This window comes from Camelus bactrianus, chromosome 11 (genome assembly GCF_048773025.1).
Source record: "Camelus bactrianus isolate YW-2024 breed Bactrian camel chromosome 11, ASM4877302v1, whole genome shotgun sequence".
NCBI lineage: Eukaryota > Metazoa > Chordata > Mammalia > Artiodactyla > Camelidae > Camelus > Camelus bactrianus.
The window spans coordinates 74,049,107-74,193,285 of record NC_133549.1 but is presented as its reverse complement, the minus strand read 5'-3'; the positions used below and the strand labels follow the sequence as shown (position 1 = coordinate 74,193,285).

At 46.8% G+C, this 144,179-nt stretch overlaps 1 protein-coding gene across 1 annotated transcript; it reads right to left on the bottom strand.

The window, feature by feature from the left end:
- Window positions 1-48,335: 48,335 nt before the first annotated feature.
- Window positions 48,336-132,189, bottom strand: SH2D4B (SH2 domain containing 4B). Its single transcript, XM_010963097.3, has 8 exons — window positions 129,858-132,189; window positions 108,353-108,512; window positions 107,090-107,237; window positions 95,610-95,757; window positions 80,154-80,370; window positions 77,095-77,219; window positions 56,793-57,013; window positions 48,336-51,415 (listed from the first exon to the last, which is right to left on the bottom strand). Exons 1-8 carry the CDS (start codon window positions 130,039-130,041, stop codon window positions 51,323-51,325), a joined length of 1,296 nt encoding a protein of 431 aa, XP_010961399.2. The 5' UTR covers window positions 130,042-132,189; the 3' UTR covers window positions 48,336-51,322.
- Between the last annotated feature and the right edge of the window lie 11,990 nt (window positions 132,190-144,179).

Genomic DNA, 144,179 nt, shown 5'->3' with positions numbered 1-144,179 from the left:
GTGCAGCCATGTTAAACACACACTCTCCTTGTCCCAGGCGAAGAAGCCTGCCCCAGGACCCATGGCCTCTTCTACCCAGGCAGCATGTCTAATGGGAGTGGTAATGGCTGCAGAATCAGGGGACCTAAATTCAGATCCTGTGTGGCCACTTGATAACACAGTCTTGAGTTCTTTGACACTCATTCCATCGAGGGGAGTGTGTCTGTGCGAAATAGGACTGAGTTGTGACCGTTTCAACCAATAGAATAGAGAGGAAGTGATGCTAAATGACTTGTTAGATTGTGAGGAACCTTGCAGCTCCGGCCTTAGTCCTTAGGAGTGGTTGGTTTCCAGTGGTCCCTCTTGGGACACTTCCTCCAGAAACCAGGCACCATGTTGGGATAAACTCAGGCTACATGTAGAAGTGACATGTAGGTGCTCTTGGCAGTTGTTCCAGAAAAACCCTGCCTTCCAGATACTCCCCCCACCCAGGATCACCAACAGTTATTGGTGTCTTCGGTGGAGCAGAGACAAGCCATCCCACTGTATCTTGCCTAAAGGCCTGACCCACAGAATCTGTGAGCGTCATGCACGGATGTCATTTGGTACCACTATAAAAAGGTTTGGGATGGTGTGTTACACAGCAAAAGAAAAGCTAACGTCTCCCCACTAGGTGCTGATTGTGTGACTTTGGGCAGAATAGTTACCCTTTGTAAAGAGCCCTCTCTATATATAAATTTTGATTTTAAAATAGAATCCTGCTTCACACGATTCTATCAGACAGAAAATGCAGATCAGTTGGCACAGCGCACAGTATGGGGCCAGACCCAACGTGTGTGAGTTTCCATGTGAGGTGGAAAAGGGGTGTCAGTTGCCCTGACAAGTGCTTTGTATCGTCTGTCTTGTCAGGTATCCTTTCTCACGTCTTCCCAGGGCTCAGCCCACACAGGTTGGACCTTCCAAACACGCTTCCTCTTGGCTTCACTGCGATGGATTGCCAGTGTGATGAGAGGACCTGTGGCAGAGTGGAGGTTTTTTATGTGTGACTCCGCTCTCCTCTCTGGAGAGTCTGATCTTGACAGCTGTGGGAAGGGGGCTCTGTGGCCTTTGCCGAAGCCCGCCTGGCTCCCACAGTGACTCGGTACAGGGTGGACACCCACGTTCATTATAATCACCAAGTAGGGGGGCCTTGGGCCCTCCTCAGCCAGCACTTCTCTCCGCATTAAATTCTGCATAAGCCTCATGATCAAAGTTCAAATATGTCAGGCATATAGCCATGCAGTGTCACAGAGCTAAGAAATAATTGTGTGGGTCTCTTCCCTTCTGAGGACCAGCATGAGGAAAGTTCTTTCAAGACGAGAGGAGGTTCCAAGCATCCTAGGAAGCGATAATTAACTTTCGGCCCCCACAGGTTGCAGCCTGTGAGAGGAGGAGAGGGGAAGGGCTGCCTCCTCTCCCTGTGTGACCGGATGGAACATTGCCACGCTCTCTCCGAGAGAACACAGCTCACAAGTCACTTCTGATGCATTGCACACACAAGTCTCTTACTCTTAAAAAAACATTAAACTTCTCTAAGTCAGACTCATAACTAAATCAGAGAAATTTTTTTTCTCCAAGATCAAAAAAAAAAAGCAAGATTAGTCAACACAGCCATCTCATAAATACACAGGAAGAAAGTCTCACGGGACCTGAAGGGACACTACTGGGTGGGCCACACCTGTCCGATGGTTTTCCTCCTGCCGGGGTAAGCAGAAATCAGAGGTCTGCTTCAGGTCCCTCCATGGCCATCCTTAGCACTTGCACGTACAAATGTAAAGGAAACGGCAGTTCCTTTTCTTCTCATGGAATGAGAGCCCAGGAACCAGGAGATCCAAGAACAAAGTTGCTCTCCGGAGATCAAACCCCCACAACCACTAGGAGAGGCCATCCACAAGACCAAACCAGGAGAGTCTGAGCAGAGAACGCACGAACCACAAATCTACACAAGTGCGCTGGGCACCACCTCAAAGACAAGCAGCTGTGATTGCAGTTTATGAGCAGAAACCGAATCGCTTGCCTTGTGCCCCCTTTGGAGAAGGGCTGTAAATGGCAGGGAATGAAAACCCAGAATGTTAATGTTAAAAAGGCAGAAATAGAGAATGCTCAGGCAAGCCCCAGGGAGAGGTTGTCCTGATCTATAATCAGTGTGCCATTACAGAGATGGGGACCTCTGTCTTGCTGAGCCAGACATCATGTCTCCCCTTGGGATGATTCCAGACTCCCAAAGAAAAGGATGACCAGTTTCCCCACACAGTGATCACATGGGCATGTAGCACGAACAGTGGCAGAAATAGAAAGAAAATTCATGACTGAGAAGTGATTTTGGATCCCAGTGTCCACCGGCTGTTGTGGAGGTGAATCAGTCTTCTGTGAGGAGCTCCATTGGCACCTGCCATCCCTCAAGTGTCTGGAACTCACATCTCACATTGGGCGAATTCTCTGCACACCAAGCCCTGTTGTTGATCTTGGGTTTAATTTGGAGCAGCAATGATGCAGGGACTCATCCGTGGCTCTTGCATTAATGGAGGAAAGTAACAGTGTTTCCAGAGCTCCGTTTTGGCTAATTTATCACACAGCATGACCCACTGACAGCTACAGCTGTGTGGCATCTACCACAAACCTTTCCAAAGTGGAGGTTTTTACATGGAACATTAATCATGTGGAAAATTTCTGAAAAGGGCTGTGAGAGATGACTAGTGTAGACAAGGAGGTATTTTGAAGCCGGTAAGCTAGAGGAATGAGTAGAATGTCACTACACCACAATCTGTGGAAATTCAGAAACTCAGAGCAAAGAAACTTTTCATCTAAAATGTGGAATAAATAGGGGTGGGAGAGAAGGAGGCACAAACTGTTGGGTGTAAGATAGGACACAAGGACATATTGCACAACATGGGGAATATAGCCAATATTTTGTTATAACTGTAAATGGAGTATAACCTTTAAAAATCGTATTAAATAAAAACAATTAAATTTTTTTTTTAATGTGGGATAAGACTCCTGTCATTGCTGAGGACACTTCCCAAGGCCAAGGACTTACAATAACCCTCTCCTCTACTCCTTCTGGCCTGTCTCTGTTCTAGACTACTAGCTATTTGAGAGAATGTTCTTGTTTTAGTCATTGTTTCCAGCTTCTAGAGCAGTGCCTAGCTGTAGTAAATGCTTAATAAACACTCGTTAAATTGAAGTTGATCCTGGTCATGAACTTGCCATAACTGGATTCACAGCAACATCCAGATCTCTTCCTGATAGACCTGCATGGTCCCGGGAGGAGCAGTAACCTCTTGGAAGGAAGCTCCTGCCTTCTAGCTCTGATCCTACAGCAGAGGACGGTGTCCCTGGAGGAGCCCAGCTTTGAGCTGGGCACCTTGGAGGGAACAGTAGCAAACAGACTCTGATTCTGATCAGAGACCTACCACTTGCTGCCTACATGGATCAGGATGTGGTGCCTCAGTGTCTCTGTCTCTCAAACAAAAGCATAAAAACCCTACTCCTTTCATTAAAAAAAAAATTCTATGAAGACAACACCTTACAGGGTTCCAAGCACTGGGCGGAAGGTAGGAAAACAGGTTTTGCTCCCACCCCTGTTCCTACTTGGCAAGACCATTGGTCCCTCTGGCCATTATTTTTTTTCTTCAAGTAAAGGGAGGGTCCCTTACCACTCTAGTCCCTGAATCTGTAGATAGAGAAGACACACCTAATTTTGAGTTGAGGTCTTGTGTGTTTGTTTAAGTTGTTTTATAGGCATTGTAGTAAGTCTTTCCAGTTAGCACCTTTAAAAAAAAACTATGTTTGCAAAGAATTCTGATAACGTGTGTTTATAATCACATGCACTTGTGAACACAGTATGATCACAGCACTGAGACAAGATGATTTCTTCACTATTTCAACAATAGTTGGAAATAATTAAGTATTTCCTGTAACACTAAAAAGTACAGTTTTATATCTCAAAATGCAAGTGCTTTAATGGACTAAAACAGATTGTTGCCCCTTGGAGTCTACTACACATGTTAAATTATTATTATTCTGATTATCACACCATGATTATAATACATTCCATTTAGCACTGTGGATTGTATTTGCTAAGTAGTTCTAGATAATTTATTACTTATCCACTCAGCGGTTCTTACACAGCACCTGAGCAGAAGTTAAGGACAAAATGTAAGGCTTTAGTCTAAATAGATTTAATTTTCAATATTCAAAGCTGAGCCTTAGTCTGCCTGAACAGAGCTGGCGTGGTTTAATTCCTTTTGTCACAATCCCTCTGGATAACAATTCCTTAATTGCTTCTTAGATGGAAACATTAATCACGGGGCAGCCTTTAATAAGACCAAAATTATGGTGTTTCTTGTTCCCAAAGGTTAACAGGGAAAAAAAATTATTCTTCTCTTCCTTTCTCCTGATACGCAGTTTGTGTGGCACCAATCATTTTCCCATTTGAACTCTATTTAAGCGAATGTGTTATTTATCCTCAGAAATTCTGAAGTCTTTGAGGAAAAGAATCACATCTGATTCATCTCAGGATTTGCCACAGAACCTACATCCAATAGCTGAAATGGCCTGACCGTGTCTATAAACACAACTATTTTAAGTACATTTGGGAAATTGCCTTAACAAGTGTGTCACTGCTTCTGTGTGATTGTGCTATAGTGGATCAAGTTCATGGTTGGTCAATAGGTTGGTTTAGGGGAGAGAGTGGGGCTTAGGAAAGCTAATCCCTCAGCAATAATTAATCCTCAACCTGGTGATGGATTCTGTGCTCTACAGTGGGGATGTTTCCTACACTCCAGAAGTTCTCAGTGTGTTGGGGAAGACAGACTTACAAAGAGATAGGTTAACAATTAGCTTGCCTATTGAACTATTAAACACTGTAATAGAGGTAAAAACACGGTGTCTGACCCGCAAATACCGCCCATAATGGCTCTCTTGGATTGACAAGTGGTTGGAGAGTTTACACTCACTGCTCCAGGGTAATGGCATAAAAAGCCCTTCTGTGACCCTGTCCAGCCTGTAGATGCTTACGACCTCAGGTATGAAGAGTTTGTTTGTGGGGGAGGGGAGCAAGTCTATTTGCATAATTAAGGTACAAGTAAGACGGGTACCACACACACAGACCTTTTAGAACTGCTTCCAGGGCTCTTGTTTAAACATGGAATGCAGCTGTCTGATCTGCTGTTAAGTTTAAGTTGGAAAGATAAAGAGATGTGACAGGATTTTATATGTTGCAAAGATTTCATTGAAACACAGCAAACACGGTTTTGGAAAAACTGATGCAGAGAATTCTCTAAATGAGACAGCTAATGGGAAATGGAGGGCAGGGGTAAGTCCTATAACACCAAAGTAAGAGATGAAGGTATGAAAATAAGCAGCTGAAAACAAAAGACAGCCAGGAGAGAAAATGTGTGTGCCTGGGGAGGGCGGAGTGTGTGTATGTACCTGTGTGTTAGATTTTAATATTCCACAAATATAGGAAGGGAAGAGCTTGTCAAAATGTGTGTTGGTTATGAATTGGGGAAAAAAATTAACTTTGAGTTTCTCCTTAAATCATATACTAAGTAAACTTCTAAATGAATTACAGAGCTACATATTAGGATATTAAATTCCAATTACAGAAAAATTAGACTATAAAATTGAATATCAAGTATGTAAATTTAGAAGTAATAGAAGAAATCACAAAGAATAGATCATCAGACTTAATTATATATAATTAAAGTTTCTGCATAGTAAAAGAACCCAAAATAAAAAGGCAGATGAGAAAAGAAATGCTTCTGTAAATATACTTTTAGAAAAAACAAAGAGGTAATGATTTTATTCTGTAAGGAACAAAGGAACATCAATTTTAAAATGGAAAACAATTAAATAGTGGAAGAATAAGTAAAATATTCTCAATAAGATAAGAAGCATTTTATCATTATTCTACTTTTCTGTTTATTATTATTAAATAACATTTAACAATGATTACTGCCTGAAATTACACTGTGTTGAATATACTTTACTCTGAGTCCTTGTAAAAACTACTTGACAATGGATTTAATTCCCAAGAAATGATCAAAATTAAAAATCAGGTATGAAAACTGTGGTAAACGATTCATGGTGATTATGTAAACTAAAACTAAGCTATTATGGAATTTAAAGACCAGAATGTAAATGTTATCAACCTTAACCAAGTGGAAGTAATAACATAATAAACCACAATAAAGACATGAAGGAAATGGAGATGGAAAAAAGTGAAAAGTGCTAGTCCTTTTCAAACCCATTATAGCAAGGAGTTGGTTAATAAAGTGTCTACTATTTAAAAGGTGTAATCTTAAAAGCTTAACTCCTACCTATTAATATTTTATAAGCTGTTTCTTAACTTTGGAAGGATCTTTTGGGAAAGGAGCAATGAATGGCATTTGATAAAGAAACAATTATCTGCAATTCAGCTCTTCCTTCAGTTCATTCTTCTGTAACATTCAAGGAAAATTAATTTAAATGGTTTTAATTTAAAGATGGCAGTTTAAGAACAAGCCTCTGTTTCTCTCGACTCTTAAGAGTTGCAGGAGAGCCAGGCAAGACGGGGCCCTCTCACAGGTAGCAAGCCGTCAGGACGGCCCCTTTCTGAAGAAGGGTCTCGAAACAAAGGAATATATGCTAGGGGGAAATTATATCTAAAACTGGAATTTTACATTATTGGAGTGGCTAAAATAAACACAGTTGGTGGAGAATAAATGTAGGAGGTGAAGGAGAGGAGTAGAAAAGAAAAGCCAAAGGGAAGGGAAAGTTAGAATTTCTTTTAAAATATAAACAGGAAAAAGCAGTAGAGAATATAAAGGCATATCAGATCTTTGAATTAAAGTGGGAATAAAAATATATACTATCAAGTCAGCAGAAATGAAGACTGGGAAAGAGAGGAAAGAGTAAGATAAAATAATGGTAAACTTTAAATAAAATGAAACAGAGCAAAATCAAGACTAACACATACTATCCAGAATTTCCAGATCATTGAGCAGAACAGACTACTAGACTGTGGGTAAAACAAAACAAAACAAAACAAGCAAACAAAAACCCCAGCATTGTATCCTGTGTTTTTCACATACGAAAAAAACTACATTTAAGGTAGAGTGACAAAGGCTGAAAATGAGTGAGATACAAAGAATACCAGCAAATGAAAATAGACAAGCAAGCAGACCAAAAAAAAAAAAAAAAAAAAAGCGATGGCAATCATCTCCATATCAGGAAAATCGCAATTTAAGGTCAAAAACATTTAACAGGGCAGGTGTAACGAAGGATGGCAGTGTAACAGCCATAGACGCTTTACACCAAATAACACAGCAACCAAATAAAATTTCCTGTAATACGATAAAACTTGAGCCAAATACAATCTGAATTTTAAATATGAATCTACTGTTAAAAGATTGTAGATCAAGTTGGCAAAACATAACAATGAAGATTTGATTAAGGATATCAGCTTTGATTGATTACTTGAGTAACTCCCTTCTTATAGGCCAGGAACTTACACAATATTGATTATGTCTTTAGCCAAAGAAAAAAGCTTTGTCAAATTTAAAAATCTACAAGCTGCAGTCTGACCATGATTCAACTGTGTCAAAAACCAACAATGACCCTTTTTTCCCCCTTATATTGCCCCTCCCTCCTTCTCTCTCCCCACTGGTAACCACTAGTTTGTTCTCTATATGTGTGAGTCTGCTTCCTTTTTGTTTTATTCACTAGTTTTACTTTTTAGATTCCACATATAAGTGATACCATACAGTACTTGTCTTTATCTGGCTTACTTCACTTAGCATAATGCCCTCCAAGTCCATCCATGTTGCTGCAAATGACAAACTTTTGTTTTTTTTAATAGCTGAGTAGTAGTCCATGGTGTGGCTATAAATATATGTGTGTGTCACATCTTCTTTATCCATTCATCTGTTGATGGCCACTTAGGTTGCTTCCATACCTTAGCAACCATAAATACTGCTGCCATAAACATTACCGTGCATGTGTCTTTTCTAATTAGTGTTTTTGTTTTTCTCAGATACATACGCAGGGATGGAAATCCTGGGTCATATGGTAGATCTGTTTTTAGTTTTTTAAGGAACTTCCATATGCTTTCCCAAAGTGGCTGCACCAATTTATATTCCCACCAACAGTGTAGGAGGGTTCCTTTTTCTCCACATCCTTACCAACATTTGTTATTTGTGTTCTTTTTGATGATAGCCATTCTAACAGGTCTGAGGTGATATCTCACTGTGGTTTTATTTGCATTTCCCTGCTATTAGCAATATTGAGCATCTTTTCATGTGCCTCTTGGGTTATTATAGGATTATGTGAAATCATGTGTGTGAAATTTTTGAAAATTATAAAGCACTATAGAATTTAAAGAATTTTTCATTCAATAAAAAAGTCCCAAAAAAATCAATAATGAAAATGTCATTAAAAAATAGAGTTCTTGAAAATTAAGAAACTCTCTCCAGCTAAATTAAAAAGGAAACCCAAATCAAAATTACAAATTACTTATAAAAGAAAGCAAAGAAGAACAGAACTCATCCTGATTGATACAGGAGTGTAATATCTGGAAGACAGTATTGTTCGATGGTGAGTCAGAGTACCTGGAGCTGTTGATTCTGGGAACACTACTTAACCTCTCTGTGCCTCAGTGTTCTCACCACTGCAGAACAGCAATAATAACAGCGCTCCCCTAGCGGGATATCGGGAAGACTGAATAAGAATACACATAAAACACCTGGAAGCCGAGCCCTTAATGAGTGTTCTTGAATATGGCTTTGTGTGGTCTTCATTCCTCCCTCTGCTTTCCTTCTTCCCGCCTTCCTCTTCTTTCTCATTTTTAAAATTCTCTGAATGTGTTTCTATTGCTTTTGTAATTAAAAAAAAATACACTAAAATGTCTAATGGAGCTATGTCATTGTTAGTCACAGTATTAATAAACTTCAGAGGAGGAAGACTTCAGCTGAGTAAGAGCGATAATCGTTCCTTAGGTCAGCATAGTCTGATACTCACCCTCCTTTCCCTGGCTGAGGTGTGCAAGATTGAGGACAGGGTGCAGATCATCACAGAACTGTTTGATTTGGGCTGTTTTAAACAGAAAAAAGGCCCAGTCCGAGAAGGCTGCCTACCGGGACCTACCATACTTTCTACAAGGAGGGCTGTGGTCTTCTTTGTCTCAGGAAGAGATGTAGCAGGATTGAAGACAAAAATAACCTGTAAGACTTCCAGCCTTGTATTTCCAAAAGCTTGATTTCAAAAGAAGGAAGAGAAGAGACTGGTGTAGACTTTTCCCCAAACCTCTTGTGACCACTGCAGGGCTGGAAACTGGAGTCTGCAGAGGATGAACAGTAAGAGAGAAAAGAGCACATGATCTGAGGGCCCCGAGACAGGAAGCATCCAGGCAGCATGTTCAGCAGCTGAACAGACCCCAAAAGGAATTGGCTCGGGGCGCACCGAAGCAGGGGCCAGAGTTGGCAGCCCCCAAGAGGACCCCCTCCCCCAAGGGGCACATGGGCGTAAAGCCAAGCTCAGGATCCAGGTGGCCATGCCGAATGGAAAGGTCAGTGTCCAGCTGTACCTCACCTCTAAGGACAGGTCATGCGAGGCCCATGACCAGACTTTGGTCTTGTGGAAGCCCTGGGATTTCAACATAATCTTGGGTGTCAGGAAACTCCATGAAAGAATAATATTAACGTTTCCCAGTTGCCCAACAGAACAAAGGCTTAAAATAAAAATTATTTTGGAAAATAAATACTTCCTTGCACACCTGAGTTGACAGCGAGGCTTCTACATGCCAGTTCTCTTCCCCACTTTCAAGGCAAACTCTTTGGGAGCTGTGGACCCAGGTGACATGCTACCCAGTCCTGATGTGAACTCTCCTCTGGAGTCCACAGTCAGCACTTTCTCAACCACGATAATGGCCCAGTGGGATTTCTCTCTAGAGTGTTTTGCAGCCCTTTCTAGGAGACAAACCTTGGAGGTCTACGTTCAGTTTTTGCTCCGTGTTGTGCTGTGAAGAGCACCTCTGAGATCCTTCCATTTGCCTCCTTTTCCCTTCTCCCACTTTACAGATGATGAAACTGAGGATGTGCATAGAATAATGCCCCCAGGCCACACGGCTAGATAGAGTGGAGCTGTAGATGCCCAGGGGGACTGGTGAATGGAGTCTTCTCTCTTCCTGGGTCCAGGCAAGAAGTTCCTTCTCACAACCCTGGAAACTCAGCTGGCCTCACCCTCCCAGGAGCTGAGGACACCAGCACCGCCACATAGCCTGGACTGCTGTATGGGACACTGCCCCAAAGACATGACCCCAGGCCCTTAACATGTTCAGGTTTTACTGCTGGTCCCTAGTGAGTAGTGTGTTAGTTACATAGGCACAGTTCATGAGATGCAATCACAAAGTACCCCTCTCTCTCTCTCTCTCTCACTCTGTCTCTCTCTCTCCTGTAGACTCTCATATCCTCTGAGCTGTCATAGGGCTTAGAATATTCCTTGTACTCAATAAATTTTCATTGGCACTGATTCTATTGCTGTGTAAATATTACATTAACATGATAACTTGATAATTAGATTAACAGCGGCACCTACATCTACATGTTATACAAAGCAGTTGGTGTGTGTCACCTCTGACACAATGACCTTCTCCAGACATCATCACAGACGCTGTACAAGTGAGAAACCAAGACCCAAGGTTGCACAACAAATAGGATTTTGAATCCACATTCTGTCTGAAAGCAAATCAAAACCACGCGATATAAAATGGTGATTGCTTTCCCCTCACTAAAATCATCTAATGCCCTTTAAATTTGCTCAGCAGGATTAGTGTTTTCATCTGCCCCCAAGATTAATTCTGAGGACTTTCCTGGACATTTCTGGTTATTATAAGGTCCTGTAGTCATTTGAAGTCACAAAGCTCAGTCTTGGTTGTGAAATTAGAAGGTCTGGCTGTATATAATAATCAACACTTTCATCTTAATTTGAAAATAAGACTCACCCATTCCCTCGGCCAGGGTTTCCTGCCGTTACAAAGCCTTTCTTTTCTTGCTCATCCCTTTCACCATTGCTACCTGCTGTTTCTTTTAACTTTTTAACATTTTGAATATGGAAACTTCCAAGCGCACACAGATGTAAAAGAGTAGCCTGATCAATCCATTCCTCACCTTCAGCAATTATCACCTCAGCAACCCACGGCCAGGCTCGTTGCAGCCGTCCCCCTCCCACCGTTGTCTGAGTTCGGACCTCCCCACCCCCAGCGCCGGCCAAGGGAGGAGGAAGAGGGCTTACCTGAGTAGAAGGTGAGCTCTTTTCTACTCTCTGGGCCTGACAAGTGTTTAAAGCAGAGATTTTCTTTAATGGGGAGATTCGGTGGGTTCTCTCCCTGCTGTTCCCTTGATGTGAGCAGCTCCATCTCTGTTTTGGTGAGTGGCTGAATCTTCCGGCAGCACCTCAGGCATCTAGGGGTCCACCTGTGAGTTCCTTCCTGCTGCCGCCCCCTCAGCCCCACAGGCAGCCCGATTACACAGGAATGAAGACGACCCAGACCAGCTTCCCTGCTGCAGAGCCCTCACCTGCTCAGGGGAGGACACTGGAGCAGCCCTTGCCATGGGAAACTCGGGAAACACAGACAAGCGTCAGTCACGTGCCTCTCCTTCGGCTGGTCCACCGGCTGCAAGCTCCCTTCATCCTATAGGTTTCTCAGAAGGCCCCTTACCAAGGTCACGTAGCGGTTCCATAGAAGTACCTCTCACTGCTCAATGTGAGAGACAGGCACCCCAACACCTTGCCAAGAAAATTACTTCTCCTTCCCAGCCCTTTTATACCTCAGCATGAAAAAGAGGTTAAGTGCCCTAAATTAGCACTACTCAAAGCGTGGCCCAGCAAACTAAGAACGGAGCTTGTGCGAGATTGTAAGTCAACGCAACTGCCTCGTTCATCGAGAAAGTCTTGCTATTAAAAACAAAATGTCAGCTGAACTAAGCAATGTGCTTAGGGATGTAGTTGATTTACTTTCTGTTTCTAGTTCTTGATGTCATTGCAGACTGAGAACAAACCGCTCGTGGACTGCCTTGACCAGTTCTTGGCCATTTACTTTGGAATTTATTCATGGTGGAAGTATTGAAATAAAGCACTTACTGTTCCCACCAAAATGTGGTTCCTCAGTGAAAACTGAGACAGGAGGAGCAGTACTGCAGTACTGAAATGCATAAGAAAAGGTCGGAGACACCCATCTACGTGGAAAAACTACAAAGGTCCAGATCCTAGAAAGATTTCCTAGGCATGGCTCCTGGTCTTGAGTTCCTGTTCCTCTGAGGTGGTCACTTGCAAATCCTGTAGTCATCCGTTCCCACTTCACAGCAGAAACAGACCACGCAGCCATGTCCTGGTTCTGACCAGTTTGGAGAACGCGGGCCTGGCTTCCAGCTCCAGTGCTGCGCTCCCTCGTCTGCGGGCTTTTGTTCCCCAAGCAGTCTGCTTTGCTCTTCCACCACAGTGACACACGACTGAGGGGTTCTGATGTAAATATCTGGACTCCCTCACTCCTTAAGGACATCACCCTGAGATGCATGTCCTACACTGGTGCTCAGAGTTTCTCAACATCCTGAGAGCGCTCCAAAGGGGAGAACTTCCAGGCCAGCTGCACCTTCTGGACGGAAGCGTGCCGAGGAGCCTGCGATGCTGTTGCAGCCAGGCGATTAGGAAGCCCTGAGAGGAGCATCGGGGACGAGGTGTTGCGTCTCCTTGCTCGCCCTGCATCTGTTTCGTCAACACTTACTGAGGGCGTACTATGGGCCAAGGACCATCAGAAGCCAGACCAGGAGAGGCAGGGCCAGCACCATAATCTTTCAGAAGGGATTCACATTAGGCAGTTAAAAACTGTTCACTGAGCTCTTTCTGGACCACTCACTTGAGCTTCCTGGTATCCACGTTCTAGATCATTCCTTGCTGACTGCCAATTCCAAAGAACCTTGGAATTCTGGCTCTCAAATCCCCCTAGCGGGGTGATGAGTCGCTCCATGTACAGAGAGCCGATTTGTGAAAACATTTAGTAAAACTCAGTGTGATAAAATGAAAAGGATGGGGTAATATTTGAATATGATATGTTCATAGTCTATAGTCTCATTATATGTCCATGGTTATACTAATTTTTAACATTATCTTTCTAATATACATTAAATTTATCACGAACAATATCTAATCTCTCAATAACCATGCCAGCTATGACTTCGGAATACATCCAGAATCCCTCCACTTCTTTCCACTCCCGCTGGACACCCCGGCTTCTCTGGCCCATAGCCTCCTCACTCCTCCCTCCTGCTGCCCAACATCAACCTTCTATCAGTAGGTAATTGTTTTAAATTGTGGTAAAACAGTAGATGATTCTTCTTAAACATAAGTCAGCCCTGACACTCTGCTACAGGAGCCCCACTGATGCCCCACAAGTCCTAGAAGGGCCTCCTAAGCCCCATGTCACTGGTCCTGCCCCCCCTCCTCCGCTGCCACCAGGGACTACATCTCCCACCTCCCTGCCTTTACTCTCTTCATTCTAGCTGTCCTGGCTGCCTTGATCTACCTCAGACAATAGCACAGTCATGCCTCAGAGCATTTGAACTTGAATCTGCCGCCTGGAATGCTCTCTTCTGAGAGCCGATAACTCACACATTTACCTCCTTGGGGATTCTGCTCAAACACTAGAGGCATTCTCCAAGCTCTGCTATGAAAAGCAAGTTGCCTGGGTGAGGGGAGTAGCTCAGTGGTAGAGTGCATGCTAATGAGGTTCCAGGTTCAACCCTGGTACCTCCACACACACGCAAAAAAACCAAAAACACGAATTGCCGCTTGCAGCCAGCACCACATCTATACCCCATACCCTCCTTCTTTCTTCTCCATCGCACTTACACCATCTCACAGGTTAGATACCTGTTTGTTTTCCTGTAACCTGCCTCCCCAACAAGACTGGAATCTCCTTGAGGACACAGATCTCGCGTTGTTCACCTGAGGAGTGAGAGGTGCACAGCAGGTACCTAATCCATACTGGGAAGAATGAGTATACATGGATGATTGAATGACATACTGATCAGCCAATCAGTCCATCCACAGGAAACTGCACAGAGTGTTACAACAGTCAGGGGACAGTGCATATCACGCACTTGTAATCTGTAAAGCGATGCTGACTCAGGTTTTTAAGGCAGGAGCTCTGGGATGACCCAGGAAATCTCAGTACAGTCTTACTGTGTGCCAGGAATAACTTCACCCAAACTGGAACCTTTATTCTTTGCCTAGATTTTTGGACCTTGGCCTTCATCATTTTTTGAGCATCGCGAGTGGACTGGCTCCCCAGTCCCTCCTGCTCCCATAGGAACTCAGCAGCAGCAGGAATCAACTCCCCCTCCATGGTCTATTTATACTCCTTGATGCCTCTTTATGAAAGTTAAAGTGGTCAGAAGCTGAGAGAGGCACAAGTGTGCAGATAGCACTATCAATCCTTCCCTCCTTGGAGGGACTAGGCTGCCAAACTGTATGGCTCCAAAACGGGCCAAATGACTGGCAGGGGTCTCGGTGCCCCCTGCTCCCCTCGCCGCACACAGTTCTCCTCTGGTCCCCGCCTCCCAGCGCTGAAACCCACAAGACCCCTGATTCTCCCTCCTCTGCCGTCGACCTTCCAGCCCCAGAAGCCGGAGCAGCTGCAGTGACTAGCCCAGCGGTTGGTTTCTGCCATTTTTATTTTTAGGCCTGATGCTGTTCTCGAATAGAAAATAAAAGCAGATAAAATTCAGGCTGCTGCTGTTGCTCTCCAGCCATTTCTCAGCGTTGCCACAGCAACCAGCAGGGGCTTTGCAGTTACTACCTTTCTTCCCTCCCCACACCCTGCTCCACCTCACAGTGTGGCCCAGGACCCAGGCCATCGGCATCGCATCAGCCCCGCGTCCTGTCGTGAGGCTTCTGTCCAAGGCTTTGGAGGACAGAGCCACCCAGGATCCAGGGCCAGGCAGTCAGCTCTGTCCACATGGCCCACTCACTGACAGACCAGCCCCCACCCCCACCCCGGCCTGGCTGGGTCCTAAGATGACACACAGAGGCTGAACGAGGACCTGAGTGCTGTTAGACACTGTTGAAAATACACGGACAAGAGAGAACACGTGATCGGCAACATTTTAAGAAGAAAGTTTTACAACCTGGACTTTGCCTGCTTCCCTTTGAGGGGCTGGAAGACTTTTCAGCAGCCTTAATTGTGAAATCAGGGAGATTTGATTTTGGTGGCCTTGCCCCCTTCCCCTCCAGGCTCCTCAGGGTGCCCCAACCCCTGCTCCATCCCACCAGGGACCTGGCTTCCTGCTCAGACCAGTGCTATTATTGTGACGGAAAAGAGTGGGGTTAAAATACGTGTGCTGAGTTACAGGTGACAAATAGTGACTTACGAGCTGGGGTCAGAGGAAGCGTAAATCTCAGCTCAGGTCAGCTCTGGGGACCGGAGTGACTAGGCTGGGACCCAGTACCCTCACACGGTGCACAGGTGAATACCGATTCCCATCCATTCCAGCACACGGCGGGGCACAAGCCTGGGAGCTCACATCACCACCATCAACACCCACTGATGCTTGGGCACGAGATGGTTAAAAAGTGAAACCCTCAGCTCCTGCTGGAGTGCCTGGTGGATGGAGCAGAAAACTTTATGGGAAATGACTTCTAGGTAATAGGTAGCAAGTTGAGAGCTGTTCTGTTTCCAGCCGAAGCAGGGCAGCCTATAAAAGCCTGCACACACCAGCAGCGCAGGGAGAGGAGGATATTTATAACAGGCGGCTGCTGCAGCCGCTCACTGCTGACTGCGTTCTGACTGAAAGGCTCCTGCAGTGGCCCGGATCTCTGCAGCAGTAAATAGCCACAGATGGGCTGGGCCCTCAGAAACGCAATCCATGAAAATGCACCACAACAGGGTCCTACCGACAGCCTGGTGCTGGCCCGCCACCAAGTTCTCTCCAGCCCTTCACTTCTGTCCTCAGAGCCCTCTAGTCTCAGGGTAAATCCTTCTCCCTGAGTGTTTTGTCCAAGATGCTCGCCTTGTCTGCCCCAATCTCCCCTCCCCTTTGAAGCTAAGACTTTGGGAAATAAGACCATGCAGACTTCTGGCTATTTCTTTTTTTTTAATTGAAGTTACTTGATTTACAATGTTGTGTTAGTTGCTGGTGTACAACATAGTGGTTCAGTTATACATATACATATATATATATATTCTTTTTCATCATAGGTTACTACAAACTTGAATACCGTTCCCTGCGCCACACAGTAGGACCTTGCTGTTTATCTATCCTGTTATTTCTGCTTTTAGTTTTCCCTCACTCTTGGAGATGAGAGCCCAGACATCCGCCTGGATGCAAGAAGGAGAAAAAAGAAACTGGGTTACTACACCAAAGCATTATACCCACAGAAGGCGCATGCACGAGTCAGGATGCCTGGTCCTCCCTCATGTTCTGCCACTAATCATTCTCATGATCACTAATCTGATCCCAGGTTCGCCAGCTAATACCCGACAGGGGCAGAGGACTGCCATAGAGTTCAAAAGTTCCTTCTCAAATGTGTATGTGTCCTGAAGGCCAGAAACTATGTAGTTTGAAATATGATTCAAATTCAATGTGTTCTTAGTGATAAAAGTTAATGCTTTCTGAATAGTTCTAAGTACTTTAAGAATGAATAGTTATAATTGTTCTCAATGCATTGCATGCATTGCTCAGTTCATTCTCACAGTATCTTGTGAGGGAGGCACTATTACTGTTCCTCATTTCAGAAAAAAGGATGTTGAGACACAGAGAGGGTAAGTAATTTTCCCAGAGTCACACAGCTTAGAACTGGTGACTCAGATTCAGGCAAGCTGAGAGCAGAACCTCTAGCTCTTCACCACGCGGTTTCACCACCAGGCCCCATCCTGTCGAGACACAAGCAGATGCTGTGGGAATATGATAATAATTCAGAGGTTAGGCAGTGCCTGCCTTCCCAGCCCTTCCCAGCCGCCTCCCCTCTGCACTGCCCATGGGCCCGTGAGAGTTGGGTAGCTACAGGGGCGGAGAAGAGGAGGGCCAGGGCTGGGGCCTGGCTTAGTTACACCTGCACAGACATGGCTGGTTTGTTGAATTCTTAAAATACTTTCAGGCTGACAAAAAGTCGCTGCCCAGCCCCATCCCCGAGAAGTGCTGCTCCCTCCACCTTTGCCTTAGGATCCAGCAGTTAAGGGGTAAGCCCTGGCCTGGTGTGGGACTTCCAGAAAGCCTCCACTCATCAGACTGCTGAGGCCCAGGGAGGTTGCTGTGGTTTATTCTGTCAGCCCTGCATTGGCCCGCTGCTCTTCCCGAGTCAGGGGTCCGGGGTGACAAAGGAGACTGGTGTCCTCAGTGACCTCTTGAGTGCCCAGCTGGACCTCTTTCCCTGCCCTGGCCATGTGCGACCTGACTCCTGGCCAGCTTCAGTCTCTGGTTTCTGGATTGTCCCAGCCCAGGCGGGTTGGCCAGTCTCCCAGGTGCATGGCTCCTGCCAGCCCTCCCCTTGAAGCTGAGCTCTAGTCCTGTTTCTCAGGCGTGGACCCACATTGGCACCCCAGTCTGCTTCTGGCACTCCACCAGCTACCAGCTGCAGCCCTCACACCCTCGCCCTCCCTCTCCCTCTCCTGTCAACTCTTCAGAGTTGCCCTGAGTCTTGGTGACGTGAATAGCAAGTCCCTCTTGGGAAGGGGAATAGGCTCCCCTGTGGCCCTCCAGCCACTAGGATAGACTGTCCCGCTCCCCACTCCCTGCTAACGGCTCTTTTTGCACTCAGTGAAATCCAGTTCAGCATCATTGGGAACCTATTGCATGTCAGGTATTAGAGTTACATGACCTAGTTGAGAAAATTGTCCTGTGCTCAGCTGATGGTAGCAACTGCTCAGCAGTAATAACTGTGCATCAGACACTGCCCCTAAGTGCTTTAGGTTTATTAAACTTCATCTTCATAGTAAACTCAGGAGATAAGAACTGTTACTGAAGAGGACTCTGAGGCACAGAGAGGTTAAGAAACTTCCCCAGGTCACACAGAAAGTCATGAAAGTGTCTGTATTTGAGTCTAGCATCTCTACCTGCAACGGCCATGCTATGGTTAACACTCCATGTACCTACCTAAGTTCTCTCCAGTCCTTTAGACGTATGAATTCAAGTCCAAATGGGCATATTTAGGAAGAAGTTTAAAAGTGATTGATTGATCCCCAGACTTCCCGCATCTCAAGGGCAGCTTCTGAGCAAGTGGAATTGGCCAGCTGCATTCAGGGAGGATGTTCCTTCCCTGGTTGGTGGGGAGCACTGCAGCCTGTTCCAGAGAGAGCGCCAGGCTACTGGGGGAAAGCAGAGCCTTCTGGTTGGCCCTGGAGCCTTGCCCACTGGCCACCCTGCCAGCAAGCCCAGGGGCCACACAGAAGCTCTCCGTCTCTCCAGCAAACCCGCGTGTGGAGGCCGTATTTTTCCTGGTTATGATAAATAACCTCGTCCTCACTCCCCAGGAGAGAAGGCACCAGGCCAGCATCCTCCCAGTGGCAGCTCCTGGAGGCCTGCAGTTTGGGAAGTCCTCATGCAGACGTTTTTTTTTTCCCAGCCAGTTTGCGCTCCTCAGATAACCGGCTGGATGGCGCCACCTGCTGGAGAAATGGAAGATCTCTCTGGCCACAGCACCAGCGACCCCAATTCCTACAGCTTCTTGCCCTGGTCCTTGTCTACGCCCTCCGCTCCAACCCCGACAAGAGAAAAGCCTTCAACAGAAAGCTTGTGCCAGGGACACAAGTATCAGCATCTGCATCTTACCCCGGATCAGTCAGCAGGATTGTTGGTTTATTTATCTACACTGCTTTCTTCTTCCTGCTTCTCAGGGCTCTGACCTGCCCCCTCCCAGACCATCCTCACTGTCACCCCATGGTTAGGGACTGTAAGTCCTTAAACTCTTTGAGCCTCAGTTTCCTCATTTATTAAGATGCAGGGCTGTTGTGAACAAGATAGCACACCTGTTTCAGGCATTCAGCGAGGTTGAACAGAGAACCAGTGATTGTTACACATCCGCCTACGTGAAGCCATGTGCTGGACATACGCCACAGCAGATCCGTGGCAAGTGGGAAACGTGTGTCACTAGATGTTCTCAGGGTCTCACATATTACTGGACAACACCATTTCCTCTGTGAAGTGTGTACAGAACAGAGCCCTTTGGAGATGGGGTTCTAGGCAGTTCGTTAACTACCTATGGGCTCGCAGGTGCAAACTCAAATCATAGCCCCAGCGAGAGAATGAATTATGTAACACTGGCTCTCCTGGTCTTAACAGAACCGTAGAGGTTATACCTGAACACTAAGCTCTACTATTTCACTTAATACACATTACTTTTCTTCCTTTTCTCTTTTGCTCCTTGTTCCCTATAAGCCTATTCTTTCCTCTTTGTTGTGCGCTGAATTGTCACCCCCCCCACCAAAAAAAGTTCATGTGTTGAAGCCTTAACCCCCACTATCTTAGAATGTGACTGTATTCGAAGATAATTACCTCTGTAAGGGCCCTAAGTTAAAATGAGGCCATTAGGATGGGTCCTAGTCCAGTCTGACTGGTGTCCTTCTAAGAAGAGAAAAATTTGAAAACAGAGAAGTAAGCCACGGACTGGAAACAAATTTTCAAAACAAACAGCTTGTTTTCAGATTAATTAAAGCACTCTTACAACTCAATAAAAAAAAAAAAAAAAAGGAAAAAAATTTAATAAAAAATGGAGAAAAGTTTGGGACAGACATTTCCCAAAGGAAAATCTACAGGTGGCCCATAAGCACATGAAAAGATATTCAACGTCACTAGTCCTCAGAGAAATGCTAAATAACTCACCAGGTGATACCACTGCACACCCACTAGAATGACTAAAGTTAAAGTCAGTCAGTATTAAGTGCTGTGAGGTTGGTGAGAATGTAGAGCAATGAGAACTCTCTCCAATGTTGCTGGTGGGAATGCAAAATGTTACCGCCATTTTGCAAAACAACATAACAATATTTTACAATGTTAAATATTTCTTTACCATATTGTCAGTCAATTCCATTTCTGCGTATTCACCCTAGAGCAATAAAAATGTATGTCTCCATGAAACCATGCATATAAATATTTATGATAGCCTTATTTGTAATGACCCAAAACTGGAAACCACATAAATAACGTATGCATACCATGGAATACTACAGCGCATTAAAAAGGAACAAAACATTTAAGACATACAACAACATGAATGAATCTCAAAAACATTACACTAAATAGAATTCAAACAGAAAAGACTAATATTGAATGATTCTACTCATGAAATTCTACAAGAGGCAACACTATAGTGACAGAAAACAGATGAGTGACTGCCTGGGACTGGAGCAGAGGGGCACAAGGAATCTTTTTAGGGTAAAGGGACTGTTCTTAACATCAGTTACGATGAAGGTAACATGATTGAATATATTACTCAAAACTCATTAACGTGTACTTGGGAATGGGTAAATAGTATTACATACAACTATAACTATTTCCATAACAAACAAAAAGAGGACAAAAAAAAAAAAAAAAAAAGAAAGAAAAATAAATTTGGCCACACAAAGAGACACCAGGAGTGTGTGCACAGAGAAGAGACAGTGTGAGGCCACGGCAAGGAGGCGGCCGTCTGCAAGCCAAGGAGAGAGGCCTCAGGAGAAACCAGGCCTGCTGACCCCTCGATCTTGGACTTCCAGCCTCCAGAGCTGTGATGAAGCCACTCAGGCTGGGGCGTTTTGCCACAGCAGCCCTAGCAGACTAACACACCATCTTAGGAGAATAAAGACAGCGGCTGCTCCGTGATGCTGACTTCCATCCCTGTGGAGGTCAGACGGGAGGCGTGACTCGGTCTGGGATGGACTCGCACTCACAGCCGCTCAGGGGCTGGCGGGCACCAGCCGACAGTGGTTTCCCATCGTAGTTCCAGGCCCTGCGCGGGTATCGAACTGAGTGGGATCACTCGGCAGCCTGGCCCTGGAGGGTGCCCGCCCGGATTTCTACTCCTTTCCGTCCTTACTGGAGAGTCAGCAAGTGCCCCCGCAGTGGAAACGACACATAAACCACAGTGCCCAGCTGCTGGGGCCACAGCAGGGCAGGGTCACCCCTCTGCAGGCCCTGAAGAGAAGCTGCAGTTTATGGCTGTGTGAGATGTTTACAACAGAAACATTTGTTTCTCAAACTGCGCTTGGGTTGCTGAACTAAATTTCCTCTAAAGCTGAAAAGTACCCATCCATCTGCTTGATGGCAACTTCCCGGAGGCAGAGAGAGCAGAGGCTTGGGCAGCTGGAATGGGGTCGGGCGGGCAGGGGGTGAGGACAGATCAAGCCAAGACTGGTGGCCCTGTGGATGTCCCTCTGCAGGCAAAGCAGCTGCATTTATGACCAGAACATAGTAAAAGTAAATAAATAAAAATGCGAAAGATTGGCCTTGAGATATGAATTTATTTATATGGAAAGTTTTACAAAGATTTATAAAAGTTCAATCATAGTTAATTACACATTGAAACCACTTTATATTGAAAACAGTATAATTTCATTAAAGTATACCAAAATCATTCAAAAGCTAATTTAAATCAAGAATGTCACTAGACGTATGATTATAAGTGATTTTGTTTCTTCTTCATACTTTTCTAAAATTCCCCCATTTTTCTTCAAAAAAATGTGTTACTTTTATAAACACATAAAACAATAACAGTAACATTTTGGGAAAGAGTTAAAATCCTAACGAGAAAATGTGACAGAAATTCATTTACAGCCATAAACACACACATACAAGAAATGAGAGGTAGAGAGAGAATGCAGATATCTGCATTAGAGTCACTAGACAAACTTCTTCTCCAGGCTAGCTGGAGCATGGTGGTTAAGATGGTTTTCATCCAAAATAGGAGAGAGAGCAAAAAAAAAGTGTCACTAGAAAACAAACTGGTTACCGGGGGGACAGGGGTGGGGGAAGGAATAGATTAGGATTTGGGGATTAGCAGATACACATTACTATATGTAAAATAGATAAACAACAAGGACCTACTGTATAGAACAGAGAAGTATATTCAATTTCTTGTAATGAGCCAGAAGGAAAAAGAAATTGAAAAAATGTATATGTATGTATGTATGCATATGTATAATTGAACTGCTTTGCTGTACACCTGAAAATAACATTGTAAACCGACTACACTTCGATGAAAAATAAGAATTAAATACATAAAGAGCATCAGGTGTCAGCTTGAGCCTAAGCTGGATCCAGATCTGTGCAAAAGAGGCTGGTGAACAGGGCGGGGGCTTCCCGCTCAGCGAAGAGGAAAGCGGGCAAGACAGCCTTGACCCAGGAACAGGGACATGGGAGGGCAGGGGACCACACAGATGCTGCGGAATCTGCCCACAGGCCAGTCCCAGGAACTCTCTGGTTCCTAAAGGGAACAAAAATCACATCAAAGAGCAGCCTTTCCCTTGAAATTGCTGAAGACCCAGGCGTGGGCAGCACCTACATTGGTCCCGAGGCAAATTAGACTCAAAGCATTCATGGATTTGTCTTCTGTGTACTTCCTTCCCTTCCCCCGTTCATCCTGGGGGCAGCCCCCTTCTGAAACAAAGACACCAAGAGACAGACCTGATCTTGGTAAAAGACAGCAACTCTCCAATGTGTTTTTACCAAAGCAGAAGCTTTTATTTTGCTTCCTGAATTGGTTTAAGACTAAGGCTGGAGAGAAGGAAGGGAGTGGCAGATGGTGACAAGGACAGTAGAGAAAAGTGAAGAGGAAGCAACGTCCTTGCAGTGGGAAGGCAAAGAAAGACCAGCAGGCAAAAGATCAGGGAACCAACCGAAAGGGACCCCCCACAAGCTGTTCTCCAAGGCGACTCCCTCACCAAGCCGTCCCGGAGACAACAGCCCTGCGTCCCTGTACACTCCTGTGAAAGATGGTGTGGGCCCCGGGTACCACTGAGAGGGAGCACGGTGAGAAGACCTAGGCATGACCGTCATGGAATACTCGTATGGTCCAGGGAAAAGATGGGCCTGGCCCCAGTGTGAAAATACCCTCTTAGCGCCTGGGAGCCACATGGAGAGACAGCATCCCTCCCAGCCTGCCCTGGGGTCCTGCAGGGCTGGCTGCTGCCCTGAAGTCTTCAGAGCACTCAGCGGGGTATCTGGCAGAAGTCTGCAGCCCCCAGTGGGAGAGGCCGGCTCGTGGTGAGAGCTGAACGGAGCAGAGAAGCCAAAAGCTCTGGCAGAAGCAACTGCACAGCAGAAAATGGCCAGAAGCAGAGCCATTTGTGAGCACCCTGGAAGTCCAGGAGCATCTAGAGCAAGGAGAGAGGGCCCTGGCCCTGGGGGAGCAGGTAGAGCAGGGGCTTTCAAAACACAAGATTCCCATTAGTGTCACCAACCAGACTGATGAGGAACGGGGCTGACCCAAGATACAGTTGAAAATGCAGCTCCCGTTTGGGAAAACCCATTGGTCGAGGTTATGACATATCTGATGGAGAAAAAAATGCTGCCCCGTACACCACAAATTATGCAAGTAAAAAAGTAATGTGCAATTTTTAATTCCAGGAAAATGAAAATGTAATCATAGGACCAACTTGACCTTCAGTGAACAGTATTTTTTCATTAATATGAGAGGAAGTCAATTGCTTAAAAGTGGGAGGTTGAGAAACAGCAGTCTAATCTTGTAATTCAGAAAAATAAAGATAAATACTAAAAAAAAAAAAAAAAAATCGCCAAAGAACTAAGAAAGGTTGTGCTGGAAAGTGGTGTTGAGTGGGATGGGAGGAGGGGCGGCAGGGACCTGCCGGGTCCTGCCTCCAGCTCCGGGGTGACCGTGGACCTGTGAACTCTCCACGCTGGGGCTCATTTCCCCATTGTATCATCGTGGTGCTATGTCCTTGACCGCCAGTGGCTGCCCAGCTCTGTAGTGCGGGGCTCTAGGTGTGTGGGGTTCAGAGCTTATCGGTTTTTGAGGATGGAGGCATTCTGAGCACTAGGTATGAGAATCAGTGCGTTTTTCATGATCATAATAACCTGAATGTCACACAGACCTGGGCCAGACCAGCCCCAGCACCCACCTTAGAATGGTGCTCAGACTCCAACAGGCGTGTGGTCTACCCAGGGCAGCCTCAGAGCATCCCCAGCTCAGGCAAAGGAAACTCTGCCCACCCGCTCCCAGGCTGAGGGCCCGGCCACAGGAAGGTCCCTGTGGTGTCACTGAACCACACCTGTCAATTGCTGCTCTTTATTGCGGATCCTGACAGTGACCCCAGCAGGACCCATCTTTACCTCTGCAACCTCCTCTCTGCACTCCCAGCACACCCTTTGACCTCCTCCACCCCATATCCCACATCCCACCCCCACAGACAGGCCACGTTAGCACCCTGTCTGGTGAACAGGACGTGCATCCACGTGTGGAGTGAATGGATGAGTGAGTGAATGAATGAAACCACACGCTAGCCCCCTGAGCATTGACTGTCCTTGTTCCCCAGAACTGAAGGAGATGGGAAGCAGGTGGAGACTGACATGCACACTCCACTGAGCCATAACAAGGAAATGATGGTGCAAAAGACACCCGCTTCCTCGTACGGGCTGTCTCTAGAGGCAAAACTATTGTGGGAAAATGAGGGACGCAGTCCCTGTAAACAGTAGATTTCTACAGATCTTCCAGGACATCTTCCAGGGCCTGGCTGCATGTAGCCATCTGGCCAAACGGCCCTTTCTTTTACTCCTACTGCAGGACAGGCTGGGAAACGCAGACGCTCTGAGGGGCAAGAGAACGAGCATGTGTTTAGCACCTCCCAGACGTCACCGATTTCTTATGTATTTTCTCATTTAATCCTGACAATGACTTTGTGAGGCAGGAATCATCACCCTGACCACAAATAAGGAAACTGGACCTCTTCCGTTAGGGCACACAGCTAGTGTGCGTCAAAGCTGGTGTTCAACCCAAAGGCCACTCTTCTCTCCCTTACAACTACTGACTTGTGCAGACCCGGCTGAGGAAGGACACACGGGGTCAGAGCCCGGGAGGGAATGTGTGTTAGGTGACTTCTCCGTGCCCAGATGACATGCCTGAAGACTAAGCCACGTTTTCCAGGCTACAGTGTGGATGGAAGGTCACGGTAGTTTGTCGGCCAGAGGGGGGCCGCGTGGAAAGGGGACCAGGAGGGGCATTGGTGTGACTGTATTCCATTTACAAATGGAGACTCAGTCACGTTGTACTAACTCTATTCCCTACCAAACAGATCACTCTGATTTTTTCCGTTTCCATGTGTTTTAAATGCATTTAAATGAAGTGATTATTTAACGGTTTCTGTGGGTTTTCTGATATTTGTTTTAGGGGTGGGTTTTTTTTTTAATTTTGTTTTTGTTTGACAGTGTTGAATCATCAAAATATTGTAAAGCGTTTTTCTGGCTCACTAATTGATACACTCCTGCCTAATTGCCTGCTGTTTCATTTCTTCTTTGTTAAAATGACACAAGGTTTTCTGTCTTGTTGCTTCCAAAAAACAAACGGTGCTGCTTCACTGCGCCTCCATCTGTGCCTTCACCAGGATGGCAGCACACGCCACAAATCCCACAGATTACCAGTCCTGGGCAGGGAGTGGGGAGCAGGCACTAGGAAGGATGGTGGGGGGACAACGTGCCCGGCCAAGCGAGCTCCTTGCGTTGCTGAAGCTCCTTCCCAGGCGCCCCTGCCTGACAGTGTCTAATGGAGCTGCTCGCATTCTCCGCAGGTCGTAGTTGCCTTTGCCCAGAATTGCCTGTGTTCTGAAGCTGGCGGCACCTAGAAGCCCCTGCCTTTGGCTACAGAGACTCCACATGCAGCCCTATTCATGCATCAGAAACCACAGCCTTAAACCAGCTGGCCTCACCCATGCCACAGAGCTGTGCTCCACTGACACCTGGAGCAGGTACGTGTCCCATCTGATGCTCAGCGCGTGGACCCTTCCCAGCATCCTGTTTCTGTCCTCTCCCTGAGCCTCCCTCTCCCAACTCCTCTCCAACAGAAATGGGAATCAGGGCTATGGATGCATTTTCCTAAGCACACCTCTGCCCTTTCCAGAGAACCTTGCCAACCAGAGGTTGATTAGAAGCCAGTATTATGATCCTGGCCTCTTACATTACAGAAGAGAAAATACTGAGGCCCAATGAGGGGAAAGTGGAGTCCACGGTCACAGTGTGAGTCAATGGCAGAGCTGGGACCAGGCCCAGGAGCCGGACTTTGAACCCAGTGCTATGCTAATTCCAGACTTCACTCCTGCAGAAGAAAAACCCTGATGTTCCTCTGAAGACCTGGGGATGCCTGGAAAAATGGAGGCTGTTAGCTGGTGGGAACAACTGAGATCCTCCCTCCCCCATCCTAAGTATTAGCAAATGGCACGAGCTACCCTGAGGCTAACAGGAAAAAGAAAAGATCAAGAAAAGCTAGTGAGTGGGGCAGAAATCATGGGGTAAGTCACTCAATGCCAAAATATAATGATTTTTATGGAAAATATTTTTGAATGTTATTCTAAAGCACAGGGTATGATTCTGCAACAAAGAAGAAGATGATCAGAAAAACACATCAAGTGGCTATTATATGACAACCATTCTGTTAAGCACTTTATAAGCATTTAACTTCACAACAACCATGCAAGATGCGAATTAGCCATTTGCAAAAAAAAAAAAAATGGTTAAAAATAGAAATTATTCCTAGTTTTATTAATAAGTGAGAAAATTAGAATTCAGACTTAAATCTGACTAATTCAAGGACCAAAGCTTTCCAGACTGAATATAAATATATACATAAATATAAGATGATGGGCAATAAGAAATGAGCACCCAAAATCCTAACCATAGCAGTTAGAATTAAGTTCACCTGCGATTAACAGTGACACAAGATGACAGTGGCCTTAAACCAGTGAGATGCTTGTGTTTCTCTTGTTTCAGTGTCTGCAGGTTAGCGGGCTGGGGCTGGGTTAGTGTCAACAGAATCATTAGTCACACCATTCCTAGGGGACAGCCCTCCTGCTCCTGTTCCAACGTGAGGCTCCAGCTGTCACATCCATATTCCAAGAAGCAAAGAAGGAAGAAGGGTCACCGCATGCCAGGAACTATTATACAACAGTGCCGCTCAGTCCTACCGCCTGGAACCGAATCGCAAGGCCTCATGTAAGTGCAAAGGAAGATGGGAAGTGTAGTCTTTACTCAGCGCAGCAGCATGCCCTGCTAAAAACCAAGGATTCTGTGAAATGGAAAAGGATATTGGGGTAAACAACTAACTGCCTCTGCCACAAGCACTTAATATTAAATATGTCATCTACATTATTTCACAATTATTATATTAATACACCACTGTTTCTGCAGCAACAACCAAAGAAAAGACACATTTTTATACTAAGGTGTGCTCTTTCCGAAAGACTCCAAGCCATGTTATCAAGCCTGGCAAGTCTGAAAGTGAGTGACTGTTAAATTCTAAGTGCGCTGGGGTGAAGTGAGGAGGGGAATATGAGTTTTACCCTTAACTTTGAGAATAGAGAGAATGTGGGTATTTGTAGCATACATACATTTAATGGAAAGCCCTGGAGGCATTTACCCTGCAGTTAGAGACAAGACAAGGATGCCCGTTTCACTGCTCTCACTTTACACTCCTGGGGAGAAGAGCCAATTCAATTAGACAAGAGAAGGAAACCACAAAAGCAAAACAGAATGTATGGCTTTTACATCAGCAGAGAAAAACTGAACCTACCCAATGAAAAGAGGAAAAGCACAACAAACAGAAAAATATGGCATAAGATGGCAGAAATAATTTCTAATCTAATGATAATAAAGAACCAAGATGGTTAAACTTACGAATGTAAAATGAGACTCCCACATTGGATTCATTAAACAATAGTCACCAATGTCTTGTCTTAGACACATTTCAAACCAAAAAATAGAGAAAAGCTTAAAAAAAATCTTAAATGAGGGAAAAATACACCAGGCGAATATGAAGCTAAAGAAAGTTGGGAGGGCAATCTTAACACCTGACAGAATGGAATTCAAAACAAGAAAAGTAATGTTATATATTGATCAAAAGGAACAGTGAGACAGGAGGGAAGAGGGCCGGGCACAGCCACTCAAGGAATGACAGCAGTTTGACACGAAAATGGTGGAAGATTCACCTCCCAGTTGGCCTTGAGGATGAAGAGGTTTAACTTCTCGTAGACCTTGAGCTTCATTATGTGCTCAATGTAACAGCGTGATCAATAACACGCCCGCAGGCGCCATGACAGCCCCAAGGCTAACCGCCAAAGGCCAAAGAATGGGCGGAGGCCCAGTCCCTGGGAACCCCAGCCCCTGCCCCCGGGCAGTTGGATTGATCCCACCTGTAGGCATGTGAAGCTACTGAGCCCATAAAACCTGGCAACACAAGCCTAGTGGCCCTTTGCGCGCTCCCTCCCCTTCGGGGACGGCCCGCACTCTGTCTATGGAGTGTGTACCTACTTTTACTCTAACCTGAGCACCCAATTCCCACGCCTCTTTCCTTGCCTTTCTCTTGCCTTACACTCTATGCAGTATGCATCTCTCTAAATAAATCTACCTTTACTCAGCGGTGGCTCGCTCTTGAATTCTTTCCTGCGCAAAGCCAGGACCCACACCTGGCGGGGCACGTTCCAGGGGTTCAGTCGAGACCTGGGAGAAGGCCCTCCTCACGCCCCACATCCGTTTTCTTGCATCAGTAGCAGAGTAAGGAAATACAGTTAGGAATATTTATGCACTTTACAATGTCATTTCAAAATATACGAAACAGTAACTGTCAGAACTGTGAGAAGAAATACATAAATCAACAATGACAACTGAAAATTTAATACTCCCTCCCAAAAACTGATAAGTAAAGCAATAAAAAGGAGTAAAAATATAGATTATCTGAATAATGCAATTATTGAATATAGAGAACTTCATACCCAATAAATATAGCGTATGCATTCTTTTTAATTAAGCCTTAAACATACACCAAGAAATAACCATGGATTAAGCCATGAATGTCAATAAATGCTAAGGACTGACTATCACAGATGACTGTTCTCTACTCATATTACAATAACACTAGAAATTACCAGCAAAAAGTTAAGTTCAAAATCCTATGTATCAGGAAACAGGATTACATGTTACTAATAAACTGAGGGCTAAAAAAATCGTAACTGAAATTAATAAATAGGTAAGAACTCAGTAACAAGACACTCCATTTCAAAATTTGTGGAACAGTGGAAGCAGAACTTTTCAGATATTCATAGATTTATCAAGAAAAACAAATAAAAATAAAATGCAAACATTCAATTCAAGAAGTTGCAAAAATTAGGGCAAATAAATAAGAAAGCAGAAAATAATGTAGGTAAACAAAAATAAATGAAATCAATAATAAAAAATAGACATTTAACAAAAGCAAAAGCTAGTCCTTTGAATAAATTAGTAACATAGAACTTTGGCAAGTCTAATCAAGATAAAAGGGAGAAAAAGTTTTTTACTTTTTAAATTTATTTTTGGTTGTAGTATAGTCAGTTTACAATGTTGTATCAATTTCTGGTGTACAGCATAATGTTTCAGTCATACATATACAAACATAGATTTCTTTTTACATTCTTTTTCATTATAAGCTATTACAAGGTATTGAATATGGTTCCCTGTGCTAGACAGTAGGACCTTGTTTATCTATTTTATATATAGTAGTTAGTATCTGCAAATCTCAAACTCCCTATTTATCTCTTCCCACCCTCTTCCCTGCCAGTAACTATAAGTTTGTTTTCTGTGTCTGTGAGTCTGTCTGTTTTGTAAATAAGTTCATTTGTGTCTTTTTTTAGATTTAAAAAGGAGAAAATTAAGATAAACAGAACAGAATGAAACAGGAACTATCTATGGACATCATATAAATGAACTGACAATAAGTTAAACTATATACTAAGAGGTCTAAAAACCCAGATAAAAGGAATAGATTTCTTGACAGTGCTTCAGCAGGGTCAGAGCATGGCCCTGACCCAGAGAGCAGCGTAGCCCACTCCCCAGATCCCTGCCCCACAGACGCCAGCAGATACCCTGAGACCCACCTCTAAGAGAGCACCTGCCTTCCATCACTCTAGAGCCAGTTTTCCAAAACTCAAATCTGACCAGCCAACATCCCTGTGTAAAAACCTTTGGTGGGTCTGAGAAACTGTCACGGCCAAGGGGGGCCTAAGGAGACAACTAAATGTAATACCATATCCCTGATAGGTTCCTGAAACAGATGAGGGACATTAGAGAAAAACTCAGGGAGTCCGAATAAATATGGACTTTAGTTAATAATAATATCAATATGGGGTCAATCACTGTGGCAAAGGTACCATACTAATGTATGATGTTAATAACTGGGGAAATTGGGTGTGGGGCACTCAGAGGTTCTCTGTTCTATAGTGGCAATTTTTTTCTATAACTCTAAAAACTATTATAAAATTAAAAGTTATTAAATTATAAAGAATCTAATGGGGGAAAAAAGCCTTCAGTGGTTCTTCAACACTTCTAAATCCAAGTCCCTTATTTTGAGAAATGCAGCTCCTTGTGAGCTGGCATTACCAGGGGGGCAGAGACTAGTGACCAAACCAGCAAGAATGGAGAGAAACAAGAAGCCTGCTTCGTATTACTGCCCAGGCTATGAAGCAGAAAGGCAGGTGGGAACACTGAAAAAGAGAGGGTGCAGCAAAAGAAGAAAAGAGAATTCTGAGATATGCATTAGGCTTGGGAAGGGTCCTAGCTTGGATCAGCAAAACATTCTACAAGGTTCCCCCATGGGAACTTTGGCATGCCTTGGGGACTTGCAGTCACAGTTGGATAGACCCCTACTGCTCCACTCCCTAAGCTTGAGACCTAGGGAGGTACAGCACCCCAAACTGGAACTCCAACATTGGCTAACAGGGTTCCCTCCACCAGCCAAAGCATCTAGATATGGTCAGTTATGCTTCAGTCAGATTTTAATGGCCTGCTGTGATCAGATGCTGTTCCTCATTGCTGCAGCCACAGATCATTTTCAAATGTCACCCTCAACCCTTGGGTCATACCAAGCACCGGACAATAGCCCCAGGGGTCCTTGCCCTAACTTGCCCCTTCTGGGTCAGGTTCCCAGGGCTCTATCCAAACTTACTCAAAGACTGCTGCAATTTTATAGGGCATAGAATTGATGACTTCTAAGAACCTTTCCAGCTTTAAAAAATTCTCTGAATTTCTCCACCAAATCTGCACAGCTGGACTCTTAAATCCCCTTGCCCTTCCTTCTCCAGACTCCTGATTTTATTTTCAGTTCTTCTGCAGTCCTGCTGTAAAAGAATGAAACCCCTAAGAGCCTCCAGCTTTCTTTCCAACCAGGCCCCCATGAGAAGAGAATGTCTGTGCTTGAACACCCAGTGTGAGCGACAGAGGAAATGCCAGGTGGCCACACACAGAAGCTACTTTGCAGGTTACAGACAACATTTCCATCCGTATCCCCCTCACTCATCTTTAGGCAAAATGCAGAGAAAGGATTAAGAATGAGGAGGATTCCATCAACTCAGGCAAAATTAATTAGCTGCAATTTCACTGCTGAGCTGTCAGGTAAATTTCGCTGTGTAGTCACTCCAACAATAATGTCTTATAAGCGTTCAGTATCCCATTTTCCTCCATGCATGGGCAAGCTTAAGAATTAGGTACTAGCCCAGCTGCCATGCTTGGTTTGGAGCTGCGGATAATCAAATTTTGTAGAATGTCTCTCAGAGAGAAACACAGTAGCTGCTGTCTCCATTTTGCCTCCTCCAGTCTTTAAATGGGAATAATAATACCCACCTCATTGGGTTGTTGAGATATTTCTAACACAGCACCTGATACGTAGTTAGCGCTCAGCCCAGCGCTGTGTGGCCACAACCATGCGGAGTGCTGCCAACTGCAGCTAACTGAAGACACCAGAATAAAACCTTTAGAGGAGTGAGGGCTTGTGGCATCTGGATCGCACTTTATGATTCAGAAAGCACGGAAGGAAACAAAGCTTGGGCCCCACAATGAGGAGCCGCAGGTGAACTGGAACGAAGACAGACGTCCAACCTCCTGTGCCTGTGGCTCACCAGCCAAAACAGCTCCCACAGCCCCGCGCCTGACTCCGAGAGCCCTGGCCACTGGGGAGTCGTCCCTGTGTCAGATGAAACCTTCAGCAGACCAGGCTGGGCCCTAGCCCTGCCCCTGCTGCTACATAGAGCAATTCTGCATCTGCTTCCAAATGGTGGCCCTCCTGTCTTCACTAAGGACCCCTCACTCCTTCCTCCGTCCCCAGTGCCCAGATGGAAGCGTGTTGCCTGGTGCGTACCTGCAAAGGCTCTGAAGTCAGACCGATGGGGAGGGAATCTAGCGTGGCCCTGGTCCAGTTATGCTCCCCTCTTAGGACTTAATGCCTCTTCTGTAAAATGGGGAATCTAATAGAAAAGATACCTCATAGAGTCTTGTGCATAATTGAACACCGGTCTTAACTCATATTAAGCACTTACTAAATGTTCGTGGTTTTTATAAAATGGAGAATTTACAGGAGAAGAGAGCTTACAGTTTTGTGCACAGTGCAAGCATAAGTCTCAATGCATATTAAGCATTCTATTAAATACTAGTAATTATTCTTCCTTCAAACGCTCTTGTTTTTATGATTCTGACACCTTTAACCATTCTGGTAGGTAGGTATGTAGCTAGGTAGATAGATAGCTTACCAGAGTCTTTCCCAAAATATCTAGTGTTCTCCTCCCCCACTGGCTGATACCGACTGGTGTCCTTTGTTAATTCAGGCTCTTTGGATGCCTCCAAATGGTAGGGTGCCCAGGCTTTGTTCTAGGTCCTCAGACTTCCTCTGTCTAACCCTGGCTTTTAATAACATCCCTCTGTCTGTGATCCCAACCACGTTAGCTGTAGCTCAGATACTTCCATTGAGCTCCGGCTTATACATCCAACTGTTTACTTCATATCTCCATTTGGATGCTCAGGAGCACTGAGACTAAAACCCTCCAGCCCTTCGCAGGCAGGTCCTAAAGCTCCGCCCTTTCCAACATGTCCCGTCCCCCTGGTGGTGTGGTCCTCAAGGTGAACTTGGGAGTTATTCCTGTTAAACTTCACTTTATTGTATATAAATAATAGTTTGTCTCAGGGTGTATTTAATGACTCATCCAAAATTGGGTCAATCTGTGAGTTATTCCTGTTAGACCTCGTTGTATTTTATCTAAATTATCCTTTGTCCCCGGGGGTCTATTTAATGATCCATTGTATTCCATCCAAATTGAGTCAGTCCATGAATTGGTGCCCCCTCCCCTAGACAATGGGGAGCAAAACAGTGTTCTTTCAGCTCCATCTATTAACCTTGCCCCAGACTTCACATTTCGGATGCTATTCCTGTTTAACTAACTGCAGACAAAATTCATAGGCCCTTGAGCCCACCTGTCTGCATTCATTGTGCGTCTCGGACTCGGGGTGGGGGGGTGGGGGGCTCAGTTCTTCCTGGCCCTGCCTGTCAAGGTCGGTGTCCTGCTACGCGTTCCTCCCCCAACCTTTGCCCCGCGGAGCCTCGGAAATTTCAGCAGGGCCCGTGGGTGTCTGTCGCTGGGCTTTGCCTCAAACACGCCAAGATGTTGAGCGTGAGTCTCTCATTTACTAGTTGTATGACCTTGGCCTCTGTTTCCTCTTCTGTGAGATGCAGTGACTGAGTCGTTTGCGGGGCTGTTGTGAGGATTAAAGAAAATAAAACGAGTGAAGCCCAGAGCCTAGCCCACAGCAGGCCCCCGACAGAGAAAGTTCACAACCTCAAAATAAGACCCCCCTCGTGGGTGTCTTTATGGCACAAGCATCCAGCGCTGTGTGCACTGAGGCAGTAGGGCTGACTGCCTCCTTCCTTAGAAAGGTTCGACGCTGGGCACGCCTCAGACATCATCAGGCGAACTCGCACCTCAAACGGGGGTAGAGCACTGACTCCCCACCAGGGATGGGCGCACAGTTCACGACAACATCTGAAAACAGGGTTCAGGGGCCTCAGTCCCTGCCTGGGCAAGGGTCAGGGGGCAGGGTGTGGGACAGACTACTGACGCAGGAGTTCCTATGGAACTCTTCACCCCTCTGCCCTGTGGGCCTGGCCAACCTCAGATTCTTTAAAGCTTCCAGAGAGCAAGCAAGAGAACCTGCCAGCCACCCAGCCATGGTCCGACAGACAGGCCTGGGGCCAGCTCCCCCTGGGGGAGGGGCCCCGTGCTGCAGGGGGCGGGCTGCTTCCTGCTCACTGACTAGGGGGAGAGGCGAGGGGCTGATCAGGCTACAGGCGGGATGAAACCAGGTCAGGACAGGAGTCGACAACAGCCACCTCGCATCCTCTGCGCCCCTCCCCACACACACCCCAGCTCAGAGGCGTCCCTGCCCTGGGAGATTCCCTTCTGTACAGGCTGCAGGGAGAAGGCCTTCACAATAGAGCCGGAAAGAGCACCTCAAAGATACTCCCTCCGGGGAAAAAAGTAGCTGGAAAAGAACGAAAGAAAGAAATCTTGTTCTTTTCATTGCGGTGTTCTTTTCCTTCTCTTACACATCATTGTATCTGAAAGGTCACTCTTTGAAGTTGGCGGCTTTCTTCAGAATGCGCTGTCTTTCTACTCCTGAGGCGTGGGGTCTGCACGTCACAAGATAGAAAGGCTGGCGAGGGGGCGAATCTTCTAAAATCTTAAATTGCAACCATATGAACAGCTAAAATAAAACTTTCCAGAGCTCAGAGGTTCTGGCCTTTTTTATAATTGAATTTATCTATTTCTCTGTTTTCACATGTCCTTCACCAATTCTGGCTTTTGAAAAGAACTATAAACGCTGAGTAAGAAGCTGGTTTTCCAGAACCTCTCAGGAGGCAGTGATTCTGATTCATCCATCCGTATATTCATCATGTATCCAACCATCCATCCACCACCCACCCATCCAGGCATTTATCTGTTCTTACAACAGTGATTGGCTGAGTGCCAGCCTCTGCCCTGTTAAGAATCAACACAGCAGTGAACTCCCAGATGTGGTCCTGGTCTTGGGAACTGGCATTGAAGGTGGATGGACAAGTTAATCAGTGTAGCAGGATGACTGGCTAGAAATATACTATAACCGAGTTTAGAAGTAACTGTCTCATCCCCTGAAGCGATAGCCAGGGCTGTCATTTCTGATGTCTTGGGCTTCCTTTACCTGCTGGGTGTCCACATGGGTAAGCTCTTGTTTGAACAATTCTGGGCCATAATGAGAAAAGAATATGAAAACATACATATGTATGTATATGTATGACTGAAACATCATGCTGCACACCAGAAATTGACACAACATTGTAAACTGACTACACTTAAATAAAAACTTTTTTAATGTAAAAAAAAAATCCAGTCGAATGGTCCCACACTGGCCACTGAGGGCCACCCTGCAGCCACTGTTTCCAGCCTGCATAAGGCTTTTAAAGACACTGGATTGGGGTGGGTGGGAGATGCGAAGTCCTGTGTTTATGTTAACCACTCACCCCCTGCAGGCAGCTGGGCTTGAGAAATTGGGTTGGCAGTGGTTCTCAGCCTTAACTGCAAGTTAGAATCACCTGGAACTTTTAAGCGTCACTATGCCCAAACTGCATCCAGACCAATTAAATCAGAGAACCTGGAGGTGAGAGCCCGGCATCAGACTGTGAAGTTCCCCAGGCGCCTCCAATGAGAACGGTTAGTCTCAGGGGAGGAGTTTGCAGCTTTGAACCTTGGGGATTGTCAGAAGTGTTGTTCCAGCCCCTCAAGATGGACTGCAGTGGGGGACGGTTCCGGTTTCTGCTCCTAGCGGGAACCGGATCACCATCACAGTGGCCTTCCCTGGGAAGCAGCAACGTCATTAGCAGATGCTGCAAAGAAAAGGAAACCGGCAGCCACTGTGGGCGCTTGTCTGAGGAGAACTCAGGAATGGCTGGACCTTGTGAGTAGAACCTCAGAGCTGGATTTTATATTATTTAGAAAAATTAGGAAATGTGTCGCTTTTGTACCTTGAGTATCTTGTGAGTAATTTATCCCTTGTACCCGCTCAGTGGTCACACAGGGTAGCAAGTGCTTCAAGGGAGAGAGACCACTGCTGCGGTGACAGAGGGCACCCACACCCACCCTGCTCGGCTCCCAGCCACGCCCCACCAGCTCACCTCCTCTGGGCAAACCTGCAGTGGGACAGAGGCCTTCATCTGGGCTCCCAGGGAGAGGGACACGTTAGCCCCAAGGCGGAGAGACGTAGTTGGCTGGGGACCTCAGGCAGCCGAGTCCTCCTCAGACTGAGTTCTTCCTTGAACTGCGAATCTCAAGGGGCCATGCTCTGCCTCAGGCTCCCCTCCTCCTGCGCCCTGTCCTCCTCACCCCTGCTCTGGCCTTCTTCCCAAAGAGGGAGCGTTAAAGCCTCTGAAATGACTGTCCAGCCCCTCTCCCTTCTGCGGAAAGGCTTCTACCCCACTGCTCTGAATTTCTCCTGAAGCATGTGGCTTTAAGAACCTTCCCTTGTGGCAGGGAGAGTTTAGCTTAAGTGGTAGAGTGCATGCTTAGCATATATGACATGCATGAGGTCCTGGGTTCTAATCCCTGGTATCTCCCCTATAATAAACAAGTAAACCTAATTACCTGCCCCCCAAAGAAAAATTTTTTTAAAACCCTGCCTTGTTTACTGCTGGGATTATTCACTGTATTTCACAGAAATAACAAACTATAAGCTGGCACAGCCAACAAGGAACAGTTGGCAGCTTTGTAAATGACTCCATTAAACCCCAGCTCTGTGGTGGGGCAAAGATTGCCACAGTCCAGTGCTTCTCAACCCTCGGCTGCAACTGGAATCATCCGGATGGGTTCTTTTTAAATAAGATGGCTGAGTCCTCACCCCCAGCTCGCTGTAGATTTTGTTTGCGGGAAGTGGGGAGGGCTGTGCATGTGGATTGACTTTTCGGCCTCCCGGGTGGTGCTACAGTGTGCCGGGGGTTGAGAACCACCGCGGTGGAGAAGACCGACCACTCATCCACCAGGATGCCTCTCTCGTCATCCAGGAGAGCATCTCGGAAGTGCCGCGATCAGGGCTGGGTCGTGATGAAATAGAGCCACCTCACTCATCCTCCAGGGGGCCTGCAGTTTCCCAGCTGGTGCTCTCACCGCCTCCAAACTCAGCTCCCGTCGGTACAGGCACGGCCGGGGCCACCCCATCTCTATACAGATACATTTTCCAGGATAAAGTACCTTTGCCTGGTGTACTTTTCAGTCCGCCGAGCTTTTCTGAGCAGGTGGAATAAGAGGGATGCAGCACATGTGAGACCCAGGTCCGGCCCTTCCTCAAAGAGCCCCATGCCCCACAGGGGAGCTGAGCAGGTGACCGAAGGCTGACCTGTCCGCTGCCTGTAAATTCAGGGTATACAGTGGGCTTTCAGGGAAGGGGTGGCAGTGTGTGCTGTGGTGGAGACAGCTTCCTAGAGGGGGCAGGTCAGAGGTAAGGAATACAGAGAAGGGTCAGGCCAAGAGGCGGCCTTCCTAAGACGAGGCAACGGAGTAAGTAAAGCCCATGGGCAAGAAAAGGTATAGCGGTGGGAGGAGATGATGGGAGAGCTGGAAAGAGAAAAATGGTTCTATGGTTAGTCCCGTCCCGCTAAGCCCTCCCCACCCCCTGGGCTGAGGCCACTGTCATCGCCTCTCTGGATTTCTGCACCTGCCTTCTCCTTCCCTGTGGATCCCCTACAGCTGGGGGACGTGGGTAGTAGGGCAGGACCATTTACTGAATCCAAATCCAAACTATCACTGTCTCACACTCAGCCAATTAATTAACAAAAATTCCTTACTATCAGCTGATTTCCAGACCACGTTCAAATGTCCCTACCTGTTTCACAAATGGCCTTTTTATAGGTGATTGGTTCAAGCGGAGATCCAAACAGGCCCGCACGTTGCATTTGGTTGATCTAGCTCTTAAGTTTCTTCTCATCTAGAAATGACTCCCCTCCCCCCATCATTTTTTTCATGCCATTTCTTTTTTGAAGAAGTCAGATCATTAGTCCTGTAGTTTCTCTTGCTCTAAATTTGGCTCTCTGCATCCTCATTTGAGTTTTAATTTAAAAACACAAACAATTGTAAATCAACTATACTTCAATTAAAAAATAATACAAATGAAAAATAAAAATACAAACAGACCAACAAAAACTTAGGCAGAGAATCACCAGCACAGGTGAGAGGAAACCTACCTGAGAAATCGTCTCTAGAAAAATAGAATAACCAAACCAGTAGCTTCCGTTTATGTTAATCCCTCAATCTGTGGTTTGAAGTGAGAGGGGGAAAGTGGGATGCAGCTATTTCCACCCCAAGCCTACTCTTAGTTCCAGACATTGGGAATGTAATGAGAACGAAGTTAATGGAAAACAGAGGACTCATAGGACAGGAGGGAAATGGCCCTGAGGTTGGAACCAGCTCAGAAAAGGTGAAGAAAGGTTACAGCAGTGACGGAAGTTCTTCCAGTCTCCCCATCCTTCTCTGACACCTTTTTGGGGCAGATCAGATGAAAACCTTGCTTAGCTGTAGCCCATGGCCTTCATTGCCCACCACCCCCAGAGAAAGTCCTTCAACAGCAGAAATGGAATCTCAGCCCAGATTCCCTCCAGAGCTTTGGAGAAAGCAGGATTATAGGAACGCCTTCCAGAAATACTCTACATGCTGACTCAGACGTCCTCTCATGGAAGTACAGGACCCCCAGGGCCAACACCCTAGGAACATGCCCTACTGCGCCTGGAAGTCAATGGAGAGTGAAGGAGAAACAAGGTTTAAAATGTACTGAGCCAGAAGTCAATCTGCGAAAAAGTCTTCAAATCATCAAATGTATACCATTGATGGTGGAGGCCCGAGTTCTCCATGACACTTAGTCAAAATAGAAGTTCTCTCCTCTCCAGAACAGACTCAAGAATACAGTGTAAAAAGTTATAAATGCACTACATATTTTGTCTGTGTTGATGGGACTTGGGTGAAATACAATTTCTCCCATTTTCCTGTAGCAGTACCACAGTGAGTATGTCTTGTGTGAAGACATACGGTTTATATATTCTAAATATTGAGAATACAACATAAATTTTGATCATCGCTGTTAGAGGAAACAGTAGCTTATCTTATCTTTTTCTTTGTTTGAAAAGTATTACAAAATGACAGTTTTATAGAGAGATGGTCAAAGAGTATGAAGCCAAAAAATGTAGGAAGATGAAATTACGACAGAGGTGTGTTAGTTATTTGGTAGGAATGTTACAGCATCTTTCTGAATTTGAGGATGTTTGTGGTGTTTGGCAATGTATTCAAATGTGTTTTGTTGTGATCTCGCTTCATATTTTAAATATTCACTTTTTTACCCCCCCCAAAAAACCTTAGGCAGAATAAAAGTGAAAGTTATAAAACAGATGAATTAAGGAGTGTTAATTGGCTTTGCACAGTTTGGTTTAACAAAATAATTCTTTTAAATAGAAAGTGTTCTCCTGGAGCATTTTAATTATGACTTCGTAGACTGTTGCAGCTTGAACAGACCCGAGGTGATCTTATGCACCTTATCCCTAGGATAGCTGAGGGAACTCAGGCTGAGGAAAAGTAATCCAAACCTCAAAACCACACGGGTGAGTTCGTGGCAAAGGCAGAATTAGAGCCCAGGCCCCGCCCCCTGTCCACACGCCCCTGCAGCCATGCAGTTTACAGGCTGCACAGAGGTGCATGGGCTGTTCCAGGGGGCTAGGGCCGTCGCTTACCCTGAAACACACACACAGACAAATACCCCTCCACTTCTGGGCCATTGCGCTACAAAGCCAGACCCCCCAGGCTAAGCAAGCAGAGAGTAAGGCTTTTTCACCGTGGCGTGACTTCCTGCAATACACCCTCCCTACTGCCAGTGTCTGAGCTTCCCACCTGTCTTCCCTGCTGCTGGGGAGGCTGCCTTGGCAGATGCTGCAGGTGCCCTCTGCTGGCCAAGCTGAGTATCACAGTCCAAGCCTCCCTCCCTTTTAGTCTGGAAACCTGTGCATAAGATATGGGGCTAAAGTAGAACAGTTCTTCACACAGAGGGAAAAGAGAATGTTCCGTGAGACATTGTCCTGTTCATGCTCAGTTGAGACTGTGGCCATAAGAACTGCATCCACAAGACCCTGAAAATATGAAGAGGAGCCCAGAGTGGTGCCCTGACATTTAACATGAACAGATGTCACCTGAGGATCTTGTTTAAATGCAGATTCTGGTTACCTGAGTCTAGGATGGATCCTGGGATGCTGCATTATTAACAAGGTCCCAGGTCATACCGATGCTGCTGGTCCAAGGACCACAGTTTGAGTAGCAAGACTGTGGGTGAAAAGTGCAGGGACTTTGGAGTCAGAAAGAATGGTCTGAACCGCAAGTTTTCCACTTACCACCTGTATTATCTCAAAGGACTTAACCATCTTGAACCTTGAATTCTCTGTCTGTAAAATGGACGTGTCCACACCTACCTCAATGCATTTTGCGTGGACTGTATAGACACCATATATTACTACCGAGGATGGCATCTGGCATGTAATGGATGTTTATAAATAGTGTCTGTCACCATTATGTGAATTTTCTCCCAAAAGGTTCATGTCCTCAGCTCCTAGACACTATAAAAGACTTTTGATTTATCCAAACATAAATCATAGCATCTCAAACTTACGGACGTCATAGTTTCATTTATTAGCCCCTCACTGCCAAGGTTAGATCTACATATAATTGTAAACCCGGAGACTTTTGGTCAGTAGAGCAGAATCCTTAACAGTGGTCTCTGTCCCTGATGAATGTACATCTTCTCTCGCATCCAAACTGGACAGACACAGAAGAAATAAGATTGATGCCTCACTGCCACACTGGAGGGGAGCCGTATTTCACATGTGCTCTAGGCAGACACTGAAACGTGAGCGGCAGATAAAATCTTCAGAGGAGCACGGAAGAGGAGACTTCACGCTGTGAGCTGGGAGGGTTGGGTTCGCATACCAGCATCAGCTTCTCTCACTGAGCCACCTCAAAAAACCTGCTCAGTTATCTGAGCCTCCATTTCCTCATCTGTAAAGTTAGATGATGAAAATAATGCATCCAGATTAGACAGAATGTGAACTGCTTTGAAAACGATCGTCCCCCTCACCTGGCTTCCCTGTGTGAGAGGGAGTAGAATTTAAGGTAAATTGGGACTCTTTTTCCACAGTTAGTTCTGGACTCAAGGACTTAGGAATTTAGAGGCAGCAGGTGTTACAGAAACGTTTGTTTGTAAATAAAATACACTGCAGTTTATTTTACATCAAAGAGATCAATAGGTGTCAAAAGTCCATCCCCCCATTTGGATCACATTTTTAAGGAAGAGTCTGAAACAAGGTAAAAGTCCCATCTTCGAGGCAAAGCCCATAAGAGCCTTCCACATTGGTCCTCTCCAGCCCATCCCTGACTCGACCCCCAATAACTCCAAACTCCCACATGGTGGTCCCCTTTTATACCCCCATGGCTTTTCACATGCCCATCCCTTATCCTTCCCCTCAATTTTCCCCAAACTTCTCACTCAAGGACCAGTCAGGGCTCTTGGTTGCAACAGAATCTGTCCCTGGGTGACGAATGCAGTAAAATCACATGTCAGAGGCTATCAGGCAGCTGACAGTATCACAAGAAGGCTAGAGAGAGGAGGTGGAAGGGGATGGAGGGAAGCACAGCCAGAACCACAGCCAAGACGTCAGTGAAAAACAGTCCAGGGATGACCTCTCTGCAGCCACCGCCACGGCCCGGAAGCCACAGGTGTGAGCGCCACCAGTGCCCTGCCCCCACGGGCTGGCCCTGCCCCCACACTGCCGCCAGCACCGAGCCAGGAAATGAGACTCATCAGCGGCCACGCCAAGTCCCAGACAGATCTGTCCAGCTGGGCAAGTCTGGGGGATTTGCCATTCTTACCGGGAGGGCAGAGATTGGGGAAAGTGGGCTTTTCAACCTCTGTCGTGGAATCATGCATTCTAACCAGACCCACGCAGGTAAAGGGCTCAGGAGCCAGGTGGCCGAAAGACAGCAGATCCAGGTCTACAAGTCTGGCATCATGGTGGTTCTGAAACTTCCCTGATGCACTTCTCTCTCTCTTTCTCTCTCCCTCTCTCACACACACACACACACACACACACAGAATCCCTGAACTGTGCTCCCAGCACCCCTTAAACTTGATCACATATTTTTCTGGCTAGGTTTCTCTGACTGCCTTAGAACAGACTCCCCAAAAGCAGACCTTGAGAGGAGAAATCACACACAAGGGATTTATGAAGGAAATTCTCCAGGGAAGCTATTGAGAGGGTGGGGAGCCAGGACAGGAAGGAGAGACCGCCAAGCAAGGAGGAGATCTTGGGCAGAAGTGAAGCAGAGGGTGGCTTTAGGCTGATCCCCACAGGGGACCACAGGTGAGCAAACGACGCCTCAGAATTGGCTCAATCCAAGGCAGGGGGCTGGGCTCTGCTCCCAGCAAGCATGGGTTAATGGCAGCCAGAGCTGGAGAAGGAAGATGTTAAGTCCCAGGCACATCCTTGAAGGTGGCTCCATGTGCCCGAGAACAGTCCCCCAGGAGGAGGAGCAGGTGCAAGCCATCGAGAGCATGATGTTGACAGCGGTGATGGGGAAATGGGGTCTGAGTGGATGGGATGGAGCTCTGACACTGTCTACTCCCATGACCCCACTAGACCGGGAACCCCCTCAACTGCACTGACTGTGGCTGATATATCCCCATGTCCCCAGCACCCAACCCAGGGCAGGAGCTTAGGAGACATTGAGGAAATGTCCCCCCAAATGAGTAAATGGTGGCTAGAAGGGGCATCTTGCTTCCGGGTGCAAAATGAAGCCAAGAGATGAGTGCAGACCCTGACGGCAGGCAAGAGGCAGAGGTCAGGGAATTCCAATCGGGACTTACCTTCCCTTCATTATCTTGCAAGTCCTGGCCACAATGTCTCTGTCAAAGAAAAGAATTTGTGGCGTTCCCAAGGTCAGGGGGCCTTTGTCATGAGAAAGGATCCAGTGTGGCGTGAAGTCTTGCCTCTAGAAAGTGAACAAGCACTGGGAGTTCTCAGACACGGCCGGCCCACACCCATCCCCTCGGGAAGAGGCTGGAAGCTGGAGCTGCTGCAGATGGCTCTGAAGTCACATAAAATCCCCAAAGGACACGGGCGATTTGCTACGGCAGCTCACGTCTCGTCGCCCACTAGCAGGTGGAAGGCAGGACTGGACAGGCTCATAAGCCCCTAATGAATGTGCTTTCACAGCAGAGACCCTAGAAGAATCCATCCAGGCTGACTCTGGAGAGAGGGCTATTTTTAATCCTGTGCCTTTGAATTGGCTGACCTCACAGAAGGAGCAGCGCCTGGTGGCAAGCTCCCTCTCTTACTTTAGGATCAAGAAGAGGGTAGAGTGATTTCACAAAGGCTTTATTTGGGATGCTAGAGAGATGAGTCCCAGTCCGAGGCACAGATGGTCGCCCCTGCACTGTGGCAGACCACCAAGAGAAGGGACCACCCAATTAGGCCCAGGTTGTGTCATCAGCAGGTCAGTGCTTAACATTCCTGTTGGGCTCTGGAGTTAAGGGCCACTGTGATGGTTAATTTTATGTGTCAGCTTGGCTGGGCCACTGTGCCCAGATATGTGCCCAGATGTAATTCTGGATTTTTTTTTTTTTTGAGGATGTTTTTGGATGAGATTGACACTTAAATGAATGGACCTTAAATAAAGCAGAATGCCCTCTATGGTGTGGGTGGGCCTCATCCAATCAGTTGAAGGCCTGGATAGAACTAAAGAGTGACCTCCCCTGAGCAAGAAGGCCCCAGTGCTGTAAATCCATCCTGGGAAGGAGAAGGGTTGTGAAATGACTGACTTTAACCTGAAATAACCAAGTTTTATTTAGAGAATGGGAACTTGAAATAAATTAGGTTCAATTACAGAAAATTAAAGTTGGATTTCTTGCACAGCTAGCTGAATTATGAAGATTGTAAATGTCATCAGCTTTGCAAAGACAGCATGTCCACACTGTCCTGTGCCCCACAGAGGGGACACTTAACCTCAGAAACAGACAGCCTCCATTCTCTTAAAGGAGACAGGTGCAGCGGCCCAGCCCAGACACAGGGTGGCGGCATCTCTGCCTTCAAAGCAAGAGAAAGAGGACCTGGGAAGGTGACCATGGCGGATGGGACAGGTGGGCAGGCAGAGACACTATCTCTGAATATGCGAGAGGACTCAAAGTTGACAAGAAAACTGGGACACCCTCAACTAACTTTGCCCTCCTCCCCAGATATACTCTTGGCCCCTCCACCTGGGGTGCGGCTGACCCACGTAGTTCACTCTAAGCGTTTCAGACCCTCTGGCTATAGGCTGGTTCAGCCACTGGGGCGCCCAACAGAGATGAGAAGGAGGAAGGAGGGTGAAGCCAGTGTATTTATTTCTTGCCCCGCTGCCTCCCTGCAAGGTCACCTCACGCTGGCTCTGTCCCCGGATGTAGTCTTGACCCTCTCAAAACCCAACAGTATGTGTAGCTCCCTCCTCAAGCCGTAACTGCTCCCTCCCTTCTCGTGAGGGTTGGGGTGGGGGGTGTAACTGCTGGGGTGCCACCAACCCACAGGTCACTGCACTTTCCACTGTGGGTCCCCTACACCCCGACCTTTGTGAGTGAAACCTCATCAAATGACCCTTGGTTGAGGCCCCCTCTTCCTTCCTGCTGGGGCCCCCACTAATGTGGACACCGACAGCTCCTGGATCTTTTCTTGGCCGTTCTCCAGCGTCTGTGAAAAAAAAAAAATGACATATTCAGTGGGAGAGAAAAAAAATGATTCCATCCAAAGAAGAAACAGAGACAAGACAAAAAGCTTGGGAGAGCCTATGAAATGTGCCTCTAACTTTTCCTCCCTTTTGAGTCACCATCGTGCTTTTGAGTGCAATTGGTTAAAAATTAGTGTTCAGGGGCTTTTAAAATTGCTGGGAGAAATGGTACCTCCCTTAAACCAATAATTGAATTGCTTAATTGAGAGCATAAATCTGTATTGTGAATACTGAAGGTTTCTCTTTAATGGCTCTGTGAGCTGCACCTCCCAGCCCGGGTTCTATTGTTTTATGGACGCGTCAGGTAAGTGCTTTTAACACAAAGTATTCCTCCCTTGGTACGTACTCAGTAATAAAAGTTAAGTTGTTCCTAACATGGGTTTTGCATTTCTGTTTCAGCTGTGAATTACCGTCTGCTTTTTAAGGTTAAGAGTGTTTCTAATGCAGAGTGTCATTAATTAGTTTTCCGATGGCCCACGTGTTCAGGGATTCCATGCCTTTTGAGCAAATTGCTAAGCGGTTAATGGAAAACAATATTTTGTTGGGCAGACTTGGGGAAAGTGTCTGAAACCTGTGTTAGAGTCAGGCTCTGGGCTACTAGATCACAGATGTTTTTTATAGATTTAGTCATTTATTAGAATACTGATTATTGTATTTCAGCGTAATATTTTGGTTGTTCTGTTTGTTTTTGTTTGCTTCTCAGCCACAAGTGTTCCTTACTTTTCAAAAATCCTGAGAAACTGGAAATGAGGAGAGAGGCTTCATTAGCTCAGAGCTTTCTGTAGTTCTGTTCAACAATCAACTACCAGTAGAAATAAGAGGCTGAAGAGAATACACATGCCTCATAGAAGGGGGTGGGGCCCCCACCTGATCAAACTGCCCAGCAGTTACCCAGGGGAAAAAGAATCATTAAAGAAGGGCCAAATGAAAAGCAGTAACGACAGCCAATTAGCACAAGCCAAAAGGAAGAACCCACCAAAAGCCTGTGAAGATGTGAGAATGAAAAAGAAATTAACCAGAGTCATGCCAGCATAAGCAGCAATACTGATGAAAGGAGTCAAGAAAAGATAGATGAGGAACCAACCGAGTCATGGATGGTCTACGCTGAATTTTTGGCAACACCCAGGTTATCAGTACAAACTGTTCCTGCCCCAAAGGCTTGCAGAAAACATCTGGCTGATGACTGAGAATCTGGGCAGAATGTGTCCCTTGTGTCTCATGATGAATTTGGTTGTGCAGATGTTCAGTCTGTGTGATAAGGGAGGGGTAGATTAAGCTGAGGATTCCACTCATGTGCGCGTGCGCACACCTAGACACATACACACAGAGCCCACATTTGGCTCTGAAGGACCCCTGTGGATCATATTTAAGGCCTTTTCCCTAGAACATATGGAGACACATACTGACTTTCATGCCTCCATACCTTTGCTAAGGGACACATTGCTTCCTCTTCCTGGAAGCTGCTTCTGTTCTGCAATTTAGACTCAGATTTATATCGATGACCCCCAGTGAATCACTCTTCCCAGTATACCCTGCTGCCGCCTCCCATCTGGGTGGGGGACGTAAGAGGGGGTGTCCAGGGAGGGTAGAAGCCCCTTGGCCAATGCATTAAGGGTCCATCATAGACAAGCTTGACGACCCCTTTCTTCTACAGAGCACAGATGCTCTTGAGGCCTTTTCTCCTCCAGCTCCCCTCTACACGTTCCCTTTGATTGCCAGGCCTCTGACATTGGGTGCCCCCAGGGTAACAAATCTCCCTTCAGCAGAGGAGCGGGCACAACCATTTTGGAGTCTGGCTCTGGCTCTGCAACCTCACCTCCTCCAAGTTCCACAGTTTCCTGGGTAAGTGCTCACAGCCCAGCAAGTCCATGAGCTCATCCTGTGAGACGAGGGTACAAATGCAGTTATAAAACGTTCATGTGGAGTTACTGTTAGATCAGTTTGTCTGATGTCCTATTAAAACATAGGTCTGCATAGCTGGTTAAGAGTTATATCCTATATTGAAAAGGACTATGAAAAGGAATATATAGGTATATAGAATAATAGATATGTGTATGTATAACTGAATCGCCATGCTGTACTCCAGAAACTAACATAACGTTGTAAATCAACTATACTTCAATTAAAAAAAATTTTTTTTTTAATTTTAAGGGTTAGACCTTAGTTCCTGTTGCATGCCATGGCTTGGTTCAGCTTATCCGTTCTGCAAGACACAGAACGGTTTTGCCAAGAAGTGATTTCTGTTTCAATTCTCCCCATTTCAGACTAGCTGTTAGAACTGTTTTTGACTTTGTCAGTCTCATTGGTTTGTTTATCCGTCTTAACAACCGAACGTAGTGAATTCAGGGTTTCAGCCCAAAGCAGCCGTGATGCTCAGCCCGAGATTTTCGACTGGAGGGCTCCCCTGAAGGTTAAAGCAGCTCTTTGAGATCCACACTGCTTGTTTGTCCCTAATCTGTGACAAATGCCATTCAGCACCATTGACTGTTCTAGGCACCATAAAACACACAGGTCAATGGCACTGCCTGACCTGCAGGACCTCACAGACATATACACAGTGAAGTGCATGTAGGAAAGTATGACAAATTCTAGAAAGTAGATGAGTCCGCGCCCATGTGAAGCACTGTGCAAGTCCTTGCTTACACTTGGTTAAAATCCGTTAACAAAGAAACGAGCCTCCTTTTTGATTACTCGGGATGAGATGTGGTTCAAAGTAAAAAGAGGAATGTGTAACAGATTTACTCAGGTTTCTCTGAAGTAGAAGGGCTGATACTAGACTCTCCTAAGAGTAGAACTCAGACAAAGCAGAGAAAGAGAGCGAGATAATTCCTCACGAATGCACCGTAATTTAGAGCCGGGGTCAGCATACTTTTCCTGTAAAGGGCCAGACAGTGAATATTTCAGGCTTTGCAAGCCATAAGCAGCCAACGCCACAACGTAAACAAATGAGCGAGGCTGTATCCCGATAAAACTTTATTGATGACTGCTGACATTTACATTTAATGTAATTTTCACAGGTCATAAAATATTATTCTTCTTTATAATTTTTTCCAACCATCGGAAAATGTAAAAACCACCCTTGGCTCTCAGGCTGTAGAAACACAGACAGAAAGGCTGAACTTGGCCTTGGCAGCTTCTCTGCGTTCCGGCCAACAGTCCAGCAGAATCAGCAGCGCCCGGGGGCCGAGAAATGCACAGCTTCGGGCCCCACCAGCAGAGCCGCTGAGGGACCCTCTGCGGTGTAAGGGCATCGCCCGTGTTGGTTCGCCCACCCCAGCTTGAGAAGCGCCGTGGAAGGTCTACGCCGACCCCGAAGCCAGACGGGTGAATCTCAGTGCTGTCACACAACTTCCCGGAGAAGGAAGTGGCCCTGGGGAAGCTCTGGACTTCTCCATGCCTCAGTTTCCCCCCATGCAAGATGGAGATGATAGCACTGTCTCCCTCGGCATGGTTGTGAGAATCTCACACACACACACACACACACAGAGCTTAAACAATCGTTGCTGTTATTACAAAATCTCATGTTATTTTCCCAGCCGCCCTCTGAGACAGCCATTGTGAAGAAACAGTGGCCCAAAGAATTGAAGACACTTGCCTAGGGTCACATAACAAAGGTCTTTCTGCCTCCAAATTTATCCTGAGGATAACAAAAGATGTAAGGCTACAGAAGGGGGCACGTGCCCCAGGCGCTGAGGTCTTCCCGTCCACGTGTCCCTTCTAAGGAGTCCCTCTTGGGAGCCTTTTTAAGCTCACTCTCCTTAGATCTCCTCCGACTCCCCAGGTTTGCAACTCTCCAACTCCACTACACAGGGGTCTCCTCAATCTGTACCCCAAGTACCCCAAGTTACCCTTTCATCCCTTGAAATTTATCTTCCATTAAGGTGCATAGTGTTTTTCACAACTTCTCTGTCTAGTTATAGACTGTAAATTTCCCCTCTGCTGAGTCCTGTGTCTGGCTGACTGTGTAGGGCTCAGGGAAAAAAAAAAAAAGGCAATTCCTTTATTTAAGAATCTTGACATTTATTAGCATAGTAAAACTCTTAAGATGAAATTGCAGTTTTCCAGACAGTAATTTCATTGGCAGGACAACTTACAAGGAATTTATTCTAAGGCCAGGTAACACCTAAACTCTGAGACGTGCAGAAAGTGCAGGCTCCAAATAAAAGGAAAGAAATGCGTTAGGCATGGAAGACTCAGCTGTTGTCTCTCACATACTAATTAGGGGTGACGGGAACTACAGCTCGGGGAGTCAGGCTCTCAGCCCACCTTGGTCTGTTTTCAAAGCTGCTTTGGAACAAGAAGGTTCTTCATCTTAGTTTCTTCTGACACCTTCAGAATCATCACATCGTATTCCCCAAATGAGTCTCTGCGAAGCGTGGAACTGTTTTGCTGTTAAAGCGGTTGTGGCTGGCAGTACCTTCCTTTGACAGAGCCTTCGTGTTTATCATTTAGCTGAGCTGCCGAAAAGCCTGGTGATGGCCTTACAGACAACTCTCTGGTTGGTCATACCGAGCTTTGGTGAGGTCAAATGACATGCGTACCGTCACACAGTTGGTAAGTCACAGCCAAAACTGTAATTCGGTTCCTCTGAGTCTAACAGAAAGAAGGTAATTTTAATCATCATCATCATCGTCAGTTAGGTTTGAAGCACTTTACAGTTGCAAAAGCAAGTTCCCTCCATCACTTCCCTGTATCCATTCAGGGGCCCCGTGAGACAGCTGGGCAGGAAGGAGGCCGTGGAGTCCAGATGCAAACTTGATGTTACCGAACACGTTTCCACGACGGGGCCTTCCCCTGGCTTCCCCAGAAGGCCCAGCCTGCAGCACATGTTCTTTCAGGGGGAGCAGGAGCGAGAGAAAGGGGAGTGAAGCAGACAAGGAGGACAAGCACCCCGGAGGGTGTGGCACTGCTCCAGCCGCTGCTTGGTTTCATCGGGACTAGTTGCTCCGTCTTGCAGGACTGTCTTCTAAGAGGCCAGGCTTTTCGGCACTGCCTCTCAGAACAGCCCCTCCAGGAGGAGGAAGGGACAAGAGCTGATCTATCAGCCTGTCTCCCGGGGATCAACGGTTCCCTACGTGGGCAGTTAACTTCCCGGCTCTCCTGGGTTGCACGGTGTCTCCATGCCTCTGCAGCAGCAGAAGAGAGGCCCGTCGCTCCACGCGTGGCAGGGCACCAACAGCTGAAGCTCACGTGAAGCTGACCAACACGTGGGGAAGAACAGAGCCCACGTAGAACTGGTTTCAGTGGTGGTGACTGGCGCGAAACAAGTGTCCAAGGTGATCCAAGGAACAGGTGAGGCAAGGGGTGAAGTAGAACATAAAGAGATGTTTCATACACCCACGTGAGGGGACCAGTTGGCTGATGCCCAATCGTCCTTTTACTCCCACCAAATACAACGCTGCCAGCGTCATAAAGCAAGTCAGCTTCAGGGTGGGACTTGCACCCACATCTGCTTGATTCTAGAGCCTGTAATAGCTCCATCATCACATGCTGTCTCCCTGTACGTCCACAAATGCGTGCTGTGCGGAGGCACAGACACCACCACTGAGAGCGACCAAGGAGGCACCGGGAGAGTCTAACATGAAGAACAGACCCAGAGTAAATGGGCAGCGAATCAAAACCAAAAGGACTAAGAGGGCAGAGGCAATCATGTGCGTAACCTGCATGCAGAGGGCCACATCCTGGAGAACAAAGGCCCTATCAGATGTCCACAAACCATTCTTGGGTCTATAATTCCCGCTGGGTCTTAGGCACATCTGTAGGAATGCATGAAACCACTGCCTCAGTGCTGCAGAACCAGGGCCAAGCTCTGATTCCAAGACAGAGGAGGGACGGCAGAAGAAGAGGTGAAGGCAGGGCAGGATCAGTCGTCTGTTCTGTGAGCTGCGGCTCAGAAGCCTTAAGTGGTTCCAGTGATAACAGCAATGAGAGGGATAATGAGCATCATTAACAACGCAGCATCTGTGTCTTCCACGCAAGTCCTTTACAGTATTTCTTCTCTAATCTCCACGCCTTGATAAGCAGTGGCAAATAGAAAATAACTTGCTAGAAATCATTGCTGATGGGTGTTGGAAAACTTTCAGAAGAAGTGTATTCATTCAACAAACGTTTGTTGACTGTCTACCGTATGTTAAATTCAGAGTTCGGCACTGGAAGTATTTGGACTATTAAAATATGATCCTTGTACTCTAGGAACTCAGTTTAGTGCAGCTGTGACAAAAAGGCTTCATCTTCTGAGGTCCTATCTAAATTTTTTCAGGAAAGAGTTGCATCAGCTATTAGCAATTTCTGTCCTGGGCACTGGGTTAGGAACCACCAGCACGTACACTGTGTATTTCATATCCCTCGAAATATACGAACCTACTTGTCTCTCTGGGTAGTGGTGGGTCTTCCAGAAGGCCATAAGGATTTGAGCTGGGAAGTTCTTGAGTTCAAAAAAAGGATGCCCAAAGGAGTTCCATTGCTAAGGAGGGAAAAAAATCATTCAAACAACAGATGGTAGTCTGGGGGGCTGTTTCTCTGTCCACAGGGTTCCTGCAGCAACTCTCCCCCTGAAACAGTGATAATTTCCTCCTAAAAGGAAAAAAAAGAAAAAAGAAAATTCACTTATAATCAGAAAAAGGAAATAAATATCCACCAGAAAGAGAACAGTTCAAGATAGAAAGACTAAGAATATATATATCTGCCTCCTCCTCATTCAGATTTCTAGAAATGACAGGAAAATTTTTTTTTTGCTTTTAAAAAGAAACAAATCCATAAAAGTATGGAGAGATAAGAAGGAAGCTGCCGGGGGAGGATACAGCTCAAGTGGTAGAGTGCATGCTTAACATGCATGAGGTCCTAGGTTCAACCCCCAGTGTTTCCTCTAAGAATAAATCAGTAAGTTAACCTAATTACCTTTCCCCACCGAAAAAATTTAAAAAAGGAAGGCCACCAATAAAGCCAAGCTGTTGATGAATACCTGAAAACCAGAAGCAACACAGGATGAGACTGTGAGAGGAGTAGCGTGGGACAGGGTGAGAGCATCAGGGGGACAGACAGGTTGGGGAGCCCTGAATAGCAGGGGTCTCTGGCTCAGGCAGGTCAGGAAGTGAGGAGAGAGACACGCGGTTCCCTGGGAGACCAAAGAGATGCAAAAAGTTCTGACACTTCCATGCCCAAAAGGTGAGCTACTATAACACAACAGGAAGAGATTGGATTTGGGAAACAGGTACTGTATCCACTGATGAATAAACAGGAATTTCAAAGTTCAAAGATTCTTTCAAAGCCCCAAATTTCTAAACATTTAAGGAAAGTCATAATCGTAAAAGAAAGATTCCAAACTCAACAACAGAAATGACTCCCAAGAAAATATCAAGTTTATTAAACAAACAGAAAGAGCCTTTAAGAGATATGTATTAATCTCCTCAGTGGAATAAGAAGATAAATCATCCATGAAACAGGAATGGACTATTATATAGACTTAACTCTATGATTCAGCAATCCCACTCCTGGGCACATATCCGGAGGAAACTCTAATTTGAAATGATACCTGCACCCCAATGTTCATAGCAGCACTATTTATAATAGCCAAGACATGGAAGCAACCTAAATGTCCATCGACAGATGACTGGATAAAGAAGTTGTGGTGTATTTATACAATGGAATACTACTCAGCAATAATAATAATAATAATAATAATAAAAAAAATAATGCCATTTGCAGCAAATTGGATGGACTTGGAGATCATCATGCTAAGTGAAGTAAGCCAGAAAGAGAAAGAAAAATACCATACGATATCTTTTATACCTAAAAAATTATACAAATGAACATACTTCAAAAACAGAAACAGACTCACAATCTGGGATTAGCAGATACAAACTACTATATATAAAACAGATAAACCACAACGTCCTACTGTATAGCACAGGGAACTATATTCAATATCCTGCAATAGCCTATATGGGAAAAGACTATAAAAAAGGAATATATAGATATACATGTATAACTGAATCACTGTGCTGTACACCAGAAATTAACACGTTGTAAACTGACAATACATCAATTAAAAATTTTTTTTAATTAGCCTCAAAACTAAAAAAAAAAAGGACTATTATAAAATAAAAGAATCCATTTAAAAATCTTGGAAATGAAAGGGATGCCCATTTAAGTTAAAAAAAATTTTGTCCCTTGATCAACAGTATCACTTGTCTCAGCCCAGACCTACTCAATCAAATACTAGGTGATCCTGATACATGTTAAAGTTTGGGGACTCCTGGAATAGTGGTCCTGGAGAGTCGGTTTATACTAAAGTTCTCCATCACTAGCTTGAATGCAATTCTGCCTGTTAAGTTTGAAAATGTATGAACGTTGGAAATGGGACACTAAAATAATGAAACCCAACATTTATACCTGGAGTTAAGTACACCAGTGACCAAGCCCGTGAATTATAAAGAAATGATGTGATTTATACAGCTGGTGTAGTTCAAAGTTATTGCACATTTACTTGATTGTCTGCTATGTATGTTTGCAGGATTATTTATAAACTTTGTATACGCTTAAACATTTTATGAAACTACATTTTTTATAAGTATGCAAGCTTGCAAGGTGAAAATAAAACTTGTTTGCCTGATAGTTGATGAATGTAGCATTTATACTGGCATTCAGTGAGTTTTCATCTTTTATTAATGATTTTTATGGTAGACATATAAGCTATCTTGGGGAAACTGGCTCATCTTTATCCTAAGGGGGAGCTTTAGGGAAAGAGTGACTTAATTTTGCTATTTAATGAAAATCTGTGGCCTTTTAATAGTAGGCTAACATTCACAGTACTATAGGATAGGTCAGTGGCACTCCACTCTCTTCCTTGCTACCAGCAGCCCATTCATTTTTTTTATGACAAAATAATTACCAGTGTTTAGATAAAGGAATCAGAACTGAGCATGAAATATTGGGCTTGGAGTTTAGTTCCGGGACTTAATTAAAAAGTAATCCCACTAAAAATTGACCAAAAAACAAAAAAGAATTTCAACAGAAGACCTTGAAGAGCAGAATGGACATAACTAAAGAGCCATTTAGTCATCAGAAGAATTGACACATCAATAAGAAAGACACAGCTAAGCAGAAAAATGGACAAAGGATATGAACAGACAATTCACAGAAGAAATCCAAGTGGCCATTAAACATGAAAAGACCCTCAGCCTCAGTGGTAATCAGAGGAATGCAAGCTAAACAACAGTGAGATACAGTGTCTGCCCAGCTGATGGGGAAAAAATTAACATGACTGACAATCCCCAGTGCTGGCAGCCATGTGGGGAACAGCCTCAGACAGTTCTGGAAGAAGCGTGAGATGGCTCTGCATTTTTGGAGGGCAATCTGGCAGATCTTTCCAAAATAAAATGTGCCTAGTCTTCCATCCAGCAATTCCAGCATGAGGGATCCATCCCAGGGACAGATTGTGCATGTGCCCAGAGTGACACAAAAGAGCAAGTCTCTGCAGCACCGTCTGTGATCATGCAAACCTGGCAGCTACGTAAGTGACCAGCAAAAGGAGGATGGAGAACGAAACTGTTAATACACATCCATACCAAGGATGCGCTGCCTGCATGGACGTGACAAGATTTCACAGCCGTATTTCACTAACAGCCAGCATGTCCTGATAACTTACAAATGTCAGGTATATTGTTTTAGCACCTTACACAGTGATGGCTCATTGAGCCCTTCCAGGGACCCTAAGAGGAGAGTGCTATTATTAAGCCTATCTTTAGGAGGAAACTAAGGTCCCAAATTTGAGTAGTTACCCAAAAGTCACACACAATAATGAAGTTTGGATTTAAAACTTGGTAGCCTCATTTCAGGCAGCATGCTTTCAAAAATACATTCTATAATATAGTAAGCACGTTAAAAAAAAAATGAAACTGCTGAGCTCTTGGTAAAGGATGATCCAATTTGTGTGAAAAGTAACAAAACTGTGTACATAAATTTTGTTATGTGCATAACAAAAAAACTTATGCACATAAATTTCTACATTAAAGCCCGGGAAATACCTGGATAGGTATATGGCAGATTAATCATTCAAAGTGGAGGATTTAAAAAAAAAGGGGGGGGTGAAATGAACAAGACTTTCACTTTGTATTGTATTTGATTTTCCTTAGAATGTAATCATAAATTAATTGTGTAATTAAAATTTTAATTTATAAAAGCTGGCCACCAGATCTCCACAAGGGCATAAATGAGATCTCTTTTTAGTGTTAGAAACTAAGTTGGCAGGCTCAAACCCTAGATTTGGGAGAGGATAAAGATCTTCAAAGACATCTAGTCTAGCCTTCCTAAGCAGGAATCTGTCCATAGCATCTCTGAGAGTTGGATGTTTACCCTTGAATACTCCCAGGGACAAGGAGATCATCACCACTCAAAGCAGCTTATATTGGACAGAGAAAGCACACAATGTGGTTTAGAGGAAAAAGCACAAGCTTCAGAGGCAGGCAGCTTGAGGCTCAGCTCCTGCACCTCGCTGGTTCCAGCCATGAAAGCTTAGACAAACCTCCTGACCATGGTTTCCTGATCTGTGAAATGGGACTAATACACCCCTCCCAGGGCCACGTGAAGCTCCAGTGAGGACGTGGAGCAGCACGCCCAGCGCCTGACACAGACGGTGCCCGCATCCACACGCCCCTCCCTCCTCTTCCCTGTAGTTGTTAGAAGGCTATTCCCGATGCAAGTAAAAATCCGCCTTGATGCTGGTTAGCCCTGTTTTCTGGGCAGCACTCTCCTTCCAGTGTCTAGATATTTGTAAATGGGCGATTTTCCATTAAAAAAAAAAAAAAGCATTACAAATCCAAGCATCTCTATTTTAGCACAAGCCCAGTGAGAAGGTCAAGTAATTCTGTGAACATTAGCTCAGGTAGATGGGGGATCTCAAGCTGCCACAACTGTGTCTCCCGGAATTCCCAGGTCCCTCCCTTCTGGGACACCGAGTTCCACCCTTGGCTTTCTCCCAGCTACTACTGATGCCAACAGCCACATTAACACAAGCGATGTTTCTTTCCATATACACTGTTTGGAAGGCAACGTCCTTCTCAATGCAAGATCCATGGCAGGGGAACAAACAACAAAGAGTTCTGGGAAATATGAACGTGCACACCACTTCACAGTTACAGGGCACCACTGTGTATACTTCTTCATTTAAGACTCAGAAGATGTGAGCTCTGTATTATTTACATCGCTTGCCCAGTTAGGAAACAAAAGCTCAGTGAGACTAAGGAACCTGTCTGAGGTCACACACCTACTAAGTGGTGAAGCTGTAGTTGGGACGAGAGGCATTATAACTGTACTGGAAAAGCTTCTCTGTGGGGGGAGGGTGTAGCTCAAGTGGTGGAGCGCATGCGTAGCATGCAGGAGGTCCTGGGTGCAATCCCCAGCACCTCCTCTAAAAATAAATAAACCTAGTCACCCACCCCCCAAGATAAAAAATAATTAAGTAATACAATCATAAATAAATATTTTTTTAAAAAAAGGAAAAGAAAGAAAAGCTTCTCTAACCACGAGGCTGCCTACTAAGCTTCAGCTGACTCTACGAAGCTGGCCTGCCTCAGATTTCCTCAAGAAGGACAGGACATCCTGGGAAGAGGGGGAGACATTGGCTTGGACAGAAGACGGCTCAGCCAGCTGCTACCTGTTGACAGCAGTGGGGGCTCAGGTACTCAAGGTGAGCAGAAGCCTGGGGACCAGGGCTGGAGGTGCCTGCACAAGTAGAGGGCCGGCCAGAGAAGAGCAGTGGCCCAGAGCGTGGTCTAGACACCCTCTGGTCTCTTCTACCCAGTTGGTCTAGATCCCTGTGACCCTAAGGACCTTCTGGGGCTGCCTGCTCACTCTGCATCCCCACCTCCTAGAATGCCTGCAGCCTGGCTCTCCCTGCAGCCCAACTTCCTACCAGCTTCATCCCCACGACCAGCACCCCGAAGACGGATACCTTGTGGAAATCAATGAGATCTGTCAGCGTTGCGTGGCGATTGGGGTCCACTCCCAGGAAGCTGTAGAAATCCCCAGAGGCATCCACCAGAAAATGCTTGAACCCTTTCTGTAGGCGGTAGGAGAGGGTGTAACCCCAGATTTTCTCACTGACTCGGACCAGAAATGCACCCTCAGTCATATTCTCAAGGAGATCTTCTGCATCTTCTCGGCTAATAATTCCTGGTTTAGAAAAGAAAAAAAAAATTAGTTACTGCTGCAACCCTTCCCCGCCAGCCACCCTCCCCAGCTCACCCTGCCCCTCAGCCTCAGGCCAAAGGTCCAGAGGAGGGAGGGGCCTCAGGAGCTGTCCAGCACTTGCTTCATTCCACTGATGGGACATCTTGGCCCAGAGCAACCAGCTGTGAGCCTGGGGGGCAGAGTTTCTACTAGGACCCCAGTTAAGCATGCTTTCCTCCAAATTAAGCCACATTAATTTGGATTAATTGAGTAAGCAAAGAATTAGCAATAAGCTGGAATTATATTATCTATCGATTATAAATGCTAGTCAACAAGCATTGCCCTGTGGAGAGACTTAAGAATCCTGCCTTAATGACGAGGCCAGAATGACTTACAGTTACTGCCCTCGTTATCTTTCTGGTACCCGAGAGTGAGCACCTGAAAACTATTTCCTCCTAAGAAGTAAAGAGACTTCCTCCAGCTACCTGGGAACACGAGGCAAACAGTTTCTTTATCGGGCACATAATTAAGCTCCACTGCAGCTCAAAGAACAAAATGTTCTCGGGTCCTACAGTCCTATACAATGTGGCTTCAGCACAGTATGAGAGTCAGGTCTGGCCTCCCAGGTGTTTGTATGTCAGTGTCAACCCCCAAAAGGCTCATAAGGAGCCGCTGTCCTCTGGGGAGTGCCAGAGGGATGATGTGTCTGGTGGATCAGGGTCTGGAGGGCAGGGTGGTGGGAAGAGGAGGAGCAATCAGGAGACCTAGACTCCCTGCCCAACCCCGCCCTCACCACCTGCCTCTGGGACCTTCAGCCAAGCCTTCAACTTTCCCAGTGTCTTTTGACATTTAAATGACAATCTTAACCTATCAACTTCAAGGGCACATTATGACTTTTAAGTGAGGGCAAGAATTTAAAATCATTTCATAAACTGAGAAGAGCTGTGGAAATGTTGGCTACGGCTCTCATCTGTTATTTGGCAAGAGGTGACCTGCAGCACAAATCCTCCTACACACCTGCCTGTGTACTGTCTACACACACCCCCAGTGGGATTATATACATACACACGTGTACATCACTGCTGGCCACACCACAGAAGGCAGACGGCAGCTGGGCTGCTCATCGCCGTGACTCTGAAGGCACCGCACACTGTGACTTCTCCCCCACTGCACCCCCAGTGCCATTGCCACAATTACCTGTAGGAACATCCCTTCCCATGTCTCTCCTGCTTAACAGGAGGTGTGGCAGGATTTCCTCGTGCCCAAAGCAGAGAACATAGAAACAACCACATTGTCACCAGTCCCCCTTTTAAAGACAGCCAACAAACGGGGGCCACCTCTTTCCTCCTTGCCCAGGACTTACCAAGAGGCAATCAAGCCTGTCACCCCCTCTCCAACCAGGCTGGATAAGCAGAAAATCAGGGAGAGAGAAGGAGAAAGGAGTGGGAAACACTTCCACACGGGGCACCCGAAGAATCACACATACGTCCCACGCAGGAGGATGCAAACTGGGTGGCCTTGGTGGCTTCAGCCAGAGAAGCAGGGACAGCCAAAAGAGGACCGACTATAAGGACACGCCCAGGATTTGTCAAAAGACTCAGCACTGTCCCTCCCCCACCTCCCTGCCCCTGTACCAGAGGATCTAGACCTTAAAGGTGGCTGGGACAGGGTGGTAAGTAACAGGAGACAGAGGCTGAGCCAAGAGCTCCGAGGAAGAAGGACCAGAAGATGTCACCTCTGTCTCAACTCCAAGTACCTCAAGCTGAAGCCCAGTGTAGACTGGGGGTTGGAGAGGAGGGGAGTGTTACAATGGGTGGGAGACTGAACAGTCAAACTTGAATATGACTTGACTTCCTAATATGCAAAAGTGACCAGTAACACCAAAATGACAACGCCATGTCTTTCCATCATCTAAAGCCCTTGAATGGCTGACCTCCGGCAGAGTCCGGGCTCAGGGACAATGGACACCAGGCTCTGAACCTTGCCTCCACCCTACCCCTGCCCCGTCTCTAGACTTATTCACTCGAGCACTCATGCATCCGCTCCCAGCTGCTCACCCCAGTGAAGGAAGCCTCACCCTCATTCCCATCCCGCTTTGTCCCAGCTGACCCTGAATCCTCACTGAAGGATTTCTTTTTCCTCCTGGGAATCATAGGCTGCTGGTCGTCCACAGTCTACCTCTGTGCAGGTTAGAAAAAGATGTCCCTCTGGCTGGATGAACTGGGAAAGGGTGCCTCTCTGGGCCCAAATGGCTGAGCTTCTATTTCTGCATTTCAGTCCCTCCTCTTGCAAACTAGCCTCCTTGGCTTCCCTTTATTCAGTGTACAACCTGCTCGACCCTATCACATAATCATTTTGATCCCAGGAGGCTACTGGGACATCCCACTTTGGGGCTTTCATAACATCCTGCCCAGACTCTACTGTACGTTAGTAAACGGGCTGGGAACAACTCAAGGCTGGGGCCTGTGGTGGCCGCGGGGGTGTTCTGCTCAGCCTCCCTTGGCCAGACCCTGCTTCGAGGAGCAGCATCGTGAGCTGACAGCCTCCAGCTGCTGCCCCTTCGGAACCCACCCTGAGGCATGCTCCCCTGGCACTGCCTCCAGGACAGGGGGTACCATGTGCCTGACTCAGGACAAGGGGCACTGTGACTGAGCACGAGGGTACCAGAGCCGCCGCGTCCCCCAGAGTGGGGCTCCTCTAGTGAGCGGTCTTTGCTCGGGGCTTCCCGTCAGCCTGACCGAGATGTTCTCTGAGCTGTGCTTCCATTTCAGGCTCTTCCTCCCAATTGTCTGTCCTTCCTTCCCTCTGTCCCCTCACAGGTGTCAGACCTGCACCATGTCCAGAAGACCCTCCCCTCCTGTCCTGCTCCTTCCCTCCCTTCTCCTGCACAGGAATTTCCTCCAGTAAATCTCTTGGGACTTTTACTCCTGGAAGACCTGAACAGACGAGGACACTTCATCTTTGAAGTCTAAGTGCCTGGGAGGCTGGGAGGCTTGTTTGGAACAGTAATCATACACATGAACTAAAATTTCAGCTCAGGGACTTGATCAATAGGTGGCCTTGGGCAGGCTACTTGAGCCCCTCTGAAACCCAGTTCAGTGATCTCATCTATTAAGTGGTGCTGATATTAGCACCTACCTCATAAGGCTGTTGGAGAATTCATTACATTAATGCATGAGTGTGCTTATCACAGCGCCTGAGAACGTAATGGCTAGTCCAGTGTAACCCATTTGCCCTGAATACACTAAGTACACCACACGTGTGCTAGTGCTGGATGTTACCTTGTACTGGGAGCGGCAATGGTCACAGTACCGCCAGGCTGTGCAGCCCATACCAGGCACATCCATCCTCAGAGGCGGCTGAGGGTGACGCCCTCTGAAGAAGACACTTGGGTCCCTGGGCCCTAGCCTGGGCCATTCCTGGAAGACTCCCCAAGTATCTCAAACAGTAAGGATCAGTGAACTCTGCCTCCTCTTTGACACCTACCTAGGAATCAGAATTTTAATTCAACCCGAGACCAAAGGTAATACAGCAAAGACATTTTACAGAAAACCTGACCCCCCAAGAGAATTAGTTGGCTGCTGGGGGCTGCTTGGGAGGAGAAGCTGCTATGTTTTCCTGCCCCATTCACTCTGCTCTCCATCCCTCTTTCCCCTGGATCACGGTTAAGCCAAGTGTACTGGGAATCAGCATTAATCACACCCCATCCCATCCCACCACACCCCTGCCTCTTTGAAATACTCTGCAATCTCCAGGCTGAGGGAAGGTGGGGGGTAGCTCCCCTCACCACTTCTGGCTGCAGAGTGAGCACACTGTCAGGACTGTGGAAACTTTCTACGTCTGCTAATGAACAGGATCTTCAGCTGAGGGATGTGGCCCGACCAGACGACGTTCCAGGGTGGTGGCTCTGGAACGATTATTGGAGAATGCAGCGACCGACTCTTTCTGAGCCAGTTCTCATGCTCAGACAAAAGGAAACATCGTTTTTCCTGTAGTTTCCAGGAATATTTCCTCTCCTTCCTTTCTTTCTTCCTTTTTCCTTCCTCCCTTCAATAAATATTTATCAAGAACTTTCTAAGAGCCAGGCCCCATGCTGGGCACCTGGGAGTCAGCATTGAATGAGAAATAATTTCTGCCTTCCACAATCTCTGATTCTGGACCAAAATCAAGATTGGCAGCAATTTTTTTTTAAAGTTGGGGGTGGGAAGGACTCACTGTAACCAGTAGTGACCAAGGCCATGTTGGGTATGGACTCAGAGGGGCACCCCACCCAACTCTGGAGCCCAGGGATGGAAGGGCCAGTTAGACTGAGAACAGAAAGGCTAAAACAGAGGGGCAAGAAACGGAGGGCAATTTGCTAAAGGAATGAGCACATGATTCTCTGTGGCAGGAGGGAGGGGGAAAGTAGGAGCCGGGCAGTGACGAGATGTGTTTAAGTAGACGGGGTCAGGCCCCAGAGCACCCTCCATACCACTGAAATGATTACGGACTTAATCCTGAGGGCACTGGGGAGCTACCCATCTTTCCTAAGCAGAGGAAGAATGTGAGAACATTCAAGGGTGTGGAAAATGGATTGAAGGGCGTGGACTAGAGGAATCCAAGCCAGGGCTTTCAGCTGAGTGAGGGCTTCCTTGCCTAAGGTTTGCTTCACAGCTATGTTTCCACAGTTATAGTGCTGGTACCCAGCTCCCAGGCCACCAGTCTTCCAGAAAGGGCTTCCATTTTGAGGCAGAAAGGCAGAAGGACAAACCAAGGGTCTCACGAGAAGACTTACATCAAAGCCAGCACAGGGCACTACCCGGGGACTCTGGCCCTCCTCTCATTTAGGCTTCCTGACAAGCCTACCATCATCAGTTCATAGCTGAGGACACTGAAGGGCAGCAAGAGAAGTGACCTACCCAAGGTCACAGAGCTATGAAGTGGTGGAGCCAGAACTTGAACTCAGGTCCTCAGACTCCAAGTCCAGTGCTCCTTGCTCTACACCGTGTTATCTCATGCAGAGGACAGCAAGGGCTGTGAAAGACACAAGAGGCCGGTAGAATTCAGGGCAGGATTTACAGAGGCAGCCAAGAGGGATGTGAAGTGCGCCTCGAAGGCTGGGTAGATCCTATGTGAGCAGAAAGGAATGGTGAGGAGGGGAAAGGGGAGGGGAGGGAAGGGATACGTGAGTGAAGACTCACAGTGAAGATCAAGAATGACACGTCCGTGGGACATTCATATAAATGTAACGTAAGTTTAATGTAAGACTCGGGAGGTTAACAGACATGGAGGAATAAAAGGGTAAAGATATATATTAACTTTAACTTTAGAACATGTTAACTCGCAAGTGAAATCATCTGAATTAACCACTAAAAGATAGGCATTGAGAATGGTATAACTTCCCAAAAATAGAGATGGAAAAATGTAATGAGAAAAAAATTTTTTTCAATGAAGTGTGAAACAAGCTAATAACTGAAAAGTGAATGCACTATAGTTTCATGTATATTAAATTGAAAAACTCACAAAGCTAAACACTCTTAGTGTTTGGAGATCAATATAGAAACAACAGACGAAACAAAGAAATGATGGACGAAATTCTCAGGCGAGGGAATCACATCTCTGGGTAGGAAGAGGTCTCCAATCGTGAGAAGCACACAGGGCCTTCCAAGGAGTGTTATGTTTCAACCTCTTAATTTTTCTCTCTGTCCTTCATATATGTATGTGCACACACTGTGTACATTCAATGTTTAGTATTAAAAAATATTTTAACATCATTGCTCTGCAGCTCCCCACCCATCACCACTATGACATTCAGTCAAAATTAGTCAGTGTCTTTTAGGGATGGGGAGGTTATCACCTAGGGAAAAACAGTCGCTGCTGAGCTTTAAACATTAATGTGAGCTGTCTTGAGTCTCTGGAGCATAGTTCTCAGCCCTGGCCCATTCCCAGAGTCTTGTTTAATTCATTTTGGGTACACCAAGTCTCAGTAATGTTTAAAATCTTCTCGGGTAATTCTAATAGGTAGCCACATTAAAGGCTCACTGAGCTAGAGAGTAAGGAGTCTTGCAAGTCAGGATGGGCAAAGACATAAAAAGCGATTTTTCCATTCTAGAAACTCCTTCTGTATTCAGAGTGATCCTTGGAGATCTGAACAGAGTTTTACTCCGGAGGGATATAGGCAAGATCCTCAAGAAGCCCCTGCCAGACAAGAAAGGGCAGGAAAGAGCTTTTCTTGGGCTGGGGCTGAGCAGAGGGAGAGAATAATTGAGGGGCGGGCCCTCCCTCACTCCTCTGCACCCCACACCCCAAAGAGACTGAGAAGTAGCCGAAAGTAGAGGAATCCTGTACCCCAATTTTTGTTGGAGAATCTAGCAGGTGCCATGTGCCTGCACAACGCAGCTACCATCAGGTAGAGAAGGTGAATTGATAAGAAAACAGTCTGAAGATGGTGGCTGCCAGCTCCCCCAAGCCCACGTGAATCACCAAGGGGACGCAGGACTTCTACCATGCTCTAGTGTGGGGTTTGGAACATGGAAGTAGAGCAACCCTCATGTATGGCTGCTGAGAACCGAGACTGGATCAGCCTTCTGGAAAGCCATTGCATCCTTAGTCCAACTAAGACCATGTATACCCCCTGGCCCCACAATTCCATTCCTGAGACATAAAGAAATCCTTATGCAGGTCCGTAAGGGTCCAGTGCAAGGACCTTATCTGATTCTTAGGTTAATATGTGGAGGTGATGAGGTGGAGGTGATCTCTGTGTCCATGACTCAGGCAAAATTAGGTGGATGCACCCTGTGGAACACTGCACAGCAATTAGAAATAATGGACCAGAGGCCATACAGCATGGATCTCCTAGCACAGTGCTCAGCGAGATAAAGTAAGAAACACAAATAATCTCAAAGCACCTCGCCTTTCCCATAAGTGTTCTTAAGTGCAGCAGGAGGGGTAGGTTCCGGGAGTCTATGGTGCCGGGAGCATCACCTTCCCATCTTTCCAAATCCCCAAATAAATACAAGCGGAGCAACTAAGGAACAAAACTTTAGTCCATGGGCTACGTTCACAACAAAACGAGGTGCCAAGATACCCCATGAACCCCAAACACAAATGATGCTGGGAACAAACGATCAATACAAGACCTTCAGGACTTACACGGGAGGAAGAAGAAAGAAAGGGGAGTGACCAATGGACCCAAGAGCAGTCAACAGGAATTCACTGGAAAGCGAGAGGCCAACCTGAGAACGAGCAGCTGAAAGGACGGAGAGATCTGCCCTCCCCAGTCCTGGGTGAGTGCAAGGGGCCCGTGGGCAGGCCCTCCAGGGCCACCTTCTACCACTGGGAGTGGAATCGAAATTGAGCAAGAGAGGAGCAAAGAGAGGAAAGAAAGAGAAGGGCCAGACCCCCGTGGGGCGGGAGTGGAGCCTGGCTATCCCAGGAGGCAAGACCCTTATTTGTGGACACATCACAACAACAGCAGAAGAGGCGGCTCCGTGGAGTTCGATACACTTTTCTGGCCTTTGCCTCATTTGAACAGTTCAGGAAAACTAATTTCACGTGAAAATTAGCCACAGGAAAGCACCAAAGGCAAATCACATACAATATTATCATGATAAAAATATAAGGAGCGAAAGAACCTCCCTCCAGGTAAGGTGTGTACTATCATAGAAACAGGAACCCTTCCGACAGACGGAGGTTAAACCCATCAGAATGGCTGCTCACCGAGGAGGCAGGGGAACGTGGGTGGAGATGGGAGATGGAGGTGAGCAATTACATAAACAAATAAGGGTTAGTCTTGCCGCTTCCAATAATGGTAAACTGTGGGGCAGGGAGGGAGGGAGTGGCCGATGAACCCAGTCCTCACGACTTAGCCTTTTTCAAAGGCAGAGATCATTAAGATCATTTGATTGTCATAATAATCCCTGGTTTTTGGCAGGGGCTGTGCCCGGAGAGGCCCGATGTGGAGGGCAGAGCGGGGTCACAAACACCTGCAAACAGAAGCTGAGCCCCGTCTCCGGGGCAGGAATCCCCAGCTGGATAGGCCCGTCCTCGGGGGCAGTGGAATTCAGTACACTGCCGTGTCGAAAGCGGCGCTAACCCAGACAGATCTGAGTTTCCAGTCAGGTCTCTGCTTCTCATGGCCTGATGCTGCTGAGCAAGCAAATCTCTCATTAGTGGTGAAACAGACTCATGCTAATATCATCCAAAGTCACTGGCCACATTAAGTGGAGCAATGCCAGGAAAACAATGGTGGGTGCAGCCATGTGGCTGCTGCCCCCGGGACAGGCACAAACCCAGCCTGGCCTTGACCTAGGCCACATAGGCCAAGGGTCAGCAGCAGAAGCAAACAGAGCTGTCATCTGGAAACAGAGGCAAAAGCCCAGCAGACAGATGGAGGCCTCTGATGGGGACCAAGGTGGGGACAGGGTATGGCACCTGGGCAGGCCCACAGGTCCCGGGTCCCACGGGGGCCCAAGGCTTCTCTGGGGGGTCAAAGGCAATCCGGCTAACTACAAGGGCCTCTGCCAAAACAGACAGGGCTGAAATCAGGGCACAGAGGTCCTTCAGGGCAGCAGCCCCCTCCCCATGGTTGCCCCGGGTGAGGGTGAGGAGGTGGGGAAGGCCGGAGGGAGCATGTACCCCAGCGTAGAAAGAAGTCCAGGCTCACTTCAGGCTCCCAGCACCTGCTCATTAATATCACAGGTAGGAGTTCAGTATCCGGGTGAGGTGGGGCCAGCTGCTCGCGACTCCTCTGTGACCACACTGAGCACAAATCCCCATGTGTTCTTCCTCCCCTGTCACCTCCCTGGATCCCACGCAGAAGCTCTCAAACACCACCACCAACTCTGTGTTCGCCATCAAAAGATTTACTCTGTCAGTGCTAATCGGCGGCAGCGCCAGGAAGGGAAAGGTACTGTGAGCATACTTTCAAAAGACGGCTCTGCTATAATGCATCCATAAAATCACATGTTCGCAAATCTTAACGCAGACCTGGGATTCAGTTCCCAACCCCTCCTCCACCTCCGAGCCAGTCTCTGAAGTCATCAGCTTGGAATTGAACCTGAGTAACCAAATGAGCTTCTTTTATTTCTCTGTTAGGGCTTCTCCCTGAAAAGAAAGAAACGCAGGCAGGCCATACACGACATTTTACTTTTCATGGGTCTCAGTTTATCTGACATGCATATTTCTTAAAGCTTTCACCAAAGCTACACCTCACCGGCCAACGCCTCCATCACCGCTCAGCTGTTTCTCATTCATTTCCGTGACTCTCCTTTCTTATTGCCATACTTTCCAAACGATATCATTAAAGGGGCTGGAATTAGTAAACTCTTCTTTCTCAACAGTTTCTCGAAGCATCCTAAAGCCACAGAGATTGTGATGAGGGAGTTCCAATGCCTTCATTTTTTATAACTCCTAATGAAACTTAGCTAACTGCCGAAACAAGGGATTCACTGGACAGGCTTCTTGGTTCCAGATACATTATGCACAAGAGGCAATGTTCCATGCCCACGACTGCCTGCGCCAAGCTGACATGCCACTGATGCCACTGTTCACGACAGGGCTGCCACCACCAGCAAAACGACTTCTGAAACTGGCTACACAAGGATCCTGTGTAGCCCTAACCTCGACTGAAAGTACAACTTCGTTATCTGAGTCACGCCAGTCTCCCTGAGTGGCCAGTTTCACTTGGAGAGTTATTTTCCCTTCTATGGTGGACATCAATTGTTCTTGCCCACACAGGAGCATTTGTCCTTCTTCCAGCAAGGGAATGATGAGCGTCTTTTGGAAAACCACACCCTCCCACTCAGCCTATAGAGTTGCAATGGGATGGACTCTTCCCTGTTCCAGGGACAGTCATGTGACTCAAGCCTAGCCAATCAGAGAGCTCATCCTCTGGCTATGGTGACTGGTTCAGGAATGGGCATGTGACCAAACCAGACCCAACAAAGCAGAATATTGGGACCGATACCAGGACCATTGTGAGAAAAGTATGCCCTCTCTTCTGCTGGACTGGAACCTAGGAGAATGCAGGTATGCAACCACGGGCTGATGCATTGCTTGAGAATAAGAACAACATGGAGAGTAGATGGAGAGATGCCAGTTGCTGAAATCTTAAGCTCCCTGGATCAAACAGAGCCTGAAGCTGGACCTATGTTTGGGTTTTTCCAGTCATATGAGCCAATAAATTCTCTTTTGAGTATACTGGTTTGATTTTTTTTTCTGTTAATTGCAAGTGAATGTAAGTGCCATGAGGGCAGGGAAGCTGTCAGTTTTGTTCACCACCACATGCCCTGTACTTAGCATGGTGTCTCACACACAACAGAGGCTTAATATTAAAAATCAACAAATTCTTTAAATGCCTTACACAGGGACCCTAGTGCCCCCACCCAAGCCATTCAACAACCCCAACCTGACAATTCCCTGTTTCACTCCATTTATTGCATTTACTCCATTTATGGTGTTTGGAGACTGTGATGGCATCCTTCAGGAATTCTATGGGAAGGTGGCACCAGCCTCAGGGGGAGCAGACACTTCCCCAGCCAAGAACAAGGCATGACCCCATGCAAGAAACAGCTGACCCCATGGCCCAAAAACAGCTGGATGTCTTCCAAAGGAACAGCCATCCCTTCATCCTCAAGGAGACATCCTGGACTGGAAAGGAACTGACCCCCCTGGACACTGCATGTCCCTGGACAGTTACTCCAGTTCCTCACCTGTGCGATGGCAGCCAGGCCACAGTGTGTCACAGATAAGCATGTGGACTGTGGAGCCAGAACAGCAGGGTCTGAACCCCACCGCACCCCACTTACGAACAGTGGACGGCAGACAAGTGCCTCCGCTTCCTCATCTGTGAAGTGGGGCTGATGCCAGCTGCAAGCACACAGTGCTGTTGTAGGAATTAAAGAAGTGAATTTATGTGACGTGCTGAGCAGAGGGCCCAGAATACTGGACCAATATGTGGACCTAATTGCTAGTATTACTACCTCTTCCAGAGAGTTGTTGTGCGAGGAGTGAATGAAACACCAGATATTCGATGTTTACTGGACGCAAAGCTAGCACAAAGTAACTGGTCACTAGTTACCAGTTAAAACACAAAGGCCAGTGGGACGCCACAGCTGAAGCCAACCCACCACACCCCATGGATACAGACCAGTGCACATCGCGGGGTGGTACCAGGAAAGGTGCCCCTTGCCTGGGGATGCCACCAATCCAAGTGGTGCCCCTGTGCACCTCTGGGTGGACACAGTCCCCTACAGGGGACAGGACTTAGAAGCAGAGTAGGGACCCAGATCTCGGCCTCTCTCATCCCCTCAGCCGCACACCCTCATGCAAGATGAAGTCCACACAACTGCAAGGCAGCCCTGCCCCGACCTCCTCCCCACAAGCCCCCAACACCCAGATGCACCTCTTATAGAGAAGCAAGGAGGGAAGGAAGGCAATCCTAAAGACCTAGCCTCCCCAAAGGGACCAAGTTCACTAAAAACTACCCCGCTGAATAGGATGAAGTTAAATAAAATGAACTAGAGTTTATTTTTTTCCCCACCACTTGAAGGGGGAAGGGGGCTGGTGATAACTTCATGAGCTTAGAGAAAGCATAAAAAAGTAAACTGCATTTTCTTGGTACACTTAACTAAGCTCAAAATATGGCTGTACAAATGTTGGTAACGCCTTACTGTCTGCAGGGTGTAGACGGTGTATTTGTGATGATTTTCAGGATAAAACACACATCAATTATAAGCCATGCAAGCCATGTGGATCCCCTGCAAGAAGTGTTTCTAGAAGGTGGCATCGGGGGTAGGGGACACCCTCCTGCCTCATGCACCCCCAGGGGCTGGTGAGAAGGGGTGTGAATCACCACACCCAAAAGCAGCATCACTATTTTAAATGAAAGTTGTAAGCACATGACTCTGGCATGTGAATCTATAAAGAACTTAGGTACTAGACAGAAGGTAATTTGAGTCTGATAAACTTTCAATAATTAAGCATATGTATTATGTAAGTCATTTCCAGAAAGCTTCTCAACTACTGTAGTGGCTGGACTTTATTTTCTAGCAAATGTCAAAGCTGCCACATTTGCTCCTCAGACGAGCAGAGAAAGGATAGCTCACGGTGGGAAGGTGGGATGAGAAAAGTCATGTAATCTGATCTAATCGCCATCAGACTGGACCACCCCTGCTTTCCCTGTCTGACTGAAAGGCTGTCTGGCCTCTGTTCACACATCCCAGCCGTGGGCGCTCACAACTCCTGGCGGTAGTTTATTCCACCTCAGGACAACTAACTGCTAAAACGTTCAGCAGACTGAACCACAGTCGGCACTCTGCGGTTTGCGTCAAGTGCTCCATTTCCTGACCTTGCAGCCGCTTACAGGTTGGAGGTCATTAGTGGTTTGAAGACAGCAACTGTGCACCTCCCACACATACCCCAAGTCTTCCTTCTCAACCCCATTCCTGCCATCACAGACCCGTGAGGCCAAGGGCTCTGGCATGAGCTGGGACAAGCCTGGGACTGGAAATCAGTGGGAAACTAGACTCCAGGGTCTGGAGCAAAGAAAATCTGAAGGCAGCTTCCTGGAGCCAAAGGGTCTAACCTTGAGAGAAACTTCCCGGAGTTAGGGAGGTAGGAGGAATCTCTTGTAACCAGCAGAAATATGATGGGACTGTCAGTAGTATAATAAGTCAATTACATCAACAGAAATCACAGTTTATTGTTATTCTGTGCTTTTAAAATAATCCAGATAAAATTTTAAAAATCAGTTCTATCAAATCCAAGTCATCTAGGTCCCCCAACCTCTGCCCCTTCCCACATATTTTATTTGAGGGGGGGAGGGAAGCAGGTAATTAGGTTTATTTACTAATTTTTCTAATTTTTTAAATGGAGGCACTGGGGATTGAACCCAGAACCTCATGCATGCTAAGCACACACTCCACCACTGAGCTACATTCTCCCCTCTGTTTCCCACACATTTTTGTTACCCACACCTGGGCATCAGAAAACAAAGATCTCAGAGAAACATCCAAACTAAAAGTGTTAGGTAAATAAGACACAAAGGGTCTGAAGTCAGAAACACAGAACTATAGATGGCTGAAAGGACAGAGCTGAAATCTGGGGAACACCATTACAATCGATGCTTTCCAAAAGCCAAAAAATAATTTTGCTCTTCTTTGTAACCGTTTTCTGAGACTATATAGCCAGTGCACAATTTTTTTAAAAAGAAGGAAAAAAACTCCTTTATTTCTTAGTGGGAACAGCTTAAGCAAGAACGTTAGAGGAAAGTAGGTCAACTGACCTACTTTTTTTCTTCCTTAGAAATTTTGTACTTGGGAGCAGAGTTGGTGGAAACTTTCCCTTCCAAATTCTGCTCAGGGGAGGAAAATTAGCAACCTGCCTTGACATGATGGGTCATGACATGCTAACCGTCCTTCCAAAGGACCCATGTGTTACCCCTCACAGCTTCTTTTGAAAATTTCAAGATGAGTGTCATATTCATAATGAAAGAAAATTCAGACGTTTACTTTTTTGTGGGGAGAGCTAAACAAGTACCACCTTCCTTTTGTGCACAGTCATTTGATGTCATCTTCTTCTTTACTTCCAAGTGACAGCAGTGCCATCCCCTAAGGGTACGAAGCCACCATTTACATGCCTCAAATCCTGATATGCATCTCCAAAGGCTACCATGTTTATTTTTTCCATATAACAAGTGGAAGCATTTATTACAGGTTCTAAACATTTCATAAATGTTATACATTTAACCCTCATGACACCGCCATACTTTTCTCTACCCCTGGCTTCTTCAGCTATTCCTCACCTAACGTGGATTTGGCGCCTGGGTCCACAATGCCCAGGTCCCCCATTCTGTGGTTTTTTTTTAAATTAAGGTATAGTTGATTTACAATGTTGTGTCAATTTCCAGTGTACAGCATAGTGATTCAGTTTTATATATATATACCTTTTCACGTTCTTTTTCATTATAGGTTATTACAAGATATTGAATATAGCTCCCTGTGCACTACAGAAGGACCTTGCTGTTTATCTATTTCATATATAGTAGTTAATAACTGCAAATATCAAACTCCCAATTTATCCCTTCTCATCCCCTTCCCCCCCGGTAATCATAAGTTTGTTTTCTATGTCTGTGAGTCTGTTTCTGTTTTGTAAATTAGTTCATTTGTGTCAATTTCTTTTAGATTCCACATATAAGAGATGTCATATGGTATTTTTCTTTCTCTTTCTGGCTTACTTCACTTAGAATGACGATCTCCAGGTCCATCCACGTTGCTGCAAATGGCATTATTTCATTCTTTCTTACATTTGAGTAGTGTGTGTGTGCGCGCGCGCGCGTGTGTGTGTATGTGTGTACCACAACTTCTTTATCCAGCCATCTGTTGATGGACATTTAGGTTGCTTCCGTGTCTTGGCTATTATAAATAGTGCTTCTATGAACACTGGGGCGCATGTATCTTTTCGAATTAGAGTTTCCTCTGGATATATGCCCAGGAGTGGAATTGCTGGATCACAGGGTAAGTCTATTTTTAGTTTTTTAAGGAACCCCCTTACTGTTTTCCATAATGGCTGCACCAAACTACATTCCTACCAACAGTACATGAGGGTTCCCTTTGCTCCACACCCTCTCCAGCATTTACCATTTGTGACCAGGTCCCCGGCTCTGGCTGCCACTTCCTAACAGGTTCCAAAGCTTCACCATACTTTCCTATCTTCCCACTGATCTTGGAAGACAAGGACGAGAGCCTCGGCGGCCTCACTCTCTCCATCCCAGCCCCAGACACTCTAGCTCCTGAGAGTAATCCCAAAGACCAAACAGGGCATTCCCAGATTTTCCCTCAAGCGAGGCCGAGAGACCAGCGGCAGCTCTGCTCTGCAAGGCCCCAGGAATGACGAGGGGTGAGATTTAAAATAAAGAACCCAGGCTGTGGGTAAAAGAAGTTCACATGAAGATACAGTAAGGGACTGTGAATCCAGACAGAGCATTTTTTGGCCCCGGTCTCCCTCTCTGGCTAGCAGTATATTCAAGGAGCCACCAGGATGGAGTAAGAAAAACTGGGAGCCGGATGGAAATTCCTCCAAAAAAAAGCGGTGGTGGAGGGATAAATTAGGAATTCGGAAATAGCAGATACAAACTACTATATATAAAATAAACAGCAGGGTCCTGCTGTATAGCACCAGGGGCCTATATTCAATACCTTGTAATAACCTATAATGAAAAAGAATGTGAAAACTGAATCACTATGCTGTACACCAGAAGTGAAAACAACATTGTAAACTGACTACACTTCAATAAAAAAAAATTAAAAATAAAGCTTTAAAAAGGATAAAAGAGAAAGGAAAGAAGGATGGAAGGAGGGAAGGAAGGAAGGAAGGAAGGAAGGAAGGAAGGAAAGGAGGAAGGAAGGAAGGAAAGAAGGAAGGAAGGAAAAAAAAACTGGGAGCCGAAAGCCCTGCATCTTGTCCCAGCTCCCATGCTTACTGCTGGGTAAACAGGGGTGGTATCTCAAGTTTTCTGGACCTCAGTGCAGTCAACTGTAAAGGGTTAACCATGACCAGCTCCAGGAGCAGCTGAGAGTATACCCATGAGATCAAACCACGATGCACAACTACACAGCCAGGCAAACACACAAGACTGCAGGGCAGCCTCCTGCCCGGAGGAGTGAAGTGCTCATCCCTGGTCAGCCAGTCCAAGCCCTTCCTCTTCTGTGCAGCTCAGAGAGGATGTGCTCTCCCAGTGCACACAGCTGGGGACCACGAGACCCCATTCCTACTCAGCCTCTGCCTCCCCCAGGCACCATCCCTCCCACCTCCCTGGGGGCTGCCTCCCTGCAGGACAGCCTGGTGTGTCCATCCCTCGCCTCAGGACTCTTGGAAGGGCCATCAGAGGGGGTGCCCACTTCCCATGTCTCAGCTTCGGGACCAAAAACAGCATCAGTAACAGAGACACAAGCAAGGCGAAGAAGCCCAACAGCCAATGGAGGAACAGCCCTCCTTCCTCAGCCCACAGACTCCAGCCTGGGTGCCTGCTCTGTGGCCAGCCTCACACCCTGGCCAAACTTTCCCAGGCTCCTGACCACCTGAGAAAACTTTGGAGGCTCGGCGGAGGCAGGACTGGTGGTCCTGGATCAATGGCAACAGAACACACTCTCAGAATCCCACTACATCACCGACGCTAGGGGCAGAAAGCCCCAGCCATCCAGACTACCCAACAGTAACCGCACCCACCTTTCTTCTATGGAAATGAAATGTGTCTCTTTAGAACTCCCAGCCCCAAACCTCCGTTCCGTCCCCTCTAACAATCTCCCTTTCTCACGACAGGACTCCAGAGATTAAGGAGCGTTGGCTCTGTTCCCCATCCATCCCTCTCCAAGGCTTCTCTTTCGCAAGACAAACTTTCCCTCAAATAATCACTAAAAGTTACCGCTGTGACCTCTGCGTCCTTCCCTCCCTTCACACACATTCGGATGCACCGTGGTCGAGAGCAAAGTGGACAGGGAGTCTACAGGGGTGGACCCATCCTAGAACCCTGCAGCTCTGGGACCTTCAACATCCCTCTCCTCTAATTGTGCTCTGAAGTCACAGTGTGGGAAGGTAGGAGGCAGTGCCCATCCCACCTGGGAGTTCTCGCTTTGCACAGAGAGCCATCTGCAACTGCTGGGCCCCCTGCAGGCTGCACCGGCCACACGAATGGGGATTGCCCCACCCACGTGCTTGTTAGAAAAGGCATGGTATTAACACCCCACCTGAGTGCGGGACGGGCCATCATGAGATCCACTTCCAGCACCTGAGCAGGGTCCTGTGGGAGTGGTTTACCCACATCAGCGCCACCATCCACTACCCAGTGACAGTCCCCACCAAGCCCCAAGGGCATGCCGCAGACAGCCAGAGGGTTGCTGCCAAGACAATAAACCATGGACCAAATTCGACTGTTTTCTAGAAGTAAAACTCAGGAAGAGAAATAGGTTCTGACTGAGCCAGTGTTCAGACAGAGAGTGTTCTTAATAGTTTTAGATACATACTGAAATCCAAAAATAGATTTTTCCCCCAAAGCCAAGTTTATATGCATTAGCTTTTCTCAGGAATATTTTTGTATAACTTGAAATCTCTCTTATAACCCCTGGAACATAACAATCAACAACAGAGAAATGAGGAATGACTTTGCCATTTTTATCTCCTTTTTTAACAGAAGGGCTTTTATCAAGAACCCTGCGGTCCCAGTGGGAAGCCAGCTCCTCCCCCTCTCCCTCTCTGTGCTCGGAGCCCAGGGGACATGGGGGTCTCTGGTGGTCCACCTCAGACTCCAGGAGACAACAGCGCTCACACTAACATGGACAGAGCACACTTGTTGGCTTGATCTTCTTAAGTATCCTGTGGAGTTGATGTTATAATCACAGACGGGGAATTTAAAGGACACATCCCAGATCACAGAGCTGCTAGGTTCCAGAGTGGGCCCCGTATCCTCAAACCCCTTGTCCACGCTGCTCTTTGGATTATACCTCAGCACATCCAGATGTGTCTGATGGAAGGCGTGAAAACAGAAGTCACAGTAGTCATTTATTTTTTTTATGGAGGTACTGGGGATTGAACCCAGGACCTCACGCATTCCAAGCACACGCTCTACCGCTTAACTATACCCCTCCTCCCCCACAGTACTCATTTTTAATCTGCATCTCAAATCCAGCTAAATTAACTATACCCGGAAAAGAAAGGATTTATATCGAGATTGTGATAGACTGCATTATTGGCTCAAATTCTCCTCCCCTCCCTGTCTTCACACCCTGCGACACTCCGCTTTGCAGTTCCTCACATGAAAGGAGCAGAATGTATTTCCCCACTCCTCAACTCTGTGACACATTGTGGCCAATGGCATGAGGGGAAAGGGCAGGGTGCTGGTTTGAAGACGAGACTTCGAGAGTCCAGCATGCTGCCCCTTGCTCTCTGGTCCCCGAGAAGAGCATGGCTGGGCCAGCTTTCTCTGGAGGAACCCAAGAGATACACAGAGCAGAGCCGCCCCCGCCTAGATGCCCAGCCACGACCAATCCAGAGCAGAGCCCGGGCCAACTTGCAGCAAAGAGTCCCTACCCATTACACTGCAGGGCAGGAGGCTCCTTCTCCTGTACAGATGAGCAAGCGGAAGTCCCACCAGGGATGCTGTAGGGAATTGCTACATTGGGAAAGGAATCGGACCACACCAAGAGTTCCAGACTTTTAGGTATAAGTAAAAAGTTTGAAAACCAATATGGGGCTGTTATATTTTTGCTTTTCTGAGCAAAGGCAAAAAACAAAAACAAAAACAAAAACAAAAACAAAAACAAAAACAACTGCTGCTTGCTATCACCAAAAATTCATAAAAGATAGGACATTTTAACACTAAAACTGAGGGAAGGAGATCATCATAGACTACGACCTAGTCCTTTCCAAACAAAGATTGTTGGCCACCCTCCATATGCGCGCTTTTTCCTTTCCTTCTGTCACAGATCAATGAAAACTTTGTCACTAAATAGCCCTGGTCCTCGCATTAGCAACCTTCCCGCAAGCTTTATGGGAGAACTGTTCGAAGAACGTGAAATCAGTTACGTAAATTGCAAGACTTAAATTGTGGTTCCGTTTGTTCCGTGACAATACAAAAATTACAGTTGTTTTTCATCAGGAGAGAAAATAAAGTGAAAGATAAATTTGAGCACCTCTCCGTGCCTTCTCCATTGGCTGCCACCAGCACGGCAGAGCAGCCAGCGGCCCCCACAAACCCCCACCTCGACAGAACTCCTGAGCTGCACCATGCAGGCGCCTAAGAGGCTAGTAATGTGCTTCTGGGATTACAATCACGTACAAAGGAGAAGGAGAGCCATGATTCAAGTGGAGGCTCTCTCGGGGGCTACAGGGACACAAAACCAGGACAGAAGTTAGAGGCAGGATATCCCCAGGACCAGCTCCGGGGCCACATGGCTGAGTCATACATGTCGACTGTCTTCTTTCTAAGCCATAAAGAGCCACCCCATCCTTCTGTTGGATACATGGAGGCCTAAGAGAAGGAAGGGGTCTAAAAGTGGGTGGTGGTCATAATAGACTCATTCAAAAGTATCCACACTGCAGATGCCAGGCTGGCTCTAGCCAAAGAAATGCATGTGTTCCAGGCAGAAGCTTCGGGAGCCAGTGCGTCAGTGGCCATGCCTCCCTCTTCTCTCTGTTCCCAATAGAGGCAGCTCCTTCAGTCTGAGGCCGATTAAAGTCCACCACGAACTCCCGATGGGCATGTAACATGGGTAAGAAATAAGTCTTGGTTGGCAGAGGTCTCCGAGACTTTGGGGTCATTTGTCACTGCAGCATAACTAAGCGTAATCTGACCAACACAGTGGGGATGCCATTGAAGTGAAGATCTCAACATCAGTGGCAACAGAGAAAGAGGCTGCATTTGTCTTGGATGTGTTTCTGTACCTGATCCCTGGGCAGTAGGAAGCAGAGGTGGGGGCTGCATACAGAGGTGCTAAGAGGTACGGCCCTGGCCCCAGTGAGCACACGGCCACTGAGAAGGCTAGCCTAACTCTCGTGAGGCTGGGTTTTCTGATTGCTCCCAGATTAACTTCACTCATCAGGCTCATAACACACCTACCAGGACGCAATGCAGAGAGAAGATGCCTCTGAGGAGCCCTTTTTGGCCAAGGAGGCTGCGAGGTGAGGGCAGCCAGCAGGAGCCATGTCCATCCCTTCCCAGCAGAGAGGGGAATGGGTGCATGTTCAGAACCCCTGCTGGCTCCAATCTCCTGGACTCCCGCTCAAAGACGCTGTGGCTTGGTCTCTAATGGCCTCCATAAAGGTCACGGGCTGTTTCAGCACATGCCCTGGGAAAATCAAAACCTGCTCCTTGAGCTCAGAGCACTCAGTGAGCCAAGAAAGACAGACATGGGATGTCTCTCCGCTCCACTCTCAGCCAGGTGAGCCAGGAGTGCAGATCCTTAACCCTGGGGGGCCAGCCAGTCTTTGTGGGGACAGAGCAGAAACAGCAGAGTCTAAAGTCCCCTACTGCCCCTGATGGTCCTTCAGGACCTTGTCACAACCCCAGGGATAGGCTGAGATCCACCCCAGGGGTCGGAGAGCCATCCTACCATGGAACCAGGGCGCGATGGACTTGGTGTTCCTCTCGAAGCCGGCTCGGCGAGGCAGCTGCTCCTCCTTAAACCACCGGACTATGACTTCCCTGGAGACAGGACGCAGGGGCCGCTCCCAAGTCCTGCAGAGAAGAGAGAGGAGTGTGGGAGAGTCAGGGAGTTGGGGAGAGAGGGAGGAGGGGAAGGAGAGGCCGAGAGGGAGGGGAGCAAGCGGAGGGAAGGAGGGGGCGGGAGAGCGGAAGACCACGGCGGTGAGAGTGAACAAGCCCCAGTGCCCACACTCACGTCTGGGAGAGGAATAAATGAGTCCAGGTACTTGAAGGCACTCTGCAGATTATAATGTACCAGCTGTTATTATTTTTCCCAAAAGAAAACTGTTATCATTTGCTTCGAAAAAAGCCACACAGGTGGGAGTGGGAAACAGGATACGGGATGTCTGAGGGAGAGAGAAGGCGTGTTTGCCCCAGGGCATCAGCAGCAGCATCTATGAAGAAGGATGCTAACGTACTAGGAGCAAAATTATTATTATTTTTTAGAGGCATCCTCCACCCTCCCCAAACCCCCACCGAAGAGAACTCCTCTGGTCTTGCCCCTCCACGTCTCCCCCTGCCCGCCTTCTAAGGGGTCACCTGCCTTGGCCGGCTAGCCTCCATGCTTTATGGGACAGAATCAGAACAGTGAACACCAGCCTCAGTTTGCTCTGGAAATGGCTGAGCTTCGCCACCGAGAAATAAAAAGGATAAGGACAGAGGGAAAGGATGGAGGAGGGAAGAAGGCTCTGTAAGGGTTGAATTTGGACGGCAGAATCTGATGAGGGACTGAGGGTTCTGGGAGTGGGTGGACAGGGCATTGGGAGAAGTCACCAGTAATGAATTAGACGCTTTTTGATATTTTCTTACAAGTAAGCCAAGACTTTAATTGTCTTCGTGTTTAAACTCTGGCTCTTCAATGCAGGCAGAGACTGAGCCACATAAGACCCCTGTTGTGCTGGAGTCACACTGACGTTAAGCACAGTTAAGGGTTTGACAGCACACGACCCGTAACAAGCACGCACCCCTGTGTGTTGAACGAGTATGTATCAAGACCACATGCATTAATTTATGATATGAAAATAGAGCATCAGATGAACAGGCCTTGGGCCCAGCTTGAACCACACAGCTTTCTCACCTTTCCACCCGGCAAGGTGGCAAATGGAAACCTGGCAAATTCTCATGCCATCACTGCTGTTCATCTAGTAGCAGTGTCATTTAGAATTTCCCAACACTGTCACTGTCATCTCACGTAGTCTTTACATTTGCCCTGAACCAACAATTTGATGCTCAGCCCGGCACCTAATGGCAAATCCCAGAATGAGCTTCTGTTTCTACTTGCCCTAAAATGAAACCACTTACACACACGCACACAGTAGTGAACACTGTACGCAGGTTTTAGAACAGATGTAATAAGAAAGACAGAGGGTGAGGTTGCATCAAATGGCTTAAAGCCATCATCAGTGGTGCCTGTTCTCCAAAACTTTCTTCCCACTGCCACCTCCCCAGCTCTAACTGACCCCCCTCCAACCAGCTCTGCTCCTACTGTATCTGCCCTCAGGGATTTCCCCTTCTCAGGAACCACGGATGCCTTCCCTCTGTGAAGCAGCACATGGCAGCCCTGCCCCAGCCTCTTCCTTCACACTTGGCGTCCTCAGTAAATAACTGTGCTGCGGGAGAAAGCCTCTGGTTCCTAGGACTTGTTCTCCTTTGAAGGCAAGAGGAGGTCATAAATAACAAACGGCAAGGAAAAGTCGTTCACTCTTATCCCTCTGTTTCTAAGCAGAGAATCTGATTCCCCAGTATATAAATGCTAGGCTGGGGTGCTCCAAAAGGCCACCTGGCCAGAAGCCTTGCTCCTGCACCTGGAGCTCTCTCCCATCAACAGTATGTCTGCCCCCAACACAGCCTGGTGAGGGCGTGCTGGCCACCGGTGCCCGCACCACGGTGCTGAGAGTGAGGCCGTGGGGACCTGTGCCCTGAGGCAGCCCCAGGAAGGAGGCTGATGCGTGGCCTCTTCCAGCGCCTGGGTCTGCCGCTCCATCTGCATGGTCCCTGGTCCCCCTCCGCAGCTCCCTGTGGCTGTCACTGCTCCCCTACCAACAGGGCCAGCCTGGAGCCAGACTGCAGTGTGGTCCATTCAACTCTGCTTCTGGGCCTGAAGGACAAATTATGTTCCCTTATAAAAAAAAAAACAAAAAAGCACAAGGGAAGGGGCTTTTCTAACTATGTCTCCAAATCCAGGAAACATAAAGGAAAATCTGACCTCATAAAAATCAAGAATTCCTGCATGACAGAAAACGTAACCGGAAAAGTCAAAGGACAAATAACAAATTGAGGGGGAAAATGTTTAACACCAGGAAAAGGATCCCTTTCCCTAACATTTAAGGAGTCCCTAGAGATAGCTGAGGAAAAGACCAATTACACAATGAAATGGCAGGTAGGGAAATGAACAGACAGACATGGAAATACTGAAGGCCCTTCAATGTACACAAAATACTTCATCTCACGCATACATAGAAATGAAAATTTAAACTTTCAATAAACTATCAGAACCAGAGATGTACCAACACCACCTGTGGTTACAAAAGCAGCCAGCTCTGGTTCCCAGGCTGCTGGGCCACATTTCACACACCTGAGGTCTTATATAAGTTCTTACCCTGGAGTCTATAGATCATTACGAGCTTGAAATTATATGCAAACACTTTGGGGCATTTATATATGCACATTTTGGAGGGAAAAGGGTACATAGCTTTCTTTAGATTCTCAAAGGAATCCTAGATCCCAAAAAGGTTAAGCCTCCCACAACTCCAGAGTTATTAGAAATCTCCAACCCCAACTCCTCTCCCTGACACCTGCCCCCATTACACAGACTAGGGCACTGAGGCTCCCAGAGGAGAAATGAAAATGACTAGCCTCAAGTTTCACAGCAAGTCGGAGGCTGAGCCAGACTAGATCCCTGGAGCTCCACACCCCAGCCAGAGGACCTCCCCCAGCCACACCGCAAATGTGGAATCTGCAACCTACCGGCCAGGCACAGCCAGGGGTGGAGGCGGGCCTGGGTCCGGGAGGTGGTGGTAGAGTCTTGCCTCCTGCTTGTGGCTCTGGCCAAGCTCTTGGAACCTGGAGCTGAGGCCGGCGACCGTGCCCTTCTGGATGGCACGGAGCGAGTGGCGCCGGTACTCGTCCCGGGCGCGCTGGGCTCGGCGGCTCCTCTCCTCGTCAGCTGCCTTGGACCGACGCACTGGAAAGGAATAGAGAGCGTGTTTACCCAGACCTGCAGCCCAGGCTGTGCACTGAGCAAGCCGGGACTGGGCCAGGAGCCCTGGGACTTATCCAGGGTCCCAGAATTCACCCAGATGCACCCACAAGGGCTGTCTGGAGGCGGGGCGCCTGGGAATGGCAGGGCAGGGCAGGCCCCGCCGGAGCTGACAGCCCTGGGTTAGCTTGCCCCTGTGGGAGTAAAGACACTCATGACAGGTTAGAGTGATCTGGCTATACCTGTGGCCCTGTTCCAGAATGAGCATGCAACCTTTGGGTGGAAATTTATATCTCCATGTGTATTTCTTCCTGGGAGTGCCTTGCTCAGAGCAGCTCCTCAAACCCTGTGCCCACCCGCCCAGCCTCAAGGGCGCCTGTTGAAGTGGTTAGCATCACAAATACCTCCGCCAGCACCCGTGCTGATTATAGGCTTTCTCTCGGCCAAGCCCTGGACTCCACTCCCTCCCAGCAACATCTCATCCTATAGACACTTCCCCAGCTACAAAAGGGAGGAGGGCATATTTCTGCATCAGAAACCCAGCCTCCGGGAGGTTAAGCAACTTGCCCGAAGTTAAATAGTTAGTAAGGGGCAGAGCTAGGATTGGAACCCAGGTGTATCTGGCTCAAAACCCCGCACAGGTCTCTACACCACTCTATCCACCTCTCAAGCTTCCTTGGTTTTAAAACCGGGTGTATCTGACACCAGAGCCCCTGCTCTTTCCTACAAAAAGCCAAAAGAGCACTTCAGACCCTCTGGTCCAACCTCCACACGTTACTCATGTGGAACCTGAGTTCCAAGGAAGCACACTGATTTGCACAGCCTGGTCAGTGGCCACGCCCGGTCAGGAACCATCCTCTCTGCTACCGCAGGATGAGTGGTTGGAAACTCTGGTGTCCCAATTCCTGTGCCCTTTCTCTGGTTTCCTGCAGCCTTGACACCTGGTGGGTGATTGTGGTGGAGGCAGACGGAGAGGACCCTTTGCTAACTCTCACTCCACAGGTTCCAGAACTCCACGAAGCCCCTCTCTCTAGCCTCTACCTTCCTGTGTTCCTCAAGGCAGGGTGGACATCTGCAAGTTGTTGCTTCTGAAACCAAAAAGGGAGTCCTGGGGCTGGGCAGGTGCACCAGGAAAGGAAACAAAACCCATTAGAGTCACGGTCTAGAATTAAAAACAATCATTTTGTAGTCTGATCACATCTTGTCAGGCCCGTATCTGCCTCTAAAATCCAGTCCTTTTGTAGAGAATTCTTGGAGCTGACCATGCTGTTCCTTTTTTTTTTTTTAATTGAAATGTAGTTGATTTACAATGTTAGTTTTAGGTGTACAGCACAGTGATTCAGTTATACATATATATATATATATATATATATATATATATATATATATATATATATATATTTTTTTTAGATACTTTTCCATTATAGTTTATTATAAGAAATTGGGTATAGTTCTCTGCGCTATACAGTAGGTCCTCATTGTTTATCTATTTTATATACAGTAATGTGTATCTATTAATCCCGAACTCCTAATTTATCCCTCTCCCACCGCTTTTCCCTTTTGGTAACCATAGTTTGTTTTCTATGTCTATGAGTCCATTTCTGGTTTGTAAAATAAAATTTGTATCATATTAAGTGAAGTAAGCCAGACAGAGAAAGATAAATATATGATATCACTTATGTGTGGAATCTAAAAAAAAAAAGATACAAATTTTATTTACAAACCAGAAATAGATTCACAGATTAAAAAAAAAACAAAAACTATGGCCATGTTCTTCTAACTGTGCACAACTAGGGATTGCCCTGGCCCAAGCAGATCACCTCCCCAGTGGAGTAAAATCTTACCCGTAGCCTAATTCTGCTCCAAACGCCATCCCATACATGTGTGGCAAGCACCTACAACCTACTGATGTCAGAGAACTATGTCCTGTTAGCATTTGGAGGTTACAAGGGAAGTGGCCCTGGTTCTGAAAGAACGTGCTTCTTGGTCAAAGATCATTCTCAGAACATAATTTCCCCCAGATCTGAAGGCAGCAGGAAGCCTTTCCCTCCAAAGGTATTTACAGAAGTGGAGGTCAGGTGCAGAGGATCTACCAGGCTGTAAGCTCCAGGGCAGGAGGGGAGTTTCTTTGGTCTTCTCACTGCTGGTTTCCAGTGCCTGGAATGCACATGCACCAGTCAGCAGGCGACACGTAGGCTGTGACGACTGTGCCTGATCGTGGTTACACACCTCACTCTGCCAGGCCCTGAGCTGGACGCAGAGATAGCAAAGCCTAGACCCTTCCCGCAAGGCACTCAGAGCCTAGCTGGGAAAATAAGACAAATTAAAAAGCTCTAACACAATGAGAACAAGGACCGATCAGGTACCATCAGAGTTTAGGGGCAGTGGCACCCACATTCTGCGAGGGAGCCAGGAGTCATCGCAGGAGAGGCAGTACCCTACTAAGTCTGGGAAGGTCAATAGGAGTTTTTCCAGAAAAAGAAGAGGGAGGAGTCCTTCCCAGAGAGAAAAACCTCAGTTTCAGTGCCCAGCTGGCTCATCTGTTAAGTACCAGGCACTAAGAACACCACGATGCCTGCCTCGCCTGTGGTGAGAGGCGCAAACAAGGCCAGGTTCCTCAGGCGTGGGCTTTGCAGTCATAGACTGAAACTAAACAGAAGCTCGTCCCCTACAAGGGCCAGTGACCTTTAAGAGTTGCCAGCCTCTGAGAGACAGGGACACTCGGTGACAGAAGGAAGTCATGCAAACTAGGAAGACAGGTTTTTGGAACTCAGCTAGGAGAGGGCGGGAGCTGGTGGGTCACACAGGGATAAACCCAGCCTCCTAAAGCCCAGCTCCAGTCCTGCCCTTCTCTTCCTCAGAAGCCTGCAGCAGCTCCCAGTGCTCATGGGACAAAGGGCAAACTGCTTGGCCCGCCCACCCTACCCGCTTTCCCAGCCCAACAGGCCTCTGAGCTCTTCCCCACACTCTGGGCTCAGGCTCCCCACGAACTCTCCTCTGTGCAGCTGTGTCCACTGACTCAGACCAACCGTGACACACAGGCAGCCGGGCCAGCTCAGAAATGCCAGTGGCGACACAGGGGACACTCAGAGGTGAGGACGTGGTGAGGCTGCAAGCAGGAAGCTGGACTTCTGCCTTGGCCTTGGTGCAGCCAACCCTGCCGCCCAGCCCTGGTTATTATGGAAAAGGGACCAATGCCGAGGCAGACAGGGTCAAGGGCAGCTCTGAGAGCGCTTCCTTGGGTCTTTTTCTCTCCTTATGTTCTTTTTTTTGAGACATAACTGACATATAACACTGTGTAAGTGGAAAGTGTGGTGTACAATGTGCTGATTTGATACACTCTCTATTGCAAAATGATCACCACCACCGCATTAGCTAACACCTGCATCGGGTCACATAATTGCCATTTCTTTCTTGTGGCGAGAACATTCAAGATCTAGTCTCTTAGCAACTTTGAAATATATAACAGATTACTGTTGCCTGTAATCACTAGGCTGTACATTAGGTCCCCAGAATTTATTCATCTTCTAATGGCAAGTTTGTACCCTTTGACCAACATCTCCCCACCTCCTCCCCGCTGCACCCCCCTCCCCGCAAACACAGCCCCTGGTAACCACCATTCTACTCTGTTTCTGTGAGTTCGGCTTTTCTAGATTCCACGTGGAAGTGATATCATGTGGTATTTTTCTCTGTCTGACTCATCTCACTTAGCACAATGCCCTCAAGGTCTATCTATGTTGTTTTAAATGGCAGGATCTTCTTTCTCATAGCTGAATTGTGTGTGTGTGTGTGTGTGTGTATCTATATATCTCACATGTTCCTTACCATTCATCCATTGACAGACGCTTAGGTTGTTTCCATATCTTGACTATTGTGAATAATGCTGCCATAAACACACGAGTGCAGACATCTCTGCAACAGCCTGTTTTCATTTCCTTTGGATATATACCCAGAAGGGAATCCAGATTGCTGGGTCACATGGTAGCTTTATTTTCAATGTTTTGAGTAACCTCCTTACTGTTTCCTACTGCACCAAGTATATTGCCACCGACAGTGCACAGGGTCCCCTTTTCTCCACCCCTCACCAACGCTCCATGCCAGCTTTCTTAAGAAAGTCTTTGATAAACAACAATTTTCTTCTGTATAGCACAGGGAACTGTATTCAATATCTTTCATAACCTGTAATGAAAAAGAATATGAAAACAAATACGTGTATGTACATGTATGACTGGGACATTGTGCTGTACACCAGAGGAATTGACACACTGTAAGCTGACTGTACGTCAGTTTAAAATAAAAGCCCTTGAATGCCTCTAGGCCTCAGCTTCTACTTCTGTAGAAATGATTGCCTCACTGGGTTATTACGAAGATGAAATGAAATATAAGACCCTATGAAATGTGAAATGCTGTGGAAAAGCAATGTCTTACAAAGTCAGGCCTCTGACCTTGAATCTCTCTTCAAGTTTCCCAAAGCCTGATTCTGGAGCCTGGGTTCGGATCCCAAGTTCATTTACCAGCCGTGTGACAGTGGACAACTTACTTAATCACGCTGGGCCTTCATTTCCTCATAAGTAAAATGGAGAAACTAACAGTCCCCTCCTCATAAAGTTGTGAAGATTAGAAATTGGGTCAGATACCTTTTAAGCACCGAGGTACGTGTTAGCTAAAATGTTTGTTTTCATCAGCCCTGGTATTGCCATGTTCAAAAAGCAGCCATAAACAGTTCTTGGCCAGTCCAGGAGGGCACACCCTTGATGCTCGGTCACACAGAATCTGTTCTGGGTCTGTTTAAAGGCAGATCTAAGTTATGCTTTGAAATCTTAAAAGGTTGCTTTTGTTCCTTCTCTGAATCTGGGATAGATTTGAACTGTATCATATGAATCTACCACGGAAACCTCAGCCAGAATGCGAAGTTTTTTTCTTCTATGCCAGTGGCAACAACCACAAGCATCTTCTGTCCCAGAGGACCACTGGAGAGGTGAGGGCCTCAACCGAGTCCCCTTTTGCTTCCTCCCACGGCCCACGTTCTGGCCCAAGAGGCCCTCCCACCGGCCTGTCCAGCAGGCACTACAAGGCCTACCTGGCATGCAGAACAAAGGGGGACTATGGCCATTCCCACTGCTAAGGTAGGTTCCGGGGTCTCCTGTCTCCATCTGTTAAAGGGAGAATGTGCCTCATCTCTCAGAAATACTGTAAAGACAGCTGATGTGAAAACACTGAGGACCAGAAGAAGAGCTGAACTTAGATATTGAAAAATGGACCAAACACAGTGAGGCACCACTTCACAGCTACTAGGAGAGCTATTATTTTTAGTTATTTTTCTATTTAAAAAAGATGAAAATAATAAGCATTGGCAAGGATATGGAGAAACTGGAACCTTGTGCATTGTTGGTGGGAATGCGAAATGGTACAGTTGCTGTGGAAAACAGCCCAGCAATCCCATAAAAAATTAAACATACAATTGTATGATCCAGCAATGCCAATTCTAGATATATACCCCAAAGAACTGAAAGCAGGGATCGGAACAAATATTTGTACACCCACGTTTATAACAGCAATTTATAACAGCCAAAAGGTGGAAGTAACCCAAATGCCCACTGATGGATAAATAAACAACATTTACATACAAGGAATATTATTCAGCCTTAAAAAGGGAGGACATTCTGACACATGCCACAACGTGGATGAACCTTAAAGACATTATACTAAGTGAATAAGCCAGACACGGAAGGACAAACATTGTATGATTTCACTTATATTCAACTTATTGCACTTAGAATAGTTAATTCCAATACAACAGAAAGTAGAATGGTGGCTGGCGGGGGCTGGAGGAGAGGGAAATGGGGGATTAGTGTTTAATAGGGATAGAGTTTCAGTTTGGCAAGATGCAAAGAGTTCTAGAGGTGGGGGGTGGTGGTGGCACCGCAATGTGACTGTACGCAGTGTCACTGAGCTATATACCTAAAAATGGTGAAATGGTCAGTTTTGAGTTGTCTATTTTACCACAATTAAAAAAAAAAAAAGACATTCTGGCTTGGTGAGCACTGGGCTGAGAATAAAGGGGCCAGAGCACAGCAAGGTATCAACATTAGCTCGATATGTCCCCAGCTGTGTCCCCACTGCCATCTCTCAGTTCTCACCTGCAGATCTGCGGGCAAAGTGCCTTCACGAGGATGCGCCCACATCTGCCAGCCTGGGGCCTCCTCCCAGAACTGAGACATCACTCTCCAGGGCTGCCTGGCCTGGAACCCTCCTGCTCAATAAGAAACCAAGCCCCACAGTTTTGGGAGCCCAGCCTCACCCGTGTCAGACCTGGGAGTCTTGGCTGCCCCAGGCTCGGTGGTGGGAAGACAGCTGAGCATCCTGCTTGGCTTTGCTCCTAACTAACTCTCTGTCTAGCCTGGGACAAGTTTCCATCTCTCTGGGTCTTAGTGTTCCCTCCATGGAAAATAGAGCCCATCCCCTCCTTCATCCAAGGGATGCCCAAACTGCCAGGCTGCTCTGGAATCATGTCCCTGCCTATGCTCAAGACGCCTGCTCAGTTCTCTAACACTGAAATGGCAGGAGTCAGTTTTTCTCTTGGCAGGTTCTCTGTGAGCAGTTCCAGAGCTCCAGAAACATCTCCAGGCCAGTCACTGCAAGAGGCAAGGGTGTTAACACCTTAAATAACACATTCGAGCACTGAATACACATTTATTCAGCCCCGATGTATTTAGTGCCTCCCTTGTACCAGCTCCATGCTGCGCAGGCCCAAGCTGTGAGTTGCACAATTCCAGGGGGCCCTGTCACCCGTGTTCATCCTTGACTTGTACAGATGTTGTAACAATTTCTGGGTAGATGGTAGTGCAGCATCTTGCAGAATGGGCCCCTTTCCCTAAGTTTCACAAGGTCTCCATATCAGCTGGCCGCCTGGCTGGTGCTAGGGGATGTGGATACAGCAGTGAACGAGACACCATCCCTGCCCTCGGAGAGCTTACTGCCTGGGAGGGGAAACACGCCAGCAAATGGTGAATGGAGCTGTGTGGTGGGTGCACAGGGTGTGGCGGGGCCCCAGAGGAGGGGAGAGAAATCCTCTGGAGAAGGCATCTGAGCTGATGCCTGTTGGACACACAGAATTCAACCCAGAGAGGCCAAGGAGAGGGTATTCTAGGCAGGGGAAGCTCGGGGGCAGAGGCCAGAGGCAAAAGGGAGTTGAAGCAGCCCTCTTGGAATGGGTCAGTGTGGCTGGAGGGAAGCTCTTGAGGGGAGGGGGCAAGAGGGTAGGATGCAGAAACAGGAAAGGCCGTTTAGGAGACCAATAAATACTGGCTAATGAATTTTAAAACTTTATCAAAGGATGGTTGGAAGCCACTGAAAGGTTTTAAGCAGGAGAGCAGGATGCTGTTTGCACTTTTCAAAGGTTGACTTGGCTGCAGTGTTGGGAATGAATCTGATAGGAAGGAGAATAAAGGCTTGGAAAACAGAAACCTAGGCAAAGAGCAATGCGGGTCAAAGGTAAGACAGTGTCATGACAATGGGGGGGGGGGAGTGTAAATTCAAACAATACTAAGGAGGTCAAACCTTTACACTTGGTGGGTTTAGGGATTGACAGTGAGCAAAAAGGAGAGACCAGAATGACAGCCTAGTTTCCGCCTTTGTCAGCCAGGTGATGAAGCAGACAGGGGCGGAGGGGAGGACTGAGCTTTGGACGTGTGGAGGTGGAGGTGGAGGTGCCTATGGGATTGCAGGGGGGAAGGACCAGGGGGCACGAGGTTCCAGAAGATCATCAGCTGCCTCTCTTCATGAAACCCGTCCCTAGAGCACTAGCCCATGGTTCTCCTGCCCAGGTAGCAAAGACCCCATGCTGAATAGAATTGAGATGATCCACTTACAGCCTCCAGAGAAACCAAACGCCTCCAAGCAGTATCAATTTGTAGTAACCCCTAGGGTGAACAGCATAATGTCTCTGAAAATTAATGAACAATCCTATGTACAGGAAAAAGCACCAATAAAAGACTTAAATTGTGTATGTGTGTAGATGTGTTTAAACTCTGCCCCATTTTCTGCTTCATGTGAACCTCGGGCAACTTAAATGACCAGATCTATACTTTCATTTCCTCATCTGTAAAATGAGGACCTCACAGGGTTGCTTTAAGACATTGGTGAGATTGTAGCTAGTCGGGGCTTGGACAGTTCCTGGCGCACTGTAGGGGTTCATTAAGTATTATCTGTTGTTGCTGTTGTTGCGTTGTGTTTGCTGTGAGATGGGGACTGGAATACTGCCTTTAGAAAGGGCCCCTCCCTGTGAAGGCAGAAAGGAGGGGAGGCAGGGAAGTGGTGCAAGGGTGGGGTCTGGGTAGAGTCAGGCGCTTTTGTCAGGGAAATGGGGGAAATGAAACTCTGTGAGAGGGGAAGTTTCCTGACCCCTGGGAAAGGGAAACAGGTGGTCCAGGTGTTGAAGGGGATGCACACAGGCCCCTGGGGACTCCGCCTGCTGAAGCAGCCGTCACCTGGGGAAACGGTGAGTTTGGCACCAAGGCAATGAACCCTGATGAGCCTCAGGGAGACCAAGTGAGGGTCACCCACAGCTAAACAAGGCCAAGTTAAGGGGCTCTCTCTACCTGGACCCCAAGGCTTCAGAGGACAGCTGCCAACCATCCTTGTTCTGCCTGCAATCCTGATGGCTGCCAACAGTGACCCCTTGTGGCCACCAGGAGCAACTTCAGGGGTTCCTTAAGCCCAGAACGGTCCCCCATGTCACTGTGAACCTCCCAATGACTTCTCTTTGGGACAACGTAAAGTCCCCAAGGATTCTTGAGCAATTCAGGAGGAAAGAGAACCCTAAACAGGACATGAATCAGGCGTGTAGGGACTGGTATTCTGAGTTAGAAGGCCAAAAGTAGATGGCACCCGAGATGGGGAGTCATTGAAACTGGTAATTTGCAAGGAGCAACAACACAATTTCCCATCCCATCAGTGGAGAGAAAAAGCCCTTCTGTGTTTTCCCTCAGCCTTCCTTCAAGCCCAAAAGTCTGCTCTGCCCCACCCTGTCTCCACAAGCACCTTCGAGTTCTGCCTGTCTCAAGCACAGAGCGTTTTGGAACCACCGACTTTATTAAACCCAGACTCCAGAGCAGACTCCCTTCCATGAGGGAAGAGACTGGAACCAACGTAACAACCCCATACTGGAACTGAGCACACATCTTCTCACTTAGCTTTTAACCACAACTCTGCAAGGGGGTGCAACACGAGGGTGCAGGCTGTGGGTTAGATGCCACGATCAGAATCACACAGTTCAGAGAGGGAGAGCAGGGATTAACAATAACACAGTCCCAATGTTTGTAAGTAATATCATTAACCAAGTCACGCTGGCTCATCTCGTAATCTCTGGGCCCCTAGATGTTACCTAACTCACACTCCTGCAGGTTCAGAGTTGAGAAATTATTGAGTGAATTTCTGCCTAATATATTCAGAGCTTCTCAGAAGCCAAGCTCCCGCTCTGCTGTTTGAACTGAATAACTAACTCTGATTCCAGTGATTCTAAAGGGAACAATTCTCTTTTTTTCTAACTTGGAGAATTTAATTTAGGTGTTTTATCAAAAGCTGCTGCTCCCAGTAGATTAATGGCCCACTATATCTTTCACATTAAGTTAATTGAGTGCGGAATGGGGCTTTGCTGGATTTGAATGACAGCCTCCAGAGTTTAGCTCACCATTCTTTGAGAAAGCACACAATGAGGAACCAAAATCACGGGCCTGAATTACCACATTTTTTCCTTTGTTTGGGGGAGGTTTTTCCACTTTCAGTTGCCACACAGTAATAAGTTAGCAATCAGGCAGCGCTTGGGCCAAACGATTTCCATCCTCCATCCCCAGCGGAACACCAGTCCAGCCCGTAACTTTCCATCTCATGGTGTAGCTATGAAAAAGAGGACTACTTTGTGAGTGACAGCCCTTTACAGCTTAGAAAGCACCTGTGCCTCTGGCCTCTCGTTTCACCCTCCCAACAAGCTTCAACTCTCTGTGATGACCCTGAAGACACTGAGCAACCGAGCGAGAACTTGCTCAAGGTCACGCTCGTACGCGCTTCCCAGCCTAGGGCTCCTTACTCCACACTCCAGCAGCCTCCTGTGACTTCACTCTGTAATTTTTTACTATTTCTTTCACTGCAAAAATTTTCACTGTTTTTTTTCAGTACAAGCTTTGGCCCTGCCTCCTTTTTTCACCGATCACTTCATCCGTTCTGAATTTAAATGAATGAATTCTTGTTTCGCTCTTGACCATCTCATCTTTCTAGCCTCACTTTCATCATTACCCACCATGAACCCCAGGCTGCAGCCACATCAAAACATGTGCCGTGTCCTGTGCACCTAATGACCTTGCTTTTGCTCCGTGCTGTTTCCTCTGCTACAGTGCCCTTCCCCGCCTTATTTACCTCCCCGCGTTTCCCACACCAAATGCCATTTCCTCCACAGGGCCTTTACAAATGTTCACATATTTTGTAACAAAATATTACAGGATTTTTGCATCTGTGTTTATCCAGGACATTGGCTTGCAATCTTTGTGTGTGTTGTCTCTCTCCGGCCTTGGTATGAGGACAGTGCTGGCCTCCTAAAGTAAGTTTGGAAGTGCTCCCTCCTCTTCGATGTTTCAGAATATTTTGAGAGGGATTTGAATTAGCTCTTTTTAAAATGTTCAGCAGAATTCATCAGTGAAGCCATCTGGTCCTGGGCTTTTCTTTGCTAGCAGATTTTTTATGACTGATTCAATGTTTTTACAGGTAATCAGCCTGCTCAGATTTTCTACTTTTTCATGATTCATTCTTGGTAGGTTGTGTGTTTCTAGAAGTTTACTCATTTCTTCTAGGTTATCTAATTTGTTAGAATATAACTGTTCATAGTAGTTTCTTCTCACCCTTAGTATTTTTTGTGGTATCAGCTGTAATATCTTCTCTTTCATTTCTGGTTTTGTTCATTAGCGTCTAATTTTTTTCTTAGTCTGGCTGAAGGTTTGTCAGTTTTGTTTATCTTTTCAAAACCCAACTCTTAGTTTCATTTATCTCTTCTAGTGTTGTGTTTTTCTAGTCTCCATTTCATTCATCTCTGCTCTGATCTTTGTAATTTTCTTCCTTCTGCTAACTTTGGGTTTAATTTGTTCTTATTCTAGTTGTTTGAGGTGTAAAGTCAGGTAGTTTATTTGAGTTCTTTCTTTTCTCTTTAGGTAGGCATAACCACTACAAACTGCCCTCTTACAATGACTTGTGCGTTGCATTGTTTTGGTATGTTGTGTCTCCATTTTCATTTGCATCAAGATATTTTTTTATTTCCCTTTCGATTTAGTCTTTGACCATTGGTTGTTCAGAAGCGTGTTTAATTTCCACATATTTGTACATTTTCCAGTTTTATTTCTATGACTGATCTCTAGTTTCATACCATTATAGTCAGAAAAGATATTTGATATGAGTTTAATCTTCAATTTGTTGACCCTTGTTTTGTTGCCCAACCTACGATCTAGCCCAGCGAATGTTTCAGGTGTGTTTAAGAAGGATGTGTATTCTACTGCTATTAAATGGAAGGTTTTGTACATGTCTGTTAGGCCCATTTGGTCAACAGTATAGTCTTATCCAATGTTTCCTTATTGACTTTCTGACTGGATGATCTGTCTACTTTTGAAAGTGGGGTTTTGACATTCCATACTAAAATTGCACTGTCGTCTCTTCCTCCCTTCAGATCTGTTAATATTTGCTTTTTATATTTAGTTGCTCTGATGCTGGGTGTATATATATTTATGGTTGTTACATCTTCTTAATGAATTGACCCTTTTATCATTATACAAATACCTTCTTTTCCCGTGTTACCATTTTTGGCTTAAAGTCTATTTTGTCTGACACAAGTATAGCTACCTCTGCTTTCTTTTGGTTTCTGCTTGTATGGAATATCTTTTTCCACCCAAGAAGGGGGGCATTTGGAAAGGCCCTGTGGAGGAAATGGCATTTGGTTTGGGGAAAGTAGGGAGACAGGCAGGGAAGGGCATCATGGCAGAAGGAACAGCATTGATAACTGCATTTGGGAACTCCACAGGAGGGAATCAATGAGTATTCATGGCTTCTTTGTGAAACTTCCTGGGCACAGACCTCTGGAGCCTATGAGGCTGATGGCCAAAGACATCCCTCCTGCATCTGGCTTTTGCAGGACACTTAATCTGCAGGCCAGACACGAGGCCAGGAGGAAAGGAAAACAAAGACCTTCATCTGGGCAGGATCCCCCAGTGTGCCTCCTGAGGCTGAGCTTCAGTTTTCCTCATCAATAAAATAGAAATACTGATACCTGTTCTAAGCATATGAGTAATGTCTGAAGGCTTTGTGAACCCTCCGAATTTAGGGCATTCAGATGAATTTAATGAGGACACGGTTATTAGTAATATTTGGTAATTCTTGAAACAGTTCTAGACCATGTGTGAATGGGCATGGAACAGTTAAAGAGTCATTATTAATGAAGGGGTGGGACATTCTCCTCTCTCGTGCTAGAAATTAACAAAAGGCTTACAGCAATCTGGGGAACATTTATTCAAGAAAAATGTCTCAAAACAAGTGAAAGCCTTAAATTAGTAATAAAAAAAACCTTCCCACAAGAAATCCCAGGACTACATAGCTTCACTGGTAAATTCTACCATATGTTTAGAGAAGAATTAATTCTAATCCTTCACAAACTCTTCCCAAAATATAGTAGAAGGAACACTTCCTAACTCATTCTTTGAGGCCAAAATCACCCTGTTACTGCAACCAGACAAAAACATCACAAGAAAAGAAAACTACAGACCAAAATCTCTTATGAATACAGATGCAAAAATTTTCAGCAAAATACTAGCAAACCAAATCCAGCAACATATAAAAAGGATTATACACTGTGAACAAGTGGGATTTATCCCAAGAATGCAAGATTGGTTCAACACATAAAACTCAACCAAGGAATATAACATATTAATTCAAAAAGCAAAACCCACATGATGATCTCAATAGATGCAAAAAAAAAATTTTTTTTTGACAAAAATCCAAAACCTTTTCATAGTAAAAATACTCAACAATCTAGGAAAGAATGGAACTTCCTCAACCTGATAGTTTGTCTTAAAAAAACCCTACACCTAACATCATACTTTATGGTGAAAGGCTGAAAGCTTGACAAAGATGTCTGCTTTTACCACTTCTACTTAGTATAGTAGTGGAAGTTCTAGCCAGAGCAATTAGGCAAGAAAAATAAATAAAAGACATCCAGATTGGAAAAGAAAAAATAAAATTACTCTGCACATGAAGTTATCTCATAGATAAAAAGTATTAGTAATGCACAAAAAACCTACTAGCACTAATAAACAAGTTTAGTAAAATTGTAGGACAAAAGATCATAATTAAAAAGCCAATTACATTTCTATACATTAGCAATAAACAATTCAAAAATGAAATTAAGAAAATCATTCCATTTCCAAAACATTTATCAAAACAAGTTGAAGACTTCGATGCTGAAAACTACAAAATACTATTGAAAGAAATTAAATAAGACTTAAATAAATGGAAAGATATCCCACATTCATGGATTGGAAGAGAAAATATTGTTAAGATAGCAATACTCCCCAAAATGATCTATAGATTCAATGCAATCACTATCAAAATCCCAGCAGGCATCATTGCAGAAATTCTAGTTGATTCTAAAATTCACAAGGAAATGCAAAAGACCCAGGATAGCCAAAACAATCCAGAAGAAGAAAAGCAACCTCGAGTGTCTCATACTACCCAATTTCAAAACTTACTACAAAGCTACTGTAATCGTAATGTTTTGGTACAGGCATGAGAACAGGCATATAGATTAAAGGTATAGAATTGAAAGTCCAGAAACAAACACTTACATTTTTTGGTCAATTGCTTTTTAACTAAGGGTACCAAGAGTATTCAAAGAATGATATTTTCAACAAAATGGTGCTTGGACAACTGGACAGTCACATGCAAAAGAATTAAGTTGAAACCCTACTTTACCCAAAAACTAACTCCAAATGCACCAAAGACCTAAATGTAAGAGCTAAAACTATAAAATTCTTAGAAGAAACATAGGTGTAAATCTTTGTGACCTTGGATTAGGCAATGGTTTCTGAGATATGACATAAAGCATAAGCAACCAGAGAAAAAAAATAGATAAACTGGATTTTGTCAAAATTGGAAATTCTGTGCTTCAAAGGACATTATCAAGAAAGTGAAAAGAAAATCCACAGAATGGGAGAAAATATTTGCAAGTCATATCTCTGAAAGGAGATTAAGGTCAGAATACATAAAGAACTTCTACAGTAGGTCGTTAACAACAAGGAAGATTTTCAAAAATGAGCAAGGGATTTGAATAGACAATTCTCTGAATAAGATATATACATGGCCAGTGTGCACAGGAAAATATACTCAATATCATTAGTCATTAGGGAAACGCAAATCAAACTTCACAACCACTAGGATCGCTAGAATCAAAAACCACTATAAGTGCTGACGAGGATGTGAAGAAGCTGGAATCCTCACACATTGCTTGTAGAAATGTAAAATGGTACGGTCACTTTGGAAAAACAGTGTGGCAGTTTCTCAAAATCTTAAACATAAAGTTACCTACCATATGACCTGGAAATTCCATTCCTGGATATATATCTGAGAGAATGAAAATATATGTTCACACAAAAACATAAACAAGTGTTCCGAGCAATATTATCTATATAGCCCCAAAGTGGAAACAACCCAAATGTCCTTCAACTGATAAGTGGATAAACGAAAATGTGGTAATATGCACACTTTAGGATTCTATTCGGTCATAAGAACGAATGAATTATTGGCCCATGCTACAACATGGGGCCTCCCTCTATAACTCCTCACCTGGAACCCCACCAGGGTAGCCACCTTGTGCTCCAATAGAACATGGTACATTTTCCCTCAAAGCCCTTGGCCTGTGTGCCTGTCTCCCGCCTAGCCGACGAGTCCCTCCAGGATAAAGACCATGATCCCTCATCTCCAGCTCCCCAGGGCTTAGCTCAGAGCCAGAATATTATTGGTAACTTAGCAAACGTAGGGTTTTATTCTTTAGTATAAGAAAACTCCCCAGCCAGCAAGTTAAGCCCCTGGAGGATGGCACCCTTACCCTCTGGGTCCTAGCAGGACCACCCATATACATGGTTGACCCTGGGCAGAGGCTTCTGGGTGAACTGGAATGATGGCTGAGCTCTACTCACACTGCTCTTCCCACTCGCGCTCCTCCTTCTCGCTGGCGTGGCTCTGCAGCTGCGCCTGCTTCAGGGTCCAGTAGAGTTCCTTCGCCCTCTGCTCTTCCTGGAGGCGAATCTGCTCTTCTCCCCACTTCCTCTCCTCTTCCTCTTTCCTCTAAAACAGCCCGCGGACAGAATGATGTTAGGTGACGGTAACAGGTCACGAGAGAGGAGAAGTGCTGCTGGTCCTGCAGCAGGGCAGGGCTGAGCTGTCCCACGGGGAGGTGGCCCGGGGGTGGCCGCTCCCGTCTCTGTCTCTACACACATGAAATGGTGATAGTTACACCTAATCAGGCCGTGGTAAGGATCCAACAGCTTGAAGTATGTGGAAGAATTTGTAGACTCTGAAGCCTTCCACAATAGTAAGAGGACTTGGGGCCATCCTTGGTCACACTTCCCACTCTGGGGGGAGAGAGGCAGTACGTTAGGGGAGGGGTGCCGGGTCCTCCTGGAGGCTGATTCAGCAGGATACAATCAGGTCTGAACCTTATTTCCAGATGAGATATTTCAAAGAGAGAGCAGGTTGTGGGGGGCGGCCAAATCTCCAATTATGGTTCCACTTTCAAGCTCCAAAAAGGCTCCATGCGAGGAGGGGATATTTTCCTCTCCCTCTGTTTACATCAAAGCAACATGCACACACATCAGACATGCATTATGCACTAAAGGCTTGTTACAAAACACAGTAGTTCTCCAAACCACTTCACCCCAACCTACCCCACCCTCGTCTAGTGCCCAGAGGCCACCATTCTCAATTATTCTAGCTGCTCCTTCACGTGGTCACATCCATGTCTGAATAATGCTGCTAATTCTTGATTTACCAACTCTAGACATTAACTACTGCCTTTTTTTTTTTTTTGGTACATGAGTATTTAGCATCTATATTTCCCAAAGAGATACACACCCATACTTTTCCTCTCCTCATCCTCACAATAAATTTACATCACAATTTGTGGTTACATCAATGATCAGTGCAGAACTAAATGTAGTCCCCTGTAGAGCCAAATAGGGTGCTATTTCCACTAATTCTAAGAATTACATTTTTTAACTTTCTAACATCTCTAAAATATGAACATGTCCTACAACTTGCCTTTTTCATAGCCAACAGTTTTTTTCTTTCTTCCTAAAGTAATGATAGACTTTATAATTAATGGCATCTGAAATTCAGTAAAATATAATAGTATGATGGATTTTTCTTCCAAATAATTTCTTTTTATTTTTTTTCCTGAGTTACTAATCGGCTCATCTTGAAGTAGAGCATTGAATTTGGCCAAACTTCTCTCAGATCTGCAGTAAATCTTTCCTCTGTGTTTAACCAAGTGCTTTTTATTATAACAGACAATACAGTAGTGATCTTTTCCAGGGGACACCCTGACCCCGCATGCATCTTTCCTTCCTCCCCCATCTCAGGTGGCTGTGAGCTAGGCCTCCTGTCCATCCCTCCTCCTGGGACTCGCCTCTCAGCCTCCTCCGAGTTGTAGCCCCTGCTTCCTTGTTCCATGTTCTCTTTCCTGTCCATGTCTTCATTTTGCAGCAACGCAGCTCACAGCACCTCTCAGGTAAGGATGCACAGAGAGACACATTCTGAGACTTGTCTGAAAATACGTCTGTGCCAACCGCCCAAGTGACTGCTAACTTAGCTGGGCATTGAATTTGATTAAAACTCATTTTCCTGCAGAACACGGAAGACTCCACTTCCTTGTCTTCTAGTATCCAGTACTGCCACTCGGATTCTCATTCTTCTGCATAAGGCAATCATTTTTTCTCCATCTCTGAGTTCTGAACCTTTTTAAATGATGTGCCTTGTTGTGGATTTTCTTTCATTGATTGTGTGAGGAGTGGAGTTTTGGGTCCTTCGAGTCTAATACATCTTTGCTTAGGATTTCTTTGATAATTTTTTCTCCTCTCATTTCACTTTTTTCTTTCTAGAACTCCTATGTGTCAACTGCTGGACATCCTGAGTTAACCCTCTAAGTGCCTTATCATTTCTCTCCTATTTCCATCTCTTGCCTTTCTGTTCTACTTCCTGGTTGATTTCACTGACTTTGTCGCCCAAACCTTCCACTGACATTTTTATTTCAGCTAGTGTACTTGTAATTCCCAAGTCCCCTTTCTTATTCTTTGGTTGTTCCTTTTTGCTTCATTGCACCCTGTACTTGTTCCATGAACGCAATAGCTCATCTCTGAGGACTTCAGAGATTGTTTTCTTTCCCATATTTTGATTTACATCTATTTCCTCTGTGTTTTGCCTCTTGTTTTACGTTTAAGTTTGTTTTATTTGGTGCCTGTCATTCATGTCAGAGGCTTCCCTCTGATGTCTGATTTTTCCTGACTGCTTATATTCAAGAAAGTCAGTAAGTATGTATCTGAAACATAGACTCAGAGTGTGTAGTCAAGGCTTCCTTAAGAGGTAGGCTTCACCTAGGAAGACTGGATGAGGGACCAGCCATCTTGTTGAGGGCCCTCAAGTGTATCTGGTCCTTTCTCTGAGATTATTCAGTGTCTTCTCTGTCCTACCTGGGTAGTGTCTGACCACCAGCTTTCCAGGAGTCTGTGCAGGAGGCAGGCTATAGGTAGGGCAGCAAGCAGGACCCCTGGCCTGAGCCCCACACTTCACAAGAACCCCATGCTTTAAAGTGCCTTCTTTGCAAATTTCCCCTGCCAAGTCCCCCCAGCACTAGTCAGAAATAGTACCCCCAGGGCTGGCAGGAGCAGCAGTGTGGTCCAGGTAAGATGTCCCAAGCCCAGACTAGGTCCCACATGAGCCCTAGTCCCTGTTTCTCCCCTTCAGGGTGTTCTCCGACCCTCTCCTCCATGCAAGGGGTTACCCAAGTGCCCCAAGGACCTCCAGGATTCATATTTATGGAGTCATCGCGGGGCCCAGTGGCCAGGCCATGGTTCTAGAAGGATGGCCCAGCAAGCAAATGAATCCTACTGGCCAACACAGTATTTTGATCACAGGATCACTTGAGATTAGGTCACTAGAATAGACCTAACAGGCTGATTTTATATAGTTCAGATTGTTAATCTGCTCTAGACAAAAGCATCACCAAAAAAAAAGTTGCCAGGCCTGCACACCCTAGGGGCAACCCTGCTGCAGGCCCTATTGTTCAACGAGTTCAGACCTTTACTTCCTCCCCATTTCCCACCTGCCCCCCACCTACTCCTGATATTCTGAGCCCCAAACCTCTCTCTTTCAACTCCCCACCTCCTTCGGGTCAGAGGGAGGGATGAGGTCGCCTCGAAGAAACAGGTAAAAATGGGGACCTCAGGGTCTAGCCCCTCCACGTAGAAACTTGTCCCCAGTCCCGCATTCCCAGTACCATCCTTCTCTGTGTCTGCTGCCCCCAAGTCCTGAGCCTTAGGGTTCTGGACTGAGCCGGCTCAGTGCCCCAGTCCTCTTCCTGCAGGTGCCGGCTGACCCCTCACCGCTCTCCCTCTGACTTCTAGAAGCCAAGCTTCTGTGGCCACTTTCTCCTCTGTTCTTCCCTCCTCTCATCGTCTCTGTCTCTGTGGCTTAAAACTTTTTCAGGCCATTGCTATTTTAATAGATCAACAAGAAAAGAAAGAAAGAAAAAAGGTAACTGTGACTTTTGAATCCCTCATTTTAAAAAAAAAGACAAGGTTTTTATTGCTTCTGAAATGGCACAGATTGAGTACTTTTCTCCAATTCAATTGTCATTTTTTTCATTCTAAAAAACAGACAAAAGTCTGACTTCCTAACAGCCTTTTCTCTAAGAGTTGGGAATTAAGGGCTAAGGAAGTTGAGTGGCTTCCTCCAGCCATGCACCAAACACTTACTGAGCATCTAAGAGTCTTGGCCCGTTCTAGACACCGGTGAGAAAGACAGACGCAGCCCCACCCTCTTGGAGCTTGCCTTCCAAAGAGGGGGAAACACTGATCAAGTGAAATAAAAAATATGTCAGAAATAATAAAGCATGCAGAGAATTAAAACCAGGTAAGTGATAGAGAGCGTCTAGGAGACGACTTTAGGCTGCGTGACCAGAAGTCCTCTCGGAAGGGACTGGTCTGAGATCCAGAAATAAAAGGAGGCTGATAAGTGCGTCTCAGAGAGAAGAAATTTCCAGAGAGAGGGAGCCACAGGTGCAAAGGCCCCAGGAAGGGAAAGGGGTTTGGCATGTTTGAGTAGAGAGTTCTCCACTGCGGCTGGAAGGAAAAAAGTCAAAATTCTATCTTTAATGTGTTTGAGATGCCATCTGGCCTCCAAGAGGCCTGCCATGGGCAGTGGGATGCAAGAGCCCAGGACTTGGGACAAGCTCAGGCTGCAGATGCTGACTGAGAAGTCATCTGTGTAAGGGTGACGCTTCTCAGCCACGCACTTAGTGTTACCACTGAGAGGAAGGACGTGGATCAAGAGAAGACAAGCAGAGTGCCTTGGGGCGCTCTGCCATTTCAAAGCTGGAAGAGTTGGAGCCGGAGGAGGAGACTGAGAAGGCAGGCCGAGGGGTAAGAGAAAAACCCAGGAGGGGTGGTCTGTGGGGGAAGCCGAGCGAGGAAAGCATTTCAAGTAAAGGGGGTGGTAAACTGACCTGCACGCCGCTGAGACATCACAAGATAAGGAGAGAGAAGGGACAGGGGACGTGCAGGATGTGGTCACAGGACATGATGGGAGATCTGTGGATGGGCAGCCTTCCAGGCGGCGTAGGGGAGGGAGGGGAAGTGACCACAGACAACCTTTTCAAGACACTTCCTGTAAAAAAGGAGCAGAGACAGGGAGTGGCAGCCAGAGGGGAATGTGGGGTTAAGATAGAAATGGGGAGGGAGGGTGGGTGGGTTGGCTGGATGTCTGGTTTTAAGATGGAAAACATTAAAGCAGAGAGTTAATGACCGATGCAAAATTGGAAACAAAGTCTGACCCAAAGCAGAATAAGCTGAGTTTTACCCCAGAGCTGTATTTCACCTTCATCAGTCACTGTCACCCTGGCAGCACGAAGATCACTCCTCACGCTTGCACAGCACTTCCCAGTTCACACAGCGGGTTTCCCACTGCTGCCCTGGGAGTCGCTATCTGACCGCAGTCACCAAATCCCTCAACACATAGGGCACCCGTGGAGACAGCTTCCGCCCAGGGACTACAGTTCCATCATGCGCCCAGCGGAGTCTTCCAGGCAGGAGCAGATCTCAGGGAAAATCCGGACAGTCGAGGCATGTCAGAGCCAGAGGAGCTTCGACTCCTGGTCCGACTCCCTCGTAAGGATAAGGGGTGTACCAGCTTACCCGGGCTGCCATAACAAAGTTCCACGGACCAGGGGCCTCACACAACAGACGTTTACCATCTCACAGTTCTGGGGGCCATAAGTCCGAGATCAAAGTGTCAGCAGGGTCGGTTTCATTCTGAGGCCTCTCCCTTCGGTTTGTAGATAGCCATCCTCTCCCTGTGTCCTCACACAGTCTTTGCTCTGAGTTCATCCATGTCTGTGTCTAAATTTCCCCTCCTCAGAGGGACACTAATCATATTGAATTAGGGACCTCCCTAAAGATCTCATTTTAACTTAGTTTCCTCTTTGAAGACCCTACCTCCAAATACAGTTACGTGCCGAGATTCTGGGGGTTGGGACTTGAACATATGTATTTTAAGTGGACACAGTGCAGCCCATAACAAGCAGACTGCATCCCAGAGAAGGGTCATGACTGGCGTACTCTAACCAGCTCCCAGACTAACCTTTCCATCTCTGTGCTATGGGGGGAAGCGTGATAAGCTGTAGAAGTAGTCACTGTGTGTTGTACAAGCACGTAGGGATGTATGTAACATAAAAGTTGTATAACGCTCCTATCAATCAATCAATCAATGGCATTGACCAACCACGTCAAGTTAACAGCAGTGTTCCTGCCCCACCCAGCTCTGGCAATGTGAAGCAGCGAGGTAAACCGCAGCACCCACTTCCCCCGCCCCCACCCCTGGAAACCCCTTCCTACTCCCTGATTCTACAAGTTCAACTTTCTTAGAGTCCACATTTAAGTGAGACCGTGCAGCACCTGCCTTTCTGTATCTGCCTTATTTCTCCCAGCGCAGTGCCCTCCAAGTTCATCCATGTTGTCACAGGTGGCAGGATTTCCTTTTATTTTAAGACTGAATAATATTCCATTGTCTATATAAATATACTACTTTAAAAAAAATCTATTCATCTCTCTATAGACACTTAAGCTGTGTTCGGTGAAAAGGCATAAAGTTTCCATTATGCACGGCGAATAAATTCAGGAGATCTAATGTCCAGCATGAGGACTTCATGCTTACACTGTATTGTATATTTGACATTTTCTCAGAGTATAAACTGCATTCACATAGTGTCAACCACAGAAGAATGGTTTTTAAAAACAGGTTTCCAGCTGTCTGTGTCTTCTATTTTGAAGTTCCCTCTTTAACTCTACACAAGGTTCTGGGATTTTTTCCCCCCTTCTACCCCTCTCCATAGTCACAGACTCTGTCCAGACCCTCATCATTTCCCACTTTGACCACCACAAATATCTCCTAACTGGCCTCTCCCTCCCTACAAACTTCCATCACTTGAATCACACCATCACCACCAGCTAAAACTTGGTCCAGCCATGCCCCTCACAGCTCTGTTTTGCCTACAGAGAACAGTCCACCTTCTTAGCATAGCATCCACAGTCTACTTTTCCAGGTTTACATCTGGCTCCACCCATCATGTGATTTTTCTCTCCCCAACCCACCAGACCATTCATCACTCCACATAGCTCTTTTCCGTTTCCTGTCTTTGCTTGTGCCCAGACCCCTGGAGGGATCTTTGTCCCCTGTTGCAGTCCCCCAGGCATGGCTGGGGCTGTGGGTTGCTCATAGGATTGTCTCTCTCTCCCTGGTACCCTATGAGCTTTTTGAGAGCAGGGAGTTTATTACTACCACCACCACCCTCCCCCAAACAATCTGCACTTAGGTTCTCAGGGGGAAAAAAAAGAATCAAATTAAATGAACGTTATTGGTGAATTGTTGCATGCAAGACTCACGTTATTTTAGAATCTTGGTGTTGAAAGACATGATAAAAATTACCTAAACCAATCTCTAACCTGAGGTTTAATCCCTTTGGCAAAGCTGGTGCAGTGATCTATTGCTAAGTAACAACAAACTATCAGAAAATTTAGTGGCTTAAAACACAACTGTTGTAGCGGGGAGGGTATAGCTCAGTGGTAGAGCATGTGCCTAGCCTGCACAAGGTCCTGGGTTCAATTCCCAGTACCTCCACTAAATAAATAAAAACTTAATTACCTCCCCCAAAACAAAACAAACCACAACTGTTGTATGTGCTTGTGATGCTGTAGGTTATTAACCTAGGCTTGTCTGGGTGGCCCTTCAGCTCCACATTGCGTCAGCCAAGGTCAGTCACTTAGTTGAGGTCATTTACTGGAAGAACCATGAAGGCTTCACTCATGAGCCTGTGCCTCGGTGCTCTTCCAGGTGGCCTCTCTGTGTGTGGCTGGCTCAGGGAGTCTGGGGTGTACTGAGGTGGGAAGCCCCATGAAAAAGACCAGCAGGACCCCCAGGCAGGGCCACTACTCTCCTGCCAGCACCACCCAGTTCCCTGACCTGGCGGCATTATCTCAGTTTTTGCTTCTGTAAAATGGCTTGCTTCTAGAAAAGTGGAACTTATGCCTAAGATTCTATTGGTTCCCTGAGCTAACTCCTGATTGGTCCATATGTGGCACCTTATTTGCATGGAGCTCACTCCTGGTTAGTCCATTTCTATCACTCCTGATTGGTCCATTTCTACAAAGCTCGTTCCTAACTAGTCAACTTTGTTACAACTTATTTGCATATGATGTTGCAAAGTGCAGACTGGCAGCCTATAAAAGCCTGTGTAAACCTACAAACAGGGTCCAGAGCATAGAGTGTTAACTCCTCTGGGTCTGCTGGCATAATACACCTGAGTTCTCCAACCCTGAGTGCTGCCTGGTGTCTCGCCCGGATCCAGGTAGTTGTCACAACTGAGCTGTAGCACACTTTGCTGCAACAGTAGGATTTCTCACCAGGCAGCTTCCAAAGTGAGCACTGCCAGAAGCACAAAGGTAGAAGCTGCCAGTCATCTTACAGCCTGTCCTCAGAAGTTACAGTCATTTCCACAGCATTCTACAGACCAACGCTAGCCACGAGAAACAGGCCCCACCTCTCAAAGGGAGGAGAGGCCAAGAATTTGCCATCAGCCATATTTAATCCACCACAGATTCAGGTACCACTTCAGCCTATGCCTCATCATTTCCCTGTGATGAGGAGCTCATCACAATACAAGAGTGGTTCATTTACAGACAGCTCTGACAGAAAATACCTGGGTGCGTAAACCTGGAGTGTCCAACGCCAGAGTCTAACCTGATGTTCCTAACGGACGCTGCCCTTAATGAGCCCCTCCAGGGCCTCGCAGAAGCTACCTGCATCTCTGCGGCTCCTCAAAATGCAGACATGCCCATAAGGGTTACTGTGTGTACTCAAGTTTAAACATTCACATCTCGCAAATTATTTTTTCATGCAATTAAACAGATAATAACAATAACTTTCATTGGAAATAGCAACAAAAGCCTGCATTTGGGTCCCTCAGTGAACCTGAGTGAGGGCCTGGCCACAGGGCTTTACTGACCCCTCCATGAACCCTGACACAGAGCTGGCCCACAATATATCATCCCTCCAACACTGAGGTTCTCAAGGAGAACATCAACCAGAAAATCTCCGCTGGGAACTCAGTCCCTCCACAATATCCCTGTGAACCAAGCCCCAGGACCCCAGCTCCATGGAGCCCCCCTCCCAGCACTTGGGACTCAGCCCGCCTCTGGGGAAGAGGGGGATAGGCTGGCACAGGTGACTCTTGCTGTTGGAGATATATAAAAAGTATTGGTTTTCTTCCCCAGCAGACTTAAATAATCATATGCAAAATCCAGCAATAGAAGCTAAATATCTCTCCCCCGTGGACTGGATGTGAGTTACTATTATGGAATTATTGTTCATTTCAGTAGGTGTAGTAATAAGTATTGTGGCTCTGCTGGGAAATGACCTTTTTCATGAGAGATGCATGCTGAAGGATTAGAGTTTGATCAGGAGGCAGCAAACTAAGGCCAAATCTGGTCAATGTGTCTTATTTAAAATAAAGTCTTATTGGACCACAGCCACACCCATTTGCTCCCATATTGTCTGTGGCTGCCTCTGGGCTACAACAGCCTGGTTGAGTAGTCGCAACAGAGACAGTACGACCCACAAAGCCTAAAATACTGATGACCTGATCCTTAACAAAAATAGTTTGCTAACCCCTAAGTTAGAGTGTTCTATGTCTGCAACTTTCTTTCAAATTGTTCAGCAAAAGGACAGCAACAAAAAAGTGCATATATGTTTACGTGTGTGTGCATGCACGTGCGCATGTGCATGGAGAAAACGAGAGAGAGGAGGAAAGAGAAAGAAAATGTGGTAAAATATTAATCATTGGTGAATTTAAGTGAAAAATATGTGTTCATTTTATTTTTCTTTCAACTTTTCTTCAAGTTTGAATTTTTTTAATAAAATATTTTGAGAGTAAATATTGCTTCACTTAAAACCTCAAGAGAATCTCCTTTAAAAAGTACAACTCATGGGAAAGTTATTGGGAGACCAATAACAATATAAATATGTAACTAGCAGTTTCAATGGGTTTAAAAATAATGAGCACAATCACAATAGCAGTAAAAAAATTAAACCTCAAGTTTAATTAGAAAAGAAATGGAGAGCACTTTTGAAACAATCCATTTTACAAAAGTCCAAAAAACAGAAGCCCATAGGCATATCTGTTATTGAGAACATTTGAGACTGGGTGGCCAGTGCATTTACAGGTGTTTTAAAAAAAAATCTGTATCAAAGACAAAAAAAAAGAAGCTTTGAATAAAAAGAATATACTACATTCCTGAGCAAGAAGACTTAATGGTTCAGTATTATAAAAATGTTCATCTTCCACAAATACAGCTACAATGTTGATGCAATTCCAATGAAAACCACCATGTGGGTTTTTTTGATGTTGCAGGGGAGAAGGGGATAGGGACAAAATAATTTAAAAGTTATCTCTGAGAGGAAAAAAATGGATGAGATTAGCCAAGGGCATTTTAGAAATGAAGAGTAATGACAGACTCTGACTTTAGTAGATGGTAAAAATTACGTTAAAGCTATAATAATTAAACAGTTAAATCTGGCTCAGTGATAGTCAAAGATGAAAAATCAAAGAGATACAAAAGGAAATAAGAAGTAAGAATCAAGGCTGCAAATCCAATGAGAGGCGAGAGGATGGGCTGTACCGTAAACAATGTGGGGATAACAGACTAGCCATTTGGAAGAAAATAAAGTGCGAGCCATGCATCATACTACACTCCAAAGTGGAGGCAAATTAAGTGCAAAGAAATGAAATCAGGAAAAATATTTAAAACAATGTAGATCAGTGTTTTTAAAAACTTGTGATGGCATGGATCTTTCTATGCATAAAACAAATAATAAAGAAAAAGAGTGATATCGTTGGTTAATAAAAATTTTAATCTTCTGTGCATCCAAAAGCACTAGAACCAAAATTAAGAAACAGCAACAACACTGAAAAAAATATCTGCCATAGAAGTGGTCTTAAGGGACCAGCGTCCCCAGTATCTAATCATTATCGGGGAAAAGGTTATTCAAAATTGAAAAGTGGGCAAAAGCTATATATCTGTAATTCACAAAATAACATAATAGTTGGGATTCAGCATGATTTTTTTCTTCTCTTTATAGTATTTTCTGAGTTTTCTACCCCCAAAAAATGTACTATTCTTGTAGCAAAAAAAAAAAAAAAAAAAATCTCAAAATAGGGACCAAGAAAAAAAATTTTTTTCAGGAAATCTAAGCTTCTTACCAGAGGACAGTAAAGCTCCTTTACCAGCTCCAGACTCTCCCAGAATGAGTAAACATGCAACATTACAAACCTTCTATCCTAGGCAGAAAATGTATGTTTTTCATCTCTTTGGTATCACAAAAATCTCAAGTAGGGTGTTGTTATTACCCTAATATTACACACAAGAAAGTGAAGACTCAGAGAAGTTCAGCAAGCTTCCCAAGGTCACACAGCAGTAATCAATAGAGTTGGAACTGGATCCCAGGCTGGTCTGATCACAAACTCAGCTCTTTTCAAGCCCCATTTCAGGACCCTTGGTTTGGGATCCATAAGGCCTAGGTTCTGATGCTGGCTTTGTCCCCAGCCACTACTGCACATAGCCTTGGCAAGTCACTTCCCTTGTCTGACCCTCAATTGTCTCGTCTGTACAATAAGAAGTGCATTGGCTCAGATGGTGTATCAAGTTCCTTCCTGCGCAGACATGCCAGATTTCTGTTCTCATGAAGCACTCCGTACCAACCATTGATCAAGGACTGGTCCAAACCAGAGATCAGCCCTGGGGGTCTGGGGGGGTAGAGCAGGTGGCCTCACACAGATGCCCATGCCCTGGCCCACCTTGAATTCCTCGTGGATGCGCTCCTCCAGGACTTTGGCAGCCTTGCGGTCCTCCATCTCCACTTTCCACTTCTCCGCCAGGATCCGGGCTTTCTCATTGGCCAGAGCGTCCCGGAACTTCTTGGTGATCTCTGCCTCCTTCTGTTTCCTTCCAAGAGAACACCAGCAGGCATCAGATGGTGTAAGAGACTCAGGGACCACATACCAACAGAACTTCAAGTGAAAACAATGCGCAATCATTCTTGGTCTATCAGAACGGCGAATATCTGAGGTTCACAAAACTCAGTGTTGGCAGAGGTGGGGAGAAATAGGCACTCTCTGGCATAGGAGTGTAAACGGCAGAATTGCTCTGGAAGCCAGGGGGAAAAGAAAGTCAGAAATCCCATTCCTCACTCAAGTTTACAAAGGTGTAGGGAGATGTTCATCAGAGGATTTTTATAACATAAAAAATGGCAAACAATCCAAATGTCCTTCAACAAGCCCAATAAATTGAGTTTCTTATGTAACGGGATACTATACAGTAATCTTAAATAACATTGTGGATCTATATTAATCAATTTATCAAGGTGAGTCTGAAGCAGTTCACAGAGCACCTATTGCCCACACGCTCACTGTGGTTATCTTAGCTGGTGGGGATTGGGCTGTTCTTTAATTTATTCTTTATAGTTTTCAATGTTGTTTACACATTGTTACAATTTTGCGATGAAAACACTGTCATTAAAAATTGGAAGGAAAATGCTGGAGTCAACTTCATATGGATTTCCAAGTTAGGCAAAGTGTGCTCAAAGTTGTTTATGAAACAAGTCTGACCCCCGGTATCACTAGGGGCTCAACTGTCTGTCTTGTGTCAGAAATGGAGGTAATATGAAGAGGAACAAGCAGGTTTAAAACTGAATTCCAATTGCTCTGCTGTCCTGGGGACAACTCAGTGAGGGAAAAAGCAAAAGGATATCACATGTATTATCTCAATAAATAAATCCAATCTATATCCATATAGAAAGGATGCTGTGATGCCCAAACCGCAGATGTGAAAACTGAGGCCCCAGATAGGCTCGCCACTAATTAGTGGAGCCAAGAGTCGAACCCACAAGGTCTACCTGATGTAAGACTAATGCTTTGGTCACCTAATCTTAGCAGAATTCCAAACAGCCAGCTAGCTACCTGATGCCTCCTCCCTCCCACCTGTCACCTATTGTCCTTAATTTGAACCCACCCTAAGCCTCTGTGTTCAGGTCCCACTGCACACCCATGGGCGCCTCTCACCAGAGCTCCTCGGCCTCCCTCTGTGCCTGCAGCCGCGCCCTTTCTGCAATCAGCTCCTCGGAGATCTCTTCATAGGGCTCGTCACCGGGGCCCTCTCCCATGATCCAGACCCAGACCTCTCCATCTGCCCCCAGGAGCCACTGGATGTGCTTGTCACTCGCTGCCTCACAATAGAAGGAAGTAAAAGGAAGAAAATAATAAACAAGTCTGAGTTGTAATTAGCAAGGAATGACCAAGGAGAGCCAATGGTGCTCAGCCATCACCACTCTACTAAACGTGGTCATCTACACAGAGGGCTCCAGACAGTGACCAAGCGCAGGTCTGTGGCCATCTCTCCCTTCCCTTCCCTCTAGGGAGCAACGCAGCAAAGTCAGCCTGCTGGAGCACGTGCTCAAGGCTGGAACTGGTGTCTGAAGCCCAGGGACCCAAGATCTTTGGCAGAGAGGACATCTGGTGACAGCACAGCGCTCTCTGAAGGAGGACCTGTGTCACTCCCAAGCCAAGGTAGTTAGTTGCCCGTGCATCTGCTCTCTGTCTCTCTCTGTCTCTGTCTCTCTCTCTGGCATGCTCTATTCTCTCCTGTCCACTGGCTGGAAACAAGGAATTGGAGACAGTGGTGTTATAAGATGAAGCAACTAGGCCTCTGAGTCTCCCTGACCCACATCAGCCTGTTAACCTGAACGAGAAATAAACCTGTGTTGTACAAAATCACTGAGATTTTTCAGTTTGCCTGTTGCAACAGACTCCATAGATAACCATGACTAAAATGGAAGTCTATACCCAAAGTGAGGTCCTGCAGAAACAGGAATATGAATTATGTGCCACTGCCTTAGCATCTGGGTGGTGAGTGATGTTTAGCAGGCTGGGTGGCTGGAGATCAGTGTTACGCAGGAGCAAAACATTTGGTAAAGTTGTAAAACACCGTAACTTAAAAGGCAGACCTTCGTGCCTTCTGAGCCTGTCCCTCTAAGGGAAGAGATTAGAAAAGAGAATGGTGGTCGTGCCTGCTGGTTGCTAGGCACTGTGCTTGGCACGGTGTTAGGGGAAAGAAATGAGTTCAAGAAGGAATTGAGCGCTTTGCAAATAGAAATGAAAGGGAATAGAAATTTGGGAATTTGAAGGATTGGAAAAACCATCACTTTCTAGGGCCCAAATTGCAAGAGGTGGGATTTGTATTAAAGGTTTTGCATGACAGAGGCCAGTAAAACTTCTCAGGTGAATAAAGTGCCCTAGGGCACAGAGTACCGTGGCTCCTGGACATCCAACGACAGGGAGTGTAGCTGACCGAGCATGCCAGCTCCGGTGCCCTGGTGTTTGTCCAAGGCCAGGCTTCCAGGGGCAGCTGCCAGACTCTGACTGAGCATGGGAGGCTGCTTCCCAGGAGACATGGGACTCCTCTGATGGGCAACCTCCCTGAGGCCCTGACAAACCTTCCTTGGACAGCAGGGTTGCCCAGGACACCTCCACCCAATCTGCCTTCCCCGTCTCCTTCACTCAGGGTCAGACCCACACCGCCGTGTGTCCGCTGTCCCGGCCTCCTCTCTCTCTCTCACAGGCCTTTCCTGAATAAAATTCTTGTGTTTAATCCTAACCTCTCTGCTCTCCAGGGGAGCCAGGCTACCACAAGAAAGCACCTAAGAGTGCACTCTCTCACACTTATTTCTCAAAGAGCCTAAGGTAGACGACCTTCAGCTGAAAGGTAGAGGCATGGGGGAAAGAGGCAAAGAAAAAGAGTCAATTTGTGAAACATGCCCAGAGAAGAACTTTAGATGCTGTTACTGCACATGGAAGCAAGCAGATCAGAAGCCTCCTAAGTTTCTGAGTCGGAACTAATAAAGCCCTTGATTGCTCAAGACTTAGCAACCCTTGGGCACCCAACCTCAATGAACAGGAGGCAGGTTTCAAAGGCTATACTGGTCCAAGGAGGGTGCGATCCTCAACACTCACTTGCAATGTGGCCAAGGGGAATCATGAACAAGGAGGCGCCCCCCTGGGCACAGACAGAGTCCATTCAAGGCCATCCCTTCATGGCCAGGGCAGGGGGACCTTGCAGTGCCTGACCTGCAGGACTTCAGGATGCTATAAACAGACACTGAGTGGGGTTCACATGCCCCCCTTTTCCACAGCAGATATGCTGACCCTGCTCCCAAACTGTATATTGTGTCTGAAAGTGGGCAGTGTTAGGATGACAGGTCTTTCTAGTCACATCAGGACCGGAGAGAGACTAATGCAGAACACGTGCAGACTGCAGACTGCGGGCTGGGTGCAGTGACCAGATGAGACTTGACAGCATCCCCATTAAGGAGGTGGTGAGTGGATTTATGTGCAGAACAAAATGAGTGAGTGACCAGACTGACAATGTGACAGTGACATGCTGTGTCCATCACCCCTGCTCCTCTCCCTGAGCCCACCAGATGACCACTTTCCTCAGCTTCCCTTCAGTTCCATGGGGCCATGTGACTGATTTCTAGCCTATGGAATGTCAGGGGAAGTGATTTGTGCCACTTCCAGGCTGAGGCTATTTGCAGTCGGTGTGCCTTTTCCACATTCCCTCTCTCTCTCTCTCTCTCTCTCACCCCTCGGAAAATAAGTGACTCCAATATAGTGGAGGAAAAATGCAGCCTGATCCACAAGTCAGTGTTGGAAAGCAAGCCACATGGAGAGCCACCCAGCCCACATTAAACTGTGACGTAATAGGAAACAAACCTTCGTTAAATCAATCCGCTGAAATTTCAGTGTTTATTGCAGAAGGCAGTATTAATTCCCCTGGCTAGTTTACAAAGGCATTGCTATTTTTTAGGATGTTAAAAGCGATACGAAATAGAGGAACATAAGTTTAATGATGACTGATAGAGGCAGGGAAGCAATCATTACTAGAAACACAGAACTTCCGAATTAATAGTGGGCCAAAGTAAATTGGTAAGAGGCTTACCAATCCTGCAAAAATACTTAAAGGGCAAAGAGAAAACAGCAAAAAAAAAAATGTGTAGCTATTACAGCAGACACTGTCAGTTACCTCCTCACCATCCATTCCGGCCACCTTCCTCCCTTACTAAAAACCCCAATGTGTTTCCGGAGTAACAGACATCCCCCAGTTTCAGGAGAGGCAAGTTTCTACCCCAGCCTCAAAGGACAAATAAAATTGGCCTAAATCCATCATGTAATATTATTCTCATTGGCAAGTAATCGATCCAGGTGGGACCAGACATCCCCATTTCTTACTAGGGAGGTGTAGGCAGAAGTCCCAATGAAAGCCTCACCTTCTCTAAACTAAAGGTAAAGACTTCTGATGAGAAACCCTTTTTCCCTTTTTGCTCTTTTACTTCATCTCCTTCTTCCTCCCCAGAGTGAAGAAGTGATGCCAGGAGCTGCTGGATGACTTCTGCAGCCATGCGGACAAAAGCCACGTGCTAAGGATAAGGAAGCAGAAAGATGGAGGGAGGTGGGGGTCTTGATGGCCTTGCTGAGCATCTAAATTGCTCTGCCCATTGCAGGACTCCTCCAGACTTCTTACCGCTTGAGAAAAATAAGGAACTCCAAGGAATAAAGTTCTGTAGCTACTAAGTGAAATGTGGTAATAGAAATATGAAAGATTTCTTTAATTAGGCAACTATTAATCATGTATTCTGTAATTTAAGGTCAAGCCCATCCCTAACTGGTACAGATAACAAACAAAAAGTAACACAGAAGCCCTAAACCCAAAGTATATTCATTAACACAAAAATCTGAGCAGAATTAATTTCCCTATTAAAAATCTGAGACTGTCAGATGCAAATTTTTTAAAAATCCAATTGTGTATTACTTAAATAAAACACACATGTTAAAAAGAAAAAGGTTCAAAATAAAGACTAGTCAACCAGACCATGCAAAGGCAAGCAAAAAGCAGAGGTGGCAACATCAGACAAGGCAAATTCAAGGACAAATGTGTTGAAGACAAAGAATATTATGTGATAATAAAAGATGCAACCCACAAAGAAGATGTAACAGTCATAAAACGTTACGCAACATACAGCATGGCAGACAACTGCACAAAACAGAGGCTCCTAACAATGCAAGGAGAATTTGAAAATGTATATATACTCATGGTGAAGAGTTTTACTATATTTATTTCAGAAGTCAGTAGGCCAGGGGGAGGGTATACAGCTCAGTGGTAGAGCATCTGCTTAGCATGCAAGAAGTCCTGGGTTCAATCCCCAGGACCTCCATCAAGAAATAATAATAAAATAAAATAATAAATAAATTAACTTAACTACCTCCCCCCCAGAAAAAAACAATAACAACAACAAAAAAAACTAAAGATTAAAAAAAAAGTTGGTAAGCCAAATAGATCTTAAAAATTAATATAGAAGACTTCAATAATATAGTCAACAAATCTTATTTAATAACTACAGAACTTTACTTCTTAAACACTGAGAATACACTTTTCTTCTGATCTTGCAGTTGTGAGAAAAATTTTCTAGGCCACATTTTCTAATAATAATATAAAAATTAGAAATCAGTGGGGGAAAATAGCCATCAAGAAAATATCTCCTAGATAACCTATGGATCTTAAAGGAAATCACAATTGAAATAACACGTTATCTCGGGGGAAAAATTGTAGCAGAAAAAATATGGGCACGGGGAACAGTGAGCTCAAAACAAAAATTATAGGCTTAAAGGCTTTTCTTTTTGATGTCCCAGTAAAGATATAGCTCTATTCTCCAAACACATAACAATAATACAAAATAACAAGAAAAAAATTGCCTCCATGGAATCTATATCAAACACAAGTGTGAAATGGTGAGCAGGGCAGAAGCCTCAGGCTCCCATGTGGGTCCTGAAGCAAATGGAGGTCACCAAGAATATGACTCCTACAAGGTAAAGAGGGGTAAAACTTCTCCGGGGACCTGAGCAGGATCACTGTTGAAGCCAGGTGTTGGTAATTCAGCGGCAATTTCAAGAAACAGCAAGGAGGCCACTGTGGCTGTGGTGGATGAGCAAGAAGGGAAACAGGACATGCAGTCAGAGAAGCAGCAGTTCAGTTCATCCAATGCCCCATCAAGTTGGTCACTGTCGATCCTGGTAAGGGCTTTGGACTCGACTCTGAGGGAGATGGGAAGCCAGCAGAAGTGGAGACTGGGGAAACTGACATGATCTCATTCACATTTCAAAATGCTCTCTCTCCCTGTTGCGTAGAAAACAGATGGGGGACAAGAAAACCTGTAGGCCAGTTAGCATGTGTAAAAGTCCAGGACAAAAATAATCATTTCTTGAACTAAGGTGGTCCTGGTGGAGGCAGTATAAAGGGGTTAGGATATAGGATATATTCTGAAGGAAAAAGCAGTATTTGCTTAAATTTTGGATAGGAATTGTGAACAAATGAGAGCAAGAAATCTCCAGTGTTTTAGCTTAAGCAATGGAATAAGCGGTTGTGTTACTGAAAATAGTTAACATGAAAGAATCAGCTTGGAGAAATCAATGTTTCTGTTTGGGCCAAGTTAAGTTTGAGGTGCTTATTAGAGCTCCAATAGGCAGCTGAATAAAAGAGAGTTCAGAGGAGAGGCTGGAACTAAGGTAATTTTTTGGAGGCATCATTGTACAGATATTTAAAGCCACAAAACTGGAAGAGAGCAGGTAGAGAGTGAGCACAGAGAGAAAACAGAAGAGGTCAAAGGATGGAAGCCCAGCACACTCCAACACTTAGACGAGAGGAGCCCCTCAAATAGACAAGGACTAAGAAGCCTGTGAAGCAGGAGAATAACCAAAAGAGAACAGTCTTCCACAGGCCAAGGGGGAAAAAATTTCAGGAATTAAAGGGAAGTCAACTGTGTCAAAGGCTACTGATGGTCAATGGGATGAAGATGGAGAATTGACCACTGGATTCAACAACATGGAAGTCACCAATGACCTTGACAAAGGTGGTTTCATGAGTTTGTGAAAAAGAACACCTGGAAACTTTTAGAGGAAAATAACGAAAGCATATCATTGTAACTTCGCAGAAGGGAAGAATTTCTTCTATAAGGCATAAGAAAGAATAAACTGTTGAGACAATGTTGATAAATTTGAATACAGATTAAGGTTTAAAATTTCTACACATAAAAAATACCATAAAAACAATTAAAAATCAAGCCACCAAAGGAGAGAAGATACTTGAATACACACAGCTGTCAAATGATTGCAGCAATTAATAAAAGCAGTAGTAACATCTGACATCTACAGATGGCTTATATGCTGATCATGGTTCAACAAATTTTGCATGCATTAAATTATTAATGTCTAGAACAATCTTCCCCTATTGGGTTCTGTGAGAGAAATAAGCCCTACAAAACATAATTTGAATGATTTTTTTCTCAGTTCCCCCAAAGATTACAGTATATGGACAATACAGGTCTAGATGCACGTTAGAAAAGTTAACTCATTACATACAACGTATCCTTTAGGGCAGCCGTTATCAAATAATTTGCTCTCAGGATCCCTTTACATTTTTTAAAAATACTGAGAATCTTGAAGAGTTTTCATTTATGTGGGTTACATCTATCAATATTTATCATATTCGACATTAAAACTGAGAAATTGTAAATATTTATGTATTTAAAATAATGGCAAGGCCATTACATAATAACATATATAACATTTTGATGAAAATTAGCTATATATACTAAAACAAAAATATTTAATTGGGAGAGTGGCTGTGTTTTCCATTTTTGCAAATCTATTTAATTTCCATCTTCATAGGAAGCTGCTGGATTTTCATATGTTTCTGCATTCACTCTGTTGCAATATGTAATTTTAGTTGAAGTAAATGAAAAAAAAAAGTGACTTCACACAGGTATATAATTGGGAAAAAGAAGAAAAAAGAAAAATTCATAGTTTTTCAGATATTTATTGATAATCTTCTTTGATACCACACCAAAACTGATGTGGTATTTTCTTAAATGTTAGTTATGATGAGGAACATGAGACTATATCAATGAATTTATTGTATTTTGTTATATTAAAATTCACTGGTCTTGTTAATATCATAGTTTTGATCAGTGTATCATGATGACATAAGATGTTACCATTAGGGGAAGCTGGGTGAAGGGTGTGTGGAAATACTCTGAACTCTGCAAGTCTTCTCTAACTGTAAAGTTACTTCAAAATAAAAAGCTTAAAAAATTTTTAAAGCAAAATAAAATAAAAATCCATTGGTTTATTTTGTACTTTAAATGAATCTTTTATTCATGCATGATTTTGCACCATTATTCATTGGTCCTCTGGAAAATATTGGTTCATTGAGTAAAGGAGATTTTCCAAATGTGGACCCATTTTATTTTACAGTATCAGAAAATCATATCATAGTTAATATCACTATGAATCTCAGAGAAAAACCTTAATGTACTGGGAATCTAATAAGCTCATTATGGCTGATACAAGTTTTCCAAAAATTCTAATTTCTGCATGAAAGCTGGAATTTTTTCACCGGCATAAATTCTGTCAGTTGTTTCCTGAAGTAACAGATACACTTTGTTCATTTTCAGATACCCAAGTCTGAAAAAAGACACTGTCTGTCAGTCTTCTTTCAAGTAAAAACAGTACTCCACAAATAAAGAGGCTAGTTCAGCATATAACTTAAAACATCACAGTGCTTTTCCACAAGACACTCGTCATACTTCAACACGCAGCAGCAATGCTTTATGCATCCCTCCTTTTTGTCATATAAAAATGAATAATTTTACTGTGAGTAAATTCATGTGTGTGTGATGATGAAAAAATACAATGACTACTTCTGCTAAGATACCCGCAGATTTACCTACCCTTGATTTTGCATCATGAGTACAAGTGTAAACATGGTGAAGTGGACAAATAATATTTTAGTGTTATTGTGAAAACAGTTTTGACACTGTCAACATGGAAAAATCTCAAACCACCAAGAATTCATGGACCACTCTTTGAGAATCACTGTTAGGACATCAGAGCTCAAGTTTCTCACAGAATTCTGATTGGAAAAAAATTTATCTAGAATATACAAAGAATCCTTATAAGTCAATAAGAAAATGATGAACAACCCTACAGGAAAAAAGGGCAACAGATATTGTCTCAAATGTTATTAGTTACCTACGGGTTATCCCTCCACCCTCCTTCCACTGCTTCCTAGCTTTTAGTACTATGAGTATCATCAAAACAGCAATACGCTTATTTAAAATTCTCATTTTCAAAGATACATGCACCCCGATGTGCATATCAGCACTATTTACAATAGCCAAGACCTGGAAGGAAACGCAATGTCCGTCAACAGATGAACAGATAAAGAAGATGTGATATATATATATATATACACACACACACACAATGGAATACCACTCAGCCATAAAAAAGAATGAAGTAGTGCCATTTGCAGCAACATGGATGGACCTGAAGAGCATCATATTAAGTGAAGTAAGTAAGAGAAAAACAATTACCATATGACATCACTTATATGAGGAATCTAAAATATGGTACAAATGAACTTATTTACAAAACAGAAATAGACTCACAGACGTAGGAAACAAACTTATGGTTACCAAAGGGGACAGGGGGAGTGAGATAAACTAGGAATTTGGGATTAACAGAAACACACCACTATGTACAAAATAGATAAACAAGGACCTACTGTATAACACAGGGAACTATATTCAATATCTTGTAATAACCAATAAATGAAAAGATTCTGAAAAAGAATATATATATTAAGCTATGCATATAATTCAGTTATATATATATATGCATATAAAATTGATTCACTTTTCTGTATACCTGAAGCATTGTAAATCAACTATACTTCGATTAAAAAATTAAAATAATACTCTCATTTTTCTCAGTCTCCCTTTCAGGTAAGAGTGGCCATGTGACAAATTTCTAGCATTAAATGTAAGTAGAAAGTTGTAAGAGAGTTGTGAGAAATGTTTTGCTGTCCTGATACAGACACCACCCAGTCTTTCTCTGCCCTGTTCTTCATGACTGGGGCACAGACGTGTTACTGAGAAGCACAGGAACCACTTGAAGACCCAGAGTATGAAGCCACCATCTGAAGATCACAGAAAAGCCAGAGACATTAATGATACCACAGAGCCACTTACCCAGCTCAGGACTGCCTCCTTCTAGATTTTTTTGTCAGATGGGAGGAAAAAAACCTATTTATGGAAGCCCCTGTGATTGGACTTTTTTATTCCTTGCAGCTTAACACATTCCTGTCAGATTATTGATTTGAACAAGCATTTCACAGGAGAGAAAACACAGTGAACTAACATATTGAAGATACTTAACTTCATCACTAATTAGAGACTCGCATATGAAAATAAGAATAAACTATCATTTCACTCCTACAAGATCGGAAAGAATTTCTTAAAAGCCTGATGAAAAAGTCTGATTGTTGGATAGGATATAGAGCAATGATAATTCTTACAAATTGTTGATTGGAGAAGATAGTGACATAACCAATTTGAAGGTATTTGGCAATATTTAGTAAAATTGAATATGCTATATGTTATTACCAAGGAATAGCATTTCCAGGGACCTAATGAGCAGAATCTCTTGCACAAGTGCCCAGAGAAACCTGAAGAAGATGGTTCAGGGAAACACTGTCCAAAATGTTAAAAATTGGAAATAACACAAATGCCCAATAAAGGAAAACAGATCAATAAATTATGGTATGTTTTTATAATGCAGTACTCTATAGCAAGAAAAAATAAATAGGTTTAAACAACACAAACATACCTCCTTTAAAAATGAAGAACCAGAAAATTAAATTCAGATTACTTATAGTATAATGTCATTCATGTAGTGATTAACCAACATATTGCTTACAAAATATATATATTAAAGTATGGAAAAGATGTAAGGATGACCCATGTTGGATTTGTAATCGGGCTGCACGTAGGGAGAGAGATGGGGAGTGAAATTTTAGAAAGGCATTAAAGTGGGTCTCAAGTGTATATGAAGAATTTAAATAAAAACAGAGAAGGCACTGATGTTAACACTTAATAAAGACAGTATGGGTCCATGAGTACTTATTGATTATCTTCTATTTTGCCTATATGTTTAAATATTTTATAATGAGAAATGTTAAAAGCTTTATTTTTAAATAGATATGACATGAATAAGCTAACTTTTCAATCTAAGACATTAAAAAAGAACAACAGAAAGAAAGTAGGAGAAACAAATTAATGAAAGAAAAAGCTAATATTAGTGAAGGGCTAAGCATATACATTATAAATATAACCATTTGTTCTTTGAAAAATGTAATAAAATAATCACCCAGCATGCTTAAAACATATATATACATAAGTTATATATGTTATATATATATATATGCCATACATACGTTTATATATATGTAATATGTGTGTGTGTGTGTATATATAAACATACATATGGCATTAGGAATAAGAAAGACAATTTAAAACAAGAAGTGATTAAAAGAGAATATTATTGTTAACAAATTTGGAAATATAGATACAGATATAGGCATAAATCTTCATGACAACAGCTTCTTAGAAATGACACAAAAAGCACAAACAACAAAAGAAAACATATACAATCTGGACTTCATCAAAATTTGAAATGTAAAACCTTTATGTTTCAAAGGATAAAGAAAGTAAAAGGGCAACTCAAAGACTGTGAGTAAATATTTACAGATAATACATTCGACAAAGAACTTGTGCCTAGAGTATATAAAAACTCTTACAACTTGATAATAAAAAGATAAGTCAGTCAAAAAAGGGGCAAAGTATCTAAACAGACATTTCTCCAAAGAAGATATTCAGATGGCCAATGAGCACAAGAAAAGATGCTCAACATTTTTACTCAACAAGGAAATGCAAATCAAAACCATAATGACATAACACTTCACACCTCCCAGGATGGATTTAACCAAAAACACAGGCAGTAACAAGTATCGATGAGGATGCGGAGAAACTGGAACTCTCATACACTGCTGGTGGGAAGGTAAAATTGTGCAACTGTTTTAGAAAACATTCAGCCAATTTCTCAAGTTACTAAACATAAAGTTATCAAACAACCCAGCAATTCCACTCCTAGGTACACAAGAGAAATAAAAACATCTGTCCACACCAAAACTCATACGTGGATGTTTATAGAAGCATCACACATAATAGCCAAAAGTGGGAATAACCCAAATGTCCATTAAAAGACGAATGGATAAACAAAATGTGATACATCCATAAAATGGCATATTATTCAGTCATAAAAAACAATGACATACTGATACATGCTACAGTGTGGATGGACCTGGAAAACATCATGCTAAGTGCAAGCAGCCAGTCACAAAAGTCTACATATTATTCCATTGATATGAAAGTCCAGATTAGGGAAATTCACAGAGACATAAAGTAGATTAGTGGTTGCTAGAGGCTGGGGCAGGGAGAGAAGGGTCTGGGAGGTAATAAAGTGTATGGGTCTTCTTGATGTGATGAAAATATTCTAAAATTGACTGTGGTCATGGTGGCACATACATATGAATACACTGAAAAGCATTTAGTTGTACACTTTGAATGGGGGGCTTGTACGGTACATAAATTATATCTCAATAAAGCTGTTTTTGGCAGCAACAATAACAAACAAAAACTCTTCTGGTAATTTATAGGGTAAGTAGGAAGAATATCCATTAGGGTATAGAGGTCTAACTTATCAGCCAACTTAGCCTAACTGACATTTATAAAACACTGCACCATACAGCAGAATATTTTGTTTTCAAGTGCACACAGAACATTCACCAAGATAGATCATATTCTCAGCCATTAAAAAAAAATCAACGAATTTTAAACATTTGAAATCATTTATGGTATGTGTTGAGAACCCAACGGTGGTGGTCAGATAAGGAGCACGTCAGTGAGAAGACAGGATAAGGATAAATGCTCCCCGAGGCCCAAAGTCATGTCATTTTGAAAGGACACGGGGAAAACAGGTGTGGAAATGAGCCCCAATTATTTAAATCCCAAAGTCAAATGCAAAATTTGGTTCCCAATGGGAGAATCCTAGGAAGCTCTGCTAATTCTTATGTGAGAAAAACCTGGAAAGCAGTAATACTAGCCCCTGGGAGAGATAACAGAGAGGCAGGCAGCCGCCTGCAACCTGCTACTTCAGCCCAGCTCCCTGGAGTGGAGCTGAGACCTGGGTCCGGTTACAGGGTGCCGGGAGATAACCAGCTGGTGGCCTTTCTCAGAAGCTGCCCCTGCTGACCTCCAGGCAGACAGGGAAGGAGGGAGGTGGCAGGCATGGTCACCCCTAAAGCAAGGGAAGAAAATTACACCTGGGCAGCTAGCCTAGCATCCCCCAGCTGGGACCCTGCAACAGGCAGGAGAGGTGCTTCCTTCCATCCAGAGCTGAGCAAAACCCGGTCTGTTCAAATAGCCCATGGGCTTTTGGCAGCATCTGGGAGAAACTGAGGGGTAAGGAGAACTGGCCTTTATCGACCCCATCCCTGTGGGTTCAAGCTCTCTGGGAACCTGCAGAAACTCTGTCCCTCTTTAAATGTCCCTCCTCGGCTGTGTAGGTGACAATCTCCTTCCCTGAATCCTCATCATTATTACTAACAAACCTCTTTAACTTTTCCTAGTTTTACTGTTTTACTGTGCAATGATGTGCTTTACTAGTGAGGTTGAACCCCTTTCCTCATGGTCTTTGTGATTCGAAATTTTACTCCTGTGAATGGCTTCTCTACATTTTGCCCCCATTTTTCTACTGTTGGTCTTTTGCTAATGGATTTAGGGAGCTTCTTTATGTTCTCTGGATACGAGTCCTCTGCCCTTTACGTACGTTGCAAATATTGTACTCTCCCTTATCTCCTGTTTTGTTCTTTTTTAAACTCTGGTATCTTTTAACAAGATTTTAAAAATCTAGTCATATTTATCTTTCTTGTCCTTTTTTTTCCTAGTTGTGTCTTCTTTTAAGGAAGACTTCACTCTCCCCAGTATTCTCTCATATTTTCTTTTTATATCATTTCTCTAATTCTGTTTTGTTTTGTTTTGGCTTTTTCTGCACTGGTCTTTAATCACCTGGAATCTGTCCTTTGACCCTGGGAGCAGCTGTGAGGACAGGGAAGTGGTGCTCCCGCAGGCCTGGACCAGGATTCTAACTCCGCCTCAACTCAAACTGAGATAATAACCTGTTTCATTACTTTGAAGACATACATTTTAACAATTCTCAAATCAAGATGTGTCTTACACACAATGGTGTATCATGGTTTAATTTACAGCTTTCTAAGTAGTAGCTTAAAATGGCGTGTCTTTCAAGCTATGGCATCTTAGATATCATGCAACACAAAGGACCCAACCCCAGGTCCCTAAGCGGGTGAGATAAACAGGCACTTTGTAAAGCACCCCGGACAGGCCAGACGCAGAGGCGGCAAGGCGCTCCACCTGGGTGAGTTCTAAAGAATGCAGCTGCTCTGGGACCTCATTCTTCCTACTGCCCTGACCCTTCCTCCTTAGCTTCCAGAACCTGAGCCTCCTAGAGAGGGAACCCCTCCCGGCTCCCCCTTACCAAAAGCCTCCAGCCAGACGAGGCCATGCCTTCAGTTCTCTCCTTCCAGATACAGGCTGATCTCTCTCCACAGCCCAGAAAACTGCACCCTCAGCCCTGGGGACACCCATGCCTGCTGAGCACCAGGAGCCATCATGATGGGTTCCCCTGTGTTCTCTTACAATGGCTTCTGCCTGGCTCCTCCCTCTGCCCGCCCGGCGAGTCTGGGGCTTTGCAGCTTCTGCAAGGCTGGCACTGGAGATGGGGAGCCGCGGGCGCTGGTGGAGCTGCTTCAGTCAGAACCCCAGCACTGGGCTTGGGGAAGGCAGAGGGGAAAGGGGAGTGAGGGGTGAGCTACAGAGGCCCCCAGCCTGGGCTGCCTCTGGAACTTTGCCCAGTGGCTCCTTCAGCCTCACAGCCACCCAGAAACTCCAACCCTCATCACAGAAGACGGAAGTGAGCTGCAGGGAAACCGGGAGACATCATCCCTCAGCGATGCTGAGACTGGACCACTGAGAAGCCCAGTCACCAGCACTGCTGCCCCACCTTTCTGTCTGCCATGTGGGGGCAAACCGGGCTGAGGAGGCAGAAAGTGGGGCCCCACCAAGGTCAAGTCCACACACCTGGGCCGAGCATCAATGGCATGGAAGACCCACGTGGGGTCTCACAGTCCAGGCGGGTGGAGTAGTCTGGCCCCCAGCCCCTCTCTCCATGACCTAAGCCACCCGTGGAATGCAAACCATTCATACACACACAGAGAAAAAACACACACAGCTCTCAGAGATTCCTAGGGTTTTTTTGCCCTGGTCGGGGTCCCACGCCCAGCTGCACAGTCATGACCAGGGTGGTCCCAGGCCATACCCTGTGCCTCCAACTGTCAGCAGATCACAGCAATTCCCCAAAGACAAGTCCTCCCACCCACATTAATGACCATCTTTGCTTCACCCATAGGAAGCTTATCAGCATCCCAACCACCAAGGATCGCCTTTTACAGCAGTTTCCTCCAATGTATCCTAAGAAGCAAAACCACACAAGGGGCAGTGACTTGACGGACTCAGTAAAGTCCCACCCCGACCTTCATCCCTGAGACTCCAAAAAACTGAGGTTGGAGAGGCAGTGATGGAGCCGGTCCTATAGCCAGGGTTTCGTGGTGGAGCACACAGGAAGAGGCTGCACGAGGTCCAAGGGCACCTGCCATCAGAGGCAGATGTGTGGGGAGGGGGGTGAGGAAAGGAAGGAGGTGAACAGGACTTGGTGGCAGGAGCTTTCCCACCTGCTGAAGCTTTTTGAACCCTCCCAACCACTGTTACTCCCACTGCACAGGTGATGTTCCAAGGTCACTCCAGTGGAACCAAGATGACAATCCAGGGGACCTGATTCCATTCCACCATGCTAGAGGCATGCTGAAAATAGCAAACACAACCAAAGGGTCTGTAACACTGTCATTTCCCACGCTGGAGCCCCTCAGGAAATGAGCTAGTGGAACATCACTTCGGGTGTGGGAGTCTGGAAGACGGGGCAGGATCTGGAGAGCTGCAGGGCCTAGCCACAGGCGGTGGGCGCTAGGCCACGTCTCTGGGGTCAGGTAGACAGCCCCGTATCATCAGATACACTACTTCTCATGACGTTCTTCTTGCCTAATGTCAGGGCTCCGGCAGGGAAGCTTGCCGCATCCACCCCCACTGCTCATCTGCTGCCTTCACTGGTCCCTCAGACCCACACTCAGCCCCAGTTTACCAACTACCTTCGCACAGGGGACTTTTTACCTCTTGTCTGCCCTGCACAGGACTCTGGACACCCTCCTCCACCGCCAAACACCTTTTTTTCTCTCCTTATTACATATATTCCCTGAAAAAGATCAACCATTCTCCCTCCCCACAGAATTAGTCTTTGAATATTTGCTGTGGACTGGAAACATTTTCTTAATAAAAGGAATGAGGAAGTACTGGTGGATAATCCAACACTGTGTGAAACCAGGGGGAGATTCTGTCAGTGGCGTCCCCCACCCTCCCCCCAATGGCACTGTCCTAGAAGCACTGTTCCCAGCGCCCAGGAAAGGGACCATGAGCAACAGCTCCAAAGAGCTACGGCCCAGAAATCCAGGCCATCCATGCCTCCGATTCCCCAGCATTCCACACAGTCAAGACAATCCAAGTGGATCTATCAGAAAATTGTTGGAACTCACAGAAGAATTCCAAACGGGAGTTGAAGAAAATCAGCATGCCCAGATCAGGGGTGTCCCACCACACTGTGACAGCAAGAACAGGGCTGGTTCAGGAGACAGCTTCAAACGTGGATTTCCCTTGATGTTTAATGACGCCCATGTGACGTGCAGAGAATCCTAACAGCGAGGGGTGTGCTGCTGGGTGGGCCAAATCGCTTGCACAAGGGGGCAAGGGGGGAATAAAATATTTATCACTTCCCCTCAGAGGGAAAAAGGTGAGGAGCAAGGAGCACCAAGTGGAGATCATGTCCAAGTAATTATTGTTACTATGATTTGATTATGAGACTACAATCAGCATAAGAAAAAAAGGTCTTGAAAGATAAATAAGTAAACAAAATCAATCCAAAATTCTTGATTATACCAACAAAATCATGGAGAGGGCTATTAAAATATCCTTAAGTGTCTCACCTTCTGTAGATAATGTTTCACTCTTGATAAAGAAAATGAGCTCGAGAATATTTTTTAAATCAGTTTTTAAATGACATATGCTATTTAATATACATTTTTCAACAGACTTCCTTAAAACAAAATGGCATCAGTGGGTGGTGGGTATAGTTCAGTGGTACAGTGTGTGCTTGGCGTGCCCGAGGTCCTGGGTTCAATCCCCAGTGCCTCCGTAAAAGGGGAAAATTTTTTTTAATTTAATTTAATTAAAAAAATTTTTTTAATTTAGAAAAAAAGGGTAACAAAAGGTAGGGGGAAGAAAAGATCCAGGCAAAGCACACTGAGCAGATGCAAAGGAAAAAAAAGAGCATTGGTCAAACTAAAATCTAAGACAAAATCCTAAAACAAGAAATGAAAAGGAAATGAATAGTAAGTATGCAGCAAAAAAGTGACAGAATTGTCGTTACTTAGATATTATAGATTGTATCTCAGCTTCCACAGCGTCTTCCAGAACACAAGTATATGGGATTTTTATACCTTTACTGAAGATTTCCAAGGTCTAGGGGAGGGGTCCTTCTGCACAGCTCACAGCCTTTGACTCAAGAAAGAAATCCTTTAACACCTGCCTCTTCCATCACGCCCCTCTGGCACAGCTCGCATGCAAGGGTCTTAGCAGTTACTCACCCGCAGCCGCTGCCAACCTTATCCATAAGCTTTGTTCCAGATGCTGGGATGGGAAAATGCAGAAACATCCACCGTCTCACGGCACTTTCAGGCTAATGGAGGAGACGGACCATAAACAAGCAAACAGATACATTTGAAAAAGAAGAAGGAGGAGGAGGAGGAGGCAAATCCATAGAGACAGGAAGCAGATGAGTGGTTGCTGGGGGCTGCAGGGAGGAGGGGATGGGGAGCGACTACCTAATGGGTACACGGTTTCCTTTGGGGGTGATGACAGTGATAGAGGTGGGGGCTGCACAGCATTTGAACGGACTAAATGTCACTGAACTGCACACCTTAAAATAGTTAAAATGGTCAATTTTATGTTGTGTGTATTCTATCACAAGAAAAGAGAAAAAGATACTTCCAGATGTGGTAAGTGTGATGAAGAAAATCAGGCGGGGTGTCCTAAGAGGGAGGCTGGGGTGGGGTCCTTGAGAGTGGTGCTCAGTGGAGAGCTCAACACTGAACTGAGAGATGAAGGCGGGGAGGGACCAGACTCACAGGGACTTGGGAAAAGAACATTCCACACAGAGGGACACGAATGAGTGGAAATTAGGTCAGAGACTGGGCAGAGGCCCGTGACAAGCATTTGTGTTTCTTTGCGTGCAGTGGAAGCCACTGAGGCAGGGAGATGCATGAGCTAATTACGGCGTTAAAAGGGCACTTTGGCTGCTCTGTGGAGAAAGGTTGTAGGGCGTGAGGCAGGGGGACCACTGAGAACATGGGAGCATTGGCAATGTGGGCAGGAAGTACAGGTTCCCATGACACACTGAGGCCAGGAGGGCCCAGGTCCAGCAGGTGAGGTTGCCACGGTTACTGGACAGCTCCCAGGAAACAGAGAGAAGGCAGATGCCCAGTGAGAAGGACTGAGTCACACAGCTTTCACGACAGCGTGGGCCAGGCCCACCTGGGCACCGAGTCCAGGGCACACGTGCAGCGGCCGTGGCTGAAAGCTGAGGGACGGGATGCTAGGGAGGGCGTCTCCAGCCCCAGGTCAGGGCTGCTTGTGGGAGCGGCACAGGCTGGGCGGGCAGAGAGAGGTGGGCCCAGCAGGCAGGAGCAGCCTCTTGACCCCAGCTGTGGGGAATGGGAGCAGTGGGGGCTGGACAGCTGGACTCAGAGCCCTCCAGAGGCTGGACTGGGGTGGCCAGTGGGCCAGCGCAAGCGGGATGCAGGGATTCCAGCGGAGAGCTGGCTGTGCAGGTAACAATAAGGCACCTCCGTGAGGCTACAAGTTTGGTTTGCTGCGTGGCGGGTGTCAGCCATGGTAAAGGAGAAAGCAGGAAGGAGGGTGGGGAGAGAGGTCTGGTTCCTAAGCAAAGGAGGTCTAGATGGATAGGAGATGGTCACGGAGGAATCGGTTTAACACTGACAGAAACTGCCAATCATGGCAGAACTGACAAGACCATGTGGGGAAGCTTGCTGGCTCACAGCAGCAGTGTGAACACGTGTCCTGTGTCCCAGGTGACACCCAGCTCCAGCTCCAAGACACTGGGATGACCGGGCAAGCAGAGACGGGGCCGGGAGGTTGTGAAGGCTGCAGCTCCTTACACGGGGTGTGGGTTCCTGCGGTGACAAAGGGCACTGAGACGGGAAGGGACTGAAAATGGCACAGTAAGGCTGGCGGGGCGTGGCTTAAATCTTGCAGGGACATAATGTGATAAGGTGATAACATGCCTTCCCAGAGTCTCAACACACCACAAAAATCCCGTCAGACATCAAATTTTATCGGAAATGTAACAAACAGCAAACACAATGGCAGATGGGAAAACAACATAAGCTGAGGGTCTGTATCTTCCACATCAGGGCAGAAGCCCAGAAGCTTCTCAGCAAAGTATAAAGCGAAAACAGAAAGACATGCGCACATGGTCAGGGGATTGAGGTGTGCCCAGCCGTGGGGTCATCGTTCACCCCAGCTTACTTCTGTGGACCCCAAACATGTGTCTGAGGATCAGTACAACCCCTGAGGGTCCTGTAAACTGGAAGAATCCGTATCACCAGCATTGACTCCCTCCCTCTGCAGGCACAACTGAAAAGCAGAGACGTTCTCAGGGACAAGGCACACCCTGTCCTACCTGAGCCCTAGGGATAGTGAGTGAGGGCAGGCTGCTTGGGGCTGGGAAGCGTCCTGATCAGAAGAGACGAGGGAGGTCTCAGGGGACGAGCAGGACTGGGCCGATGGGCCGGAGGATTTAATGTTATTCCAGGCTGACCAGCACTGAGTGAGCTGTGCTCAGGGATCCCAAAGGGGTGGCACACACGTCAACAGGATACAGCAGATGCTTCCTTCAGGATAAACTGGAGGGAGGGAGGCAAGAGCTGGGAAGGGAGCACCTGTGAAAGTAAGGAAGAGAGAAGCTCTGGCCGATGGAGCCTGTCTCCACACACACCGCTTTGCCCCGGAGCTCGCGCCTGACTCTCCAGGTGGCTGGGTCCCTGGGATCAGTTGGTAGGTCACTTTCAAGAGCCAGCGCTCTGTCCCGTTCACCCAAGTCAGCACTTAGTAATGTGGACGAAGGGAATGAATGAGTGAATAAATGAATGAACAAATGAATGTGTGCATAGATCATCAACTGAACTGAAGTCCTAAGTTCAGAAATGAATGAATAGAAAAACATCAGTCAGTGGACCAAGGCCAAAGTCACAGGATGGGTATCCCGTCTCCATTTGTAGCAGCTATGTAACTTCGGGTGGACTGCATCACTTCTGAGAGCCTAGGCTTCCTTACCCGGGACAGGGCCACAGAGCTAGGGGGCACTCAGTGAGGGCAGGCATCTGATACACGGAAAGGTCACAGACCAGGTCGGGGGCTGCTGCAACTCTCCATCCTGATCCCAGGATGGGAAGTGGGCACTGGGCATCCTGGACCCTTATCCAGAAGCCCTTCAGCCTCTGGGGCTGAGCCCATCCCCCAGAGCATCCCCGCGGTCTGTTCCACAGCAGGACCGAAGCAAAAAGCTGAGATCTGAGCAGGATCCTAACCTGGAAGACACACATTCCTCCGTGTGCTTCCTCCTCTCCTCCATTCTTTATAAATCAGAAAATTAATTATCTGGAAAAAGAGTCTTCTGCACCAGAAACCCAAACCAGCTTAATGTATAATTTATACGTGAAAATGTAGATGTCAATGTGTGACAGATCGCTATAAAAATATTTTTGCAGTTAAAGCTTTAGGCACCCGTCTTCCTTCCAGAAGAGCCACCGTACAGATGACAGGAGGCCCCAGGGTTCGGGCCGGCGGGGACAGGAAAGGCAGCCTGCCATTTTCACCATAAGTGACGCAGCTGCCAGCGCAGCCCCAGCCTTGGCACTGCCACGTGCAGCCAAGTCACAGCTCTGCCCCCTTAGGGTCCTGCTGTGTCTCATTCAAAGCAGGATTTAACACTGCGCAGCTCCGAGCTAGACCCAAGGATGGAACACAGAATGGATGACTGTCTCACACTCCCGTGGCTTTGAGTCTCCTGGCAGAGCCAGGCAAGCAGATGGTGAATGATACTGACAGTGTGGCAAGTACTAGGGCAGGGAGGGGACCCACATGCCAAGCAAGGAGCCACTGAGGAGCAAGTACTTCCCTGTGCCAGAAGCATCCCCAAGAGACTCTAAGAGGCAGGGTTCACTCCTGCAGGAGTATGTCAGGAGGATGAAGGTGGGAGAATATACCCAATGGGAAGAACCATGCATGTAAAGACAGTGGTCAGATCAAGATGTCCAGATGGGGGCAAGGGTGGCCTGTGGCACACGGCTGGGGCTGTCTAGCAGTGAGCCTGGGGTGGAGAGAGCGATCCAGGTCACCAAGGGGGTCTGTACGTCCAGGCCAGAATCAGGACTTTGTCCTTGATTGAAAACTTAAAAACAGATCAAGTCTACACTTCGCTCTTGGTGAACAGTATGGAGGCCAAGAGGGGGTTGTGGACAGCAAGTGAGGCAGAAGATGAACAGGCTTTGCAAACTGTTAAGTGCAGCGTCCACATGAAGTACCCTCCCCCGCAGGATGCGGAGTCCTGCTCCAAGCCTCCAGCCCGACTGCTTCAGGTGCGCCCTCACTCGCAGGTGCCCCAGTCCTCGGGCCTGACTGGCATGTCACCACATGAACGTAGGTCGGGCCCTCGCTTCTGGTCTGCAGTTGCTGTTGTCACTGGAGCTGGTCACCCTTAGTGCCGGACTTTCCCTGACACCCTCTCTCCTGATGACTCGAGCACAACCTAAAGCATGCTCTCACACGGGGACAGGGAGGAGGGGCACAGGGCACCGTGCTGGCCCGAGCTGAGGACTGCCGTGCTGTGCACATAAGGGAGGGAGGAACTGCGTGTCTTTATTGCACCCCGGCCCTCTCTGTCCAGAGCCACCAGCAAGTGTCAAGAACATGGCTTCTCCCCCACCAGGCAGTCACCAACAGTGTCTGAGCACCATCTGAGATCTCGATGGTGTCTTCCCAGAACCTGGACCTCCCACAACAAGACACAGCAAGTCCCCGTGCCCCAATGCCATTAGGAAGCCCCCTCTGCAGGCCTACAGACCCTGTCAAAAGATAGACGCCCAGGTTAATGGGACGGGATGCTCACAGAACAAGGGTTTCAAGCCCCCAGCTCACATCACACCAGCGCCCATTTTAAAGAAGAACACAACCTGACATCAACAACTTTCCACCTCCTGGGAGGCCAGGGGTCAGCCCCTTGGTGACTCCCAGCCACATACCTCGCTTGACCTTCGGGGGCCTGAGGCCCTCAACCTGGGCCAGGGCCTCCCAGGCTTCACGCTCCCTCCAGCGCCTCAGCTGCTCCTCTCGCATTTTGTAGAAGAGGATGTGCTTCTGCACATCGCTGAGCTCGGCGAGGAGCTCGGGGTCGATGTACATGTCGTGCAGGATCTGCTGCAGCATCGTGCCACCGGGATGCACACGCCAGGCCACTCCTCACCCCTGGCTCCTCACGCCAGGGCCACTCCCAGAGTCCCCTCTCCGTGCAGCATCGTCACTCTGCCTCAGCTCCCAGCCAGCGACACACTCATCTCCCGTGCCCTGGACAGCAGCAGGGACCAGGCAGCGGGAAGTAAAGAGGCAGCTGGGACCCGCAACGGGGATCCAGCACCAAGAGCAATCTAGTCCTTCTGGTGGGTCACCGAGCACCACATCCCAGCAGAGCCTGTGTCCTGACTGCCCCTGGGCTCTGGGACAATGGGAGCATCCAAGCACTCAGTTCTGCAGGGCGATGCCCAGGCCCAGCCCTGCCGGGCCCAGCAGGTGTCGAGTGATCTGTTAGTGGAAGGTAACTATGACACCAGCTGTATCGATGACACTGCCCCGGCCAACCGGGAACTGATCTGTCCTCCACAGGTAAGAGGAGGAGGGGGAGGAAGCTTCGCCTATTAATTCCATGTCTCTTGAGCCAAAGTCGAACAGGCCAGAGGAGCCAGCCAGGAGCTTCTATGCTGCTCAGCCTCTCACTCTACCTGCTCCATCACTGCCAACCTTCCTCTTTTCCAGGACATCAGGCTACTGAGGTAATGCTTCTAACTGCCTTGGAGGAGAAAATAGCTCTCCTTCTCTCTGTGTTGCAGCCAAGGAAGAAAACAAAATGGAATTGGTAGGGACACCTGAAGGCACTTTATCTAGGAATTTAAGGACATGAAGGAGGCAGACATCCTCTCCCTTTTCCCTATAGTGAGGTTCTAAAGTTACTCATGTGCTGGCAGATTCACCCCCAATTTGGGGTCATTTTTGGTCGTTGCTGATGTCTTCGGTGTTGCAAGTATCCAGAGAGCACCGCAAAGAAAGCAGGAAAGTGTGGCTCCTCTGTCCTCCCCACGACCTGACCTGAAGGCCTAGACAGAGCCCATGTTGCTTCCTATTTGGAGGGAACCCACCTCTCTTTTGACCGTGAGGGGGGTAGGTGCTGCTCATGCTGAGACCCAAAGCTCACCCAAGCAGGTGCTTAGAGCTCCTCCCAGCTGCCCTTTTATGAAGACAAGGAAACTGGGGTTCAGAGAAGGTAAGCAACTTGCCTACCACCACCCAATCGATAGGCTGCCACCCTGGGACTCCATCCAAATTTCAGATTTGACATCCACTGGATACTATGACTCTTTGGATGTTTTGCAGCCCCACCAGGAGAAAACAAATGGGGTTTGGCACTGTGACCTCACTGGACGAGTGACTCTCATCTCTGCTTCCCTCTCTGTGAGGACCAAAGGTGGATCAGGCAGCCAAGAGTGATGGAGACCAGGTGTGAGTGGGCGCTCTTCTCCTGCAGGGACAACGCACCACAGGAAGGATTGAGCGGCTTCAGATGAGTTTTAAGGCCACAGGATCAAACAGAAGTGTGGAGGGCAAGGCTGGCCCTCCCCCAGGTCCGGCTGGCTTGTCCCCATGTGACCCAGACCTTGGAGCCTCCACGCGTTGGCTCCAGCCATGCAGCGCTGGCCCTGGACTCCTACCCGTCCTCTTCTCTTCTCCCACCAGACCTTCCAGTGACTGACCCCACCTGGCCTCCTGGCTCCCGCAGTTTCTTAGACGGAGGCCTTCCCCAGCCTCCTCCCGCCTCCAACACAGCTCTTAACGTCCTTGTCCTCACTGTGGCTGGGTGGGAGCAGGCGTCCGGAGAAGAGACGGACGAAGAGGGCACGAAAGGAGTGTAGCCTTCCACTGGCCGCTTCTTTCTTTCTGGGTCCCCCAGACGCCTACAAGAAGGGAGCGGAGAGCCCCTCACCTCCCCCGTACGGAGCGGCGGGAATGGGCAGACTGCCGTGGGCGTCAGGTCCAGTCCTCTGGCCGAGAGGCGATGGTGTCACCCTTGCGAAGGTGACACTGTCGAGAGAGGGTGAGTGGCGGCCAGATGCGAACCACCCCGGTAGCGCCCCGTTTTGTGCTGCAGCAGGCGGAGCGGCCCCTGGCAAGCCCAGGTCAGTGGGGCAGGAGGCCCAGCGCGGAGCGCAGCGGAGGGGCAGGCTGGATGCGGTTTCCGGGAAGACACGCTCTGGCTGGCGCGGCTGGGAGCTGCCCTGCCCGGTTGGGCGCCACCTCTGGCCTGGCGTCTGCTTGCCAGCTGCCCCCCTCCTACCGAGGAAGCCGCTCGGCCCGGCCTAGAGCGCCCCCTGGTGGCCGATCGGAGCAGGAGCGTCTCCTGCACCTGGGCGAGCGGGCCCAGCAGTAACGCAGCGGCGGCCACGCGCGCCATCATCTGGGTGGAGGAGGACCCCTTCGGGCACCCAGCGCCGATGCAGTGGGGACACAGAGGCGGTCAGCATCCAGGGGCAAGGGCCACACAGATGAAAGGAGCCCACGGCAAGGGGGCCCAGAGGTAATCAGACAGGGTTTTCTGCCGCCTTCCACCTGGTTTTATTTTGTTTTCATTTTTTTTGTTACAGCAAAGTGTGTCACAGCTCAGTTGCCACAGCAACCTGAATCTGGGGGACAGATCTGGATCTGGGGAACAGACCACTCGGAGGATTGGAAAACTCGGGTTTATGATACCACGAAGCCCAGAAGAGTTAACACTTCAAGCTCTGGACCCCATCTGCAGGTTTACACAGGCTTTTTATAGGCTGCCAGTCTAGACTTTGCAACATCATATGCAAATAAAGTATAACAAAGTTGACTAATTAGGAATGAGCTTTGTAGAAATGGACCAATCAGGAGTGATAGAAATTGACCAATCAGGAGTGAGCTCCATGCAAATAAGGGGCTACAAATGGCCCAATCAGGAGTTAGCTCAGGGACCCAATAGAATCTTAGGAGTAAGTTCTGCTTTCCTAAAAGCAAGCTGTTACAGAGGCAAAAAGTGAGATAATGCCGGTGGGCCAGGGAACCAGATGGTGCTGGCAGGAGACTGATGGCCCTGCCTGGGGGTCCTGCTGGTCTTTTTCATGGGGCTTCCCACCTCACTTTGGCCGATTTGATGTTTTTAACTTTGCATGTTAACACACTTGCCCCTGGGGGCAGGAGGTGTTGCACGCAATGTTGTTGCAAGCTACTGGAAACCACCTGAATGGTCCTCAGTGGGTTGGGGGCTGCCCAGTAAGGAAAACTAACACTTGTCACAGAGCTTGGAGTCTGTCTGCTTTGGCCAGGGAAAATGTCCACGGTGGAAAAATGAAAAGGCCACATGCAGAATATTGGGTACTGTGCAATCCATATTAAAAATTCTATGTTTAATTATTTTTGTATAGACAAAGGAAAAAAATTTGGAAGAACACACACATGATTTCTTGCTTTCTTCCTGGAAATGGGAGGGAGACCACTTTAGACAATTCTGTATTGCTTTGTACAGTGGATAAGGTATGTAATTCATGTGACTGAAATAAAATGTATTTTAGAGGTTTTAAAATGTGACCACAAAAAATTGGCCTCTGGAGGTCAGTGCTGGTGGGGCAGGATGTACACAGCCTTGTCCACACGGACGCCCACCCCCAGAGAGGGACGTGCAGGCAAAGCCAGACATAAGGTGTAGCCAGGAAGGCTAGAACTTGTGCTCCCTGGAAGGCAAGGTGGAGTGATAGCCAGAGAACCCCATTATTTTGTCTCCGGCAGCCCTGAGCACAACAGTCACCATGTTAAGATGGGCTGCTGGAAGCCCCCCCCTTACATCCCACCCACCTCCCTGGCACATAGTCACTTGGGGGAGTTGGTCCCAAGAGCACATTTAAAATCTTACCTGGTCTCAGTTTTAGGATCCAAGGGCTCAGTGAAAGTCTAGAGGAATTTCTGCTTTGTCACCAGTTAAGCTCCAGTGAAAAATCAGGGCCATAAAAATCAATCGTGTCCCTGTATGAGTGCAACCAACCGCTACTTAGAAAATACAATGTGAAAGAGATCCTCGTTCACAATAGTAACCAGCTATGAAATATAGGAACAAATTTAACAAACAATATGTGGACCTATATGAAGACAAGTAAAAATCCTCTGGTATAAAATTTTTTTCTTAATTTTCAAAGAGAAAATTAGTAGACATATTATAATGAGGATAATTATCAGACTGTACCCTTGGAGGATTTCCCCAAAGAGTCTTCCTGTTCCAGATGGCAACCAGGAAAATAAGTTTTGGAGTGAGCCCTCTTGACATAGATCTTGTAACTAAGTAGCCTTTTGAACTCTTCATAGTATTTATGAACTCTCCAGGGGTAAGTGTGTGTGTGTGTAGGAAAAAAATAGAAGCTATTGGCCACTTAAAAAAAAATACAATAAAAGTCCTCCCTGAGAGCATCCCTAGGATTTAAGTTAGTATAGGGACACACCATGTCATGATCAGAAAGACCTAATACTGCAAAACGTTCAGTTCACCTCTGTGCTAGTTTCAAGACGCTTCCCAATGAGCCCCGCCTCCCGGTATTCCTGACCTTGTTAACGCCTCTCACACATGTCAGGGTTGGTCTGTGCGATCAGTAGGGTCGGCCAGTGATGGTCTGTCACTTTTGAGATTAGGTTATAAAAGACTTTCCTGCTTCCACCTCGGGTTCCCTCTCTCTCTCCTTCTCTCATCATTCACTCATGGGAAAGCCACGTGTTGAGGAACTGAAGCCTCCTACCAACAGTTACACGAGCGAGGCTGGCCGAGGATGTAGTCAGGTGAGACTGCAGCCCCTGCCAACAGTTTCACTGCCACCTTACCAGAGACCCTGAGTCAGAATCACCCAGTGAAGATGTTCCTAGAGTCCTGACCCTCAGAAAGGATGTGACATGTAGAAGTGCTGTTTTAAGCTGCTAAACCTTGGAGTAATGTGTGATGCAGCAATACATAACTAATACAATCTTGGGTAATTCATACATTTAATACAGTTTCAAGACAATCCTGAAATTTACTTGGGATATGGAGGAGAGACTTGATAAAACGGTTCCCAGGGTAGCCAAAAGAATGAACAGATGAGAACAGCCTAGAAAACCCTGAGGACCACTGAACTCCATACCGCCGGTATTCAGACTTCTAAAACAGACATTTCAGTTCTGACACAAAAACAGGTAGAATGATGTGAGAAAGCCCAGACACTGATCCAAATACATATGCAGTTATTTAGTATGTGGTCAAAATGACCGTTAGTAACAGGGGAGGAAGAATGGATATTTGCCCATTTAGCAGGTGGATGATTAGCTAGATCCTTGCCCATTACCTGTGATTCTCCCAGGATAGCCCTCAGGGGTCATGACCTTGGGGGTTCTGTGGCATACGTTAGAATAATTAGTACATCATGAGTCATAACTGTGGAAATTTCAAAATTACTGATGGGTGCAGTAAAGGGGGTTTAGATTAATCAATCATGGCCTGTCTATAGGATGAAATACTATACAGCCATTAGAATTGATGCTGAGAGTATCTGTTGGCATATAAGTGTACTCATGATGTATTACTAGGGGGGACAGCCTGTGTAGTATAATCCTGGCTTTACATATTGGGAAAAAGACTATTTTCACCCCATTGCCTTCTAAGGAGAGTAAGCAGGTCCTATTAAAAGGAAAGACCCGTGAACTTCCGGAAACCTTGCTAGGTTTGGATACGCACATTTGGGGAGGCCAAGCTGGGGTAAGCTGAGTTGCCCCATACATAACTCAGGACTGAAAATCAGGGTTCCTGAGCCCAGAGATGGCAGGGGACAAAGCAAGGGAGCCAGCCACACACCCAACGCTATGGGCCACCCTGCCCCGAATCTCCATCAAAATGATTTCAGTCACAAAACACTTGCTGTGAGATTTCTTATTTACAAAATAAAAATCCAATTCTGCCAGGACTGAGGAGAGAGAAAAAGGGGTCACTAAGGGACACAGGAGTGCCAAGAATTAGCAGAGTTCGTGGGGAGGACTTGGGGCCTCGCAGGATCCGAGTACTTCTACAGGGTGAGGACACCCACCCTGATATTTGTAAACAAAAAGACAACAGCACAGACACACGTTTGATTACAGCTTCAGAGCCCAGGGTTGCAGCCGGCCAGGCCCTTCCTCCTGAGCAATGTTTCTCAAGCAATCAGGGCGCTGCTCTGCTCCGGGCTTTTGTCAGCATAGGATGGATGAGGTAAGTGATGTCAGTCACAGGGCCAGGCTCAGAGTAGGTGCCAGTGGGAGTTGTTCCTGCTCCTCAATCTGGAGCCGGGTTCCTCACTAACTTGGTGAATCAGTATATTAGGCAGGTGGGTATTGGTAGCTAATCCTGTGTCCCCAGCAAGCTTCCCCAGACTACTGGTTTAAAGGGGAAAAGTCCTGAGACCCACACAGGCACGTAACTCAGGACTGGGACTGCTATACAAATACCAGGAGAAACTGGCTGATTTTGCCACAACAGTTCTAACATGGGGCTGCTGGCATGCGTCTCCCGGCATGGGACGGGGTCTGCGTGCTGCAGAGGAGAAAGGGCCAACATGCAGAGAGGGGGGAGACGCTGCTGGAGAGAAGCGCCCCGCAGTGTGAAGTCCGTTCCAGCCCCCAAGGCCCTGACTCCTCTCTGTGACCGTCCCACCGTTCCTCCTTGTCATAAGAGTCTCCTTCTGCTCAGCTTTGTATGAGTTAAGGTCATTGCCACCAGTGCGTCCTGACCAGGACAGTGGCTTGGCTCTCTCTCCATTTGTCCTGCCAAGGACGCTGCAAAGGTAGATAAGTTGCAATGCTAAGGACCTGGGTCAGACCCTCTCCAAGGGCCCTTCCTAGTGGCCCATTTCCTACAGGGGGTCCTCCCGGGCCCTGCTCCCTCTGAGTGCAGCCACCCCACCTCCTGGCTGCCCCAGCACCCCCTTCTTCCTTTGCCTCCCTCTGGGAATCCAGGGACAGAGAGAGGAAGAAGCAGTTTCCAGAGGAGGCGAGCCCTCTGCTCAGAGGATGCCGAGTCCTGTGGCCTGCACACAGCCAGTGCGGTCGGAAGTAGGGTCCTCAGGGTGGAGGGTCTATTGAGCCAGCTGCCCCCTCTCCATCTGCCGTCTGACACAGACAGATGACCTACACCCGCCTGCACCCCTGCGCCCTAAACCTCTCCAGGAGCTCCGGTCCTGCTCCATCCGAACTCTCCTGGAACTAGACCACTCAGCCACAAGTGGAACAGACTGACCAAGCCTCAGCCCAGGACTGATTCTTCTTAACTCAAAGGGCAGGAGGCAATTCTGGGGCCACAGATGGCACGCAGGCTTACACTCTGGGCAGCTGCCCTCAGAGGTCCCCTGGCACCTACAAAGACCAATCTGCCAGCCCTGCTGCCCCCTCAGCTGCAGACAGACTCACCTCCACACCACAGCCCCAGCCCCCACCAGGCCTGAGGCCACCCTCACCCTGTCAGCAGCTGAGAACTCCAGGGAGCCCAGCTCCCCAGGCCAGGCTCTCAGGCACCAGGGGAGCCCTGGACCCCTAGCCCCAGGCCCTCCTCGCAAGAGCAGCCAGAGATTACTGCTCATAGTTCTCACACGCCCGCCCTGCGGCAGCAGGCTCTGTGCCAAGCGCTTTCTTCTTCCATCTCATCTGATTCTCAGAACAAGGTTACGAGGCAGGCAATTTTACTACCCCAAGGTCGATTTTATTGTCGAGGTCAAACAGCTAATGACCTAGGAATTAAACCCAAGTCTTGTTGAGCCTTTACATGCTCCTGCCCTCCTATCCCTCCTCCCCAACCCCTGGGCGCTCGTTCTGAGCTGGACAGTCCTTCCAGGCCACGCAGCCTGCCCAGGGGTCAAACCGGGAGGGCACTGACAGGAGTTCATGTGCCGTCTGCCCCCAAGTCGGCTCACAGACCACATCTGTGGCCCCGTGGGATCCCACACACCCACCCAGCTTGTCGAAGCACCTGCCTCCCTCCTTGGAGCAGTGAGAAGGATGAGCAGGGGCAGTGAGCTAGGCTAACAGCTCTCTGCAGGCGCAGATGGGGCCTTCAGTGCCCTGGCAGATTCCAGTCCCAGCCTTCACTTCCCTGAGCTGTGGGATTCGGGGCACTGACCACTGGTGCCCTGGGTACCTGACCTCACCTCTTCTTCCTGGCCCACACTGAGACTTTTGCCCGCCCCCGGTAGTTCGATGCGGCTTCTGAGTTCTGGTCGATGGAACTTGAGCACAGTGGTGTGCAGACCATCCAGGCCTTGCTCCTAGGATTGTCTCTCCCTCCATCCTCACCCTCTTCTCCAGCCTCCAGCTGACCAGAGGTGACTTCAAAGACCTGCAGGAGGGTGGAGTCACAAGAAAGAAGGAGTCCGGGCCTCTGAAAGACTGCAGGGTATTCCCCACCCCAGGGCCATATAGATTTACAGTTCATTGCGATTTCTCCTTTGAACTGGTTGCTCATCTTACCAGCTCTGTCCTTTAATGAGTGAGTTAAATAAAATCTTTGACATGTGCCTATGTAATATTTAGATGAGTGATGCTTATTTTTTGGAAAATTACCTCTAACAGAGAGCACAGGGAATGACCACTGCCTCTCAGGGGTGGGAAGACTTGCCATGGTCCATGTGTCACCCCCACCCCCAGGCCCATCCATCACCCCCAACAGGAGGTATCCAGCCTAGGTTTGCACATCTCCAGGGACGGGGTGCTCAGTCCCTCCCAGAGATGACTCCAATTCTTTCCATGTAGCACCACAGCTGTGTTGATTTCTAAAAATAGAACAAAATAAAAACAGATCTAAAACTGAAAAAACGAAAAAACCCAAACCCTCCCTTCCCCACCCCCAGCTAAGAGAGAACGATGGCCTGGGACCAAAGAATCACCTACAAACAGGGCCTGCAACCCCAGGCTCACGGCGAGGTCGAAACGTCTGGGCGGTGAGGGCGAGGACAGGGGCCAGCATGCCCATGCAGGGCCACCACAAGGCAGAGCACGGAGGTGAGACCGCTGGGCTCACACCACCGAAGAACAGACCCTGAGGTGCTGTTTACCTGGCTGCCCTCCTGACCTTGGGGGTCTAAATAAAACCTGCACGGTTTTAAACAAAAGATTCTTCTCCTGGAAAATTCTCATGCACTTGTCTTCTCCACACACACACACACACGCACACACACACGTCATCCTGGCTCCAGGCCTGCTGAGGTTGTTCTGCGATGGGGAAGGACACCCACACTTGTCAGGGGTGGGAGCGGCATGGATGACCTGTTGGCCTCGGCTTCGGGACTGGACTCAGCCCCTCACTCTGAGGCCTCAGGCAGGTCCCAGCACTTCCCTGGGCCTCTGTTCTCCTTACAGGGAGTGGAACCAGATGGGGTCCCCCCCAGGACCCTCTACCTGCATCCAAACATGTCATCCAATGCCTGTTCCCAGGGTTTTCTTCTTTCTAGCCCGAGCTCCTCTAGCCCCTGCTCTCCCCACAGGGCATCGCTCCTGGAGCCCTCGGCGGCAGGCTGTGGCCGTCTGCTGGCCCCCTCAGGCCGGCCCCTGTGGCCTGGCTCCCTCGGCAGGCGGGGGCCACTCTGCTTCCTCTGGGGACTCCTGGGGCAACTTGTTGGGCTCTGCTGGTTTCTGGCAGGATCCACACTCCAGGCGAGAAGAAATCCCCTCTCCGTCTCCCCACCCTAAGACACAGAAAGCAAACAGACCTTGAACTCCAAGTGCCTGCTGAGGCTCCCTACAGAGCTCAAAGCCTTGCTCCTAAAAGGGCAGGGAAGCAGGTCTTTTCATTTCAGCCGGAACCCAGGCGGCTCAGCAGGTAGGGCCTGGTAGCTCCAGATAAAATCTCAGTAATCTGGGGGTACACACTAACTAACCTAGACCTATGTTAAATGCTTTATGCACCTTGTTTAATCCTGAAACAACCCCATGTTCTGGTGTTCGTATTCTTATTTTACAAAATAGACTCAAAGAGGTTAAGCGACTTGCCAGAAGCCACAAGGCTAGTGAGCAGTAGGTGGCTGGGGAGTCAACACCACCTTCCAGTTTACCAAGCGCTCTCATCTGCATCAACTCATTGAATGCTCCCAGAAACCTTGTGAAGAAAAGAAATCAAATTATTTCCACTTGACAGATAAATTGAATCACTAAGGTGTTTCTGTTTTTCTGTGTGTGGGGGTGTGGTGTTTTGTATTTGAGGGTTTTTGTTGGTTTTTTTTTTCCAGCCCAAGTTCAAACTCAGGCTCAGTGCTCTTCCCAACCACAGCACACAGCACAGGCCTTGGTCCAAAGCAGTGGGCCTGGTGCTCAGAGGAAGCCCCACCCGCCCCCATGGGAAAGCTCTCCCGCAGAGCCCAGACCCGCTCCTCTCCCTTCCCCACTTACCCTCAGTCCGCCCATCCCGTTTTGCCTCTGGCACGTAGCTGCCTGTCTGGGGAGGTGGCCACGCAGGCCAGCGGAGCCCAGCAGAGCGTGCCGTCCTGCTCCAGGACGGGGATCAAGCCAGCAGTCAGGCAGTGAGCCACCTGGACCCCAAAGCCCCATCGCAGGCTTCCCTGCCCAGGCTCTGCAGCTCCCTTCCTGGCAACCTTGGGGCAGCACTCCAGTGCATGTCCGCACTCACACACAAGGATGCCACCTAAATCACCCCTTTCCCACCTGACCAGTTATCTCCGAAGGCAAAGAGGGACTGCAGGGCCACCCTGCTCAGGCTCCCTGTGGAATCTGAGCTGTTGTAGACCACGGGCTTCTGGGGGAAGATGTCGCTCACTCACCTCTCCCCCGACCCCACCTCCACCCAACCAACCCATACATCCCAAGTGCCAAGGCCGCCCTCACCACACACGAGCCACGGCCTGGTAGCAACATGCACGCCCCAGCCTGGAGTAGCGCTCATTATGATGCCAGCCCACCTCCCTGCAGAACTTGTTTGAAAAATGTTCTTAAAAACCTTCTAGGAAGTAATTCTAATAACAAAACACCGTGGAGATCTGATAAGCCCTCCTAAGAGCAAACCACCACGTAACGAAAATGTCCATCCCGCCCCCACAGGAGCCTGGTTCCCCCACCACGTGGTTTCAGTGGGATGGACAAGCACAGGGGGCCCAGAGGGCCGTCCCTCAACTTCACCGCCACGCCATCCTCACCAGAGCGAGGCTCAAGGTGATCTGCAGTGGGGTCTCGCCTTGGGCGATGGGGACACTGCGACAGGCAGAGCAGACTGGGGAAAGGAAACCAGATCCAGCTGGCATCACTGAGTCACTCGGATCCTACCCTGAAACTCACCCCACCTCTGGACTTTCCAGGTCCAGGAGCCAAAAACCTCCCCTCATTGTTCAGGCCAGTTTGAATTGGGTTTTCTGTTACCTGCAACTGTAAACATAATCCCCAGTATCGAGCGAGGTTCACTCAACCATGGCAGCCCAGCAGTGGACGGTGAAAACGCACTGTGGACGGGTATGCACCCACGGAGAAATATTTGAGGTAACGGTAAGTAAGATGAATTGTAAAACATGATTTTCATGTGTGCAAAAGACATTTGAATATGCCTGGACATTTCCTGCGAGGGTACTTAGCAGTGGATGTGTCTGGGGAATAGGACACAAACTTTTTACTTTACACTCTGTGCTTGGATTGCTTCTACTTTTATATAAATTAAACAACAACAAAAAAAGAGAGACTAGCTTCAAAGTCATCTGAGGTGCTAAAATTAGTCTGAGGTGATAATTTAGTTTGGTGGTTATTAAACCATGCTTTTGATGTCCCTGCTGAAGAGGAAATAATTCTCCCAGGCCGTTGTAAGGCATTTGGATTTCCTCCTTTTCCAAAGCTGGCATCTAAAACCAGTAACTTCACCAGAACAGTATCTACTTGAATGGAGCCTTAACTTTCTCCCTCCCAAAGTTACACCACTGTCGCCATGCCATCCTGCCCATGTCAGATTTTCCTGAGGCACCCTGGAGACCCCAAAAGCATTTCAGAATGAATATATCTTTATTGTAGTCTTTGAGGAGGAAAAGTCAGGTCTCGTTGAGTTTACAAGGAGCTAAAAAGGCCCTAAAGGTGTACAGTTCTCTGGGTTTTTGGAGAGAGAGCCCAGATGAAGGACAGCGGTGCTGCAGGAGGCCCCGTCTGCCCTGAGAGGCTGGACAGCATCCTCCTGGGTGACAGACAAGCACGTGGTAGCAGCTCCACCAAGATCACCACTGGGGACAGGTTACCACAGTTTGGGGGCAGACATCCTACACACCCTGTGGCCCTGTGGTCTGACACCTCACGTGACCCTTGAGCTGGAAAGTCTCACTTGTGAAGGTCATACAGCCACCCTGCTCATCTGCGACAGCTGAGGGTGCTGGACCACAAGGTGACAGGGCTGAGCTCCCGACACCTGGGCAGGAGGATGTCTTGGGTGCTAGGACCACTGTAAGAGCCCCTCTCCTTTCTCTGTCCCTTTGAAGTCCACCCTCTGAGATTGCTGGCTGAGAAGCAACCAGGTGGTCCTTGCTGCAGAGAATGGGTCTCTCTCTCCTCTTCTGGGGAGCCCTCTCCCAGGGGTCCCTAAGATTGCAGTCGCCTACGCTCACATGCATGCCCACTACTATCCCGGGCCAGCTACAGAAGAGTATCTCCTGGAGAGAAGGCTGTGTCCGATTCCTCACCAACCAGCAGAGAAAGCCCTGCACAGGCTTGCTGGGTGGATGGCAGCTCTGGCCACACAGAGAAGTGAGCCTGCTGCCCAGAGCCAGGGCCTCCAGTGCAGGGTGGGGCCGAGCCCCTTGGGAATGACATCATGCTCCCCCCAAAGCCCTCCCAAACCAAACCGGGCACCCAAATCCAAGTACAGCACTCTCTGGCTTTCTCCAGATGCTTGTCAACCTGCCACAGAGCCCAGTAACTGGATAATCCTCAGAAACTGATGCTTCTCAGCCTTGCCGGTGGTGCTGGTTTTGCTCAGCAGGAGCCAATCAGAGATTCAGAATCAGGGCTAGTAGGCACCGAACCTCCTACTTCAATTGCAGGTAAGGTTCTGGGGCAAGGCTTCCAGAGTTTGAACCCAGCTCTTCCAAATCCTCGACCAGTAACTTACCTTCCTCCAAGTCTCATGTTTTGGCCACGAAAATGGCTTTCCCAGAGCTGTTCCCACGACTGAACCAGTTTTTAACTGATAGGTACTGTGAGTGCTTCCTGTGTTCCAGGAAGTTCTGTGTCCATTCGTCTTTACTGTTATTCATGTGGGGAAGCCCAGCACAGCAGATGGCTTCCTGCTCGGCTCACAGCCCTGCCCTTTGGGCACGGGAGCCCCTGGAGACCGGTGACCAATGGCCGGGCAGCTGGAGGCAGGACAAGGATGGGCAGGAGGTCAGAGACCTGGGGAGCTCGGGCCGCAGAACTAGAGGACTCTGAGGAGGGGGTGGACCAGAGTGGCAGGAGCCTCAGAGGCCGGGAGAGGCACTGAGTCTGGTGACTGGGGGAGAGCAGTTTCAGCCAAGTGAAGAGAGTAGCCGGCAGTGGCGGGAGGGGGACAGAGAGCCCGGACAAGCAGCTGCTGGGAAGGAAAGGGGGGGAAGGCGGAGGGCCAAGAAAGCTTCCTGGGATGGGGATACGCGGGACGGGGTGAGAAGGAGAGGTGGGGAAAATAACAGTGCGGCAGAAGTGGACAGGATACGGAAAGACCCTGAAACTTTAAAGGGGGAGTGTAGGGGGAGCCAGGAGGGGACGTACAGAGGCCACAATGGCCTCTACCCCAGTCTGAGAGGACAAGGAGTGGCTGGGGATTCAGGGCTGGCTGGGCGGGGAGTGGCCAGGACGGCTGCACTGTGGCGCCACAGAAAGAGCCCAGTTCGTTGGAGATGCCCCGTGAACAGCCTTTATACTGCATTTCTTTTCTATCCAATAAACTCAGTCAGACGAGATGACTGAAAGTGGCCACAAAGGTTTGTAACCTAATTGAAAAACAAACCCAACTCTGATAAAGTCACAGCTAGACTTCACCCTGAACTGGGCTGTGACCTGTGAAGACACAAGTGGTCCAGCCACCAGATCCACCTGAGAAGATGGGCCAGCAGAAGCCGCCCAGGAGCCATCGGTGCCCACACACCGCGTAAGGACCGACTCCCCCAGGGCAGGCTGGGTTGTATGTACCTAGTGAGGGGGGCACTGCCACTCACCCCCTCCACAGATGGGCCAGGACACGTGGCTCATGCAGCAGCAGTGCCCAGATTCCAACCCAGTGTTCCCAAGCTCTTCTG

Excerpts from the sequence above, each read along its gene's own strand:
- SH2D4B (XM_010963097.3), bottom strand. The coding sequence starts at position 130,041 with ATGCTGCAGCAGATCCTGCACGACATGTACATCGACCCCGAGCTCCTC. Across the intron at positions 77,220-80,153 it reads CCCCTGGCTGTGCCTGGCCG|GACTTGGGAGCGGCCCCTGC; the intron begins GTAGGTTGCAGA and ends TCTTCTCTGCAG. Across the intron at positions 51,416-56,792 it reads ATCTCATTGATTTCCACAAG|GAGGAAATTATCACTGTTTC; the intron begins GTATCCGTCTTC and ends TTTTCCTTTTAG.